At 41.3% G+C, this 144,179-nt stretch overlaps 2 long non-coding RNA genes across 4 annotated transcripts in view; one reads left to right on the top strand and one right to left on the bottom strand.

Annotated features, from left to right (window-relative positions):
- Positions 1-57,874: 57,874 nt before the first annotated feature.
- On the bottom strand, positions 57,875-123,840 carry LOC309631470. Of its 2 annotated transcripts, none has more exons than XR_014246284.1 (3): positions 122,968-123,840; positions 85,152-85,256; positions 57,875-60,621 (listed from the first exon to the last, which is right to left on the bottom strand). It is a non-coding gene; the product is annotated as an uncharacterized lncRNA (long non-coding RNA). The 2 variants fall into 2 exon arrangements; XR_014246285.1 differs by lacking the exon at positions 57,875-60,621 and adding an exon at positions 68,145-70,018.
- Positions 123,841-134,440: 10,600 nt separating this feature from the next.
- LOC309631476 overlaps positions 134,441-144,179 on the top strand; it is a 722,222-nt gene continuing 712,483 nt past the window's right edge. For both annotated transcript variants that reach the window (XR_014246293.1, XR_014246294.1), the window contains exon 1: positions 134,441-135,313. This is a non-coding gene — a long non-coding RNA (uncharacterized lncRNA). The remainder of the gene's footprint in view (positions 135,314-144,179) is intronic.

Here is a 144,179-nt window from a genome sequence, read left to right as displayed (position 1 = left end):
ACCTTTATTGGAGTATAATTGCTTTGCAATGGTGTGTTGGTTTCTGCTTTACAACAAAGTGAATCAGTTTACATATACACATGTCCCCATATCTCTTCCCTCTTGCTTTATTATTATTGTTAATCATTATTTTTAACTTTTGGAAGAAAATGTTATTAATTTAAGCACTGAAAAACAGACTCTTATAACTTTGGAAGGGATATAAGGATCCCTTTTCTTTAGGAAAGTGATACTTTAATCGGCCAGAAAGAAAAAGTGTGCTGTTTTAAAAGACTTCCACCAAAGGAGTTTCCACAACATCCTTGATGTCTCATTAAGGAATTCTTTCTTACATCTCACTTAAAATCCATGTGCTGTGACAAACTGTTTATATTCCTTACCATTAAGAAGCACTTAAATAGCATCTGCTTGCTTGTACACGAAACACTGGAGGACCAAGTCTTTATGTTTAGCATATGGTCCAACATATTAAGGGTTGGTCTGCAATACTCAGAAGAAAAATGTTAAAGAAACACAGGTAGTAAGAATAAGTGAATTTCAGAGATGTGGAGTGTAGAGTAGCTTGAACTAGCGTTTAGTAGTGAGCAGTTGGCACACTCTTCCTACCACATGCTCTTGTACACTTGGTGAAGCCCCGGTTCTTTGTCCTATTAGGTGCTTTGAACACTTCCTTATGTGCACTAGTCACTTGATACAGATGTAATAGTACACCAGAGGCAAGGTTCTAGTCCATTTATAGTTGACATCAGGCATCCAGACCAATAGCTTAACACGGATTGTTTGTAGATTAAGTCTGTGCATCGTCCCTACACGTCCAGGCTAAAGACCTTAATGGGTTCTTATGCTAGCTCATGTAGAGATGGGGAGTATCTCTCAACTATTTTTTTTTACGTATACATATGTATTCTTTTTCAGATTCTGTGCCATTATAGGTTATTACAAGATATTGAATATAGTTCCCTGTGTGATACAGTAGGCCCTTGTTGTTTACCTATTTTATATATAGTAGGGTATATATGTTAATCCCAAATTCCTAGTTTATCTCCCCCCCATCCCCTTTGGTAACCATAAGATTGTCATCTACATCTGTGAGTCTATTTCTGGTTTGTAAATAAGTTCACTTGTATCATTTTTTAGATTCCACAAATAAGTGATATATGATATTTGTCTTTGTCTGATTTTCTTCACTTAGTATGATAATCTCTAGGTCCATCCATGTTGCTACAAATGGTATTATTTCACTCTTTTTTTATGGATGAGTAACATTCCATTGTACATATACCACATCTTCTTTAGCCATTCAACTGTTGATGGACACTTAGGTTGCTTTGATGTCTTGGTTATTGTAAATAGTATTGCAATGAACATTGGGTTGCGTGTATCTTTTTGAATTAGAGTTTTCTTCAGATATACGCCCAGGAGTGGGATTGTAGGTCCATTTTTAAGGAACCTCCATACTGTTCTCCATAGTGGCTGCACAAATTTACATTCCCATCAATAGTGTAGGAGGGTTTCCTTTTCTCCACATCCTCTCCAGCATTTATTATTTGTAGTCTTTTTGGTTTATGGCCACTCTGATTGGTGTGATGTGATACCTCATTGTAGCTTTGACTTGCATTTCTCTAATAATTAGCGATGTTGAGCATCTTTTCATGTGCCTGTTGGCCATCTGTATGTCTTCTTTGGAGAAATGTCTATTTAGGTCTTCTGCCCATTTTTTGATTGGGTTGTTTGTTTTCTTGATATTAAGCTGTATGAGCTGTTTGTATATTTTGGAAATTAATCCCTTGTTGGTAGCATTGTGTCTCTCAGCTATTTTAGTCAGTCCCCATAGTTGACCAATGAGAACCTCTTTCTAGCATTTTTATGTAGTTTAGCACACTATTAGTGTTATCAATGTATTAGTTTACTGTGAAAGCTGTAAGAAATTACCACAAATGTGGTTTCCTAAAACAACAGAAGTTTATTTTCTTATGTTTCTGGAGGCCAGAAGTGTGAAATCAAGGTGTGTCAGGACTGCACTCCCTCTGGAGGCTTTAGGGGACCATCTGTTCCTTGCCTTTTCCAGCTTCTCGTGGCTGCTGGCATTCCTTGGCTTGTGGTCACATCACTCCAATATTTGCCTCTATCTTGACACTGACTCCACTTCTGTCTGTATAATCTCCCTCTATAAGGACACTTGGCATTGGATTTAGGGTCCAACTGAATAATCTAAAATAATCTCCTTATCTTAAGATCTCTAACTTAATTATATCTGCAAAGACCATTTTTCCAAATAAAATCACTTTCACAGGTTCTGGTGATTCAGACATGGACATATTTTTGTGGTCACAATTCAACCCACTGCTCAATGAAACCCCTTTCTGCTGTTTAGGATGCTATATAGTAAATCTGCTAATGATCACAATGTAGATAGCAGATGAAAGAGCAGTAGCTACCTCTGGAGGGTAGCCTTCCTGATACATACTAGCTGACCACCTCTAGAGTGGGACTTCAGGAAAGAGCAAGTGACAGTCCCTGGGGTGCAGCTTAGAGAAACTAATGAACACATATTTATATCACACCATGAAACAGGAGAGAACTCTAATAATGCTTGTGATGGAACTTACTACTAACTTTTAGGATGGGGATTCAGAGTTAGAGTTACTTTTATCTTAAGGAAATATTTTTTGCATCCAAGGTCGTGCTGGAAAATGCCTGCCTTATACACATTAGCATGGTTAATTCTCACAGCAATGCCAAGGTAAAAATGATTATATACATTTTGTAGGTAAGGAAACTGAAGCTAAGGGATACTAAAATGATCACACTGATAGGGTGGGGATAAGACTTGACCATGTTTCTGCCTGACTCTAAAGTTACATTGCCTTACTATAGAGCTAGACTGCCTTCTCTAAGGGGGTCCAACCCACCTAGAAATATCTGCCCCTGCCCAGTTTCTGGTGGTACTTGCAACTCTACCTGCTTTGGATAAGTACCCCATGGGAGAGGTAACATTAATGAAGAGGAAGACAGAGGCAGAGGAGTGTAAAGATAAGAAAGGGGGCAGGAGACAGGTGGGGCTTCAGAAGAAATCCTCCACCTGTTTCAGTTTTTAAAGAAGAAAGTTGAGGGCATGGACTGATGTCTTAGTCAGTTTGGGCTGCAATAACAAAGTATCCATACCGTAGACTGTGCGGGTGGTTTACAAAAGGCAGAAATTTATTTCTCACAGTTCTGGAGGCTGGAAGTCTGAGATTAGGATGCTAGCACAGGGTTCTGGTGACAGCCCTGTTCTGTGCTGCAGACGGCTCGTTGGATTCTCATGTGGCAGAGAGCAGAGGGAGGATGAAAACTCTCCCATGACTCTTATAAAGGCACTAATCCTCTTCCTGTGGCTTCCACCCCATAACCTCATCTAATTTCAAAGACCACCTAAAGGCTCCATCTCCTAATACCATCACATCGGGGGATAGGGTTTCAACATATGGATTTGGGGGGAATATAAACATTCAGTACATAGTGAGTGACAGAGTTTTTCCAGAGCCTCCACCAACCACCAGGATGGCAGACCCTACAGGGCATCAGAAGAGTCAAGCCAGGCAGCACTGGTGTGTCCTGGCTACCCCTAACCCTGGGGTGATTTTACCCCATTGGTCCCATGATTCTTCCCTGGCTCTCTACCACCTTATGGCCTACATAAGTTGTTGCAAACTCTTGATGCCTATGCTGGTTGGCCTATCATCTATGTGGTAGATTGCATTATTGGCCTCAGTTCTTCACTCTTGACCCATTGCTATGTGAGTTTGCAGTTTCCCTCCCTTGCGGGAGTTTGCAGAATATCTTCTCATCCCGCTGATATTGGGCTTGGCCATGTGACTTGCTTTGGCCAGTAGACTGTTATCAGATGTGATGTGAGCCAAGGCCTGAAATGTACCTTGAAATGGAGTTTATGTTCCTGCACTTCTACCGTTAGCACAAGAAGAACATAATCTAGCTACTCCACTGCTCCAAGGTGGATTAGAGAGACATGGAGATTATACCTTGTATCAGTTTGAAACCCAGCGGAGCTGAACCCAACCTAGGTCAGCCAATCCCTAGCTAACCAATAGATGCTTAAGTAAGAATAACTGATTACTGTTTTAAGCTACTTTAATTGGGGATGGCTTGTCATACAGCATTACTGTGGCAAGGGCTGACTGATACATTCTGTCTCTGTAATTGTCATACCCACCCCTTCCTACCACTGTCTCTACCATCACTGCTACATTACTGTTTTGGGGTGCCAGCAACACTGGCAGGAGTATAGCCGCAGGTACTAAGGCAGCTTCTCACCATAGAGCTAGACCCCTGAGGGGCACCATGCAGAGCCAAGCCCTTCATAGCACATCCAGACCCTGGAAGGGAAGGAGTTGGGTCCTTTTCCTACCTTGCACAATGCTGTAACCACTCCCTCCTTCAATCTCTTCAGGTGGATCCCAGCCTCTGCCTGAAGCCAGGTTTTCGAAGGTGCCCCTGCACATCTAGAAAGCCCCCTCACTCCATCTGTAGATTCAGCATCTGCCCCGCTTGTTACAGACATGGATGTTTGCATCTTGAATTGAACCAACCATTTTAAGTTGACCTCCATCCTTTCTACCTTTCTGATTACCCACATCCAAGCCTTTGCTTCCAGCATTCTTGAGGGGAATGGCATCATGGCAGAGAAGCTTTTTGGAGACAGAAAAGAGGATCATTAATCTAAATCCCTACAACTTCAATAATGAGTGGCCAGCCAGGCTGGATACCAATGGTTTTCTCTGGATGATGGGGTTATGGAGGCTTTTTAAAAACCCACTCATTCTCCTCTGTGTTTTCTAAATCTTCCAAATGGGGTATTTTTTGAATCTGAAAAACAATAGCCTCTAATGAAAAAAACAATGAAACAAGCCCCACCGCTTTGAGTGAAACCCTGCGGGTGGGGTGAGGTGGGTGGGCAGAGTGGCTATAACAGCAGCTACGACAGTAGCCAGGGGTCAGCGCCCAGTGCTTTTGGCAGCAGCAGCCCTGGATTGCGGAGTCCAGCCCAGCCTGTCACTTGGCGCTGGCTCCCACTGAGGGTCGGGGCTTCTAACCGTAGCTGGGCAGCTTGCAAAGAACACTGGTTAAGGAGGTGTGGGGGGACCCTAGGACCTGGTGAGGGACTATGGCTGGCTCAGCCGCAAGCTTTGGGTTTTCAAAAAATTGTGAGCATCACAATTCTAAATTCCAAAACCATTTTACATGTGCTAGGGGAGTTTCCTGAATAAAAAGCTCGTATTGTGAAGCCCTGGGTAAAGTGAATAATCCTTCTCCATTTTATCATTGGCATGAATCTGGATTTGCACTTAGGGTGTTTTGGGTTTCCATGAGAAAACAGATGACAGGTGCTCTGGAAAAGCATATCCTGGCACTTCTACTGAGGGTTAATGGGCAGTGGCATGGTCTCTAATTGGAAGGACAGACTGGCCCTGGTTTAAGTCCTAGTACTGGTGCTAATGTGTCCTTTGCAGGCCCTGCTACATCTGCCTGGAATGCTCTCCCTCTAAAAGTGCAAATGGCTCCCTCATTCCTGTCCTTTGAGTTTGTGCTCAAATGCCACTCACCTTCTTAGAGAGGCTTTCCTCATCATCCCACTTAAAATCTCTCCTTTACCTGCTTGATTTTTCTCCACGGTACTTATCACCACTTGTTATACTGTATATTTTCCTGATTTTGTTTACTGTCTGTGTCTCTCACTGGATGTCAACCCTACGGGACCAGAACTGTGGGTTGTTGTGTTCACTGCTGTGTCCTTGGTGCCTGGAATAGTACCTGGCACAGAGTCTGTGCCTCAATAAATATTTGTTGAATAAATTGAATTAATGACCTTGGGCATGTTACTTAAATTTTCTGCAAGTCTAAAACTTAAATGAGTGAAGTGGTAACTGCCCGTTGGCCTGAGAATTGGGGAGACAGTAGTGGTTGGTGGGGCCTGGGGCAAACTTCCGTGAGCAGCTCTTCTTCATCTGGGGGGCAGCCACTCCGCAGCTCCAGCCAACTCTTGTCACAGGGGTGCTGGCTCAGTATTGCCAGACTTTCAAGTTTTTCTTTTAAGAAAGGGGAGAAAGTGAAATATTTTAAAAAGTGAAATCACTTGATTTTTTTAAAAAACATCTTTATTGGAGTATAATTGCTTTACAATGGTGTGTTAGTTTCTGCTTTATAACAAAGTGAATCAGTTATACGTATACATATGTTCCCGTATCTCTTCTCTCTTGTTTCTCCCTCCCTCCTACCCTCCCTATCCCACCCCTCTAGGTTGTCACAAACCACCGAGCTGATCTCCCTGTGCTATGAGGCTGCTTCCCACTAGCTATGTATTTTACGTTTGGTAGTGTATATATGTCCATGCCACTCTCTCACTTTGTCACAGCTTACCCTTTCCCCTCGCCATATCCTCAAGTCCATTCTCTAGTAGGTCTGTGTCTTCATTCCCATCTTGCTCTTAGGTTCATGACCTTTTTTTTTTTTTCTTAGATTTCATATATATGTGTTAGCATACTGTATTTGTTTTTCTCTTTCTGACTTCCTTCACTCTGTATGACAGACTCTAGGTCCATCCACCTCACTACAAATGACTCAATATCGTTTCTTTTTATAGCTGAATAATATTCCATTGTATATATGTGCCACATCTTCTTTATCCATTCATCTGTTGATGGACACTTAGGTTGCTTCCACTTGATTTTTAAATGTTGGTAACGAAGTCTCATTTTTACAAAAACCTCACATAGGTTTTTGTAAAACATATCCATGAGTCAGGTCTGAGAGGTGGGCACCAGGGTGGGATGTCTGGACTAGACACTCTCCCTCTAAAATTCTATTTTATTCTATCCTATTCTATTCTAAAATTCTATACTTCTGTTAAATCGTTTTTATCTTTCCCACTGCAGTGGGAAACATACAGGCTAATTAAACTCAAACCAAATTATTTGACTGAAATGGGAAAGATTAGACCACCATATTTGTCTTCCCAACCTGACAGGGGAAAGTTTGCTCTGTAGAGAACCAATGGCTGCCTCTCGAATGACACAGAGAAAATCAACACACAACGTGGCAAGACTGGTTCAAGTAGCAAGGCAACGGGACTCCCATCACGTTATTTTTCAGATTTATACGATGTGGAGGATTTCCTCCATGCAAGATAGTCACCCCATGGGGCCTTAGCTACGGGTCACTTGGAGGGAAAAAATATCACCCCTTTTCCACTCTGTCACTCCAAAATTGTATTTTATGCAATGCATTTTATTCTCACATAATGATTTCTGCTCCTTGGCTGCTATTAACCATCCTTAATGCATGTATTTGATAACTTGTGAAATGTCCCAGTGAGTCCACCAGGATCTGTAAAGCAGTGTGATGAAGGCATGGCTGAAACAAACAGGAAAATGTCCAACAAATGGAATTGCTCTGATGACCTCCAATCCCATGACCATTGTGATGAATGACTCTCTTTTGCCAATTATATGGGTAGTAATTGGACCCCTTCCTGCCTCAGAACAAGTTATTTTATGATTGTGATATGCTGTATGATATGGGAATATGAGTCTTGGGACTAATAGGTGTAAATTGCTGGACAGGATCAGACAATATGAGATGAGAGAGAGAAGGCAGGAAATGTTAGAATGTGCTAATGGAGAGGTAAAATGGGTGTTGGGGGGAAGAGGAGGTGAAAGAGATTGGAGGCAAGAAGAAGCAGTCATCATGGTGGGCAAGAATGGCCATGGAGGAGCACAAAGAGCCTGGTTTTAGACCCACAAAGACCTGGGTTTGAGTATCAGCTCTGTCTCTGACCAGCTATTTGTGCCTATGGGCAAGTTACTCAACCTCTTTGAGCCTCAGTTCCATCATCTATAAAATGGGGCTAGTAAAGCCTTCCTCCCAGGATTGAAATGAAAACCAAATGAAATAATAGGTGTGCTAGCAAGTACAGCATAAGGGCTCAATACCATGCATGCCACCCAAGATTCTAGGCCTCAGAATCTTCAATTATAAAATGGCAGCTGGTACTGAACTAGACCAAGGGTGCAAACTCAAATGCTTACACAGTTGAGACAGATAATGTAAATGAGTGAAAGCAGACAGGTATAAAAACTGATGCAGATTGAAAAACGGGGCCCTGGCTGAGTAGAGCCTATTAGCTCCACTGTGTCTTCTCAGATCTTTAGCATTTTCAAGAGAAGCCCCACTCTGGTCTTAAGGTGAAACCTCCTGATTCATAAATGTGGGCACCTAACTCCTCTCCCCTCTTTTTAGAATGTATTGTTTGGGCCACCAGTATGTATACAGGTCAAATAAAACTTGGGTCATTTCTGGCCTGTGGGCCACCATTTTGCAGCCTCTAAATGAAGGATTTAGAAGGATTGTAAAAGGGTTGTTTATCAGGCCCAAGTAAATAACTCTGGGGTCAGAGGACCACAGAGTGTAATTTTGACTTGGAACCCAAGCTGTGCCTTGAACTCAACAGAAAAGTCAGAAAACTTTGATGCTCCAAGATGTGGCATGCAGAGAGGGTATATCCTCTGTGGATTAGGGGCAGAACTAAAAAAGCTGGACATACACCAAATAAATGATTTTCCAACCTCAAACAGTTGCATCAGAATCTCCAGGGGCTGAGCCTTCTCTGGGAGATTCAATAATGCAGCCAGGTTGAGAACCACGGTAACAAAGTTTTCCAAAGGTAATCTGTGATTAAATAGAATAATAATTCTAATCTATCTAGAAACATAAATTTTGTGAAAAAACAAGCAAATTTGTTTTCTAAGAACTTTTTATTTCATTTTGTAGTCTTACCTCTCAGATTGGAAAATAATAAATCTACCTGACCTCCCTTCCTACCTAATTTTTTGGTCAACATCTTTACCTGAGTAAACACAGTAACATATATGTAGCTCTGAGACCAATTTGCAAAACTAAAAAAAAATTTGTGTTGTTGTTAGAGAATTGCTTTTACATTTTTGATAATTTTAAACTATGGGGACTGCAAGTACTCTGGGTGATAGGTTAAACTTGGCCAGAAATTAATGAAAGCTCCTTTCATCAGGAGGTGGAGCTTATTTCCACACTTCCTGAAGCCAGACTGGTCTTGTGACTTGCTCTGACCGATAGAATGCAGGAAACTTATATGTGACTTCCATGCTCAGGCCTCAAGGGCTTGGAGAACTTCCATTCTTACCCTCTTGGACCCAGCTGCCGTGTACAGAAGCTGAGCTGCCTGCTTGAGAGGCCATGGAGGAGAAATGAGTTATTCTCACCGACAGGTCAACTGTCAGACATGTAAGCAAGACCATCCCAGACCAGCCAGCCTCCAGCTGACATGCCAGTGTTTCCCTCAACACTTCAAGACATAGATATTTCATAGCTATTTGCCTTTTTATGAAGTGCTTATTCTGAAATTACTCTAGCTGTAACACAGAGACATTTGCTGATGTGGTAAATGGCATTCAGAGTTTGAAGAACTGGATCAGAAAACTTGCACAAGCCTCATAGATAGCCTCATTCACCAGAGGGCAGACAGCAGAAGCAGGAAGAACTACAATCCTGAAGCCTGTGGAACAAAAATCACATTCACAGAAAGAGAGACAAGATGAAAAGGCAGAGGGCTATGTACCAGATGAAGGAACAAGATAAAACCCCAGAAAAACAACTAAATGAAATGGAGATAGGCAACCTTCCAGAAAAAGAATTCAGAATAATGATAGTGAAGATGATCCAGGACCTCAGAAAGGGAATGGAGGCAAAGATCGAGAAGATGCAAGAAATGTTTAACAACGATCTAGAAGAATTAAGGAACAAACAAACAGAGATGAACAACACAATAACTGAAATGAAAACTACACTAGAAGGATTCAATAGCAGAATAACTGAGGCAGAAGAACAGATAAGTGACCTGCAAGACAGAATGGTGGAATTCACTGCTGCAGAACAGAATAAAGAAGAAAGAATGAAAAGAAATGAAGACAGCCTAAGAGACCTCTGGGAAAACATTAAACACAACAACATTCACATTATAGGGGTCCCAGAAGGAGAAGAGAGAGAGAAAGGACCAGAGAAAATATTTGAAGAGATTATAGTCGAAAACTTCCCTAACATGGGAAAGGAGATAGAAACCCAAGACCAGGAGGCGCAGTGAGTCCCATACAGGATAAACCCAAGGAGAAACACGCCGAGACACATAGTAATCAAAGTGGCAAAAATTAAAGACAAAGAAACATTATTGAAAGCAGCAAGGGAAAAATGACAAATAACATACAAGGGAACTCCCAAAAGGTTAACAGCTGATTTCTCAGCAGAAACTCTACAAGCCAGAAAGGAGTGGCATGACATATTTAAAGTGATGAAAGGGAAGAACCTACAACCAAGATTACTCTACCCAGCAAAGATCTCATTCAGGTTTGATGGAGAAATCAAAAGCTTTACAGACAAGCCAAAGCTAAGAGAATTCAGCACCACCAAACCAGCTCTACAACAAATGCTAAAGGAACTTCTCTAAGTGGGAAACACAAGAGAAAAAAGGACCTACAAAAACAAACACAAAACAATTAAGAAAATGGTAATAGGATCATATATATCGATAATTACCCTAAACGTGAATGGATTAAATGCTCCAACCAAAAGACAAAGGCTTGCTGAATGGATACAAAAGCAAGACCCATATATATGCTGTCTACAAGAGACCCACTTCAGACCTACGGACACATTCAGACTGAAAGTGAGGGGATGGAAAAAGATATTCCATGCAAATGGAAATCAAAAGAAAGCTGGAGTAGCAATACTCATATCAGATAAAATAGACTTTAAAATAAAGAATGTTAAAAGAGACAAGGAAGGACACTACATAATGATCAGGGGATCAATCCAAGAAGAAGATATAACAATTATAAATATATATGCACCCAACATAGGAGCACCTCAATACATAAGGCAACTGCTAACAGCTATAAAAGAGGAAATTGACAGTAACACAATCATAGTGGGGGACTTTAACACCTCACTTACACCAATGGAAAGATTATCCAAAATGATAATTTATAAGGAAACAAAAGCTTTAAATGACACAATAGACCAGATAGAGTTAATTGATATTTATAGGACATTCCATCCAAAAACAGCAGATTACACTTTCTTCTCAAGTGCGCATGGAACATTCTCCAGGATAGATCACATCTTGGGTCACAAATCAAGCCTCAGTAAATTTAAGAAAATTGAAATCATATCAAGCATCTCTTCTGACCACAACGCTATGTGATTAGAAATCAATTACAGGGAAAAAAACGTAAAAAACACAAACACATGGAGGCTAAACAATACGTAACTAAATAACCAAGAGATCACTGAAGAAACTAAAGGGGAAATCAAAAAATACCTAGAGACAAATGACAATGAAAACACGACGATCCAACACCTATTGGATGCAGCAAAAGCAGTTCTAAGAGGGAAGTTTATAGCTATACAAGCCTACCTCAAGAACCAAGAAAAATCTCAAATAAACAATCTAACCTTACACCTTAAAGGAACTAGAGAAAGAAAAACAAAAAAACCCCAAAGTTAGCAGAAGGAAAGAAATCATAAAGATCAGAGCAGAAATAAATGAAATAGAAACAAAGGAAACAATAGCGAAGATCAATAAAACTAAAAGCTGTTTCTTTGAGAAGATGAAAAAAATTGATAAAGCATTAGCCAGACTCATCAAGAAAAAGAGGGAGAGGACTCAAATCAATAAAATTAGAAATGAAAAAGGAGAAGTTACAACAGACACCGCAGAAATACAAAGCATCCTAAGAGACTACTATAAGCAACTCTATGCCAAAAAAATGGACAACCTGGAAGAAATGGACAAATTCTTAGAAAGGTATAACCTTCCAAGACTGAACCAGGAAGAAATAGAAAATATGAACAGACCAATCACAAGTAATGAAATTGATTCTGTGATTAAAAATCTTCCAAAAGTCCAGGACCAGATGGCTTCACAGGTGAATTCTATCAAACATTTAGAGAAGAGCTAACACCCATCCTACTCAAACTCTTCCAAAAAATTGCAGAGGAAGGAACACTCCCAAACTCATTCTATGAGGCCACCATCACCCTGATACCAAAACTAGACAAAGATATTACAAAAAAAAAAGAAAATTACAAACCAATATCACTGATGAATATAGACGCAAAAATCCTCAACAAAATACTAGCAAACAATCCAACAACACATTAAAAGGGTCATACACCATGATCAAGTGGGATTTATCCCAGGGATGCAAGGATTCTTCAGTATACGCAAATCAATCAATGTGATACACCATATTAACAAATTGAAGGATAAAAACCATATGATCATCTCAATAGATGCAGAAAGAGCTTTTGACAAAATTCAACACCCATTTATGATAAAAACTCTCCAGAAAGTGGGCATAGAGGGAACCTACCTCAACATAATAAAGGCCATATACGACAAACCCACAGCAAACATCATTCTCAATGGTGAAAAACTGAAACCATTTCCTCTAAGATCAGGAACAAGACAAGGATGTCCACTCTCGCCACTCTTATTCAACGTAGTTTTGGAAGTCCTAGCCATGGCAATCAGAGAAGAAAAAGAAATAAAAGGAATACAAATTGGAAAAGAAGAAGTAAAACTGCCACTGTTTGCAGATGACATGATACTATACATAGAGAATCCTAAAACTGCCACCAGAAAACTACTAGAGCTAATCAATGAATTTGGTAAAGTTTCAGGATACAAAATTGATGCACAGAAATCTCTTGCATTCCTATACACTAATGATGAAAAATCTGAAAGTGAAATTAAGGAAACACTCCCATTTACCATTGCAGCAAAAAGAATAAAATACCTAGGAATAAACCTACCTAGGGAGACAAAAGACCTGTAAGCAGAAAACTATAAGACACTGTTGAAAGAAATTAAGGATGATACCAACAGATGGAGAGATATACCATGTTCTTGGATTGGAAGAATCAACATTGTGAAAATGACTATACTACCCAAAGCAATCTACAGATTCAATGCAATCCCTATCAAATTACCAATGGCATTTTTTACAGAGCTAGAACAAAAAAATCTTAAAATTTGTATGGAGACACAAAAGACCCTGAATAGCCAAAGCAGTCTTGAGGGAAAAAAACAGAGCTGGAGGAATCAGACTCCCTGACTTCAGACTATACTGCAAAGCTACTGTAATCAAGACAATATGGTACTGGCACAAAAACAGAAATATAGATCAATGGAACAGGATACAAATCCCAGAGATAAACCCATGCACCTATGGTCAACTAATCTATGACAAAGGAGGCAAGGATACACAATAGAGAAAAGACAGTCTCTTCAATAAGTGGTGCTGGGAAAACTGGACAGCTACATGTAAAAGAATGAAATTAGAACACTCCCTAACACCATACACAAAAATAAACTCAAAATGGATTAAAGACCTAAATATAAGACTGGACACTATAAAACTCTTAGAGGAAAACATAGGAAGAACCCTCTTTGACATAAATCACAGCAAGATCTTTTTTGATCCACCTCCTAGAGTAATGGAAATAAAAACAAAAATAAACAAATGGGACCTAATGAAACTTCAAAGCTTTTGCAAAGCAAAGGAAACTACAAACAAGACAAAAAGACAACCCTCAGAATGGGAGAAAATATTTGCAAATGAATCAATGGACAAAGGATTAATCTCCAAAATATATAAACAGCTCATGCAGCTCAATATTAGAAAAACAAACAACCCAATCAAAAAATGAGCAGAAGACCTAAAGAGACATTTCTTCAAAGAGGACATACAGATGGCCAAAAAGCCCTTGAAAATCTGCTCAAGATCACTAATTATTAGAGAAATGCAAATCAAAACTACAATGAGGTATCACCTCACACCAGTCAGAATGGGCATCATCAGAAAATCTACAACCAACAAATGCTGGAGAGGGTGTGGAGGAAAGGGAACCCTCTTGCACTGTTGGTGGGAATGTAAATTGATACAACCACTATGCAGAACAGTATGGAGGTTCCTTAAACTAAAAATAGAGCTACCATATGACACAGCAATCCCACTACTTGGCATATACCCTAAGAAAACCGTAATTCAAAAAGAGTGATGTACTGCAATGTTCATTGCAGCACTGTTTACAATAGCCAGGATATGGAAGCAACCTAAATGCCCATCAACAGATGAATGGATAAAGAAGATGTGGTACATATATACAATGGAATATTACTCAGCCATAAAAAGGAATGAAATTGGATCATTTGTAGAGACATGGATGAATCTAGAGACTCTCATACAGAGTGAAGTAAGTCAGAAGAGCAAAACAAATATCGCATATTAACGCATATATGTGGAACCTAGAAAAATGGTACAGATCAACCGGTTTGCAGGGCAGAAACTGAGACACAGATATAGAAGACAAACGTATGGACACCAAGGGGGGAAAGCAGCGGCGGGTGGGGGTGGGGGTGTGATGAATTGGGAGATTGGGATTGACATGTATACCCTGATGTGTATAAAACGGATGACTGCTAAGAACCCACTGTATAAAAAAATAAATAAAATTAAATTAAGAAAAAAGAGTTTGAAGAACTGGCTGACCACATTAGCAGACTGTGGAGTCATGTCACAGCCTGAAGTAGAGACTTCCTCTTAATCCTTTGTGTCTTTGTAACAGAGGCAGTCAGAGATGAGCCTTCTATGTGAGATGCTTTGGGAGGTTGGGTCAAAACCAAGATGGTGTCTTCAGCGATCTCTAGACCTTGAACTATGTTAGAGAGGAAGGTAATTCTCCACATCTTTTGAAACAACCTCCTGCTTCAGGTTGCCTGGTGATGGAGTTGGGATTGGGTTTGGACCCTGAGGGAGACATATAATTGTTGCCTTCCTCATTTCTGTCAGACCAGCTTTAGGCCACCAGGGTGGTAGTGCTCCTTCCAGACTGGCTTGAGACCTGACCTCTTCAAACCAAGACCTTTTACTTGCATCAGACTAATTTTGTTGTTATTTTAAAAGCAAGTTGGCAAAGTTTCACAAATCACCTGTTAAATTTGACCAGTTACATTTCACACCTTTGGCAATTTGTTTACTTTTTTCTTCCCTCTTACTTTTTAATCCCTTCAGTTTACAGAATTTTCTCTGTGGGTTCTTTCTCCACAGCTTCGTACATGACAGAATACCTGGAATCATCCTAATGGCCTCCTCAGACAGTGTGCAGTTAAGGATCGGAAAATTCAGTCCTGGGGGATATTAACAGCTAACTGAGATCTGCCTGGGAACAGTAAATGTAACCAGCTTGGACATTCTGTGGCCAACCAATAGTCTGCCTTAAAAGAATTCTTTCTTCTTCTTAAAATTTAAGGGATATGGACTAGTCAGAAAATAAAATAAAAATAATTTATAATGGTAGTTCTCAGAGATAACTGTCCTTTCTATTTTGGTGACTATCCTTTCAATCTTTTCAGTGGGGGGTAATATTTCATATATATTTACAAAATTGGAGTCACAACAGACATAACTGTTCCATACGTTTTTTTTTTTTTAATATTTTAATTTTATTTATATATTTATTTTTGTCTGTGTTGGGTCTTCTTTTCTGTGCGAGGGCTTTCCCCAGTTGCGGCGAGTGGGGGCCACTCTTCATCGCAGTGCGTGGGCCTTTCACCATCGCGGCCTCTCTTGTTGCGGAGCACAGGCTCCAGACGCGCAGGCTCAGTAATTGTGGCTCACGGGCCTAGTTGCTCCGCGGCATGTGGGATCCTCCCAGACCAGGGCTTGAACCCGCGTCCCCCGCATTGGCAGGCGGACTCCCAACCACTGCGCCACCAGGGAAGCCCCCCGTTTTGTTTTTTAACAATCTCTCATGAACATATTCCATGAACATTTTTCTTTTTTTTTTTTTAAACATCTTTATTGGAGTATAATTGCTTTACGATGGTGTGTTAGTTTCTGCTTTATAACAAAGTGAATCAGCTATACATATACATATATCCCCATATCCCCTCCCTCTTGAGTCTCCCTCCTACCCTCCCTGTCCCACCCCTCTAGGGGGTCACAAAGCACCCAGCTGATCTCCCTGTGCTATGCGGCTGCTTATGAACATTTTTCTGATGAACATTTAACTATTCTTTAACCAGATTTTTACAATGATCATGCCATAATATATTTAATTAATCTTTTACTTTGAGACATTTCCATTGTTTCCATTTTTTTTCCTATTATAAGCAATGTTATGATGAATAGCATTTAGGGCTAAATATTTGATCACTAAACATTGGTGGTCATATTTTTAGATTAAATTCCCAGCAGTGGAGTTAGTGGTTCTCCAACAAACTGCTGCCTGGTAGTGGCTTAGAAGTGCAGTGAAGCAGTGGGTGGAACGTGGCCAAGGGCTTATTGTGAGGGGCATTAGGTGTGGAGGACACATAGGGGATACTGGGCATGAGAAGGCTGCCTGGAATCCTCCAGTGAGGTCAGTTTGAAATAGTCAAAACTCAGTGAACAGGGACTGTGAATGTTTTTAAAGTGAATTCTGCTAGATTAGTTTCTGTTTAGTGACAAATACTTGCTTGGTCTTGGCTTTGCACTGTGCTGAATAGCAGAACAAAAGTCTTACTGTGGAGTCAAATATAGATTTTTTTTTTTACCTGATAGCCTCATGCATATGGTTGGAAAGAAGAAAAAGAAAGAAGAAAGAGGAAGCACGGGATGCCATCTGTTCTAGGAGCAAGAGTGGGAAGATTTAATGCTTGGAAGCATTCAATGACTTGGTCAAATTTTTGACCACAAGTCTAGCCTCTGTTATGCGATTTTAGGTTCCTAATCTAGGGTCCATGAATCTAAAACGTCAGTAATTTAATCAAATAAAATAGAAGCTCAGCCAAAGTGGTGGTGAATTCTGCTCCTAATTGTTACCTTGTTGAAATGCTTTTCTTTGGCATTTTCCCGACTGGAACCACTGTTTGCATTTCTATGCCCTTTTTTGCTCTGCTATGCGTTGTAATATATAATTTAGTAAGAGATTTGCTGGTCTGCCCCTTGGGACATTTAATAGAAATGGATAAATTAACGATTAGTCTAGGTCTCTGACTGGGAGCTTTTAAACCTACAGAGGGATGAGTGTGGGAGTTAATGGTAACTTTTAAATTTCTCTTCATACCTTTCAAAGCATATAAATACGTATTTTTTTGAAGTGCACTTTCTCCTCCCCCTCTCAGGTTTTTGAGCTCCCAGGAGGATGTGAGGGGCGTGGTGTAATGTCAGGCACAGGTAATGTGCAGCTACACATGCCCAGCTGTGCATCCTGCTTTGCCCTCTCCTGGCTGTGGAGACCTTGGGTCATTTACTTCCTTTCAGCCTCAGCTTCTGACCTGTAAAAGGAATGTTTCATTAACTTTTTGTTGTAATAAATGAAACCCACTCTGATTAACTTAATCCAGAAAAAGATCTACAGGTAGGCTATTGGATAGCTCATGAAACGGGAGAAAGAGCTAAACCACCAAGTCTTGGGAAACGCTGGCTAGAGATTCAGCCTGGGGAAAGCAGGTGGCACCTGCCCTTGGCCCTAACCTCTCTTCGCTCAAGTCAGGCTCCCAGGAGGAGGAACCTGATTAGCTGGGATTGAGTCACATGTTCTCCTCTGACTCCATCTCCCCAGGGGGGTGGTACTGGGCCGTTTGATTGGCAGTTCCACCTGAGTCACATGAAATGGGGGAAGGGCACTCTCAACAGAGGGAGGCATGCTGGGTGCACATGTGCAAACCCAGAATACCACCCCCCAGCTCTTAGGAAGACTCCACTGTCCCTAAGGTCCTAGAATATGGTATGTGCTCAATAAACAATAACTATTGTGGTTATTCTTGCTGTCAGAGGGCCAAGATTACTCATTGTTTTAGTAGAAGAGCAAAAATAAGATTTGAGGGTTTTTTTTTTCTGTTGAGTCCAATGCATTCTCTTTACACCACATGTGATTAAATGCAGATTCCCTGAGTCCCTTCTCAGACTGACTGGATCAGAATCTCGGAGCGGCGTGTGTGTGAGGTTCCCTGGCCTCCTCCTCTTTAACAAGCTCCCAGATGTCTCTTGTACACACTAAATTTTGAGACCCAAAGCCCTTAGTGATTAGGTGGGAGGATTTGACTCTGCTGAGGACGGGTTTTGGAAGGAGAGATTTTCCTCTACCACTGCAACTGTGGAAGAAGTCTGTTTTGCTAAAAGAGTAAAGCAACCTAGTCAGCCAATTTGGTAAGGAAGCTGTGCCTCTCAACCCTGACCGTACACTGGGATCACCTGAGGAGCACTGACAACACGCAGGACCCATGCCGAGAGCTCAGGTGGGATGCTTCCCACCAGCAACCAGATGCTTTCCGTGTACACCCAGGCTGGGACTAGAGAGATGTCCTTGGACCTCCACTCCGGAAGCCCAGTGGCCTCACCCTTCTGGAAGACGGCTAAGGGTGTGTAGAACTTTGGGGTTTCAGAGCATGTTCTCCTTAATTACCCCGTTTGATCCTGTGACAACTCAGTCCTAAGGCAGATGGGAATGGGTCGTAATCTGCTCCTGATTTTGGAGATGAAGGAACCAACCACTCGGAAAGATTCATTGACCAGTGATTCCACCAAAGTTGCCCAGTCAGAAAAGGCAGAGCCAGAACTCAGGTTTGTCCCTCTGGCTCCAGGCTCATGGCTCCATCCACGTCCCGCTCGGAGACCGGCACACTCAGATCTTCCAAGCTTTCTTTCTGTTACAGTTCCAAGGAAACCTAAACGTGAGCTCTGAGTCCTTTCCAAGAGAGCTTATGGCCTTCAGCCACTTTCTGGGAGGTCTTTTAAGTCATTTCTGTCCCTCGTGCTTTGATTTAGCTACCAGTTCTGAGTATTGTGCCTTCTGGGGGTTTGAGGAGTGAGGGCTGTGATTACAATGGCAGCACCCCTACCAGCAACCTGTGGGGTGGGCTCATCTTCTGAGGAATATTCCCAAATGAGCTGTCAACTCGGCTGCAGCAGGAGCCTGCCTTAGATTGATTTTCCCCTCCACGCAGCGCTGAGCAGAGAACTAAACCCAGTAAATGCTTGATTAGACAGCGACATGGAATGGATTTTCTCACGCTTCTGACTTCCCCAGCATCTGCTGCTTCTTGGCTACCTTTTTAAGCTTATGTTTTCATTATAAAACTAATGTATGGTCACCGAAGGACATAAAGAAATACAAAGGTGGAGAAGGAAAGCACCACTTGTAAGAGTGGTAAGTGTTTGTTATAAACACTGGGTATCTAATAAACTTTGTTTTATTTAATCTGCACAACAGTCCGTCTACACATGAGGACTTTCAGAACCTGAACACTTACTCACCATCCACCTGCCCGTGCTCAACTGACAGGAAAACACGCAGCCCTCCTGAATGCTGCAGCATTTTCGTCTGGCCTCTGTCCTGTGTTTCCACCTATGAGAATTTTTTCCACCCCCTGAAGGAGACAAGTGTTTAGTATCTCTGGGTTTTTGCTCTGCTGGGCTTGACATCAAGAATAGTTGCCTGTTCTGCCCATCTGGCTGTTTTTGGCTCTGCTATTGAGGCACAGCCAAAGGCAGCCTCTCTGTTATGGGCTGAATTGTGTCTCCCCCAAATCCCTGTGTTGAAGCTCCAAACCCCTGTACCTTAGAATGTGACTGTATTTGGAGATAAGATCTTTAAAGAGGTGATTAATTTAAATTTATTTATTTATTTATTTTTGGCTGTGTTGGGTCTTCGTTTCTGTGCGAGGGCTTTCTCTAGTTGTGGCAAGCGGGGGCCACTCTTCATCGCGGTGCGTGGGCCTCTCACTGTCGTGGCCTCTTGTTGCGGAGCACAGGCTCCAGTCGCGCAGGCTCAGTAGTTGTGGCTCACGGGCCCAGCTGCTCCGCGGCATGTGGGATCCTCCCAGACCAGGGCTCGAACCCGTGTCCCCTGCATTGGCAGGCAGATTCTCAACCACTGCGCCACCAGGGAAGCCCAGGTGATTAATTTAAAATGAGGTCTTAGGGTGGGCCCTAACCCAATCTGACTGGTGTCCTTATAAGTAGAGAAAATTTGGGTATACATAGAGGTACCAGGGATGCATACACGCAAGGAAAGGCCACTAGCAGGGCAGGGAGAGAAGCCTTAGGAGAAACCAACATTGCTGACACCTTAATCTTGGGCTTCTAGCCTCCAGAATGTCAAGGAAATACATTTGTGTTGTTTAAGCCCCACATTCTGTGCTATTTTGTTATGGCAGCCCTAGCAAACCAGTACACTCCCTAAAGCCTTCCCTGACACCCAGGCCCACCCCCAGGAAGAACTAACACTCTTTCCTTGGTGCTCTCACCAGGTCGCCTTTATTGAGCTGTTTTCCTGTTTGTGATGGCCCCTGGGCCACACGTTCCTGAGGGCCACACCTGGCTCATGCCTGCATTTCTGGCATCTAGCACAGTGCTGGCCACATCCTGAACTTGGGAAAAGGTAGGTGAATGAATGAATGAATGAGTGAATGAACAAGGGGTCTGATAACTGCTTGTGGGTAGTTTGATTCTTTGTAGAAGTTCTGGAAGGATTGAGGGATCCAGAGATGGAGAGGGATCAGGGAGAGGGGTAGGATCCAGGAGTGGTGGTTGCCTAGACCCTCACCCACTGCGCCGCCTCCTGCTGGCTCACAGGTTTTGGAACTGTCTTGTGCTTTGCAGCCTCCTGGCTTGGCCTTTGGCTCTCAGCCCTCCCTTCAGCCTGTCGGCCACTTAATCACACGCAGAAGATGTAAATTCCCCAAGGCCCCCTTTGTGTGGTCCTCTCCTCAAAATTCTGTCTCCCCACCCCAATTTCTGGAAGTGTCTTTAAAGGGTCTGACAGCCAGTCTCCCTTTCCCACCCATCCAGCTGGACAGGCTCAGGGAGCAGAAGGAGTTTTCTGGGAACGGACTGGGGAGGAGAGGCCAGGAACATTGGCAAAGGCACAAGTTTGAGCTTCCTGTGTCCTGTGCCCGCTGCCCACGCAGGGTTCTGAGCTGCCTCCAGAACAGCCCGCTGGTAACAGGGGAAGCAAAAGACATTTGCTAACAGCGGAGCATTTACTGGTAAGCTGGCCCACCCTGGGATTCAGCCCTGATGGTGGACAACCTCTCTGCATAAGGAAGCCCTCTGGAGGGAGCTGTTTTAAGCGAGAAAGAGACCAGGCAGACAAGCCTGGCCTAGGATCAAAGCTCTGGGCCTCACAGGGTGGGCTGAGTCAAGGATGAGCTGGATCTAATTTCTGGGTCAGTGCCATGAGCAGGGCAGCAGGGAGCAGGGCAGGCACGGCATGACATGGGGGGAGGGCAGCACCCCTCCCCCACCTTGTTCACTCTCAGGACCTAACCCTTTGGGCACCTGCCCAGGAGGTGTCAGAAACCGGCAGAGGCAGTGTGTGGTGGCTACAGGGTTGGTGGTGCTCCAGGGGGTGGGAGACGGCCTGGGAGGCGGGGCCGTTTCTCCCACAGGCTCAGTGCCTGGGGCCCAGGACACTTGCAGGAGCCACGATAATGTTTTGCTTTCTTTCAAAATCAGAAGGAGGGAATTCCCTGGCGGTCCAGTGGTTAAGACTCCTCACTTTCACTGCTGAGGGCCAGGGTTTGATCCCTGGTTGGGGAACTAAGATCCCACAAGCTGTGTGGCCAAAAGTAATAATGATAATAATAATAATAATAAGGATACCAGAAGGAAAAAAATGAACCTTTAAGACACGAAAGGTCACATGTTGCATGATTCCATTTATATGAAGTGTCCAGAGGAGGCAAATCCTAAGAGACAGAAAGTAGATTAGAGGTTGCCAGGGTCTGGGGAGAAGCGGGGAGTGAGGAGTGACTGCTGATAGATTTAGGGGTGGCTTGTTGGGGTGATTAAAAATGTCCTGAAATTAGATAGTGGTGAAGGTTGTACAACCTTGGGAATATACTAAAAATCACTGAATTGTACATGTTAAAATGGTTTATTTTATGGCATGTGGATTATATCTCAATAAAGCTGTTATTTTTTTTAAAGGCAAGGGAGTCAGGGACAGAAGAAAAAAAGAAGAAAATCAAGAACATTAGTATAGTATGTAATCTTTAGCCAAATAAACAAGAAACGTGTTAAAACAGAAAAAAAATGAGATGAGGTTAGACAAAACTAAAATTGGAAAAGTTTCATCTGGTCTATTGAATCTGTTGTGGCTTTTTGGAATGGTGAGCTAAAGAGAATTTTAAGGCTGCATTTAGACTCAAAAAGAGCGAGCAGTGTGATCAATTAATGATGTCTACTCTGGGCACAGGAGGCAAAGAAGGAGGTGCAGGGGGCACGTATTTGCCATCCCTGACTGCAACTGATCTCTGTGGTCCCTCCCAGCTTTCACACTCCCTGACCTGAGACACTCAGCGTGGAACGGGGAGGGGAAATGTGGGCCACAGGGATCTGGGTTAGAAGAAGAGGGAGGTGGGATCAAGGCAGTTGAGCATCCAGTATAGACCCTGCTGCATCCACGTCTGCCAGGCTTGCTGCATCTTCCCCACACCAGCTTCATTCCTGTAATAGCGGCCTCCCCTGAGAACCTGCTGCCCCCCACCAGTAACAGTTCTCAAGGACAGCTCTTAACCAGCTCTGTGCAGCTCAGCAGTCACACCACCTCTTTTCTAATCGCCCCCCTGCTCCCCTTTTTCTCCGCAAGACAGAGAACTCTCCTTGGAGAACAGGCAGTTGAGCAAAGGGTTTAGATCAACCCTTCCTGGCAGTGCAGACCCTCTCATTAAAATATGTGCGTTGTTAACGCTCTTCTCTTTTTCCAGTGGGGCTTAGCAATTAACGTTCCCCCCTTGAGAGTGTGTCAAGAGACATGTGCTCTGGGCAGCAAAGAAAAATACATTTGTCATCGGAATGACAGCCACAGCCTTCAAAGCCATTTTTATCTGGTGGCAGTGGAGCTGGCCTTATCCCTTCTGGGAAAAATAATGAATATTAGAGGTTCTGTTTACAAATATGCACCTTTCGCTGATTTCTCTCACCACCCAGCAATTTTTCAACAGGACAGCTTTCTTGGAAACTGTCCTCGGCTAAAAGATGATAAAATGTGGTATCCAGAGAGATGCCTGGGGCTCTGTTTGTTTAACTGGGTAATTGTGCATAGATTCTGAAAGGCCATCTTCCTGTATCCAAGTCGCCCCAGGTGCTGGTCTGGAAGGAGGCTCCCTGGTTAAACAATCCCGTCTAAAAGCGCTCCTCCCCCTCTTCACCTGTTTCCCAAAGGGCCACCCTCTAGGTTGGGCTTACAAACCTGCTACTGACCTTTATGCAAGCAAATCTTGAACTCAACTGATTCACATGAACCTTTCTGGAAAGTCAAGTGTGTGAGGCTTGTTTCCCCCATCCCTCTGCTATTTGGAGCGAAACCCACTTTCCCCTCCCCGACTCACTAATACACTTAAGCCCTGGAACTGCTAATGAGATCAGTAAGTGATTAGCTGTCGGTCTACAAGTGAAATTGATCTGTGGTGGTTTCAGGCTGAGGAAAGAAAATGCCCCCAGTGACAGTCCACAGATTTTCCTGATCCTATTTGTGCTCCTGTTTATCATCTCCCACGGCTTTTATGGCCTACTGTCTCTACAAGATTGCCTACAGAGCCTCTTGGCAGGTCCTGCCCCCATGTAAGTGCATGCACGCTTTAGAAAGCCCACGGTGACTGTTATCAGAAATGGAGCTCCGGGTGAAGGCACAACCTTCAGGGTTTGCTACAGCTGAGATGCTTTTGTGTAAGAACCAAATATCCCTTTGCAGGAGGCCACATGGTATGATGGGAAAAGCCAGGCACACAAACTCCGGTGTGATTCCTCGGCTCTTACTCTTCCACACTGTGTGACTTTGGTAAACCACTTAGCTTCTCTAAGCAGCCTCGCTTCCCACATCTGTAAAATGGGGAGGCCTCCTTTGTAGGCAGAATATCTAGCAGTGTCCAGATGAATAAAGAAAGGAGGCTGAACAAAAAATTAGTCATTATTATTGATTTCGTTTCTAAATGCCACCCCAGCCTGGTGTTAAAATAAGGACACTTTGAATTCAATAACTCACATTTCTAAAGCCTGTGATGCTGATGGGTCTGCCCCAAGGGACCAACTCCCAGTGGGACAGTCAGCCTCCACCCCCAGTAGGGCTGCAGAAGGCTTTCGTGGGCCCCCCTTTCCATTAAAAAATATATGTTAAAAATGATACTTTATGACTCTGTTGGTAAAAGATTAATATAATCTAGGCTGGGTTAAAAAAAACACCTTCTTCAACTCTAATTTTGTTTTAATTGAGGTGAATTCACATGACTTAAAATTAACCATTTTAAAGAGTATAATTTAGTGCATTTAGTATATCCACAATATTGTGTAACCACCATCTCTCTCTAATTACAAAACATTTTCATCACTCCCAAAGGAGACCTGGTACCCATGAAAGAGTCCCCATTCCTTCTTTCACTTCCCATAATGTCTTCAAGATTCATCTGTGTTGTAGCATGTATCAGTATCTCGTTCCTTTTTTACGGCTGGGTAATATTTCATCATATGGATATACCACATTTCATTTATCCATTCATTGGTTGATTCATTGGTTGTTTCCACTTTTTGGCTCTTATGAATAATGCTGTTATGAACATTCATGTACAAGTTTTTGTCTGAAAGTATGTTTTCATTTCTCTTGGGTTCATACCTGGGAGTGAGATTGCTCAGTCTTATGGTGACTCTCAGTTCAACTTTTTGAGGAACCGCCAAAGCGGTTTTTTTCCAAGACACTGCACCATTTGACATTCCCACCAGCAGTGTACGAGAGTTTTAATTTCTCCATATCCTCGCCAACACATGTTATCGTCTGTCTTTTTATTATGGCATCGTAGTGGGTGTGAAGTGGCATCCAGCTCATTTTAAGGATGAATAAGCTGAGGACCAGAGAGGAGGTATGACCTGTACAGCCTCATATGTTGCAGAGTTAGGCTCTGGACAGCAAATCTCTTTAAAGCCCCATTTGATGCTTGTTCCCATCAGACCAAATGTCCTTTGTCTTCAACATTAAGAGAAAAGCAGAGTCAGACTGGTAGAGTGATGCTAAAATAGAGCCAGGTGCCCCTCACTACCTGTTATAATTAACTCTAGTGACTCACAAGGAGTGGAGAATAGCAGCCGTGGGCTTCAGGGGGGAAGGGAGGTCTTCCTACCCAGCCAGAAGTCTAGCTGGGATTTGCTAGGCCCTTGCAGTACTAACTTTACTTTCTGGACTTTCCTTTGATGGGAGAGAGCTTTAGCAATGACATATGTCTGCTTCACCTACACATTTACTGAGAACCTATTAGATGCTAGTCATGGTTTTACATGTTGGAGGTACAAAGATAAATGAGATGCAGCTTAAACCTAACATATTCATGTATTATCCTCTTATGATTCTGTTGCATATTAACAATACAGGTAGATACAAGACATGAGGGGAGTGCAGATAAGGGCCACCAACTGGTCTGGAAAAGGGGATCAAGAGCTGGGTGTCAGAAGGCTCAGAGTGGTGGTGGGAAGCTCGCCAGGCCTGCTGTGCACACAGAGGTAGGTGAAGTGTGCAAGCAACTTCTCTGGATGGGGGAGAACAGCTTGAAAGCCACATAGAACATTCAAAAAGGTTGAAGCCTCTTGGAGCATTTTGACAGAGCTATGCACAGGTGAGAAACCATTCTCGAGGGCAGGCCAATCAGGTTCTTGGGCAACGCGGCCTGTATAATCCAAGCTGAGGATTTTTGCCACGTGGTCAGAGGTGCAGTGAGAAAGGCAACTATCGACTAGCTGAGCAATAATGTTCACAGCCACAAATCAAGTTCTGACCTGTAGTGTGTACAGTACACAAAGTGCTGGGGCAGCAGGCTGGCTGTGTGGGTCTCACCTCCCACACACAGTGTGAATACTGTTCTCATTAGGTCCCCAAACAACCATACAAATAAAGAAAAAAAACCTGCATTGATTCATCTTTTCCATCTTGGTTTGTGTAAAGTACTTCTTTTCTACCTTAGGCTTTGGCTCTGTGGTTTCTGCCCAGGCGGGCCTCTGCGAAGTTGTGAAACAGGTGAGATTTCTTCCTTAGGCCCATCTGAAGCCACTGCAAATTCCTCTGCTAATGGTCTAGACTGGACAGTGATGCATGGCGTGCAATGTGCCACAGGTGCTGTTGACTATAAAGTTGAATACATTCTTGATTTTAAATATTGGTTTGGAAATTCTTTACTCTTCAATGCTGTGTTTCCACTGCTTTGGGCTGGTCAAAATATCTGCCATGTTAGTTTGAGGTTTTTCATTTGTTTGTTTGTTTGCTTGTTTATGAAAAGCTCAGAGATCAGGGGACCAGTTGTAACGGCAAATAAACGTGAATATAGTTTGAAGCAAATGTCAGCCGATATTTTAAATTAGTGATCCCTATGGTAAGAATCCTGGCAAGCTCTAGACTTTAGACCTAGGAGCATGTAGGAACAGTAGTCTTACTGAGTAGTAAGAGGGTGGGAGAGTAGGGACCCGTTTGAAGCTTTAAAAAAAACCCTTAGATTATGTAATACTGATCAATGAAGAAATGACATTTTTCCTAAAAGATAGTCACATTTTAAATAAAAACAATGAGATGGCAATTGTCCATGTCACAGAATGTTATCATTTAAAAAAACTGGGATTTCTAGGTGGGTGCCAGAGGCCTTTAAAAAAACATCACTCTCATAGAAGAAGAAATACTCTCTTTCCTTTAGAGAACAAGTGTGACCTTCTGTTTGGAAGGAGGGCTAGTCTCCAGTGCATTAGCATAGAGACACACCTGTATGAACCTGGTCTCCCTCTCTCTTCCTCCAGAGGAAAAGGAAGTTTCCTTTCCAGAGTGGAAGGGCTCTGGAAGGGCACCAGCATCTTAGTTTCTCTCTCTCAGCAGTGCTGGGTTATGGCCAGCAGTAGGTGGAAGACCAGAGGGAGTGGTGGGAGGAGACTGCAGGAATGTGGTCCATCAGGGAGGAGATGGGCAGGGCTGTGTCTCGGGGGCTTCTGAAGTGGGAGTGGGGCTGAGCGGGGCTCCTGGGTTGAACATCAGAGTGAGCTTGAGTAGTGATCCTGGAAGTAAGCTTAGAAGTGAGGGTGAGGGATGAGGAAAATCTGGAGTGTGGTGTTTTTCCCTCCCTCCCTCTCCATGCATTCCTTCCCTCAACAGTTTTTACTGAGCACCTACTACACGTCAGAGACTGTAACGTACTGGTGTGTGAGAGAGATGTGTGAGCCAGGGCTTCCGTACTGTGCAGCAGGTCAAGCTGGGGATGTCCCAGAGGGGCGTCTGGTCTGGGGAGAGGGTATGTAGAGTGCAAGTCTTACCTATTGCTTTTGGGCCACGTGGGGCAGCTTCTAGGGGATTGTGTTCGCAAGAGCCCCGCATTGGCTCACACCTCTCTTTTCCTGGAATTTAGTTTGCTCCACAAATACCTGCCGGTTTTCCCAAATTCAGCTGGAACATCACGGGGAATATTTCCTGCCACTAGGCATAGATCACAGCACTCATAATTCCCTGTTTCTGTCACTGCCTTCTGCGTCTAGATGGTGAGGTCCTGCAGTCCGAGACCATGCCTTGCAGATTCATCTGGTGTACCCGCTGTCCAGTGCAAAGATGGCACTCAGCTATTGTTCTCAAGTGAATGACTGAATAAACCTCAGGTCTTGGAATCTGCTTCTCAAGCACCAGTTGTTAAGGTCATTTTTTCCATGGTCTGCAGCTTCCTTGAGTCACCACCCAGTCATCTAGTTTAGCCAGGGTCACCCAAGGAGAGGACTTGAAAACCTTCTGGTTATACAAGTATTTGTCCTATTAGTTTTCCATTGCTGTGGTTACCACAGACTTAAGATGGGCACCCCAAGCTGTAATGGACTGTCAGAGACTATGAAATCCCAGGAGAGTTTTTGGTGACATGCACTGAGCCAGGGTGATGGACTATACAATTAAGGAAAGACATAAGAAGAAAAAAAAAGTGAAATGGAATCAGAGGCGGGAAAAAAAAAGTTACCATAAACTTAGCGGCTTAAATCAACACAGATTTATTATCTGGCAATTTTGGAAGTCAGATGTCTGATACAGGTCTCAATGGGCTCAAATCCAGGTGTCAGCAGGGCTGTCTTCCTTTGGAGGCTCTGGGGAGAGTACGTTTCCTCACCGTGGCAGCTTCTCGAGGCCACCCACGTTGCTCACTTGTGGCTGCTGCTTCTTCCAGTAGCTTCTTCTAGCATCAGTGGGTCCAGCCCTTCTCACAATACCATCTCCCAGATTTTCTCTCTTCTGCCTCCCTCTTCCACTTACAAAGACCCTTGTGATGACATTGGGCCCACCCCAAATACGGGCTCATCTCCCCATGTCAAGGTCAGCTGGTTCACAGACTTAATGCCATCTGCAACCTTAATTCCTCTCCACCAGGTAACCTATCATACTCACAGATTCTGGGGAGTAGGATGTGGGTAGCGTCAGGGGCTCATTATTCTGCCTACCACAGCCTGTGATACATTTCAAATCCTCAATAGGGAACCTTTTGGTTACTTACCTGTCTTAGTCCGTTTGGGCTGCTGTAACAAAATACTGTAGACTGGGTGGCTTATAAATAGCAGAAGTTCATTTCTCAAAGTTCTGGAGGCTGGAAGTCCAAGGTCAAGGCACCAGCAGATGTGGTGTCTGGTGAGGACCCTCTTCCTGGTTCACAGATGGCATCTTCTCACTCTGTCCTCCCATGCAGGAAGGGGTGAGGGAGCTCTCTGGGGTCTCTTTTATAAGGGCACTAATCCTATTCATGAGGGCTCTGCCCTCATGATCTAGTTACCTCCCAAAGACCCCCACCTCCTAATACCGTCATATTGAGGAATAGTTTTTAGCATATGCATTTTGGGGAGACATAAACATTCAGTCTACAGCACTACCACTAGCTCTTTTCCATCCCTTTGAATAACTGAGAGTTAACTGTTTAAGGACTTGCCATTCAAGCCAAAGCCCAGTATTTGATCCAGAAAGAACCAGGTAAGGTGCTGTGGGTCATCACCTTCCTCCACAAATGCAGGCGTGGCTAAGACATGCCAGGCTCTGGCTTCTGTCTGGTTCTCAGTCACCACCACAGGATGCACTTGACCACAGATGAGCCATTCCTGGGGTCCAGATGACTGTTGATAATGATAGCCACGTGGCAGGCGCTCTTTTGTGTGTATCATCTCAATTACTGCCATCACTGAGGAGTAGGTGTTATTGTCTCCAGGTTCAAATGAGAAAAAACAGGGGTTGGGTCAAATTGCATAACTTGCCCCAGGTCATATGATAAGTGGCAGAGCTGGCTTTAGAACCTGGGCTTATCTGATTTCACCCCATTTATGGTCAGCCCTGAGGAAACCATTTCTCTTAAAAGTCCTCCCAAATAATTGCTTTTAGTCCTTAGCGGAGAGGCTACACATTAGAATTGCCTGGTGGGCTTTTAAATAATACCAATGGCCTGCTTCAAACCAATTGGCTGCTTCAAAGCAATTGCATCAGAATTGCTGGGAGCGGCACTTGGTCATCTGTATTTTATTTTAATTTTTAAAAATTTAAATTAAATTAAATTTTTATTTTACTTTTATATTTATTTTATTTTTTGGTTCCCTGGTTATTATAATGTGTGGTTAGGGTTAAGAATTGTTGCCTTGGGCATGTTGTGTGTGCTCCCAGAACCCAGCTTTGCATCATTCTATGCCCTTAACCTGTGCCCAGAGCTGCCCCCCCTCACGTTCTGTTGCTAAAGAGGAAGAGTTGGGCAGGTGGGCTTTCTCTAGTTCCCTTGGGGCTGCGTGGCCCCTCCTTGCTGTTGGCAGGCTCCTTGCTGAAGGTCACCGGTTTAGCGGGAGCTTCTCTAAGTGCACCTTTGCCCTGTCCTGACTTGGCAGCCGCTGGTGGATGCCTTTGCCTGGGTATCTGTGATCACGCAGCTGAGCAGGGAAGCAGGGACGGCCCCGCGGAGCACAGGAGTAATACTCTGCACTTCAGAGGAGTAAAAGTACTCATTTTCACTCCCTTACTCTCCTTTCCCTCATTGATTTTATGGTGAAATAAGTCCTCAGGACTAGCAGCAAATAGTGATTTGCAAAGGCAGTGATTTAAGTTTCTCCCCTGACTTCTTGTTGGTTTAGTAAATCCACATAACACTTTAGAGTGGAAAGAACTTGAACGCTTGTCCAGCACGGCAGACACATGCTGTTTCCAGAAAGAACAGGCAACTGCGGTGGAGTGTAGCTGGGTTTCAGCGCCGTTTCTGTCACAAGTTTGCTCTCTAACTTCGAGAAGGTGATTAACATTCTATGCTTTCACCACAGAAGTGCTGACCTTGGGAAGGTAGGAGGATGCATCTATGCATCCCTCAACTTTCTAAGCAAGATGGTATGTTAATATGTAATAAAACTTTTCTTATTTGTAAAACACTTCAAAAAATACAGAAGACTAGAGGAAATAATATGCTATTCCCTTATGTATCCATCACAAAATTTAAATGATGGTTATTATTTTGCCACCTTTGCTTTAGAGTTCTTAAAGAAGAGGAAGATAAGTTAATACCCACACAGCTATTGCCCACCAGTATTGTCTTTTTCTCCTTTCTCCCTCCGTCCCCAGAGGTAACTATTCACTTGAACTTGATGTATGTTATTCTCATGAACGTCTTTCTATTTTAACTACAGGGTGTGTATTCATAAATGATTATATTATGATTGTTTTGTGTTTTTAAATTGACTGTATATTTCTTTTTCCTTTGTTTTTTTCTTTTTTGTGACTTGTGAAATCCTTTCCTATCCCAAATTCATTAAAGATATTTTCCTATGTTTATTTTACAGGTTTTACAGTTTTGCTTTTTCATATTTGTATCTTTAATCTGTTTACAATTTCTTTTGGGGAAAGTATGAAGGATGAACCTAATTTTATTTTTTTCATCATTTCTTCAAGAGTTCATCCTTTCCCTATATAATGTCACCTGTGTCATACGCCTGGCTTGTGTGTATGTAGATCCCTTTTATGCTCTGTATTCAGTTCTATTGGTCAAGATGTCCACTTCTATAATAACACCACATTGTTTTAATTGCTATAACCCCATAAGTTATTATTATATTTATTGAGATATAATATATGTACCATAAAATTTGCCTTATTAAATATAAAATTTGGTATATTCACAAAGTTGTGCAACTACTATCACTGTCTAATTCCAGAACACATTTATCACCCCAAAAAGAAACTGTATTCACATTAGTAGTCTCTTCCCTTTAAACCCTAGCTCCTGGCAACCACTGACTTACTTTCTATCTCTATAGATTTTCCCATTCTGGGCATTTCATGTAAATGGAATCATACAATATGTGATTTTTTTTTAAATTTATTTATTTATTTTTAGCTGTGTTGGGTCTTCGTTTCTGTGCGAGGGCTTTCTCTAGTTGCAGAGAGCGGGGGCCACTCTTCATCGCGGTGCGCGGGCCTCTCAATATCGCGGCCTCTCTTGTTGCGGAGCACAGGCTCCAGACGCGCAGGCTCAGCAGTTGTGGCCCACGGGCCCAGTTGCTCCGTGGCATGTGGGATCTTCCCAGACCAGGGCTCGAACCCGTGTCCCCTGCATTGGCAGGCAGATTCTCAACCACTGCGCCACCAGGGAAGCCCAATATGTGATCTTTTGTCTTTGGCTTCTTTCACTTAGCATTTTTCAAGTTTCATCCATGTTGTTGCATGTGTCAGTAGTTCATTCTTTCTGTGGCTGAATAATATTCTATTGCAAGGATATGTCACATTTTGTTTATCCATTCTTTAGTTGATGAACATTTGGGTTGTTTCCACTTTTTTTTGGCTATGATGAATAATGCCGCTTTGAACGTTCATATGCACGTTTTTGTGGGGACATGTTTTCATTTCTCTTGGGTAGATGCCTAGGAGTGGTATTGCTGGCTCAAATGACAACTCTATGTTTAGCATTTTGAGGAACCACCAAAGTGGCTGCACCATTTTACATTCTCAGTAGTAATATATGAGGGCTCCAATTTCTCTCCATCCTCACCAACACTTATTGTTGTCTCTGTTTTTGATTATAGTCGTCCTCATAGGTATAAAGTCATATCTCATTGTGGTTTTGATTTGCATTTCCCTAATGTCAAGTGATGCTGAGCTTACTTTCATGTGCTTTTTGGCCATTTGCATATGTTCTTTGGAGAAATGTTTGTTCAAATCCTTTGTCTCATCATGTGTTTCGATATACAGTAAATGGTACCGTCCTTTTACTTCTTCAAAATTGTGTTGCTATTCCTGGCCCTTCACTCTTTTATATGAATTTTATGATGAGCTTATCCTATATAAAAATTCATTGGGATTTATAATGGAACTTGAATTTATAGGTTAATGTGGGAAAATTGATTTCTGCAAATATCTATAAATATGGCAAATAACACTAGTTGCCCCAGTTTCCATACCAGCTCTGGAATGCCTACCTCCAAATTATTACAGAGAGAAAGAGAAAGAGGCTAATAGTTTAAACAACTGTTATTTCAAAATCTCTGTTATACCCAGTCACATCCATGTCCCAAATAACAAAATGGTGTATCTCTCCATTTATTTAGTTTCTCTAAATGTACTCTTAAATTTTTAAAACATATTTTGTTCATAAATGTTTTCACATCATTTGTTAGATGTATTTCTATGTTCTTCATAGCTTTTGTTGCTGTTGTTACGTGCAACTTTTTCAAAATCACGTCTTCTATTTGTTGCAAGTGTGTGAGAACATTATTGACTTTGTATATTGTTTGTGTGCCAGCATCTTTACTGAACGTTCATATTAGTTCTGTGAGTTTGTCTATAGATGTTGTTGACTTTTCTGTGTTGATCAACATTATCTGGGAATTGTGACTATTTTCTTTTTTCGAATTCTTACATTTTAAAACTTCATTTTCTTATCTTACTGCACTGATTAACATTGACAGTGCAAGTTTGCATAGAAGCAATAATAGCTGACATCTTTATATTTTTCCTCATTTTAAAGGGGAAACTCTAATTTTTCACTATTGCTTTGTTGATGATTTGGTTTTGATGGATTTTCTTTTTCTAAAAGAAATCACTTTTATTTCTACTAAGAATTTTCCCCCCAGAATGGGAATTTAATTTTATCATATGCATTTTTTTGCTTTTATAACATTTCTTTTTCTTATTTACTTTTTATTGGGTGGATTATACAAATAGATTTCCTAACATTAAACCTTCCTGAGATGAAACCTACAATCAAGATTTTTTTGTTACATCACTGAATTTAGTTTGATAATAGTTTATAAAAATTTCTGTGTGCTCATGTTTGTGAGATTGACCTGTGGTTTTCGATTCTCACACTGCCCTGTCTGGTTTGGTATCAAGGATATGCCACTCTCATAAAATGAGTGGGGGGCATTTCCTCTTTTTCTGTTTTGTGAAACAATTTGAATAAGATTGAAAATATCTGTTCCTTCAGTGCTTGGTAGAACTTACCAATGGAATCGTTTGAGGTTGGGTTTTTTTGTGGGTATATTTAAGTATGTATGTGCCTGTGTGCGTGTGTGCTTATGTGTGAATAAATTTTAAACTATTGATTCATTTTCTTTACTGATTATAGATCGATTCAAATTTTATACATATTATTGAACAGTTTTTGGTGAATTATATTTTTCTAAAATATTGTATCTTGAATCTAAATATTCTAATGTTGTTCATAGTTTTGTTGTTCGTAGTATTTTCTTGTGATTTCTGACAATCTCCACTGTATGTGTAACTAGCTTCCTATTTTTTTTTTTATTGGTAGCATATGTGTATGGGTGTAATTTTTAACTCAATCACTGTTTTCTTAATCAGTCTTGTCAGAGCTTTGTTTATCTTACTTAGTCATTTTTCAAATAAAAACTTTCAGTTTTATTGATTTTTCTATTGTTTCTCTTTTTTATTAATTTCCCTACTGATCTTTAGAATTTCCTTTATTATCCAGTTTTTGATGGGAGGTTACTCTTTTCCCAGCTTTTTGAGTTGGATGCTTAGCTCACTAATTTTAAGTCTTTATTAAGTCCTATTATATGCATTATAAAAAATTTCCTTTAAGTACTACATAGCTGCAATCCCCACATCTTGATATATGGTATTTTCATTTACTTTCAGTGCAAAATATTTTCTAATATTTATTAAAATACTTTTATTGATCCATGAATTATTTCCAAACAATAACTTGTTTGGAAATAATTTGGGAGTTTGAAGGGTTACCATTATTAGGTATAGATTTGGATCTAAAAATGTTTATTAGCTCACGCTTACTATTCACACTCTTTAGAACTTCTACAGGTTGCCTGTTATTCAACTTTTCTAAAGGTTTCTTTTTTTAAAATTAGATATTTAATTAAATAATATTTAATTATTTTAAATACTACATGGTGTTTTTAAAAATTCTTTTTCAGATTTTAATTCCATTACTTCAAGTTCTTGAGAGTCTAGTCTTGTATTTATTGCAGTTGCTGCCTTTTCTGTATGGTAGATTTCTCCTCGTGGATTTTGAAAATTTTAATTGATTAGCCTATTTTTCTTCCCTGAATTCCTTGTGGCATTAATGATTTTGCTTTTCATGACCCTCAGAGTTATCACAGGTATATGATCAATTTTTATGCTAATTTCTCAACTGAGGAGTTCCTAGAAAATGTGGGTAAATTTGAGCCCCAGTTCTGTCTAAGATTTCTAATTCCCCAAGGAGACATTTTTTCTCATCTAGAATTCAAAGACAGACAAGACTTCTTGTTTATCTGTGCTGATAGATTTTGCTCTAGTCTATCTTTTCAGAGGATATCACTTTTCCAGTGTTCCAGTTTGAGGGTTCTCAATTCCAACTCTCCAGTCTTGCATTGGGTCCAGCATCTTATCTCTTACAGTTTTAAAACTCAAGCCATTGTATTATTTACCCTGTGGTAACCACAGCATTACTAGCTTCTAAGCTGCTACTCTGGTTTCATGCTCCTTTTTGGCACCTGAAAATTTCCACTTATTTTTTTCTTGGGAGTCTAACAATATAGTTTAAAAATATTTTAAAAATTATATTTTATCAGCAATTCTTGGTTTTTGAAGCAAGTGGTTTTGTTGTGGTTATTGGTTGTTATTTTAATCTCCCATATTTCCAGAACTGGAATCATCCTTAGAATCTTGTTGTTGTGAAAGATGGCAGTTTCAGGACTCCACAAGACAAGTGTCTATTCATTTTCTATTGAATTTAACATTCCAACAATATTTAGATTGGCCCCTCATTGCTGTTGGCCTGAAGGAGCCAACATCACTGTTGGTGTTGTCCATGTGGAAAACCTTGATGGGGGCCAGCAACCTATAGTGGGACCAATGGAGGGAATCTCTAGATAGTGGTTCTCATAGATGGAGGAGATGTTTTATCTCTTTCTTAAAACACCTCTCCTGGGGCTGTTAGTGAAACTTACTTGAACTGCTTTCCTGGTGAAGTTCCCTTTGATTTCTGCCCATGGGGAGACACTCTTATAAGATTTTTCTTTACTTATTCTAGAAAGAAAGGACTCTCCCTGATTAAAAGTGATTCCCAAATGAAGGGTCTTCAGGAGAGAATTTTCCTGTTACTCATTCTCTCTATTCAAATACACAGATATCTTATGGGGAAATGTACAGAGGCCTTCATAGGCATTCCTTGCTTAAGAAAAATGATCACATTGATTAAAATCTCTTTTCCTGTAAATAGGAATAATTATTACACAGCAGATGCCAGGAAGCTCAAGGGCTCTCCCATAACAACCAGGAATAATAATGTAACCATAAGAACTATAATTTCAGTGTCTCATAAGTGCTAGGCACTGTCTTGATGCTAGGAATCCAGAGATGGCAGAAGGTGGCCTTTGCCCCCAAGGAATTCACTGACTAGTAGAGTTGAATAGACAATTACTAGAGAATTAAAGAAATGATACAATCAGTTTTTTAAAAAATTGATGAAATAGTATTCACCAAAATTAAAAACTTTTGGTCTTCAAAAGACAACATTAAGAGAATAAAAATACAAACCACAGATTGGGAGAAACTATTTGTAAATCATATATTTGATAAAGGATAAGATATATGGATGGCAAAAAAAGCACATGAAAAGATACTCAACATCATTAGTCATTAGGGAAATGCAAGTTAAAACCACAATAAAATACCATGACAGACATATTAGAATGGCTAAAATGAAAAAGACTGACCATGTCAAGTGTTGCCTAGGATGTGGAGAAACTGGAACTCTCATACAGTGCTGGTGGGAATGTAAAATGGTACAACCACTTTGATAAACATTTTGGCAATTTCTAAAAAATTTCTACTTACACTTACCATATATCTGTTTCATTCCCAGGTATTACCCAAGAGAAAAGGAAATAATGTCTATAAAGAGATTTGTACACAGTGTTCATATAAACTTTATTTGTAATAGCCCCAAACTGGAAACAACCCAAATATCTACCAACAGGTGAATGGATATGCCAACTCAGTACATCCATACAATGCAATACCCCTCAGCAATAAAAAGGAATGAGCTATTGACATACATGTGATGGATGAATCTCAAAATAATTATGCTGAGTATGAGAGAGGACAGGCAAAAGAGAGTATATGAGTCCATTAAATAAAACTCTAGAAAATGCAAACTAATCTATCTATAGTGATAAAAAACAGATCAGAGTTGGCCTGTGGATGGAGTTGGAGGAGGTAAGGGAGAGAAATTATAAAGGATGATACAGAAACTTTTAGTGGTGGTGGATTTGTTTATTATCCTGACTGTAGTGATACTTCCATGGGTGTATACCTATGTCAAAATGTATCAAGTTGTTCACTTTATTTTAATTTAATTTTATTTTTTTAGTTCCCCATGCTATACAGTAGGTCCTTGTTGGTTATATATTTTATACTTAGTAGTGTGTATATGTTAATCCTAAACTCCTAATTTATCCCCCCCCACTTCCCCTTTGGTAACCATAAGTTTGCTTTCTTTGTGATTCCATTTCTGTTCTGTAAATGAGTTCATTTGTGTCATTTTTTAAGATATCATATGATATTGCTTATATGTGGAATTTAAATTATTCTCTTTAAATATGTGCATTATACTGTAGGTCAATTATACCTCAATAAGATTCCTTAAAAATACAGTGAATGCCTTGGAAGATGCGAGTTCAGAATTGTATCAGTAGACAGTACATGGGAGAGTCTCTTAACTGAAACTACCCAGCAGTCAAGTGGTCAAAGAAAAGGGGATACCTGATCTGAGATTTGGAATTTGAGTGTCTGTTATTCAGGGGTAGGGGGTGAAGATGGGTAGGAGGGGTGGGGAGCTCTCCACGTGGAGGTTACACCAAATGCAAAAGTTCCAAAGCACATAAGCGTGTGGTGTGTTAAGAGATCTGCACGTGGGTTGGCAGGACTAAAACGTAGGATGCTCATGGAGACAAAGCGATATGAGAGGACAGCCAGGCAATGGCTCTCGTATTCCTTTCCAGCTCGAGGGAATTAGAAATTCTTATGAAATTCTCACTATAATATGTCACTCACCCATGTGACCAGCTTGTCCAGGCATCCCTATCCCTGAACACAAAATGGGGTCACCTCTCCATTAATGTGCAAATTGCAGTGGTACCACTCTCAAAACCCCTGCCTGGGGGATAAAGTATCCCCCAGTTATCCGGGGGAGTCTCCAGATGGGCTTTCATATATATGCTCCCAGAAGAGTCTGCCGTGTTCTTCCTTTCTTTCCTCAGACACTTTTGACATCTACTGCCCAGCAAGCTGACCTGAAAAGCTGCATCCATTTTTCTGTTCTTGTTTTGGAGTTTTGCCCACTGGAAGAACCTCAGAGTTCACGCCAAACTTACTGAAATGCTGGGTGTGCCCAAAGCTACCAGTCTCAGGTGCCAGAGCAGGGAGAAAATCTTGTTGTGCATTTGCATTCCGTCACCTTAGCTCAGCAAGAGTGACCTTTCACAGAATCCCCCTTTCTTTATAGGATCAAGTTAGCACTGCTCACAGGAGATATTTTGCCTGAGATTTAGAAGGCAGGAGGGAAGCAGCAGCCATATTTTCCCCCTCGGATGGTCAGCGTGAGCACCGTGGCAGCTCCCCGCCATGCATCACTGATCAGCTCTCTGGCTGGGGCAGCTGCCTCCAGATCCTCCGCTTCTGTGCATCCCTGGCCAGGTGCATCAGCAGCTTGGGAGCGAAGGTGGCCGGCGTCTCCTGTACATCACCCAGAGCATGGAGGCTGCAGGTAGTGGGAGATGGATGCAAGTCCCAGTTAGTTCTCATAGGTTCCGGTTTGTCCTTGCTCTTGTCCACATCCAGTTTTCCTTCTTGACAGTCTAGCTGATCTATAGCAACTTCAAGTTTAGCACCAGATACAGAAGCAACATCCTGCGTAAAACAACCTGCTGCCTCCCATAGTTGGGTGAAGTCTGACCCCTGTAATAAATGCCTTATTCCATATCACTCACAGTGACTCTGCTTCTCTGACTGGACCCTGACTCAGGTCTCCCACGCAACTTGGGGTTACCTTGGCCCAGGAGCAGCTCTGCTTCGCTAAAACCTTTATATACAAGCCTGTCGTGAAAGCGGTGTCCAATGTCTGACCATCACCTTTACAGCCAGAGACTCAAACCGCAGGGCTGATGGCAGGAGAGGTGCCAAGACAAACTGTTCATTTTCCTCTCTTCTCCCAGTCTCCCCGCCAAGCAGCCGAATGCCTTCCTCCTCCGCCTCCCCCCACCCCGGACCCAGTTAATCACAGCAAAAGCTCCCTGCACGTCCATGGGCGGCGTGAACAGATGTTCTGTGCGGGCGTGAGTGCCGGTAGAGGGCGGCTCTGCTCTCAGCGCCAGCTGCCTCGGGCCGGCTCCCACCGCCCCTAGTGCCCTCCCAGCCGCGAGCAGCTCCTCCCCGAGGCTTTGATTCTCCTGTTCAAAGAGCCCCAGCAACTGGACCCTTTTCTCATATGTCTTTATTTGCACTCATTTCCTTTACATGCTGCTGTGCCAGAATTCTGGGATGGATTACAAGGCCTCCAGGAAGATGGAGTGGAGTGGGGGCGTGTAGTAATTTCCCGGCTTTGGAAAGCCATGCAACAGTGTGTCTGGTAAACTTGAGTCTACGGCGCCCACGGCAAATGAGAAAATTCTAAGGATAGAAGCGGATGGACTAGAAATGGATAATTAGGGGACCTGTAGACTTACACTATTTCCTTGCCACTGGCCCCATAGGACACTGTGAATATGACAGAGAACGTGCTCTGAGGCCTGAAAAGCTGTGTTACCTGGTGCAGCCGTTTCTAAACCTGACTGGTCATTGCACCCGCTTAGTTGGGCAGCCGTTCCTACATATGTGTTAGAAACCAGCACAGCTTTCTGGCTCTCCTTCCTTCTTCCCAAGATTTTAACTCAGCAGGCTGGACTGGGGCATGGAATCTGTACTTGAAGAAACAAAACTCTGCAGGTTATTCTGAGGATAAGCCAAGTTTGGAAACAACCGATCCAGTGAACTAATCCAGTGAAGGCAAGGGTCTTACAAAGTTTGGAAGTTCTGTCACCAAGGCCAAGGAAAATGGAAGCAATTGTTCAGATAATTCCAGCACAAAAACACACTTTTATTAGAATTATGCGAATATCAAGTAACTCTTTTTGAGACATTTGGGTGGAAAGCATACTGGCAAAGCAAAAATCTCACCTATTTCAGCTCAGACCAGGCCTCTGGAAAAGGTGACAGTGGTGAGGTTGAGCAGAGAAGGAAGAATTACATTTTCTGAGCAGTTTTGCTCTCAGTGTGGCCGCCATACATTCTGGATGTTCTGGAAGTTTCTTCCTTTCATATATGCTTTTGTTAAGTACTCATATCTCACCACGAATCCTCATTTTTGACATGCAGAGTGATGCCTGTTACTCATAATACACTGTGATTTGGCTAACCACGAGAGAATAGATTTGGGGACACCTTTCCATTTGCATAGGATGTACAAATTTTAATGCATCTTTCATTGTACAAATTCACCATCAGTTGCCTTGTAACTAAGATGGCTAGATGTCCCAGATGCTTTGGGGGGTCCGCTGGCCCCGTGTTTCCTAATTCGAGTGTGGGAAATTGTGGCTCTGTCTTTAGAGACCGAACGGAATGCAGCTCTGTTTTGGGTCTCTGTTCCAGGCTTTGCATTTGCTGGATGGGGAATGCCTTCAATGCCAGGTTTCCTGGGAGGAAAAGATGTAGCCTGTTTTGGTTCCATCACATATTTTAGTCGGTGGCTTATTCTCCTGCTCTGGGTAGTCAGTCCCCCAGAGGAATGTGGGTCTGTGGATCCAGCATGACATTTCCTGATGGAGCCCTGCCATCACGTGCCTGAGGCTGGGCAAACTCTAAAGGCTACTGGCGACTTTAGAGCAACCTTCCAAAAAGGAACCAGACGTTCAGCGTGCATGTTCTCTACCTGCTCAGCAGTAAAAACTGACCGTGAAATCCTAACAATGGTCCGTCTCTGCTTTTCTGTTTCCTGAATGAAGAAAGCAACTGTTGTATTGTTAAGGTCTCACCTGTTCTTTTAAAGAGAAAGGAATTCATTCTTGTTTGGGTTTTGGTTATTTTGGGGATCAGGCAATATTTTGAGCCAAGGTTTCAAAAGTTTAGGGAGAAGGCCTTAAACATAAGTCTCGTAGCCAAGACCTGAAAGAGAGGCTGGAATTGGAGACAGGTGAGTCCTACCTCTGGGGCAGAGGTTCTCAAAGTGTGGTCCCCACACCAGCACCAGCAGCAGTGTCTGCATTGGGAAACTTGTTATCATGTATATTCTGGGCCCCCAGCCCAGACCTGCTGAATCAGAAACTCTGGGGTGGAGCCTAGAAATCTGTGTTTTCAGATGATTTGGAAGCAGGTCAACTTAGAGCATCACTGTGTTGGGGAATAGAAGCCACCATTGGACAGAGGTGAAGGAGATGACCTTCAGCATCCGTGTGGTTCTCCATTATACTCATCCCTCTCCCGGTGCTATTGAATCAATGAGCAACACATATTTATTGAGTGGCTACTAATGGGTGATGTGGATATAGGCCCGAGAATTTGCATTTGTAATGTTTTCCCAGGTGATGGAGATGCTGCTGGTCTGGGGACCACATTTTGGGAACCCTGGTTTAGAAAAAAGAGTAACAGATCCAGAAGCCTTTGTAGTTTTCAGCCAGAGGGTGCACTTCAGCCCTTTCGGGATCCGTGTGGCAGGCGGGGAGACCTGCTTCTTGACCCTTCCTGCCTCCTGGCAGGGGCACTCAGGAGACGTGTTTATCTGAACTGAACTCCAGTCCATTATAAAGAGATTAAAATAACATGCTGTGATTTCATCACCCAAAGTTTAGGCAACTCAAAAACCAAAGCACACAGGCAATTATTAAAAGGCCTTAGAGGAAGTTGTCAAGAGTCACAGAAATATTGGCCGTGCGTTAAAAGACAGGCTTCCTGCTCTGTGTTGTCTCAGCCTGATCGATAGCGCATGCGTGTAGCACATAATCCTCTTGTTTAATTTGCCATTTTTAAGTTTGGTCGGTCCAACGAATCTACACAATCCTAATGCAAAGACTAAATAAGAGGAGCAGCAACTCAATCTGGATTTGTGGGAACAATTATACAGTAAGAAATCTCAGAGCTGGGAGCAGAACTCATTGCAGATTAGAATACAAACGTCTGCTTGTGTGTCATATGCAGTCTCTACTATATGCTGACTGTAAACAGCGCTCCTGATTGATCTTCTTGCTGGCATTGTCTGGGAAGGTAAGAGTTGGGTTTTGCTTTGCAAAAGCTTAAGTCTTATAGAGAGAGTGGATGGGGCAGCTTAGCATGCTGGCCGATACTCCAAGCCTTGAGGTCAGGCAAAGCTGGCTTCCAAATCCTTTGTACCTTGTGGGAAGTTATTTGATCTCTCTAGATCTCATTTTCTTCACCTGTAAATTTGGAACATTATGGCCTACTTATGGAGTAGTTTTAAGGGTTAAATGGAAAAATGTAGGCAGATACATGGTAGGGGCTCAATATATAGGAGCTATTCCTACGCTCTCGGTTTCAGAGGGCTGGGCGGGAAGAGGCAAGGAAGAAAGCAACTACACTCACAGCCTTTGTGCTCTGGCCTTGCTCTCCCTCTTAAGGTTGCTGTGTGTTAAAAGGTGAGTACAGGAGCCCCTGGTGGAGGGCACCCCCAGGGCTGTAAGAGCTCTCTGTTACTCCCAGGACTGCAGAAATGCTGGCTTACAGCAGCAGCATCAGATGGTCACACTGGAGACCCAAACACAAGACTTTACTACAGAACTGACAGAATTGGCCCCCGTAGACTTGGCTGAAATAAAATGCTCTTGGATTGTAAAGGGATGCCCCATAGGCGTGGTAGGCATGTGCTAGTTACAGGAGCTGGGTTGTTGGAGACATTCCTTCTGGAAAACTCACTAAGGTCAAGTGTGGTGGTGAAGCAACTGGGAGGGAAGAGGGAAGGCCTGGGTGAAGGCCTCTGTGGAGGCATCAAGGGTCCAGGCTTTGATGTGGATGGGAGAGCAAGAGACAAGCCATGTCTGGAAAAATGGTGGAGACTGGATGTGGAATTTTTTGAAGAAAGACTCTGCTGGGTGAATCCTACTGTCAAACACTTTTCATGAATCATGGGTCACTTCTCCTACAGTGTAGCACCATTGCTTAGGGAGTTTATAACTGAATGAGTGAGAAGCTGGGGGAGGGAACAATCATCTTGGTAGCTGTGTGATGAATATGTCAGGGAAAGAGTTTAGGCCATGGGGTCAGATGTGGTCCTGAGTTAGAATCCAGATCTTCAAGCTGAGTGACTTTGGGCTGGTGACATAACTAATCTGTGACTCTGGTCTTACTGTAAAGCGGGATTAATAATAGACCTATCTCACAGGGCTGTTGTGAGGATTCACAGGGATAAAGCAAGGAAGCATTTAGCAGATTGCCTAGTTGATGGTGAGCAGTGCATTGTAACTCGTGTTATGATGCCGAGCTTTTCTCTTTCAGTCCCCTTGTATGGGTTTTTAGCTATGTGACCTTCAAGAGGTCACCTATGCTTTCTGAGACTAAGTTGCTTCAGCTCTTTTAAAAACAGAAATAGCCCCAGGGACGTGCAGGTGGAGGTACAGGTCAGACGACTGTACTGTACGGTTCTGGGTGTGTGCAGACAAAGCCATTCATTACCAGCCTGGGTTGGAGGCGGGATGCTTGAATTGGGGCATCTGGGGAGGGCTGGGAGGGGGTCTGAAGCTCATCAGGAGAAGTTTGTTTGGAAACTTCCCTGTGTCTTCCGTTTTGACCAAGAGGAAATGGGGAGGGGATGTGGTGTAGCAGCCAGAGGCAGGGGCTGCTGATGAAATTCCGAGGTCGTGTTTCTCAAACTGCTGGCACAGGTCCAGATTTGCAGGCCAGGCTGCATTTGCACCTGTCACTACTGTCCTCACTTGACTTGGGGATAAGCTGCTGAGGCAGCCACAGCAACTGGGGCCTGGAAAGCAGCCGTGCCATTTACATAGGGACCCACTTTCCAAATTTTGCTGATTTTCATTTATTAAACAATATATTCTTGGTTTTGAGGGGATTCAGCAATGAACAAACAGGTACAAGTCTTGCTCTTAAAGACCTTTCAGTCTGGTAGGGGATAAAGGCAACAGACAAATAATAGCCTACATGGATGTATAATTAAGGTTTTTTTCCATGAAGTAAAAGTTCAGAATGGTATGAGACTGTGCTGTAGGGTAAAACCTAATTTAGATTTGGGGTTCAGCAGCAAAAATAAATGAAATAGGAGTGAGTTCAGATGAGAGAGAGACATTGAACTAAAATGGACACAGTTGTTTTTTTTTTTTTTTTTAAAACACAAACCCCCTTTCATGGACAGGGAAGGACCATGGGAAAGGCAGTTCCCCTGTTTCCTGATACTTTTGTCCTCTGAATACACACACTCTGTGCTTCCCTCTCAATTCATTTACCTCCCTTCTCAGTTACTCCTGACTCACATGCTAGTCCTGCTTGTGTACGACCTTCTGCACTCTTCTGCTCCCTGAGCTCTCTTGTCCTCTAGACATTTCTCAAGGTGTCTGGACTGCTCTTTCCACACTGATTCCACTTGGTGATATGGCATATTGTCTTGTTAATCCCGTGTGACATGTGTGTCTGTTCATCTGTGTGCAGTACACCTATGCAAATGTATATGTAGCATCTGCTCAGCAAGAATATTGATGGGCTGTAGAATAAGCCAGGTCCATCTAAATGAGCCATTATAGATCTTATCCTCCAAACTGCTCATCCTGAATAAGTTAAAGCTGAAACCCACAGAAGTTAAAGGACCCCACTAGTCCCTGGATGGGAATCTAGGACCTTGATCATGCCTTATTATTAAATCTTTTGCATTTATCAGGATGCTTGTTCTAAAGTCAGAATCCAACACATATTTTCTCATTGACTGTTTATTCCTCTAGTTGGACCATACGTGTGCTATCCCACATCCTTCCTTTACTCATTTCAAGCAGTGGTTGTGGCATGTGGTGCACTTGGTCATTCTGGGTGACTTGATTACCTTATTTGTCAAATGGGTGTTTTACTTCAAATGAACGTTTATTCAATACTGACTGTATGTCAAGAAATTTGCAAAGCTTTGGAGATAGAAAGCTGTAAGATAAATCTAGTCCCTGCCTTAGGGGAGCACTTAGTGGTAGAACTTGGTAAAGGAGCAGTTACAACACAGCAAAAATATCTATTGTAAAGGGGTATACAACATATGGGAATACAGAACAAACCAACTGATTTTGCTTGGGAGAATTGGAAGAGTTCATGAATACCCTCTCGATGCACCTCAACTTTGTATTATGAGATGTCAATGTGATAATGCACTGAAAATATGTTGAAAAACAGAAAGGATTATGTATGAGCACACAGCCCAATGGTTGATGCTGTGATTTGGGAGGCTTCAGAGAGAAGTCAGAGAGGAAAACGATGACTGAGAAAAGAAGGGGAACAGTCACCCATTCTGATGGACCAGTAAACTTTACATAGAGGAGATTCAGGTCCATGGCCATACAGCATTGGAGCTACAGCCACCCAGCTTGTAAACTGAGATTTTTGTCACAGGAATGACCAAACTTATTCATTCTCTTAACGCAGCTGAAAGCTCTCTGTGACCCAGGGTGTTAGCCATCATTATCTTCCCATTGGAAGAAGATGGCTGGGAAGACCCGTAGTAGAAGAGCAGATAGGATATTGGTGGGGATCAGACCTTTGGGATGGAAAACCCATAGCAGTGACCGTCATGTCAGAGCCATGAGCCCTGATTTGGCTGGTGAGAGGGTCACTTCTCTTTCCCCAGCATCCTGGAGTCATGGAGATTTGAATAGTGTGTTGTTTTGAAATAAGTGGTTTGCAAACATAAGCAGCTGTCGTAACGAAAGCACGATGTTCAGAGAATTATTCCTCGGTTAGGGTACACAATAGCATGGGTCAAAGGACAGTGCCAAAAGCAAAATATTTATGTATGGTGAGAGTCTGACATCATCCCAAGAGGCAGTCTTAAGAAAACAAAACCCAAAAAACCTTAAGTATTAATTTATGTGTTGCACTTGACACTTGGTTCTGTCCAAACTCAGGAGGGATGCCAACCTAGAGCTGAGGGAGAGGGAAATCTGACCACAGGGTACCCTCTGGTGGTCAGGCTGACCCACTACAGTTCATGGCTGGAGTCTGTGCCCCGGGAAGGAAACCTGTGCATCTCAGGTTTTTAGTGTCCCAGATGTGGAGGGAAATCTTCTGTCGAGAAAATGTTCCATGGATCTTCTTGCTGGGCTGTGTGGCAATAAAACAGGCAAGCACCGTGGACTCTTCCATAAATGATTCGTTATTGGAGTGAAAATGATGCAGGAACAGCCCCACTGTAAATCACTGTGACAAATGACTAAAACAGAACTAGGGGCCCTCTGCCTTATACAGGTGTCTCTCCTTCCTTCTTTGCTTCCTCCACTTTGCCGACATGAACCAGCAAGGGGTACTCTTTCTTTGAAGTTGAATCTGTATTATACTGTTGTGGAAACAGCAGTAATTGTGGTACCCCGCCCCCCAAAACCATTATGGTTCTCCTCTTTGTGGCTCTGTGAGCCTTCAGGAAGTACAGATGGAAAGAGAAAGGCTGGAAAGGAGATAATTTAAATGATCCCTTGTCCTCTCACCCTGGGAGGGATGCCTTTGATACTGATTGATACACAGATGTTACATCGCTGTTGGCATAAGTCCCTTGAGTGACAAAGGGCCTGTGATCTCTGGGATCATGACTGGAGTCCTCCTCAGCTCAATATCACGGTGGTGCTGCATGTTACCTTAACGGCAGCACCTTAAAAATAAGGAGACATCATATAAACAATGGTGCCTGAGTGCTTCCAGATTTTATCTGACTTTGGCTAAAGCCGATTGAGATACCCAAGGCCAGCTGGAGATGACCACATTTGCAGCTCAACAGGACGGATTTTCTCAGCCTGTGCTCGGATGTCCTTGGTTAGCTGTACCATCCTTTCAGGCTGATCATCTGTGGGTCAGGACACAACAGCAAAGCCAGGTCAGAAAGCATAGTATCTGGCAACATCCACTTTGTGTAACTGGGGCAGACCTGTGCTCACAGCAGCAGAAGTTTGAGACAACAAGTACTGGGTGGGAGGCGGCATTGTTCTGTGATGGGAGGTTTTGCCTGCCTGTGCTTTCTTTTTTACCTAGTGAGTCCCTCAGAATCATTCTTTGGGGATGGCAAAGAACGCACAGTGGCCGATGGTGGATTTATCCTCACACCAGCTTTGCGGCCACCACCCCTTGATCTTCCGAGCAGCCCTGGGTGAGGCGGGGAGGAGGACAGGGAGGGAAAGGACGGAACTCTTCCTGATGATGGGGTGTCCTGCAGCAGACACGTGTCCAGGCAGACTCTGGGCCCCAGAGGACTCTGTGGTTGGTTCCACCTCTCTTGAAACATAGCCTACGATGTATGTCTCTTCACATACAGCCTGCAAGGCTCTACTTCTAGCCCATTTTGCTCAGGGCCAGTGACTCTTTTTGGAAACTGGTGCAGGGGTGGGTCTCATGGACAGATGCTGATCTCCAGTTGGGAGGATACCCCAGAGGGAATCAATTAAACCAGAATTTTTCACTCTTACTTTCTTTTCATTCTTTTCTTTCTCTCTCTCTTTCTTTCTTTCTCTCTTTCTTTCCCTCTCTCCCCCCTCTCCCTCACTCCCTCCCTCCCTTCCTTCCTTCCTTCTTTTTCTTTCAGCTGATCCAATCCAAATACTTTAAACATTTAATTTGTACAGTGTACACTTTTAACTAAAACATGCAAACCCAATGTCAGTAGTTACCACATGATTGCAAAAACATTTTGATAACCAATTAAACTGGAAATTTCTAATATTTTAATATTCAGGCAGCTCCTGCCCAGTATATACTGTAAATCACTATGTCAGAACACTTGTTTCTAACTTAAAACCCTCTTGGAATCATCAAAGGAAACTTAAGAAAATGACCTGCCAGGAATGTTCTGGTCCTTAAGGGGATTTTCCCACTGTGTGTTTGAAGAAAATTCCATCACCATCAAAAATTCTTTCCCTGGAAATCCTCAGGAAAGTCACTTATTGTGAAAGTTCCTTGATCAATGCCCGTGGCTGGGTGAGGGACTTGGGCAGAGTAGTTGAGTGCGCTGGCCTGTGCTGTAATCTGTTGTAGACATTTGATTATCTCTAGGCATCAGACCATCAGGTCAAGTGGCTAGACAGCTCCAGATAACTATTTCCTTTGACTCTCCTGTGCAGATCCCACTGTGGGTACATTACTCATGTTGACGGCTCTGAATGCCGCTGTTCAGACGGGCACCTGGTGCACACCCACAGCAAGTATGGGACTTACTCTATGGGATACAGTGAAACTCTGGGACTTGATCAGCAAGAAGAGATGCTCTTCAGATGTCAAAGTTTCAAGTTGACAGGTGTTCCAAAATGCTCTTCAAGGCTTGTAAGAGGCTAGGCCCAGACTGAGAGTCCAGGGATGATCACATAGGCAATCCCACACCTTTCCACCTAAGAAAGTACAGGGTTTCAACTTTGAGGGGCGAAGCACAGGTTTCATACTTAACTGGATGCTCATGACATGATTGCTCTTATTGGGGACAGTTCATTGATTCATTCAACAAATAATTATTAAACACCTACTAAGTGTCAGTGAGTGGGGATGTGAGAGTGAACAATAGTTTAAATTTATTTCCTCAGATTTTTTTGTTTTAAATGTTTACCATAGTACAGAAGAGCTTGTAGTGGCAAGCAGCAGTCTTTTGCCTGGTCATTACCTGTCCCCAGCCCCTGCTTTGATCTATTTATGATTTAATTCTTCTGGTGGTTATTGCCTTATAATATGCTATACCTCTATTTCTTGAATTATGAGTGTTAGATAATATTTTTAAATTCCCACTATGAAAAATGAGGATTTATCTTATATATCCCATGCCCACCTATTCTCATCTCTCCTCCTTCCTCTCAATAGTTGATAATTATTATTATCAACTTATTATTATTATTAACAATAATAATTCTTATTATTATCTGTTTCCTTCTCACCTCAAGTCAAGGGAGAAGTGTCTTTAAGATGACCACTCAGAAAAAGTGGGAGTCTCTGCCAGTGAGAGAGACTGGGAAATGTTTTCTCGTTTAGGTAACCCACTTCTCTGAGTGTCCTTTGTATGACAGTTGCTTGTGGCAACTCTCTGAGGTCTTGGATTCTAGATTTCTGGCTCCCAGTTGACCTTTCTTTTGCAAACTGATGACTGGTTTAAACTCCTTGCCTGAGGGTCTGCACATTGATTTAAGTTCTTGCCAATAATATGGAACCACAGCTTCCCCTGACTTGTATCACCTCTACTGAAAACTTTTTTTCCCTTTTCTTCATAAGTTTAGGTAGGTTGCACCAGGTCTTTCGGGATGGGGGGCACAGGACTTCTCCTCAACTCCAAGAACTCAAACTCTCAAACTCTTCACCAAACAAAAGGGTTTCCTCTCCGCCTCCTCACTCCCTCACCCTTGCTGAGTCATGTTCTCTAGTTCCTCAGTTGTTGACTCTTCTCCCAGTCCAAGCATGGCCAAGAGATTTGTATCTCTGGTGCCAATTTGATCAGTAGCTAGTCGTGGGTGCCATGATACTATGTAGAATTAGATTTCCATAGTGGATATGATGATTGATTCCCCAATATCCATTCCAATGCAGATGGATAAGTCTAAGGCAGATAAGATTGTCTTCTCTGGGCCAGTAAATGATTTCGAAAGGACAAGCAACCCAACTCTGAATACGGACTTGTGAGAAGAAGCTTGCTTGTGGTTTCTGGGACAGGTGACTTTTCTCCTGCAAATAGGGCATGATGATCTCTCTCTATCCTCTGGGCCTTGTTCTCCTGGATATGATTTCTGCTGCAGCCATCTTGCAGCCAGGATGACTATAAAGCCAACTTTGAGGATGGCAGAAGAGACAGATGGTGAGAAACTAAGTCCTTGGCAACTTCACTGAGCCACCAAATCAACCAACCCTCAAGCCCACCCCCACTCTGGCCCCCTCGACTTCCTGTTACGTGAGGTAATACATTTTCATATTGTTGAAGCCAGTTTGAATCAAGGTTTCTGAAGTCAAGCTAACTGATATGATTTTTGAAGTCATTTCTGGACTCAGCCTGAAAGGGAGGTGGGATCGATTAGCTATGTCAGTTGGAGGTGTGAATATTTGCCAGCCCATGCCCCCTAGCTCCTCCCTAGCATCTTGTATAGGGTTTCTCTGTTGTGTTTGTTTTGCTTTCACTACTTCCCAGAATTGTACTTTGAAGATGCACATGGTAATTATCGCTTAAAACGAGTCCCCTGCCTTTATGTGTCATTCTGTGCTTTACTTCCTGAACTGCCCAACCCAATCTACACCTCCTTATTCTGCTCCTTGTAACTCTCCTGGGTACTGACCTTTTGCTTATTCCATTCTTATGACTTTCTCTCTTCACCAATGTTGGGATTTAAAAATCCACCCAGGAGATTGGACTGGGATGCAGAACACTGCAGCCTATTGGAAGCACCAGATGGGTGGTGCTAACAAGATCACACATGAGGCCCATATGGCTGCTGCCCGTGTGACTCCATCAATGGCTAGGGCTGAGCTGGCTGATCCAAGAGGCTAGGCTGGTGACCCTTCCTCCACAGTGATTTGTGGGCAGCCCTCTGGGGGCTGTATGCTTGGTCAAAGAGGATGCCATTCCCAGAGAGGAAGAGCTGTCCTTTGGTCAAGGATACACAGACACTGTCCTGATGACCCAAAGAAACACAGCTTTTGGGCTCCTCTACTGACATTGTACTATGAGCCTTTCTTAATTTCTGGAGTCCTCAATGCATTTTCTAGGTCTATAGACAAAAATGAGGAGAGGTGGAGTGGAAACAACGGGGCTGCCATTTTTCAGCTCTCTTATTTTTTTGTTTTTAATTTTATTGAAGTATAGTTGATTTATAAGGTTGTGTTAATTTCTTCTGTACCACAAAGTGACTCAGTTATACATATATATATATATTCTTTTTCATATTCTTTTCCATTATGGTTTGTCACAGGATATTGAATATAGTTCCCTGTGCTATACAGTAGGACCTTGTTGTTTATCCATTCTCTATATAATAGTTTGCATCTGCTAATCCCAAACTCTCAATCCATCTTTCCCCTACCCACCCTCCTCCTTGGCAACTACAAGTCTGTTCTCTATATCTGTGTCAGCTCTCTTATTTTTGATTTAACTTGAAAACAAGTTGCACGGGTTCAAACTGTGTTGCTTGTAAACTCAACTGAGAATCAACATGGACCATGCACATAGGTGTGGCTGGTGGGAGAGTTCATGGTGCTCCTCAGCAGTAGACTCGCACTTTCCCCCCATTTGCTAATTGATTAAAAAATATGTATGTATTGCAAAGTTTATTTATTGATCGAGAGGAAAGTGAAAAGGATAGCTTCTCTAATTAAAACCGATTGGAGCTGTGAAAGTTTAATTGGATGCATGTCACTTCATTTCCATCTTATGTTGTGCGCAGTGCTCTGTTTTCATAATTAACGTGTTGTGTCAGGGTGGCGGGTGTCTCTCTAATTAACAGTCTGAGGGAAAAATGATGTATGGGCCTGCGGAGCAGGCAGAGTGGGTGGAAAGAGAAATCTCAGCCAGAATCCACAGTTTCTGTTCCCTGTGGTCTGTTTCTTGCCATTTTATCACCCTTTGTTCAGTTAATGAGGTTTTGGTGGATCTTCCCGGAGACTGCTTTTTGTTTGATTATTTCCCAGGTGTTTTTCCATCAGAGGACAGGGAGACTGGATGACACTTCCAGAGATGGCCGGTGGGGGAGAGTCCCTCTGTCCCCTCTCTGCCCTCTGAACTCCCCCAACAGTCATTGCATTTGTTCCTCGCAGGGTAACCAACACTTGCCCACTGAGCCAAGACAAACTTTTACTGACTGTCTGCTCTGTGCAGTGGTTGGTGATGGGTGGGTGGCTTTGAATCCAGACTGTAGCTTCTTACTAGACCCGTGACCTTGGGGAAATTCCCTAACTTCTCTGTGCCTCAGTTTATAAAATGGGAATACCTAGTAAAGGTGTTGTGAGGATTAAATGAAATCATGTAAATGGCATCCTTAGCACACGGTAGTATCAGCCTAGATTTATTGAACAATCTTCTCCTTTTCGTAGATGGCATCTTTTAAAACAATTCTTATTTGAATGGTCCTATTGTATTGACAGATTGTAACTCCTGACTGACTTCACTCGTCCGTCTTCCTCCTCAGATCCATACTCTGCTTTGGCAACAGAGTTCTTTTTTCTAAAATGGAAAGTTGATTTGATGCTTTGCTAAGACCCTTAAAGGCACCCTCTTGCCCAGATGATGTTTCAACTCTGACGTATAAGAATTCTAACCCCTATACAAGCCAGCCCTCCCAGAACTGCACGCCCACTCTAGCCCCAAATCTCCCTCATACCTGAGCACAACATGCTCTTTGCTCTTCTGCCCAGAAGGTTCCTTTTCTTGGAAAAGTAAATATCCTACCAGTTTTTTCACATTCAGCTCAAATGCTTTTTTTTCTGACGACTTTTTTTTTTTGGAGTCTCTCTTCCCAACTAGAGAGGTAGTTCCTACACACTGGGCCTATGTCTTGGTCATCTTTGAGTCATGGTGCCTAGTAAGAGTGTAGTAGGAAGCAGGCTTTTCATAAATGATTCCTGCATGATGGATAGAAAGAGCAAAGTTTTCTCCACGTGGAATTACTATTTAATACGTGCTCTCTCACGACACTGTTGGCTTCATTTGGGCAGGGAACATTTTTGTTTTGTTCTACATTGTTCCTTGTTGCCTGGTACAGGGTAGGTGCTCAAAACAAGTAAATAAGCTTGGCCTGGTCTAGGTACCTCATAGGTTTGTTGCATGGGTAGATTGATGATGAATATAAAAGTTCTTCAAGTTAAAAAATGATTGGAAAATATAGCAAGATTATTTATAATAGAACAAGAGTTGCTATTGACATTATTACCTGAAGCTTTTTATTAGTACTGGAAGGGGGGTTCTTTCCTTTTAGGAGTAGATTTCCTGAATAGCAGTAGCCTCTGGGTCCTTCTGGACATTGTCATTGCAACTGGGGTGACAACATGCATAGACCTAGAGGCTGCCCACATAACCCTCAGAGAGGAGCCCTGAAGCCTTTGCTCAGAGATACTGCATCTGAACTGCTTGCAAATCTCATAAAAAAATCCTTTAACCCTATGCTTTTCCTAATATGCTATTCTCCTACCTCAGTGACATGTACAGTAAATAATGCATTCTGGTAATTTTAGGAAATCATCTTATTTCCAGGCACCTGTATAGCATCTATTCAATATTTATACTTATTCAAGGGGTTTTCTTTTTTCTTTTTCATTGAGAGGTTTTCTATTTTTCTTCTTATGAATGTTTGACCTTGTCTGAAATAGCAAGTCTTTTTTCTAGTGTAAAACCCAAAAAACAAAACCCAGCCATGCGGACTGTCACTGCGCCCCTTCTCACTAGTTAGGCAGTGCTTACAAGAAATCGGACCCAATCACGTTTTCCAGTTTTGCTAGCTCTTCGTGTTTGAGTAGAGTTCAGAGAACTGGATCATAGACTAGGTCTGCTATCTCCAGCTCAATGCAGTGCCATTCTATCAGCAATATTCACAGTGCTGGGTGCTGGAGATTACGAAGACCCAAGGTGATTAAAAATAGCTTTGGGATTGAAATTACTTACTTTTTTCAGAGGCCCTCTTCTTCTTCACCAAACTATAATATTAATTTAAAAAAATTCAGATCCTGAACTATTTCCCCAGCTATATCTTGAATCTGATAGAAAAGCAATGAGTATTGGCCATGGAGACTTCACCTGGGGTGTGACGCATGGAGGGGGCGGTGAAGGCTCTGGGGGTCTGAAGGTCTAGGTTCTAGGCTGGTTCTGCCCCTGGTTGGGCATGTGACATGGAAAAGTCACTCAACTTTTGGGGGCTTCAGTTTCCTGGTCAGTTAAGGAAAATTGAGGTTTGGAGAAGTTTGTAAACTTGTCAAAAGTAACAAGGGCTGGCTGATTATTCTGGGTGAGTTTGCAGGCAGGCCGTTCACAGGAATAGTTATTGCATTTCTCCCTTGTACAAGCACTGGGCTAGGTTCTGGGGAAAGAGCCATGGAGGAGATTTTCTGGCTAACACGATGAAGCAAGACTTGGGTGTGCTCGGCCCTCAGTCCCAAAGCACAGCCTCTGTGCCCATGTGACTGGCTCAAGTCAAAGCTATCTTTTCCCGTGACCCTTTAGGCCTGTGCGTGTATTGAGGCCGGGTTACCAGTTCAGGCTCCCACCCCACATGGCATCGGTTTCCCTCTGCCTGGTTCCCTTTCCTGCTGGCTGACTTCACCCCAATGCAGAACAGAGGATAACTTCTAAAAAGTGTTGACTCAGAAGAAGAGGAAGCGGGCAGTGCTCAGCTCTCTCTCTTCCCTGAGGCGCCCTAACCCCGCTCTTCTGCCAGGGACGGTGTTGGGTTCCCAGGGCCTACACGGGAAGGAAGTTGAAAACAGTTCCACAAAAGCCCTTTTCAGGGCAATGGATGCCTTCTTCCTTAAGTTACAGAATGAGAAGGACCCCTCCAGCATTCAAGGGAGAGCTGAACAAAACCTACTGAAGGTCATGTGTTCTGCCCACCAAGAAAGTAGAACTTTCTTCATACTAAAAAAAGTTCCTCTTTGCTCACAAGGTGAAAAGAATAGCAATTAGGAAGGCTTCAAGACACATTAGAGGCAAAAAGAAAAAAAGACACATAAGAGGCATGGAAAGAAGTCCAGGGGAGGAGGGGCAGGGGCTGGATGGTGCATACACGGTGTGTGTGTGTGCGTGTGCAGGTGTCCACATTTAGACATCTTCTGTTGTTCTAAGACAGTGGGTCTCAAACTCTAGTGAGTACCGGAATCACCTGCAGGACTTGTTCAAATGACTTCATTGTTCTTGATTCAGTAGCTCTGGGTGGAGCCTGAGAATTTGCTTTTCTAACAAGTTTCCAGGTGATGCTGATTCTGCTTTTCACACCACTGTGCTAAGGAGAGTGGCTTAAAGGGAGAAAGATCTTAATGAGTGCAATATTGGATCAACTAGCCTCTTCCTTGGAATATTAATAAGCCAAGACAAGAGCCCTGGACAAGACAAGAACACAGCAGAAAGCTCTGTAGAAATGAGACTTCAGATCCCCAGTGATATGTAGGCACATTGTAGATTGAGAAGCATTGCTTTAGGGGTTTCTCAGATGTGCCTTCAGGGTGGGTATCATTGGAGGTGGTGTGGGGAGGTGGGATATGCCATCTCTATAATCGAGAAGTGCTGCACCCTAGCTCAGCCTAAGTACTGGGGTGGGGACTTTGCAGGGTCAACAGCTCAAGCCTTCACAGAGGATACATTCCTAGAAACAAAGCCTACAGGAGGTAGGGTGGTTTCAGTGTGTCATCTGTCAGTTTTGACAGTGTCTTTTTGAAGATCAGTATGCAATGTCTTCTTCAGCTTCTGTGTGGCAGAGAAAGTATGGAAGGCTTGGGAATAGTTCATAGCTGCAAGGGAGAAGCCAGGAGGGGAAGACGTGGGCTCAGATTAAGCTCCTGAAACATGTAACCCAGCCGCAGTTATCATACTTCTTAGGGTGTAGGGGGTGAGTGAAATGAGAAAATGTGGTAGGGTCTTCTTTCCTGCCCAGCATGACTAATGGTATCTCTTCCAAAGGCATACAACAGTTCTTAAATGGCTTTATTAAGATATAATTCAGGGCAGAGTAGAAGGACGTGTGCTCACTCCCTGTTGAAGGAGCACCAGAATCACAACTAACTGCTGAACAATCATTGACAGGAAGACACTGGAACTCACCAAAAAAGATACCCCACATCTAAAGACAAAGGAGAAGCTGCAATGAGATGGTAGGAGGGGTGCAATCACAATAAAATCAAATCCCATAACCACTAGGTGGGTGACTCACAAACTGGAGAACACTTATACCACAGAAGTCCACCCACTGGAATGAAGGTTCTGATCCCCACGTCAGGCTTCCCAACCTGGGGGTCCGGCAATGGGAGGAGGAATTCCTAGAGATTCAGACTTTGAAGGCTAGGGGATTTGATTGCAGGACTTCGATAGGACTCGGGGAAACAGAGACTCCATTCTTGGAGGGCACACACAAAGTAGTGTGTGCATTGGGACCCAGGGGAAGGAGCAGTGACCCCGGGGGAGACTGAACCAGACCTACCTGCTAGTGTTGGAGGGTCCCCTGCAGAGGCGGGAGGTGGCTGTGTGTCACCGTGAGGACAAGGACACTGGCAGCAGAAGTTCTGGGAAGTACTCCTTGGCATGAGCCCTCCCAGAATCTGCCATTAGCCCCACCAAAGAGCCGGGTAGGCTCCAGTGCTGGGTTGCCTCAGGCCAAACAACCAACAGGGAGGGAACCCAGCCCTACCCATCAGCAGTCAAGTGGATTAAAGTTTTACTTAGTTCTGCCCACCAGAGCAACAACCAGCTCTACCCACCACCAGTCCCTCCCATCAGGAAGCTTGCACAAGCCTCTTTGATAGCCTCATCCACCAGAGAGCAGACAGCAGAAGCAAGAAGAACTACAGTTCTGCAGCCTGTGGAAGGAAAACCACGTTCACAGAAAGACAAACAAAATGAAAAGGCAGAGGACTTTGTACCAGATGAAGGAACAAGATAAAAACCCCAGAAAAACAACTAAATGAAGTGGAGGTGGGCAACCTTCCAGAAGAAGAGTTCAGAATAATGATAGTGAAGATGATCCAGGACCTCAGAAAACAGAATGGAGGCAAAGATCGAGAAGATGCTAGAAGTGTTTAACAAAGACCTAGAAGAATTAAAGAACAAAGACCTAGAAGAATTAAAGAACAAACAGAGATGAACAATACAATAACTGAAATGAAAAAATACACTAGAAGGAATCAATAGCAGAATAACTGAGGCAGAAGAACGGATAAGTGACCTGGAAGACAGAATGGTGGAATTCACTGCTGCAGAACAGAATAAAGAAAAAAGAATGAAAAGAAATGAAGACAGCCTAAGAGACCTCTGGCACAACATTAAACGCAACAACATTCTCATTATAGGGGTTGCAGAAGGAGAAGAGAGAGAGAATGGACCAGAGAAAATATTTGAAGAGATTATAGTCGAAAACTTCCCTAACATGGGAAAGGAAATAGCCACCCAAGTCCAGGAAATGCAGAGAGTCCCAGGCATGATAAACCCAAGCAGAAACACACCAAGACACAAAGTAATCAAACTGACAAAAATGAAAGACAAAAATTATTGAAAGAAACAAGGGAAAAATGACAAATAACATACAGGGAAACTCCCATAAGGTTAACAGCTGATTTCTCAGCAGGAACTCTACAAGCCAGAAGTGAGTGGCACGACATATTTAAAGTGATGAAAAGGAAGAACCTACAACCAAGGTTACACTACCTGGCAAGGATCTCATTCAGATTTGACAGAGAAATCAAAAGCTTTACAGACAAGCAAAAGCTAAGAGAATTCAGCACCACCAAACCAGCTCTACAACGAATGTTAAAGGAACTTCTCTAAGTGGGAGACCCAAGAGACGAAAAGGACCGACAAAAACAAAAACATAACAATTAAGAAAATGGTAATAGGAACATACATATCGATAATTACCTTAAACATGAATGGATTAACTGCTCCAACCAAAAGACACAGACTTGCTGAATGGATACAAAAACAAGACCCATAAGTATATGCTGTCTACAAGAGACCCACGTCAGACCTAGGGACACATGCAGACTGAAAGTGAGGGGATGGAAAAAGATATTCTATGCAAATGGAAATCAAAAGAAAGCTGGATTAGCAATACTCATATCAGATAAAATAGACTTTGAAATAAAGAATGTTACAAGAGACAAGGAAGGACACTACATAATGATCAAGGGATCAATTCAAGAAGAAGATATAACAATTATAAATATATATGCACCCAACATAGGAGCACCTCAGTACATAAGGCAAATGCTAACAGCTATAAAAGAGGAAATCAACAGTAGCACAGTAATAGTGGTGGACTTTAACACCTCACTTACACCAATGGACAGATCATCCAGACAGAAAATAATAAGGAAACAGAAGCTTTAAATGACACAATAGACTAGATAGATTTCATTGATATTTATAGGACATTCCATCCAAAAACAGCAGATTACACTTTCTTCTCAAGTGCACATGGAAAATTCTCCAGGATAGATCACATCTTGGGTCACAAATCAAGCCTCGGTAAATTTAAGAAATTTGAAATCATATCAAGCATCTTTTCCAACCATGACGCTATGAGATTAGAAATCAATTACAATCAATTTAAAAAACACAAACACTTGGAGGCTAAACAATACGTTACTAAATAACCAAGAGATATCTGAGGAAATGAAAGATGACATCAAAAAATACCTAGAGACAAATTACAATGAAAACACGACAATCCAAAACCTATGGGATGCAGCAAAAGCAGTTCTAAGAGGGAAGTTTATAGCTATACAAGCCTACCTCAAGAAACAAGAAAAATCTCAAATAAACAATCTAACCTTAAACCCAAAGGAACTAGAGAAAGAACCAACAAAACCCAAAGTTAGCAGAAGGAAAGAAATCATAAACATCAGAGCAGAAATGAATGAAATAGAAACAAAGAAAACAATAGCAAAGATCAATAAAACTAAAAGTTGGTTCTTTGAGAAGATAAACAAAATTGATAAACCGTTAGCTAGACTTATCAAGAAAAAGAGGGAGAGGACTCAAATCAATAAAATTAGAAATGCAAAAGGAGAAGTAACAACGAACACTGCTGAACTACAAAGCATCCTAAGAGACTACTACAAGCAACTCTATGCCAATAAAATGGACAACCTGGAAGAAATGGACAAATTCTTAGAAAGGTATAACCTTCCAAGACTGAACCAGGAAGAAATAGAAAATATGAACAGACCAATCACAAGTAATGAAATTGATTCTGTGATTAAAAATCTTCCAAAAGTCTAGGACCAGATGGCTTCACAGGTGAATTCTATCAAACATTTAGAGAAGACCTAACACCCACCCTTCTCAAGCTCTTCCAAAAAACTGCAGAGGAAAGAACACTCCCAAACTCATTCTGTGAGGTCACCATCACCCTGAAACCAAAGCCAGACAAAGATACTACAAAAAAAGAAAATTACAGACCAATATCACTGATGAATATAGATGCAAAAATCCTCAACAAAATACTAGCAAACAGAATCCAACAACAGATTAAAAGGATCGTACACCATGCTCAGGTGGGATTTATCCCAGGGATGCAAGGATCCTTCAATATACACAAATCAATCAATGTGATTCACCATATTAACAAACTGAAGAATAAAAACAATATGATCATCTCAGTAGATGCTGAAAAGGCTTTTGACAAAATTCAACACCCATTTATGATAAAAACTCTCCAGAAAGTGGGCATAGAGGGAACCTACATCAACATAATAAAGGCCATATATGACAAACCCACAGCAAACATCATTCTCAATGGTGAAAAACTGAAACCACTTCCTCTAAGATCAGGAACAAGACAAGGATGTCCACTCTTGCCACTCTTATTCAACATAGTTTTGGAAATCCTAGCCACGGCAATCAGAGAAGAAAAAGAATGGAAAAGAAGAAGTAAAACTGTCACTGTTTGCAGATGATGATACTATACATAGAAAATCCTAAAGATACCACCAGAAAACTACTAGAGCTAATCAATGAATTTGGTAAATTTGCAGGATACAAAATTAATGCACAGAAATCTCTTGCATTCCTATACACTAAAAACGAAAGATCAGAAAGAGAAATTAAGGAAACAATCCCATTCACCATTGCAACAAAAAGAATAAAATACCTAGGAATAAACCTACCTAAGGAGGTAAAAGACCTGTACTCAGAAAACTTTAAGACACTAATGAAAGAAATCAAAGATGCCACAAACAGATGGAGAAATATACCATGTTCTTGGATTGGAAGAATCAATATTGTGAAAATGACTATACTACCCAAAGCAATCTACAGATTCAATGCAATCCCTATCAAATTACCAGTGGCATTTTTTACAGAAGTAGAACAAAAATCTTAAAATTTGTGCGGAGACACAAAAGACTCCGAATAGCCAAAGAAGTCTTGAGGGAAAAAAACGGAGCTGGAGGAATCAGACTCCCTGTCTTCAGACTATACTACAAACCAACAGTAATCAAAACAATAGGGTACTGGCACAAGAACAGAAATACAGATGAATGGAACAGGATAGAAAGCCCAGAGATAAACCCACACACCTATGGTCAACTAATCTATGACAAAGGAGGCAAGGATATACAATGGAGAAAAGACAGTCACTTCAATAAGTGGTGCTGGGTAAACTGGACAGCTACATGTAAAAGAATGAAAGTAGAACACTCCCTAACACCATATACAAAAATAAACTCAAAATGGATTAGAGACCTAAATGTAACACCAGACACTATAAAACACTTAGAGGAAAACATAGGAAGAACACTCTTTGACATAAATCACAGCAAGATCTTTTTTTAAAAATTAATTAATTAATTAATTAATTAATTTTGGCTGTGTTGGGTCTTCGTTTCTGTGCGAGGGCTTTCTCTAGATGCGGCAAGTGGGGGCCAGTCTTCATCACGGTGCATGGGCCTCTCACTATCGCAGCCTCTCTTGTTGTGGAGCACAGGTTCCTGACGCGCAGGCTCAGTAGTTGTGGCTCACGAGCCTAGTTGCTCCACGGCATGTGGGATCTTCCCAGACCAGGGCTCGAACACGTGTGCCCTGAATTGGCAGGCAGATTCTCAACCACTGTGCCACCAGGGAAGCCCGCAAGATCTTTTTTGATTCACCTCCTTGAGTAATGGAAATAAAAACAAAAATAAACAAATGGGACCTAATGAAACTTAAAAGCTTTTGCAAAGCAAAGAAAACTACAAACAAGACAAAAAGACAAGCCTCAGAATGGGAGAAAATATTTGCCAACAAATCAACAGAGAAAGGATTAATCTCCAAAATATATAAACAGCTCATGCAGCTCAATATTAGAAAAACAAGCCAATCCAAAAATGGGCAGAAGACCTAAATAGACATTTCTCCAAAGAAGACATACAGATGGCCAAGAAGCACATGAAAAACTGCTCAAGATCACTAATTATTAGAGAAATGCAAATCAAAACTACAATGAGGTATCACCTCACACCAGTTAGAATGGGCATCATCAGAAAATCTACAAACAACAAATGCTGGAGAGGGTTTGGAGGAAAGGGAACCCTCTTGCACTGTTGGTGGGAATGTAAATTGATACAGCCACTATGCAGAACAGTATGGAGGTTCCTTAAAAAACTAAAAATAGAATTACCATATGACCCAGTAATCCTACTACTGGGTATATACCCAGAGAAAACCGTAATTCAAAAACACACATGCACTCCAATGTGCATTGCAGCACTATTTACGATAACCCGGTCGTGAAAGCAACCTAAATGCCCATCGACAGATGAATGGATAAAGATGTAGTACATATATACAATGGAATATTACTCAGCCATAAAAAAGGAATGAAATTGGGTCATTTGTAGGGACGTGGATGGATCTAGAGACTGTCATACAGAGTGAGGTAAGTCAGAAAGAGAAAAACAAATATTATATACTAATGCATATCTGTGGAACCTAGAAAAATGGTACAAATGAACCGGTTTGCAGGGCAGAAATAGAGACACAGATGTAGAGAACAAACATATGGACACCAAGGTGGGAAAGAACCGGGGGGGGGGGGCGGTCGTGGTTGTGGGATGAATTGGGAGATTGGGATTGACGTTTATACACTAATATGTATAAAATAGGTAACTAATAAGAACCTGCTGTATAAAAAATAAATAAAATTCAAAAATTCAAAAGGAAAAAGATATAATTCACATACCATTTACTCATTTAAAGTGTACAATTCAATTGTATTTAGTATATTCATAAAGTTATGCAACTGTCACCATAATCTAAGTTTAGAACACTTTAATCACCCCAGGGAAGCCCCATACACACTAGCAATCACTCCCCATCACTCTTCTCCTCCCACTAGTGCTAGGCAATTACTAATCTGTTTTCTGTCTCTACACATTTGCCTACTCTGGACATTTGATAGAAATGAAATCACATACTATGTGGTCTTTTGTAACTGGCTTCTTTCACTCAGCATATGTTTTCAGGGTCATCCATGTTGTATTGTGTATCAGTGCTTTATTTCTTTTTATTGCCAAATTGTATTCCATTGTATGAGTATGCCACATTTTGTTTATCTGTTCAGCAAGAGATGGACATTTGAGTTGTTTCCACTCTTTAGCTGTTGTGATAAAGCTGCTATAAATATTCATGTGCAAGTTTTTGTATGGACCTATGTTTTCATTTCTCTTTGGTGTATACCTAGGAATGGAATTGCTAGGTCGAATGGTAAATGCCAGACTATTTTCCAAAGTGGCTGCAATATTTACATTGTCAGCAGCAATGTGCTGGGGTTCCGGTTCCTCCACATCCTCACCATCACTTGTTATCATCCCTCTTTTGATCATCGTCATCCTAGTGGGCGTGGGTATCTCACTGTGGTTTTGATTTGCATTTTCCTGATATACAAATATCTGTTCATGTGCTTATTGGCCATTTGTATATGTTTTTGGGGAAAAAATGACTATTAACGTTCTTGCTCATTTTAAAGTGGTTTTTTTTTTCTGGTCTTTTTATTATTGAGTTATAAGAATTCTTTGTATACTCTATATACAAGTCCCTTATCAGATAACATATAATTTGCAGATATTTTCTCCATTGTGTGGGTTGCTTTTCCACTTTCTTGGTGGTGTCCTTTGAAACACAAAAACTTTTAATTCTGATGAAGTCCCATTTACCTATTTTTCTTTCTGTCCCCTATGCTTTTGGTGTCATACTTAAGAAGGCATTGCCTAACCCAAGGTCATGAAGATTTACTTTCTTTTCCTCAAAGAGTTTTTCTAGTGTGGCTCTTACAAGAAGGTCTATGATCCATTTTGAGTATTTTTTTGTGTTTGGAGTGAGGAATGGATTGAGCTTCATTCTTTTTATGTGGATATCCAGTTGGCAAAGACACCACATATTTGGTGTAAAGAAAAAAGCCCTCAGGTGGATCCCTAGGCAGCTATTAGCAGAAACAGGGTTACTGGAGGCTGGGAATCAAAAAGCACATATCCACTGCATTCCTCCTCCCTGGTTGGTTTCAGATCTGTCTCTCCTTACAGACTGATGAATCACACAGTCATCACACTGATAGGACACCAACCTCCTTCCAGTCCTGGGTGCAACAGTTCAGCTAGGAAGTGGTTTTGGAAATTGATATAGAGAGTAGAAGATAAAATCTAGAGTTCGCTGGGGTGTGTAAATGGATATAATTTTTCTTGCAGACAGTTTGGCACTTTGTATTGCCTTAAAAATATACATATCCTTTGACCTAGTAATCTTAAGATTGGGGAATTTTTTCCTAGAGGATTAATCTGGTATGTGGGTCCATCTTTAGGTAAAACATTATCTATTAAACATTATTTATATTAGTAAAAACTGACTACCAAAAAGAAGTTCAACATTGTGGGACTGATTAAATAAATTTCAGCATATCTTTTGAATGAGATATTATGTAACCACTAAACATTATAAGGAATTTGAGTCCACAGTCAAATAATTTATTTGCATACATTAATATATGATTTAAAATATATTAATATATATCTGTTTTATGATTAATAATATATGATAATAATATAATATAATAATATTATATTATTATATTAATATCATAATATATTAATATTATATTATTAATATCATATTAATGGTATCATATTATATTATTATATAATAATAATATGTGATTAATAATGTGTTAATATATGTATATTTCAATATGTTATATTGATATCTCTTTTTTCCTGAATATATTCAGGAAAAAACGCATACGCCCTCTTTGGCCAACCAAAAAAGCTGGCAATGCAAATCAGCACTACAAAGAAGTCTCACTTCACATTGGTCAGAAGGGCCATCCTGAAAAAGTGGAAAAACCAGAAATGCAGGACAGGCCATGGACAAACTGGAGCCTTGTTACGCTGATGGGCGGGATGTAAATTGGCAACGGCCACTCTGGAGAAGTGTATGGTGTTCCCTAAAACATCTAAAAAACAGAGCTACAGAGCACATGGCACTTCCACTCATGGGCGTATATCTTGGGAAAACCATAAATCGACAGGACACAGGCACCCCAAAGTTTAGGGTCACTCTGTTTACAAAAACCTAGACTTCGGTACACCTTAAATATCCCAGGAAAGAGAAAAATGGATAAAGAAGTTGTGGTACTTATGTACAATGGAATATCACTCAGCCATGAAATCAATGTCATAAAGCTAGTAGCAGCATAATGAGTGGATTTAGGTACAATGATTCTAAGTGAAATAAGTCACACAGAAAAGCACACTTATCATAAGATATCACTTATAGAGGGAATGTAAAAATCGCTACACGTGAACTGAATTACAAAACAGAACACAGTCACACATTTAGAAAACACACCTATGGCTGCTTAAGGGGAAAGGAGAGTTGGCGTGATGCATAAAACAAGAGTTTGAAATTAGCACAGACACTGTTCTATAAACCAAATATGCAATAGACAAGACCTACTCATTGATCAATGAACTGGAGTCAACACACTCTATTCACCACAAAGAATATATCTGAGTAGTAAGAATCTTAAAAAGTATTTATTGATATCTCTCTGTAAGTGAATCAAGTGGGTGTAAAGCGGCATAAACACAGCAGTGAAAATCAGCTAAATCCCATTATAAAAATAAATTACAAAAAAAAAAACAAAGACAGTGAAAGAGAGAGAAATTCTTACAAAATTCGTTCAGGGGCTGTGATGCAACCTGGATTGACCACATCTAGACCCACAGCTGGATGAGACATAAGGCTGCACACTCTTGGGGCTGACAGGATTGGTGAGGTTGGGTGAGCAAATGCAGACCCTTTAAAGTAATACTGCGTGGTACCCATTCCATGGGTCCCAAATCTCCAGGTTCAAGGGAATCTTCCTACAGCTAAAACGTGCATGGGAAATCCAGAGGATGGTACACTGTGTGATCGGGAAAGGTTTCTAAAACGCACCTCATTTTTCAACTGCTGGTGCTCGGGTTCGCCATTCCAGCCACTTCACTAACAGTCTCCCCACTTGGAGAATCAGCACCTATAAGCTCCTGTTTCATACAGTGTGCAATTAGTCTGGAGGATGAACGGGAAGAGGGGGAACCAATGACAGACTAGCTCTAGGTGTTGGGACAGGCACAGGTCACTCTATTTTCCTATCAGGAAGAAGAATAACCACAGGCTCAGCATGCCCCTGGGAACGAGAATAGGGCCTGAAGCAACCCTGTGGTTTTGCGGCCAGCTCCCAAAAAACTGAGTTGAAAAATGGAGCTCAGGGGCACTGCAATTCACAAACCTGCAGGGTTATAAATAACTCTCGTCCAAAAATATATTGAGGTAAGGAACGAAGAGGATATGAAAGCAAGACAGAGGTGCAGGAAACAGTTTTCAAGAGGTAGATTGGACTGGCCTTTAAAGCATATGAAAAGTGGCAAAACGTCGACAATGATGCAGTTGGCCAAAAAGGGCGTATACGTTTTTTCCTTAATATATTCAGAAAAAAACGCATACACCCGTTTTGGCCAACCAAAAAAGTGGGCAATGCAAATCAGCACTACAAAGAAGTCTCACTTCGCATTGGTCAAGAGGGCCATCCTGAAAACGTGGTAAAACCAGAAATGCAGGACAGGCCATGGACAAACGGGAGCCTTGTTACGCTGATGGGCGGAATGTAAATTGCCAACGGCCACTTTGGAGAAGTGTATGGTGTTTCCTAAAACATCTAAAAAACAGAGCTACAGAGCATATGGCACTTCCACTCATGGGCGTATATCTTGGGAAAACCAAAAATCGACAGGACACAGGCACCCCAAAGTTTAGGGCTGCTCTGTTTACAAGAACCTTGACTTCGGTACACCTTAAATATCCCAGGAAAGAGAAAAATGGAAAAAGAAGTTGTGGTACTTATGTACAATGGAATATCACTCAGCCATGAAATCAATGTCATAAAGCTAGTAGCAGCATAATGAGTGGATTTAGGTACGATGATTCTAAGTAAAATAAGTCAGAGAGAAAAAGAAACTTGTCAAAAGATATCACTTATAGGCGGTTTTGAAAAATCCCTACACATGAACTGAATTATAATACAGAACAGAGTCAAACATTTAGAAAACACAATTATGGCTGCATAAGGGGAAAGGTGAGGTGGGGTGATGCATAAAACAAGAGTTTGTAATTAGCACAGATATCATTCCATAAACCAAATATGTAATACACAAGACCTACTCATTGCTCAATGAACTGGACTCAACACACTCTATTTACCTCAGAAGAATATATCTCAGTAGTAAGAATCTTAAAACCTATGTATTGATATCTCTCTGTAAGTGAATCAAGCGGTGTAAAGCAGCATAAACACAGCAGTGAAAATCAGCTAAACCCCATTATAAAAATATATTATAAAAAAATAAAGACAGTGAAAGAGAAAGAAATTCTTACAAAATTCGTGCAGGGGCTGTGATGCAACCTGGATTGACCACATCTAGACCCACAGCTGGATGAGACATAAGGTTGGACACTCCTGGGGCTGAGAAGATTGATGAGGTTGGGTGAGCTAATGCAGACCCTTTAAAGTAACACTGCGTGGTACCTATTCCATCGGTCCCAAATCTCCAGGTTCAAGGGAATCTTCCTACAGCTAAAACATGCATGGGAAACCCAGAGGATGGTACACCGTGTGATCAGGAAAGGTGTCTGAAACACACCTCATTTTTCATCTCCTGGTGCTCGGGTTTGCCATTCCAGCTGCTTTACTAACAATCTCCCCACTTGGAGAATCAGCGTCTTTAACCTCCTGTTTCATACAGTTTGCAATTTGTCCGGAGGATGAAGGGGAAGTGGCGGAACTAATGAGAGACTAGCTCTAGGTGTTTGGACAGGCACATGTCACTCTAATTTCCAATCAGGAAGAAGAATTAACTAAAGGCTCAGCCTGCCCCCCAGAACCAGAATAGGGCCTGAAGCAATCCTGCGGTTTTGCGGCCAGCTCCCAAGAAACCGAGTTGAAAAATGGAGCTCAGGGGCACTGCAGTTCACACACCTGCAGGGTTATAAATGATAACTGTCGTCCAAAAATATATTGAGGTAAGGAAATGAAAAGGATTTGAAAGCAAGGCAGAATTGCAGGAAACAGTTTTCAAGACGTAAATTGGACTCGCCTTTAAAGCACATGAAAAGCGGAAGAAGTTCCCCAATGATGCAGTTGGCCAAGAAAGGCGTATGCGTTTTTCCTGAATATATTCAGGAAGAATGCATACGCCTTTCTTGGCCAACCAAACAAGCGGGCAATGCAAATCAGCACTACAAAGAAGTCTCACTTCGCATAGGTCAAAAGGGCCATCCTGAAAAAGTGTAAAAACCAGAAATGCAAGACGGGCCATGGAGAAACGAGAGCCTTGTTACGCTGATGGGCGGGATGTAAATTGCCAACGGCCACTCTGGAGAAGTGTATGGTGTTTCCTAAAACATCTAAAAAACAGAGCTACAGAGCATACGGCACTTCCACTCATGGGCGTATATCTTGGGAAAACCAAAAATCGACAAGATACAGGCACCCCAAAGTTTAGGGCTGCTCTGTCTACAAGAACCTCGACTCGGGTACCCCTTAAATATCCCAGGAAAGAGAAAAATGGATAAAGAAGTTGTGGTACTTATGTACAATGGAATATTACTCAGCCATTAAATCATTGAAATAGGTCCAGTTGCAGCAACTCGTGGAGACTTAGTTACGATCATTCTAAGTGACATAATCAGACATAAAAAGACACTTATCATAAGGTATCACTTATAGATGGTATATCAAAATGGCTACAAATGAACTAAATTACAAAATAGAAACAGAGTCACACATTTAGAAAACACCCTTATGGCTGCTAAAGGAGAAAGGTGGGTTGGGGTGATGCATAAACCAGGAGGTTGAAAATAGCATAGATACTGTTCCGTAAACAAAAGAGGTAATAGACAGGACCTACTGTATAGCTCAAAGAGCTGGACTCAGCACACTGTTGTCAATGGAAAAGGATATATAAGACTGGTAAGAATCTGTAAAAGAATTTATTGATATCTCTCTTTAAGTGAATCAAGTGGATAGATGTAGAGCAGGAAGAAACACAGTATTGAAAGTCGGGTATACCCCATTATAAAATTATATAACAAGAACCAAAAAAAAAAAAAAAAAAAAGACAGTGAGAGAGAGAGAAATTCTTACAAAATTTGTTCAAGGGCTGTGACGCAACCTGGATTGACTACATCTAGACACACAGCTGGATGGGACCTAAGGCTCTACACTCGTGGGGCTGAGAGGCTTGGTGAGGTTGGGACACAAAATGCAGCCCTTTTAGAGTAATAGTGCCTGGTTCCCATTCCATGGGTCCCATATCTCCAGGTGCAGGGGACCCTTCCTACAGCTGAAACATGAATGGGACATCCATAGGATGGTACACCGTCTGTTCGGGAAGAGTTTGGAAAAGTCACCTCATCTCCACTTCTCCTGGTATTCGGGTTCCCCCTCCAGCTCCTTTCCTTAGAGTCTCCCCACTTTGGGAAGGCAGCACACTCAACAGGACCAAATTGACAGGACCCAGGCACTCCAACCTTTATGCAGCCCTGTTTACAAGAGCCTCTACTTGGAAGCTACCTAAAAGTCCTTGGAAGGAAAACTGGATAAAGAAATTATGGTGCATATGGACAATGGAATATTACTCAGCCATGAAATGAATGAAATAAGGCCATTTGCAGCCACTCAGAAGGACCTACATACATTCATACTAAGTGTCATAAATCAGACAATGAAAAATATCATATGATATTACTTATCGGTGGAATCTAAAAATTGATAGAAAGGTACTATCTTACAACACAGAAACAGAGTCCCAGACTTAGAACACAAACTTATGGTTACCAAACTGGAAAGGTGTGTTGGAGGCATAAATCATGAGGTTGGAGTTAGTATATACATATTTACAGAGAGAAAACTTGTAATCAACATGGACCTGCTGTAGAGCACTTGGAACTCTTCTCAACACCCTTTAGTAACCTCAATGGGAAAATAATTCTAAAAAGAATATATAGTCATCTCTGTATAAATGAATCATGTTGGTGTATATCAAAAACGAACACAACATGGTAAATCAACTATACTCCATTATGAATTTAAAATTAAATTACAGAAAAGAAAAATGATCACTAAATTCGTTTAGTCGCAGTGAACGTGCTAGTGTCACATCCCTGGACACAGACCCAATTTGGTCCCAAGGCTGGACTCTTGTGGGCCTGAGGACCTCGGGAGGATATGCCAGCTAATTCGCCCCCTTGAACATGTAGTATCTGGTCCCCTCTGCATGGGATCACAATCTCCAGATCTAAATGTGCCCTCATACTACTAAACCAACCCTCTGACACCCAAAAGATGGTGGACTCTCTGGGCTGGATGACATTTGGAAAATCACCTGGTCTCAACATATCCTGGTGTTTGGGTTCCTACCTCGCGACTCCTTTGTTAGGGTCATCCCACTCTACAAGACAACATCCTCAACAGGTGATTTTGCAGGGGTTTATACTTGTTCGGGGGATGAAGGGTAAGGGGGAAGAAGGAATGGGACAGAAGCCCTTACATGTTTGGTCAGGCACATTGCACTCTAATTTAAAACCCAAGAACAGGACTTTCCCTACATCTAAGGTGGTGTCAGTAACCAGAGAGGGACAGTAGAAATCCTGCCGCCTTCTGTTTCCCATAACAACAACTCAAACTGGACCTTATAGGCACTTCATATTCACAGTGCCTGGTGAGCTGTAAATGACAACAGCCCTCATAAAATGTCTTGGGGTAGGTAATCGAAATAGACTTCAAAACAAGGCAACCTTTCAATAATCCTTTTTCAAGGGATAAATTTTACTCACACTGTTTAAGAAAAAAAAAAGCACATGAAGGTGCTCACCATTGCTTTATGTTAGACAAATGCAAATCAGATGTACAAAGAAGTATCACCTGGAACCACTCAGAATAGCCATCATCACAATGTCTGCAAACAAGAAATGCTTCAGGGGCTGTGGAAAAAAGAAAACCTACTACGTATTATTATTGTTTTTTAATCTGCGTTGGGTCTTCATTGCTGTGCGTGGCTTTTCTCTAGTTGCAGCAAGCAGGGGCTACTCATCATTGTGGTACGCAGCCTTCTCTTTGCAGTGGCTTCTCTTGTTGTGGAGCACAGGCTCTAGGCACACAGGCTTCAGTAGTAGTGGCACGTGAGCTCAGTAGTTGTGCCTCGTGGACTCTAGAGCGCAGACTGAGTAGTTGTGGCGCACGGGCTTAGTTGCTCTGCGGCGTGTGGGATCTTCCCGGGCCAGGGCTTGAACCTGTGTCCCCTGCACTGGCAGGCAGATTCTTAACCACTGCACCACCAATACTACACTACTGGTGGCAATGCCAATTGGTAAGAGCCACTATGGAGCACAGAATGGAGGTTACCAGAGTAAGGGGAGGCAGGAGGGATAAATTGGAAATTGGGATTGAGATATACACACCACTATATATAAAAGAGATAACAAATAAGGGCCTACTGTATAGCACAGGGAACTCTACTCAATACTTTGTAATGACCTGTATGGGAAAGGAATCCAAAAAGGATTGGATATATGTATAACTGATTCACTCTGCTGTTCAGAAGAAAGTAACACAACATTGTAAATCAACTATACTCCGAAAAAAATGAAATTGAAATGAAATGAAATGAAATAAAATAAAATAGAGTTACCAGATGATCCAGCAAGTTCACCCCTGTGTGCATATCTGGAGGAAATCATAAATCGAAAAGACACATCTTCCTCAATGTTCACTGCAACACTATTTAAAATAGCGAAGAAATGGAAGCAACCAAAATGTCCATCAACATATGAATATAGGTAAAGAATATGGGGTACATATGTATAATGGAATATGACTCAGCCATAAAATAGAAAAAAATAATGCCAATTGCAGTAACATGGATGGACCTAGAGATGATTGTACTAAGTGAAGTAAGTCAGACAGAGTAAGACAAATATTGTATGATATCACTTCTAGGTGGAACCTAAAAATTGATACAAATGAACTAACTTACAAAACAGAGGCAGACTCACAGACTTGGAAAACAAACTTATGGTTACCAAAGGGGAAAGGTGGGGGGGGGTAGGGATAAATCAGGAACTTGGGGTAAACGTACGAATACTACGATATATAACATAGATAAGCAACAAGGACCTACTGTATAGCACAGGTAACTCTACTCAATATTCTGGGAATACCTTTATCAGAAAAGAATCTGAAAAATAATGAATATATGCATATGTGTAACTGAATCACTTGCTGTGCAGCTGAAATGAACACAACATTGTAAATCAACTATACTCCAATAAAATTTAAATTAAAAAATAAGGAAAATCACCTATATTTCAAAAGAAAAAAAGAATTCCCATATATTTTTATGGCTTGATAGCTTACTTTTTAGTGCTCAATATTATCCCATTCCCAGAATATATTAATACTATATCATCTCATTCACCTATTGGAGGACACCTTAGTTTCATTCACATTTTGGCAATATTGAATTAGGTGCTATAGATATCCATATGCAGGTTTTCCTCTGGAAGTATGTTTTAAACTACTTTCAGTAAATATCCATGAGAACACTTGCTGGATTGTACAGTAAGGGAACGTTCAATATTATAGCAAGTGTCAATCACACTACCAAACAGCTGTATTATTTTTCATTTCCACCAATATCAAATGACATTTCCTATTGTTCCACATCTCCTACAGAATTTGTTCTTGTCATTGTTCACATTTTAGCCATTCTAAGTGTTACATAGTGGTATGTAATTGTATTTTTAATTTGCTTTTTCATGGCAGCATGTAATCTGGATTATTCTTCTGTATACTTATATGCATAGTGTCTATTTTCTTTGGAGAGGTGTCCATAAAGTATATTGGTCCACATTTTATTTAGGTTGCTTTCATTCTTTTCTACCCAATCTGTATTTGTTTTATTTATTTTCGTGCCTTATTGCATTAGCAAGGACTTGGAGTAAAATATGGAAAAGGAGTCATGAAAGGGGACATCCTTGCTTTTACCTGAACTTAGTGGTAAAGCTTCATGTTTTTGACCATTTATCATGATGTAAGATAAAAGTTTCCTGTAAATCTTTGTTATCAACTTGAGAAAGCTCCAGTCTATTTCTTTAACTGAGAGTTTTTATGAAGAATGGGTGTTAGATTTTTTCAAAGGTCTTCTGAATCTATTGATATGCTAATGATTGTCTTTAGGGTGTTGATATGATGGATATAATTATTTGCTTTTAGAAGTTGAACTAGCCTTGCATACCTGGGATTATTCCCTCTCATTCATGATATAAAATTCTCTCAAAATATTGTTGGATTCGATTTGTTAATATTTTGTTGAGGATTTTTGCATTGATGTTCCTGAGAGATATTGGTCAATCTTCTTTACTATTCATATGTTCTTCTAAGTTTGAATGTTGTGGATTTAGTGTGAGACATTCATTGGGGAGATTCTCAGTCATTTTAAAAAATATTTTCTGTTCTTTGTTATCTTTATTCTCCTCCTGCTATACCCATTACATATAAGTCACAGCATTTTTCATTGTTCCACAATTATTGATTACTCTGTCCTGTTGATTTCTTTCCTGCCCATTTTCTCTTTTCTTTTGAGATTTAAAGGTTTCTCTTGATATGTCTTCAAGCTCACAGATATTTCTCCTCAGCCAGCTCTTTGACTGCTAAAACAAAATACGAGAGACTTGGTATTTTATAAACAACAGAATATTTTTGTTTTCTCATAATTGCTGAGGCTGAAAAGTTCAAGAACAAGTTACCAGGGGCTTCCCTGGTGGCGCAGTGGTTAAGAATCTGCCTACCATTAAAGCAGATACAGGTTCGAGCCCTGGTCCGGGAAGATCCCACATGCCATGGAACAACTAAGCCCGTGCACCACAAATACTGAGCCTGTGCTCTAGAGCCCACAGGCCACAACTACTAAGGCCTTGTGCCACAACTACTGAAACCCGCACGCCTAGAGCCTGCGCTCCGCAACAAGAGAAGACACCCAATGAGAAGCCCGCACACAGCAACAAGACCCAACGCAGCCAAAACAATTAATTAATTAATTAATTAATTAATTAAAAAAAAAAAACAAGTTGCCAGCTGACTTAGTGTCTGGTGAGGGACCAATTTCTGGTTCATAATTTGGGTCTTCTCGCTCAGCAATGAAATCATGGAATGGGCATAAGATCTTCTGTGTGCTACATTTATTAGGTCACTAATCCCATGTTTGAGGTCTCTGGCCTCATGAGCTAATCACCTCACAAAAGCCCCACCTCCTAATACCATCAACATGGGAGCTGGGTTTCAAAATTTTAAAATTAGAGGTACAAAATGTTTACACCATAACAGGGACCACAGAGTTAATTGATTTTTCCTTTCATGTTAAAGGGTTGCACATTTATATATATATATATATATTTTTAAACATCTTTACTGAAGTATAATTGCCTTACAATGGTGTGTTAGCTTCTGCTTTATAACAAAGTGAATCAGTTATACATATACAATATGTTCCCATTTCTCTTCCCTCTTGCATCTCCCTCCCTCCCACCCTCCCCATCCCACCCCTCTAGGTGGTCACAAAGCACCGAGCTGATCTCCCTGTGCTATGCGGCTGCTTCCCACTAGCTATCTATTTTACATTTGGTAGTGTATATATGTCCATGACACTCTCTCACCCTGTCACATCTCACCCCACCCCCTCCCCATTTCCTCAAGTCCATTCTCTAGTAGGTCTGTGTCTTTATTCCCGTCTTGCCACTAGGTTCTTCATGGCCTTTTTTTTTTCCCTTAGATTCCGTATATATGTGTTAGCATACTGTATTTGTTTTTCTCTTTCTGACTTACTTCACTCTGTATGACAGACTCTAACTCCATCCACCTCATTACAAATACCTCCATTTCATTTCTTTTTATGGCTGAGTAATATTCCATTGTATATATGTGCCACACCTTCTTTATCCATTCATCTGTCGATGGACATTTAGGTTGCTTCCATGTCCTGGCTATTGTAAATAAAGCTGCAATGAACATTTTGGTACATGACTCTTTTTGACCTATGGTTTTCTCAGGGTATATGCCCAGTAGTGGGATTGCTGGGTCGTATGGTAGTTCTATTTGTAGTTTTTTAAGGAACCTCCATACTGTTCTCCATAGTGGCTGTATCAATTTACATTCCCACCAACAGTGCAAGAGAGTTCCCTTTCCTCCACACCCTCTCCAGCATTTATTGTTTCTAGATTTTTTGATGATGGCCATTCTGACCGGTGTGAGATGATATCTCATTGTAGTTTTGATTTGCATTTCTCTAATGATTAATGATGTTGAGCATTCTTTCATGTGTCTGTAGGCCATCTGTATATCTTCTTTGGAGAAATGTCTATTTAGGTCTTCTGCCCATTTTTGGATTGGGTTGTTCGTTTTTTTGTTATTGAGCTGCATGAGCTGCTTGTAAATCTTGGAGATTAATCCTTTGTCAGTTGCTTCATTTGCAAATATTTTCTCCCATTCTGAGGGTTGTCTTTTGGTCTTGTTTATGGTTTCCTTTGCTGTGCAAAAGCTTTTAAGTTTCATTAGGTCCCATTTGTTTATTTGTGTTCTTATTTCCATTTCTCTGGGAGCTGGGTCAAAAAGAATCTTGCTGTGATGTATGTCATAGAGTGTTCTGCCTATGTTTTCCTCTAAGAGTTTGATAGTGTCTGGTCTTACACTTAGGTCTTTAATCCATTTTGAGTTTATTTTTGTGCATGGTGTCAGGGAGTGTTCTAATTTCATACTTTTACATGTATCTGTCCAATTTTCCCAGCACCACTTATTGAAGAGGCTGTCTTTTCTCCACTGTATATGCTTGCCTCCTTTATCAAAGATAAGGTGACCATAGGTGCGTGGGTTTATCTCTGGGCTTTCTATCCTGTTCCATTGATCTATATTTCTGTTTTTGTGCCAGTACCAAACTGTCTTGATTACTGTAGCTTTGTAATATAGTCTGAAGTCAGGGAGCCTGATTCCCCCAGCTCCATTTTTCGTTCTCAAGATTGCTTTGGCTATTCGGGGTCTTTTGTGTTTCCATACAAATTGTGAAATTTTTTGTTCTAGTTCTGTGAAAAATACCAGTGGTAGTTTGATAGGGATTGCATTGAATCTGTAGATTGCTTTGGGTAGTAGAGTCATTTTCACAATGTTGATTCTTCCAATCCAGGAACATGGTATATCTCTCCATCTATTTGTATCATCTTTAATTTCTTTCATCAGTGTCTTATAATTTTCTGCATACAGGTCTTTTGTCTCCTTAGGTAGGTTTATTCCTAGATATTTTATTCTTTTTGTTGCAATGGTAAATGGGAGTGTTTTCTTAATTTCACTTTCAGATTTTTCGTCATTAGTGTATAGAAATGCAAGAGATTTCTGTGCATTAATTTTGTATCCTGCTACTTTACCAAATTCATTGATTAGCTCTAGGAGTTTTCTGGTAGCATCTTTAGGATTCTCTATATATAGTATCATGTCATCTGCAAACAGTGACAGCTTTACTTCTTCTTTTCCGATTTGGATTCCTTTTATTTCTTTGTCTTCTCTGATTGCTGTGGCTAACACTTCCAAAACTATGTTGAATAATAGTGGTGAGAGTGGGCAACCTTGTCTTGTTCCTGATCTTAGTGGAAATGCTTTCAGTTTTTCACCATTGAGGACAATGTTGGCTGTGGGTTTGTCATATATGGCCTTTATTATGTTGAGGAAAGTTCCCTCTATGCCTACTTTCTGCAGGGCTTTTATGATAAATGGGTGTTGAATTTTGTCGAAAGCTTTCTCTGCATCTATTGAGATGATCATATGGTTTTTCTCCTTCAATTTGTTAATATGGTGTATCACATTGATCGATTTGCATATATTGAAGAATCCTTGCATTCCTGGGATAAACCCCACTTGATCATGGTGTATGATCCTTTTAATGTGCTGTTGGATTCTGTTTGCGAGTATTTTGTTGAGGATTTTTGCATCTATGTTCATCAGTGATATTGGCCTGTAGTTTTCTTTCTTTGTGACATCTTTGTCTGGTTTTGGTATCAGGGTGATGGTGGCCTCGTAGAATGAGTTTGGGAGTGTTCCTCCCTCTGCAATATTTTGGAAGAGTTTGAGAAGGATAGGTGTTAGCTCTTCTCTAAATGTTTGATAGAATTCACCTGTGAAGCCATCTGGTCCTGGGCTTTTGTTTGTTGGAAGGTTTTTAATCACAGTTTCAATTTCAGTGCTTGTGATTGGTCTGTTCATATTTTCTATTTCTTCCTGGTTCAGTCTCGGCAGTTTGTGCATTTCTAAGAATCTGTCCATTTCTTCCAGGTTGTCCATTTTATTGGCGTAGAGTTGCTTGTAGTAATCTCTCATGATCTTTTGTATTTCTGCAGTGTCAGTGGTTACTTCTCCTTTTTCATTTCTAATTCTATTGATTTGAGTCTTCTCCCTTTTTCTCTTGATGAGTCTGGCTAATGGTTTATCAATTTTGTTTATCTTCTCAAAGAACCAGCTTTTAGTTTTATTGATTTTTGCTATCATTTCCTTCATTTCTTTTTCATTTATTTCTGACCTGATCTTTATGATTTCTTTCCTTCTGCTAGCTTTGGGGTTTTTTTGTTCTTCTTTCTCTAATTGCTTTAGGTGCAAGGTTAGGTTGTTTATTCGAGATGTTTCCTGTTTCTTGAGGTAGGCTTGTATTGCTATAAACTTCCCTCTTAGCACTGCTTTTGCTGCGTCCCATAGGTTTTGGGTCGTCGTATCTCCATTGTCATTTGTTTCTAGGTATTTTTTGATTTCCCCTTTGATTTCTTCAGTGATCACTTCATTATTAAGTAGTGTATTGTGTAGCCTCCATGTGTTTGTATTTTTTACAGATCTTTTCCTGTAATTGATATCTAGTCTCATAGCGTTGTGGTCGGAAAAGATACTTGATACGATTTCAATTTTCTTAAATTTACCAAGGCTTGATTTGTGACCCAAGATATGATCTATCCTGGAGAATGTTCCATGCGCACTTGAGAAAAATGTGTATTCTGTTGTTTTTGGGTGGAATGTCCTATAAATATCAATTAAGTCCATCTTGTTTAATGTATCATTTAAAGCTTGTGTTTCCTTATTTATTTTCATTTTGGATGATCTGTCCATTGGTGAAAGTGGGGTGTTAAAGTCCCCTACTATGATTGTGTTGCTGTCGATTTCCCCTTTTATGGCTGTTAGTATTTGCCTTATGTATTGAGGTGCTCCTATCTTGGGTGCATAAATATTTACAATTGTTATACCTTCCTCTTGGATCGATCCCTTGATCATTATATAGTGTCCTTCTTTGTCTCTTGTAATAGTCTTTATTTTAAAGTCTATTTTGTCTGATATGAGAATTGCTACTCCAGCTTTCTTTTGATTTCCATTTGCATGGAATATCTTTTTCCATCCCCTCACTTTCAGTCTGCATGTGTCTCTAGGTCTGAAGTGGGTCTCTTGTAGAAAGCATATATACAGGTCTTGTTTTTGTATCCATTCAGCCAGTCTGTGTCTTTTGGTGGGAGCATTTAATCCATTTACATTTAAGGTAATTATCAATATGTATGTTCCTATTCCCATTTTCTTAAATATTTTGGGTTTGTTATTGTAGGTGTTTTCCTTCTCTTGTGTTTCTTGCCTAGAGAAGTTCCTTTAGCATTTGTTGTAAAGCTGGTTTGGTGGTGCTGAACTCTCTCAGCTTTTGCTTGTCTGTAAAGGTTTTAATTTCTCCATCACATCTGAATGAGATCCTTGCTGGGTAGGGTAATCTTGGTTGTAGGTTTTTCTCCTTCATCACTTTAAGTATATCCTGCCACTCCCTTCTGGCTTGCAGAGTTTCTGCTGAAAGATCAGATGTTAACCTTATGGGGCTTCCCTTGTGTGTTATTTCTTTTTTTTTCCCTTGCTGCCTTTAATATGTTTTCCTTATATTTAATTTTTGACAGTTTGATGAATATGTGTCTTGGCATGTTTCTCCTTGGGTTTATCCTGTATGAGACTCTCTGTGCTTCCAGGACTTGATTAACTATTTCCTTTCCCATATTAGGGAAGTTTTCAACTATAATCTCTTCAAATATTTTCTCAGTCCCTTTCTTTTTCTCTTCTTCTTCTGGGACCCCTATAATTCGAATGTTGGTGCGTTTAATGTTGTCCCAGAGGTCTCTGAGACTGTCCTCAGTTCTCTTCATTCTTTTTTCTTTATCCTGCTCTGCAGTAGTTATTTCCACCATTTTATCTTCCAGGTCACTTATCCGTTCTTCTGCCTCAGTTATTCTGCTATTGATCCCATCTAGAGTATTTTTAATTTCATTTATTGTGTTTTTCATCATTGCTTGGTTCCTCTTTAGTTCTTCTACGTCCTTGTTAAATGTTTCTTGCATTTTGTCTATTCTATTTCCAAGATTTTGGATAATCCTTACTATCATTATTCTGAATTCTTTTTCAGGTAGACTACCTATTTCCTCTTCATTTGTTAAGTCTAGTGTGTTTTGACCCTGCTCCTTCATCTGCTGTGTGTTTTTCTGTCGTCTCATTTTGCTTATCTTACTGTGTTTGGGGTCTCCTTATCACAGGTTGCAGGTTCGTAGTTCCCGTTGTTTTTGGTATCTGTCCCCAGTGGGTAAGGTTGGTTCAGTGGGTTGTGTAGGCTTCCTGGTGGAGGGAACTAGTGCCTGAGCTCTGGTGGATGAGGCTGGATCTTGTCTTTCTGGTGGGCACGTCCACGTCTGGTGGTGTATTTTGGGGTGTCTGTGGCCTTATTATGATTTTAGGCAGCCTCTCTGCTAATGGATGGGGCTGTGTTCCTGTCTTGCTAGTTGTTTGGCATAGGGTGTTCAGCACTGTAGCTTGCTGGTCATTGAGTGATGCTGGGTCTTGATGTTGAGATGGAGATCTCTGAGAGATTTTTGCCATTTGGTATTACGTGGAGCTGGGAGGTCTCTTGTGGACCAGTGTCCTGAAGTTGGCTCTCCCACCTCCGAGGTACGGCCCTGATGCCTGGCTGAAGCACCAAGAGCCTTTCGTCCACACGGCTCAGAGTAAAAGGGAGAAAAAATAGAAAGAAAGAAAGAAAGAAAGAGGCTATAATATAGTGAAGTAAAATAAAGCTATTATAAAGCAAAGCTATACAGACAAAATCTCCCCCAGAAGCATATACATATACACTCACAGAAAAAAAGGAAAAGGGGAAAAATTAATATATCCTGCTCCCAAAGTCCACCTCCTGAATTTGGGATGATTCGTTGTCTATTCAGGTATTCAACAGATGCAGGCACATCAAGTTGTTTGTGGAGTTTTAATCCGCTGCTTCTGAGGCTGCTGGGAGAGATTTCCCCTCCTCGTCTCTGTTCGCACAGCTCCTGGGGATCAGCTTTGGATTTGGACCCGCCTCTGCATGTAGGTCGCCTGAGGGCGTCTGTTCCCCGCCCAGACAGGACGGGGTTAAAGGAGCAGCTGCTTCGGGGGCTCTGGCTCCCCCAGGCCGTGGGGAGGGAGGGGTACGGAGGAGGCGGGGTGAGCCTGCGGTGTCAGAGGCCGGCGTGACATTGCACCAGCCTGAGGTGCGCAGTGCGTTCTCCCGGGGAAGTTGTCCCTGGATCACGGGACGCTGGCAGTGGCGGGCTGCACGGACTCCCAGGAGGGGCGGTGTGGAGAGTGACCTGTGCTCGCACACAGGCTTTTTGGAGGCGGCAGCAGCAGCCCCAGCGTCTCACGCCCGTCTCTGGGGTCCGCGCTGATAGCCGCGGCTCGTGCCAGTCTCTGGAGTTCGTTTAGGCGGCGCTCTGAATCCCCTCTCCTTGCGCGCCGCGAAACAGAGAGGCAAGAAAAAGTCTCTTGCCTCTTCGGCAGCTGCAGACTTTTTCCTGGACTCCCTCCCAGCCAGCTGTGGTGCGCTAACCCCTTCAGGCTGTGTTCACGCCGCCAACCCCAGTCCTCTCCCTGCGATCCGACTGAAGCCCGAGCCTCCGCTCCCAGCCCCGCCCGCCCCGGCGGGGGAGCAGACAAGCCTCTCGGGCTGGTGAGTGCTGCTCAGCGCTGAGCCTCTGTTCAGGAATCTCTCCGTTTTTCCCTCTGCGCCCCTGTTGCTGTGGGATCCGCGCTGTTAGCCGAGGCTCGCGCCCGTCTCTGAAGTTTGTTTAGGCGGCGCTCTGAATCCCCTCTCCTTGCGCACCAGGAAACAGGGAAGAAAAAGTCTCTTGCCTCTTCGGCAGCTGCAGACTTTTTCCTGGACTCCCTCCCGGCTAGCTGTGGTGCACTAACCCCTTCAGGCTGTGTTCACGCCGCCAACCCCAGTCCTCTCCCTGCGATCCGACCGAAGCCCAAGCCTCAGCTCCCAGCCCCGCCCGCCCCGGCGGCTGAGCAGACAAGCCTCTCGGGCTGGTGAGTGCTGGTCAGCGCCGAGCCTCCGTGCGGGAAGTGTGGGAATCTCTCCGCTTTGCCCTCCACACCCCTGTGGCTGCGCTCTCCTCCGTGGCTCCGAAGCTTCCCCCCTGTCACCCGCAGTCTCTACCCGTGAAGGGGCTTCCTAGTGCGTGGAAATCTTTCCTCCTTCACAGCTCCCTCCCACTGGTGCAGGTGCCGTCCCTATTCTTTTGTCTCTGTTATTTCTTTTTTGTTTTGCCCTATCCAAGTACGGGGGGAGTTTCTTGCCTTTTGGGAGGTCTGACGTTTTCTGCCATCATTCAGTGGGTGTTCTGTAGGAGCAGTTCCACGTGTAGATGTATTTCTACTGTATCTGTGGGAAGGAAGGTGATCTCTGCGTCTTACTCTTCCGCCATCTTCTCTCCTCTCGCACATTTATATTTATTATATAATCCCCAAACACTTGGTTTTTTTTTAAGATTGTTTTCCCGTATAGGCCAGTACAGACCATTGAGTAGAGTTCCCTGTGCTATAAAGCAGGTCCTTATCAATACTTATCTATTTTATATATAGTAGTGTGTATATGTCAGTCCCAATCTCCCAATTTATCCCTTCCCCACTTATCCCCTGGTAACCATAAGTTTGTTTTCTATATCCATGACTCTATTTCTGTTGTGTAAATAAGTTCATTTGTACCTTTTTCTTTTGTTTTAGATTCCTCATATAAGCAATATCATATGATATCTGTCTTTCTGTGTCTGACTTGCTTCACTCAGTATAACAATCTCTAGGTCCACCCATGTTGCAACAAAACGCTTAATTGTTAAGGATAACTCTCAATTTTCTCCAGTATCATCAGCAATTCTTTCTGGCAGACATGTGATAACACTTTTTAAACAGGGTTATTGAGACCAAGGCTCCTGACCTGCAAACAAACAAAACATCATTCATATAGTGAAAACTTTGCACATCAAAGGATGAAAACACTTGGTCTAAATCCCTTTGCACCCACTGCTGACAGAGGGCAGAGGAGTTTGACTCACTAATCTTCCTTACGTGCACTTCTTCCTAATGGGGTATTCCATCTAAAACTTACAGGAAGCGGGAATGCATCATGGAACACACCAGTCTCTACTACAGATTCTGAAGCATCAAAAAAACAAAACAAACAAACAAACAAAATACATGATGAATCCATCCAAAGTGTTCTGTCCACATTGTTGCAGTAGTTTCCCTCACAGTGTGAACCCTTTTCAAACCCTATCACTTGAACCTATTTTAATTTTTTTCAACAAAAATAATGTTAATCTGCAGTCACATGCTCCAGTAATATTACACTATCCCTTGTGCAAGTATGTAGGGATTTGAGGAGCTATGGGAGGCTATCATGAGACGTTGCCTAGAGTAATCAGGACATTTCATTTAATGTTGGCTCTTCTCCCTAAGATGTCTGCTGTCTTCTTCTTTATGTAGCTACTAGCATTGAGAAAGTGACCAAGATAAGGCCCTTCTCTTTTACTGCCCATGAATGCAGCTGTGATTAACCCCACAGACCTTGGTGCTTCCAGAATCCCCTGAACCTACTGACCCTCCATGCATGGCATCACATAGATAAGGATGGTGACGTGTATACTTGTATAAAGCATGCTATAAAATTTTCGACTCTTCCCTTCCTCATAATTCCAAAGAATAGATTTCTTTGGATTTCTGCTTAATGATGCTGGTGTTGGTACATAAGTTGAGGGAGGTATCAGGGCACACCAAAAGAGAGGGTAACTGCACAGAAAATACAAGCAGGTACATTTCTGTGTAGTTTCAAGCAGCTTATTTGCTATATCAACCATGGTGTCATGTTGACCCTTCCTCTTTCTACTAGTAGTACAACAAACAAGCATAAAGGATATTTAGGCTGCTTGTTTTATCCCCACCTCTCACAATTGATGTGCATTCACATATAGGACAATGAAGGGCCCTTTCTACCATCTTCACCAATACTTGAGAACTGGAGAATGTCCAGATTTTTCCAGGGATTATTTTCATATTCCCCAATCAGGCCTATGAAGGAATCTTACCTACTGTGTTTAATGAAGTCATATCTCTGACGGCATCCCATCATCAACAAAACTGGAAAGAAATTTGAAGGGTCTTCGATTTTGCCATATTTGAAATTCCAATATTTTAGCCTGACACGTTTTTGGATTTTAGAAAAAAATATTTTAAATGAGACAAAAAGTCATTTTTATGACACAAAAAGACAGCAATAGTTTTATATTTTTATCTGTTCCACTTGCACACTAAAGTCTCATGGGGTTATGTAAAGCAGTCCTGTTGGGTGCTGTGCATGGTGCAAGTATGGATTAAAGCTTAGGAATCTTAAGCTTCAGTCATCTGAAACTCTTAAATTAGGATGCAAGCAATCCTGTCCAACATTTGAAAAGAGCAAGACACTTTCTTTATTTTATTTGTTAGGTAATTAATCTGTCTTTTCCCCAAGGAGAGAAACAACTGGCATCTTCCATCAATGTGTTGCACAAAAATCTTTGAACAGAGAGTGCAAGCAGAGGCTGATACAGGATGTGAGAAAAAAAATGAGAGACCCTTGTGGCATTTTCTCCTAACTTATTGCAATCTCCCATTTAAAATGTGGGAATAATCAATCTTCTGAGGAAAAAGTCCCACGGAAGGTTTTTGCTTCTGTGGAATAATGGGATTGCTAAAGATTCCAGGAGGCAAGACGAATTAGTGAGAATGACCATGAGAAGTCAGAAAAAAGTCAGATCCATGGATGAAGTGATGTTTACCACTGTGAATCAATGAGAAGTAGGAGCAAATGAAAAGAAAGCTGATACAACATTTTCTGAATAAATGTAACCTTTCAGCTGTCATAGAAAAATTAATACTCACTATGATACAACATATTTAGTTTAGAAAGTTAACTTAAATTTAAAGCTTAATAATTACATTTATTGAAGAAACGAAAACATATTTGTGGTTTAGAATAAATAATGTGTTCTGCTACAGATAAGAAGACTACATAAATAAATAGAAATAAGACTAAATAAAGAGGAAAATAACAAATTAGATGTTATTAACATTAAAAACTGACACTCATCTAAAGAAAGAGAAGGAGAGACAGAAAGAGAGAAGAACTCATATCAAGCATGTATTAAAAACTCCTAAATAAGAAGTCTTCAGATGTTAAAAAAAAGGAAGTCTTCACTAAGAAGATAATGGAATAGCAAAATGGGGGAAATATACCAAAAGATATTTCAAAAAAGAGAGTACAGAATGTTAAGTAAACATATCAAAAGATGCTTGGCTTCTTAGTAGTCAATTAAATGCAAAAGCGTGATAGCTGGAATTATCACTCACCAACCAGAAAGTTCAAATGAATATGACAGGTATTATCAAGTTTGACAAGAATGTGTATAATCCTTGAATCTCATTCACTGCTGCTGAAGATGAAAAATCATACAAATGTTTTGAAAATATTTAGAAATATCTAAAAAGATAAACACAAGAAAGCTATGACTCGAAAATTTTTACTACTACATGTATACTGAACAATAATGTATACACACACCACCAAAGCTCAAGTTCTAGAATTTATATACCAGTGCTGTTCTCAATAGACACAAACTGAAAATCACTCATAATGTAATACACATTGGAATAAATTAATTAATAGTTAAATATTTACACTATGGAATCCTATGCAACAGTGGCAATGCATGATCACAACAACAGGCAACCATATAGGCATATTCACAAACAACATAAAATAAAAAAGCCCAACCCAAAAGTGATTTTACTGTGCCATAACATTTATATAAAATACAAAATACAGGTAAAGTTATCTTTTTGTTAGATACCAGAACAATATTAAACCTTAAGGGGAGTCACCAGAATGGGACCAGGGGGCCTCTGAGTATCTGGCAATTTTCTGTGTCTTTATCTAGAAGCTATGTTTAGATTGTATTCAGATGCTGAATTTTCTGAAATTTGTCATTTCCTTACAAACCATGCATGTTTTTCATTGTTTTTTATACATAACAAAAACTAAAAAAGATAGACTAGGGAAGGTAATTGTATTAGCACTTTAATATCCATGCTTTTCAAGGTGGAAGTGAAAAGTATTAAATACTTGACATTGTGATTACTTCTTAAAAGTAAGGTGAAAATTTGAGGTTAATAAATAAGACATACTTCTTCATATATAATCCTCAAAGAGGAGGGGTAGAAAGGAGTATTATTTTTTTTCTTTAATACAGAATCGTTAAGATAGAAAATAATGAAAACAGACTAGGCTTAAAAAAGAGCACACTGGACTTCCCTGGTGGCACAGTGGGTAAGAATTTGTCTGCCAATGCAGGGAACAGGGGTTCCATCCCTGGTCTGGGAAGATCCCATCTGCCGCAGAGCAACTAAGCCCGTGTACCACAACTACTGAACCTGTGCTCTAGAGCCTGCAAGCAACAACTATTGAGCCTGCATGACACAACTACTGAAGCCCATGCACCTAGAGCCCATACTCCACAACAAGGGAAACCACCGCAAGGAGAAGCCCGTGCACCACAACGATGAGTAACCCCTGCTTGACACAACTAGAGAAACCCTGTGCAGCAACGAAGACCCAATGCAACCAAAAATTAAAAAAATTAAATCTTTTGACTTCTGAGATGACTCACTCACATGGCTGTAGGTAAGAGGCCTCAGTTCCTTGCCACATGGATCTCTCCTTAGGGCTGCTTGAGTGTCCTCATGACATGGCAGCTGGCTTACCCCAGGATGAGTGATCTAGCAGAAACCAAAACAGAAGCTGCAATGTCTTTTATAACTTTGGAAGCTGCACTTTGTCATTTCTGCAATTTCTTATTAGTTAAACAGTCAACCCTTTCCAAGTGCGAGGAGCCACACTGGTACATGAAGACTGGGAGATAATTAGGGGATAATTAGGGCCATCGTGGGGGCTGGCTACCAAAGTGGCTGACTAGCCAAAGTCTGAATTTTGGTTTCTTCACTGATGGAGAGAAAATGGTCAGTGAACCTCATTGGTGGTCTTTGAGATGTACCAAAGCTACCTCTTGCTCTCACCCCCAGCCGTGTGGCTGACAGGGTCTTGGTGCTCCAACCGGGTGTCAAGCCTGTGCCTCTGAGGTGGGAGAGCCGAGTTCAGGACATTGGTCTACCAGAGACCTCCAGCACCTTGTAATATCAAATGGCGAAAGCTCTCCCAGAGATATCCGTCTCAATGCTAAGACCCAGCTCCACTCAGAGACCAGCAAGATCCAGTGTTAGACATCCCATGCCAAGCAACTAGCAAGACAGGAATGCAGGCCCACCCATTAGCAGAGAGGCTGCCGAAAATCACAATAAGTTCACAGACACCCCAAAACACACCATCGGATGCGGATCTGTCCACCAGAAAGACAAGATCCAGACACACCCACCAGAACACAGGCACCAGTCCCCTCCATCAGAAAGCCTACACAACCCACTGAACCAACCTTAGCCACTGTGGGCAGACACCAAAAACAACGGGAACTACGAATCTGCAGCCTCTGAAAAGGAGACCCCAAACACAGTCCCCAAAGCCAAATGAGAAGACACAGAAACACACAGCAGATGAAGGAGCAAGGTAAAAACACACCAGACCAAACAAATGTAGAGGAAATAGGCAGTGTGCCTGAAAAAGAATTCAGAGTAATGATAGTAAAGATGATCCCAGATCTTGGAACTGGAATGGAGAATAGACAAGCAACGTATAACAAGGACCTAGAAGAACTAAAGAGCAAACAAACAATGATGAACAACACAATAAATGGAATTAAAAATTCTCTAGAAGGAAACAATAGCAGAATAACTGAGGCAGAAGAATGGATAAATGACCTGGAAGATAAAATAGTGGAAATAACTACTGAAAAGCAGAATAAAGAACAAAGAATGAAAAGAATTGAGGACAATTTGAGACACCTCTGGGACAACATTAAATGCACCAACATTCGAATATAGGGGTCCCAGAAGTAGAAGAGAAAAAGAAAGACACTGAGAAAATATTTGAAGAGATTATAGTTGAAAACTTCCCTACTATGGGAAAGGAAATCGTTAATCAAGTTCAGGAAGCGCAGAGAGTCCCATACAAGATAAACCCAAGGAGAAACATGCCAAAACATATATTAATCAAACTATCAAAAATTAAATACAAAGAAAAAATATTAAAAGCAGCAAGGAAAAAGCAACAAATAACATACAAGGGAATCCCCATATGGTTAACAGCTGAACTTTCAGCAGAAACTCTGCAAGCCAGAAGGGACTGGCAGGATATATTTAAAGTAATGAAACGGGAAAAGCTACAACCAAGATTACTCGACCCACCAAGGATCTCGTTCAGATTCAACAGAGAAATTAAAACCTTTACAGACAAGCAAAAGCTAAGAGAATTCAGCACCACCAAACCCGCTTTACAACAAATGCTAAAGGAACTTCTCTAGGCAGGAAACACAAGAGAAGGAAAAGACTTACAATAACAAACCCAAAACAATTAAGAAAATGGTAATAAGAACATACATATCAATAATTACCTTAAATGTAAATGGATTAAATGCTCCAACCAAAACACATAGACTGGCTGAATGGATCCGAAAACACGACCGGTATGTATGTGGTCTACAAGAGACCCACTTCAGACATAGGGACACATACAGATGGAAGGTGATGGGATGGAATAAGATATTCCATGCAAATGGAAATCCAAAGAAAGCTAGAGTAGCAATTCTCATATCAGACAAAAAAGACTTTAAAATAAAGACTATTACAGGAGACAAAGAAGGACACTACATAATGATCAAGGGATCAATCCAAGAAGAAGGTATAACAATTGTACATATTTATGCACCCAACATAGGAGCACCTCAATACATAAGGCAAATGCTAACAGCCATAAAAGGGGAAATCGACAGTAACACAATCATAGTAGGGGACTTTAGCACCCCACTTTCACCAATGAACAGATCATCCACAATGAAAATAAATAAGGAAACACAAACTTTAAATGATACATTAAACAAGATGGACTTAATTGATATTTATAGGACATTCCATCCAAAAACAACAGAATACACTTTTTCTCAAGTGCTCCTGGAACATTCTCCAGGATAGATCATATCTTGGGTCACAAATCAAGCCTTGGTAAATATAAAAAAAATGAAATCGTATCAAGTATCTTTTCCGACCACAATGCTATCAGACTAGATATCAATTACAGGAAAGAAATCTGTAAAAAAATAGAAACACATGGACACTAAACAATACACTACTTAATAACCAAGACATCACTGAAGAAATCAAAGAGGAAATTTAAAAATACCTAGAAACAAATGACAATGAAAACATGAAGACCCAAAACCTATGGGATGCAGCAAAAGCAGTTCTAAGAGGGAAGTTTATAGCAATACAATCCTACCTCAAGAAACAAGAAACATCTCAAATAAACAAGTTAACCTTACACCTAAAGCAATTAGAGAAAGAAAGAAAAAAAAAACCCCCAAAGTCAGCAGAGGAAAGACATCATAAAGATCAGACCAGAAATAAATGAAAAAGAAATGAAGGAAACAACAGCAAAGATCAAAAAAACTAAAAGCTGGTTCTTTGAGAAGATAAACAAAATTGATAAACCATTAGCCAGACTCATCAAGAAAAAAAGGGAGACTACTCAAATCAATAGAATTACAAATGAAAAAGGCGAAGTAACAACTGCCACTGCAGAAACACAAAGGATCATGAGAGATTACTGCAAGCAACTATATGCCAATAAAATGGACAACATGGAAGAAATGGACAAATTCTTAGAAAAGCACAACCTTCCAAGACTGAACCAGGAAGAAATAGAAACTATAAACAAACCAATCCCAAGCACTGAACTTGAGACTGTGATTAAAAATCTTCCAACAAACAAAAGCCCAGGACCAGATGGCTTCACAGGCAAATTCTATCAGACATTTAGAGAAGAGTAAACACTTATCCTTCTCAAACTCTTCCAAAATATAGCAGAGGGAGGAACTCTCCCAAACTTATTCTATGAGACCACCATCTCCCTGACACCAAAACCAGACAAAGATGTCACAAAGAAAGAAAACTACAGGCCAATATCACTGATGAACATAGCTGCAAAAATCCACTGCACAATACTAGCAAACAGAATCCAACAGCACCTTAAAAGGATCATACACCATGATCAAGTGGGGTTTATCCCAGGGATGCAAGGATTCTTCAATACATGCAAATCAATGTGATACACCATATTAACAAACTGAAGGATAAAAACCATATGGTCATCTCAATAGATGCGGAAAATGCTTTCGACAATATTAAACACCCATTTATCATAAAAACCCTCCACAGGGCTTCCCTGGTGGCACAGTGGTTGGGAATCTGCCTGCCAATGCAGGGGACACGGGTTCGAGCCCTGGTCTGGGAAGATCCCACATGCCGCGGAGCAACTAAGCCCGTGAGCCACAACTACTGAGCCTGCGCGTCTGGAGCCTGTGCTCCGCAACAAGAGAGGCCGCGATAGTGAGAGGCCCGCGCACCGCGATGAGGAGTGGCCCCCGCTCGCCGCAACTGGCGAAAGCCCTCGCACAGAAACAAAGACCCAACATAGCCAAAAATAAATAAATAAATAATTTAATTAATTAAAAAAAAACCCATCACAAAGTAGGCATAGAGGGAACTTTCCTCAACCTAATAAAGGCCATATATGACAAACCCACAGCCAGCATCGTTCTCAATGGTGAAAAAGTGAAACCATTTCCACCAAGATCAGGAACAAGACAAGGTTGCGCACTCCCAGCACTATTATTCCACACACGTTTGGAATTTTTAGCTACAGCAATCAGAGAAGAAATAGAAATAAAAGGAACCCAAATCGGAAAAGAAGAAGTTAAGCTCTCACTGTTTGCAGATGACATGACACTATACACAGAGAATCCTAAAGATGCTACCAGAAACCTACTAGAGTTAATCAATGAACCCGGTAAGGTTTCAGGATACAAAATTAATGTACAGATGTCTCTTTCATTCCTATACACTAAAGATGAAAAATCTGAAAGAGAAATTAAGGAAACACTCCCATTTACCACTGCAACAAAAAGAATAAAATACCTAGGAATAAACCTACCTAAGGAGACAAAAGACGTTTACTCAACAAACTATAAGACACTGATGAAAGAAATCAAAGATGACACAAACAGATACAGAGATATACCATGTTCTTGGATTGGAAGAATCAACATTGTGAAAATGACTCCACTACCCAAAGCAATCTACAGATTCAATGCAATCCCTATAAAACTACCAATGGAATTTTTCAGAGAACTAGAACAAAAAAATTTCACAATTTGTATGGAAACACAAAAGACCCCGAACAGCCAAAGCAATCTTGAGAAGAAAAACAGAGCTGGAGGAATCAGGCTCCCTGACTTCAGACAATACTACAAAGCTACAGTAGTCAAGACAGTATGGTACTGGCACAAAAACAGAAATATAGATCAATGGAACAGGAGAGAAAGCCCAGACATAAACCCATAAACATACGGTCACCTTATTTTTGATAAAGGAGGCAAGAATATACAATGGAGAAATCACAGCCTCTTCAATAAGTGGTGCTGGGAAAACTGGACAGCTACAGGTAAAAGAATGAAATTAGAAGACTCCCTAACACCATACACAAAAATAAACTCAAAATGGATTAAAGACCTAAATGTAAGGCCAGACACTATAAAACTCTTAGAGGAAAACATAGGCAGAACACTCTATGACATCAATCACAGCAAGATCCTTTTTGACTCACCTCCTAGAGAAATGGAAATTAAAAAGAAACATAAACAAATGAGACCTAAGGAGACTTAAAATCTTTTGCACAGCAAAGGAAAACGTAAACAAGACGAAAAGGCAGCCCTCAGAATGGGAGAAAATATTTGCCAACGAAGCAACAGACAAAGGATTAATCTCCAAACTTTACAAGCAGCCCATGCAGCTCAATATCAAAGAAACAAACAATCCAATCCATAAATGGGCAGAAGACCTAAATAGACATTTCTCCAAAGAAGATATACAGATTGCCAACAAACACATGAAAGAATGCTCAACATCACTGATCATTAGAGAAATGCAAATCGAAATTACAGTGAGGTATCACCACACACAGGTAAGAATGGCCATCATCAAAAAAATCTACAAACAATAAATGCTGCAGAGGTGTGGAAAAAAGGGAACCCTCTTGCACCATTGGTGGGAGTGTAAAGTGATACAGCCACTATGAAGAACAGTATGGAGGTTCCTTAAAAAACTAAAAATAGAACTACCATATGACACAGCAATCCCACTACTGGGCATATACCTGGAGAAAAGCATAATTCAAAAAGAGTCATGTTCCACAATGTTCATTGCAGCTCTATTTGCAATAGCCAGGACATGGAGGCAACCCAAGTGTCCATCAACTGATGAATGGGTAAAAAAGATGTTGCACATCTTCAATATAAAATGGAATATTACTCAGCCATAAAAAGAAATGAATTTGAGTTATTTGTAGTGAGATGGATGGACCTAGAGTCTGTCATACAGAGTGAAGTAAGTCAGAAAGAGAAAAACAAATACTGTATGCTAACACATATATGTGGAATCTAAAAAAAGAAGAAAAAAATGGTTGGGAAGAACCTAGGGACAGGACAGGAATAAAGACGCAGACATAGAGAATGGACATGAGGACATGGGGAGGGGGAAGGGTAAGCTGGGATGAAGTGAGAGAGTGGCATGGACTTATAAATACTACCAAATGTAAAATAGCTAGCTAGTAGGAAACAGCTGCATAGCACAGGGGGATCAGCTCAGTGCTTTATGACCACTTACAGGGGTGGGATAGGGAGGGTGGGAGGGAGACGCAACAGGGAGGAGATATGGGGAAATATGGATATGTATAGCTGATTCACTTTGTTATAAAGCAGAAACTAACACACTGTTGTAAAGCAATTATAGTCCAAAAAAGATGTTAAAATTAAATAAATAAATAAGTAAATAATTTATGCCCCCCCCAATTAAATCTTTTTTAAAAATAAATAAATAAAAAAGAGCACTCAATGACATGGAACTCTAAGCCTAAGTATTTTCAGTATTATAGTAAATGTAAATGGATTAATATCTCCTATTAAAGTGTAATTTTTTATATTATGTGCAACTAAATTTTTTTCACAATATACAGGTAAAATAAAAGAATTACATTAGCAAGGAGAAAACATTCCATGTATTTAAAAACAATAAAACAATAAGCATATAATATGCATCTTAGATATAAGTAGTCTTTAAGTTCCGAACAATTTGTCATTATTGTAATTAGTATTATTATACCAATTTCTTAAAAACATTTCAATACTTTTTGTGTTTGAAAAAATATTTTAATATTTTTTCCTTCGCTCTTTTGTGGTCTAATACATGGTAAGTATTTAGTTGCTAACATAACCTAAAAATATATGTTGTTTTTTTACAGCCGAACAAAACTGAATCAAGAAGAAATAGATAACTTGAACATACTGATCACTAAAAGCAAAATAGAGGGCTTCCCTGGTGGCCCAGTGGTTGAGAATCTGCCTGCCGATGCAGGGGACACGGGTTCGAGCCCTGGTCTGGGAAGATCCTACATGCCGCGGAGCAACTGGGCCCGTGAGCCACAGCTACTGAGCCTGCGCGTCTGGAGCCCGTGCTCCGCAACAAGAGAGGTCGCGATAGTGAGAGGCCCATGCACCGTGATGAAAAGTGGCCCCCGCTCACTGCAACTAAAGAAAGCCCTAGCACAGAAACGAAGTCACAACACAGGCAAAAATAAATAAATAAATAAATAAATAAAATTAAAAAAAAATACAATCTGTAATTTTAAAATACTCCCTACCAACAGAAGTCCAAGATCAGATGGTTTCACAGGTAAATTCTACCAAATATACAAAGCAGAACTTACACTGATTCTTCTCAAACTCTTCGAAAAGATTGAAGAGTAAGGAATACTTCCAAAGACATTCTATGAAGCCACTATCACGCTGATATCAAAAACAGATGGAGGGGACGTCCCTGGTGACACAGTGGTTAAGAATCAGTCTGCCAATGCAGGGGACATAGGTTCGAGACCTGGTCTGGAAAGATCCCACATGCCACAGAGCAACTAAGCCTGTGTGCCACAACTACTGAGCCTGCACTCTACAGCCCATGAACCACAACTACTGAGCCTGATAGCCACAACTGCTGAAGCCCATTCACCTAGAGCCCATGCTCTGCAACAAAAGAAGCCACCACAATGAACAGCCCGCACACCACAACGAAGAGTAGCCCCCGCTCGCCGCAACTAGAGAGAGCCCGAGCACAGCAACGAATGCCCAATGCATCCAAAAATAAAGAAAGAAATTAACTTTAAAAAAAACAAAATAAAACAGATGGGGACTATTCTGGTGGTCCAGCAGTTAAGATTTCACCTTCCAGTGCAGGGGGTGCGGGTTGGATCCCTGGTTGGGGAGCTAAGATCCCACATGCCTCACAAACAAGAAACCAAAACATAAAACAGAAGCAATATTGTAACAAATTCAATAAAGACTTAAAAAAAAAAACACAGAGAAAGACACTACCAAAAAAGAAAATTGCAGGCCAATATCTTCAATATATATAGATGCAAAAATTCTCAACTGAAGATTAGAAAACCAAATCTGACAACATGTAAGAGGATCATACACCATGACCAAATTTGATTCACCCCAGTGTCACAAAGTTGTTTCAACATATGCAAATCAATCAACATGATACACCCCATCAACAAAGGAAAAACACAAAACAAATGATCATCTCAATAGATGCCGAAAAAGCATTTTAAAAACTTCAACATCCATTCATGATAAAAACGCTTACCAAAGTAGGTATAGAGGAAACATATCTCAACATAATAAAAGCTATTTATGACAAACCCACAGCCAATATAATACTCAATGTTCATAAGCTGAAAGCCTTCCTGCTAAAATCTGGAACAAGACAAGGATGCCCACTCTCACCTCTTCTCTTCAACATAGTATTGGAAGTCCTAGCCACAACAATCAGACAAGAAAAAGAAATAAAATCAAACCAAATTGGAAGGGAAGAGGTAAAGTTGTCATTATATGCAGATGACATGATAATATATATAAAGGAAACCCTAAAACTTCCACACAAAAACTACTAGAACTGATAAACAAATTCAGCAAAGTAGCAGGATACAAGATTAACATACATAAATTGGTTGCATTTCTTGGTTTTTCTTTTTTTCTTTTTCTTTTAAATTTATTTTGGATGCATTGGGTCTTCATTGATGTGCACGGGCTTTCTCTAGTTGTGGCCAGTGGGGGCTAGTCTTCATTGTGGTGCACAGGGTTGTCATTGCAGTGGCTGCTCTTGTTGCGGAGCACGGGCTCTAGGCACGCGGGCTTAAGTAGTTGTGGCACACGGGCTCAGTAGTTGTGGCTCACGGGCTCTAGAGTGCAGGCTAAGTAGTTGTGGAGCACAGGTTTCGTTGCTCCACGGCATGTGAGATCTTTCTGCACCAGGGCTCAAACCCGTGTCCCCTGTATTGGCAGGCGGATTCTCAACCACGGAGCTCCCAGGGAAGTCCCTGGTTGCACTGCTTTACACTAACAATGAAATATCAGAAAGAGAATGTAAACGAGCAATCCTTTTTAAAATGGCGTCAAAAAAATAAAATACTTAGGAATAAACCTCAACAAGGAGGTGAAAGACTTATATGCTGAAAACTACAAAACATTAGTAAAGGAAACTGAAGATGATTCAAAGAAATGGAAAGACATCCCACGCTCTTGGATGGGAAGAATTAATAGTGTTAAAATGGCCATACTACCCAAAGCAATCTACAGATTTAATGTGAACCCTATCAAATTACCCATGACATTTTCCCCAGAGCTAGAACAAATAATCCTAAAATGTATCTGGAACCATAAAAAGTCAGAACTGTCAACACAATCCCCAGGAAAAAGAACAGAGCAGGAGGCATAACCCTCCTAAACTTCAGACAATACTACAAAGTTACAGTAATCAAAGCCGTAGGGTATTGGCACAGAAAGAGATACACGGATCAATGGAATGGAATAGAGAGGCTAGAAATAAACCCACACACCTACGGTCAATTAACCTTCGACAGAGGAGGCAAAAATATACAATGGGGAAAAGATAGTCTCTTCAGCAAGTGGTGTTTTGAAAGTTGGAGAGCCGTATGCAAATCAGTGAAGTCAGAACATACCCTCACATCATACACAAAAATAAACTGCAAACGGCTTATATGCTTAAATATAAGATATGGCACCTTAAAACTCCTAGAAGGGAACATAAGCAAAACATTCTCTGACATAAAGCATACCAAAGTTTTCCTAGCTAGTTCTCCCAAGGCACTACAAATACAGTAAGTCACCTACATACGAACCTTCAAGTTGCAAACTTTCAAAGATGCAAATGTCCATCCGCATGTCCAATCATGTAAGTTAGTTCACGGGTCTGGCATACATTGTCACGTGCATGCGTCCTCTATAAGTGGTTGTGCTTTTGTGTACTTTACAGTACTGTATAGAGTACAGTAGTACAGTACCTTTATTTCAAGCCCAAGATGTCTGGAAGCAAGCGTAAAAGCAGTGGTGGTGTACCTGGTACTGTTAAGAAGTGCCAAGTGATAATGACGGAAACAAAAGTGAAAATAATTGAGAGAGTGGAATGAGGCAAAAAGATGTTAGACATCGCTCATTCTTATAACATGAATCATTCAATCATTGGCACGAATCTAAAGAACAAGGACAAGATCATGGAACATGTGAAGTGTGCTGTGCCGACGATGTTGACAAAATATCCAAGAAGCATGGAAAAGTGATGGAGGAGATGGAGAAACTTCTCAGTGTGCAGATGCAGGATCAACATCAGTGCTGAGTCCTGCTCAGCTTCATGCTGATTCAAGAGAAAGCTAAAAGCCTTTATGAAGACTTGAAGAAGAAACACGGCAAAGAATCAGAGGGCACATCTTTTAATGCCAGCCATGGCTGGTTTCATCCGTTCAAGGCTAGAGCCAACTTTCACAATGTAAAAGTAAGTGGAGAGGCAGCAAGTGCAGAAAGGGTAGCTGTCCAGGAACTTCCAGAAACACTTTGAGAAATTATTGATGATGGTGTGTATTTACCCAACCAGGATTTTAATGTGGATGAGACACAACTCTACGGAAAGAGGATGCCGGACCGAAGTTACATCAGTAAGGAGGAAAAGTTGATGCCGGGCTGTAAAGCAGCAAAGGATAGGCTATCTGTTGTTTGGTGGCAATGCTTCTGGTGGTATGAAGCTGAAGCCTCTCTTAGTTTATCATTCAGAGAACCTAAGAACCCTTAAAAACATAGCCAAGGGCTCTCTTCCTGTTGTGTGGAAGTGTAACCCCAAATCCTGGATTACACAGGCCACGTTCCAGGACTGGTTTTGCCACCACTTTATCCCAGATGTAGAGAAATATTGCTTGGAGAAGGACGTCCCAGCAAAACATTCTTTTGCTGCTCGACTATGCTCTGGGCCACCCCCCATTCATGGATGACTTTCATCCCAACGTCAAAGTAGTGCATCTGTCACCAAATACTACGTTGCTCATCCAACCTATGGACCAGGGAGCTATAGCGACTTTCAAGAAATATTATTTATGTCACACTTTTTGTCAGGCAGTAAAGGTAAGTGACAAATCAGGAACAACCTAGGGACAATTTTGGAAGGACTATAACATCTACAAGACCATAAAAAACATTGACTTTGCATGGTGTGAGGGTATGGCGGTCACCATGAATGGGGTTTGGAAGAACCTTTGCCCACAGTTTGTTCATGATTTTTGTGGATTTGAGAAGGTAGATCAGAAGTCCGAAGAGGTCTTCAGCAACGTAGTGACCCTCAGCGAGACGCTGGAGCTAGATCTGCAAGAGGACGATTTCATTGAACTCCTTGCTGTGCAACATGAGGAGCTTACTGATGGAACTGGAGGCCCAGAGAAAGGATGAAGAGGGAAAGGAGGAAGAAGAAGTAACTGAAGAACTGAAGAGATTCACGACACAGAAAATGGCAAGGGAATCTTCTTTATTTGAGGAAGCACAGTTAGTTTTTGAGGCACAGGACCCGAACCTAGAATGGGACCCAAAGGTGGCAGCAGCCATTCAGAATGCAATCCAGTGCTACCTTGTCATCTATGATGAGAAAAAAAGAGCTACTACCCAGACATCAATGGATCATTCTTTCAAGAGGGTAGATAGAATTAAATCCAGCAAGGAACCAGAACCTTTGCCATCAACGTCAGGGATGAGTGAAATTGCAGCTTGCCCTCTGTCTCCTACTGCTGATAATCCTCCACCTCTACCATCTCCCACCTCCTCTCCCTCCTCCAATCAGTATCTCATCTCGCCTGTTCCCTCAATGCCAGCCTGAGTATCCCAGCTGTTGTACTGTATTACTGTACTTTTCAAGTTACTGTACTGTAAGATTAAAAATGTTTTCTTTGTTTTTGTGTTTGTTTTTTATGTACTGTTAGTGTGAAAAGTATTATAAACCTATTACGGTACAATACCATATAGCCAACTGTGTAAGTTGGGTACCTAGACTAACTTTGTTGGACTTACAAACAAATTGGACTTACAAACGCACTCTTGGAACAGAACTTGTTCATATGTAGGGGACTTACTGTAAAACCAAAAAAGAAACAGGAACTAATCAAACTTATAAGCTTTTGCACAGCAAAGGAAACCATAATCAAAATGAAAATACAACCTATGGACTGGGAGAAAATATTAGCAAATGATGAGACTGACAAGGGCTTAATTTCCAAACTATACAAACAGCTCATACAACTCAATAACAAAATAACAAATAACTCAATGGAAAAATGGGTGGAAGACCTAAATAAACATTTCTCCAAAGAAGGCACACAGAGAGCCAATAGGCACATGAAAAGATGCTCATCATCACTAATTATTAGAGAAACGCAAATCCAAATTACAATGAGGTGCCACTTCACACTGATCAGAATGGCCATCATTAAAAAAATCTACAATTAACAAATGCTGGAGGGGGTATGGAGAAAAGGGAACCCTTCTACACTGTTGATGGCCATGTAAGTTGGTGAAGCCTCTATGGAAAACAGTATGGAGGTTCCTCAAAAAAACTATAAAGAGAGTTGCCATATGATCTAGCAATCCCACTTGTGGACATATATCTAGACAAAACTATAATTCAAAAGATACATGAAACCCTATGTTCATAGCAGCACTATTTATAATAGCCAAGACATGGAAACAAACTAAATGTTCATTGAAAAATGAATGTATAAAGAAGGTGTGGTATATGTATACAATTGATATTACTCAGACATAAAAAAAGAATGAAATAATGCCATTTGCAGCAGCATGGATGAACCTAGAGATAATGATACTAAGTGAAGTAAGTCAGAAAGAGAAAGACAAATACCATATAATATCACTTATGTGTGGAATCGAAAACAGGACACAAATGAACATGTCAGCAAAACAGAAAGAAACACACAGATATAGAAAACAGAGTTGTAGTTGCCAAGGAGAGAGTGAAGGAAAGATTGGGAGTTTTGGAATAGCAGAAGCAAACTATTCTACATAGGATGGACAAACCACAAAGATCTACTGTATAGCAGAGGAAACTATATTCAATATCCTGTGATAAACCATAATGGAAAAGAATATATATATATAAAACTGAATCACTTTGCTGCACAGCAAAAATTAATACAACAATGTATAAAGGCTGGAGAGGGTGTGGAGAAAAGGGAACCCTCCTGAACTGTTGTTGGGAATGTAAACTGATACAGCCACTATGGAGAACAGTATGGAGATTCCTTGAAAGCTAAAAATAGAACTACCATATGACCCAGCAATCCCACTACTGGGCATATACCCGGAGAAAACCATAATTCAAAAAGATACATGTACCACAGTGTTCACTGTAGCACTATTTACAATAGCCAGGACATAGAAGCAACCTAAATGTCCATCGACAGATGAATATATAAAGAAGATGTGGCACATATATACAATGGAGTATTACTCAGCCATCAAAAGGAACAAAATTGGTTATTTGTAGTGAGGTGGTTAGACCTAGAGTCTGCCATACAGAGTGAAGTCAGAAAGAGAAAAACAAATACCGTATGCTAACACATATATATGGAATCTAGAAAAATGGTACTGACGAACCTAGTGACAGGGCAGGAATAAAGACACAGAGGTAGAGAACGGACTTAAGGACACAGGGGGGAAGCGGAGACAGGGACGTAGTGAGAGAGTAGCACTGACATATATACACTACCAAATGTAAAATAGCTAGTGGTAAGCTGCCGCATAGCACAGGAAGATCAGCTCGGTGCTTTATGTCCCCCAGAGGGGTGGGATAGGGAGTGTGGGAGGGAGGCTCAAGAGGGGGGGATATGGGGAATATATGTATACATACAGCTGATTCACTTTGTTGTAAAGCAGAAACTAATACAGTGTTATAAAGCAATTATACTCCAATAAACATGTATTTTAAAAACCCACAACATTGTAAATCAACTACACTTGAAAATATTTCTTTGAAACTATTTCTTAAGTGCAAAAAATTTTCTGAATATAAGTTTTATTGTGTGTGTGTACCACAGGTTCAATGTATATGAATTATGTCAAATTGATTACACTGCTTTTCAAAATAAAGAATTTTTGATATTTTACATCAGCTTCATATTATAAATGCAGAAAAACTATATTATTTTTTTCTAAAGTTCAGAAATAGCCATTTTGCTCATTCGGTATACTATAAACCACTAACTATTAAAAAGGGATTTGTGACCTCTTCCTTCCAAAGAAATATTTCTCCACTCACACCAGTTTAATAGAATGTTCTGCCATGAACTGACTTCCCACCTTAGAGACACGAGATTTGCATCCTGAAATCTCTTTCTTGCAAAAATGTCCAATTATCATCCTAGCATTACAGAAAAGAAATGCTTTTTTCCAGATCTCAAATTCCATACAACTTTAGTCAAGACATCATGTATGTGTTTTTTCACACGCACAGACTGTATTTTATTTTTACAAGAGATAAATCAACTGACACCCAGCATTGTAAATGGATGACCACAACAAAAGCAACAATGATTGCAGTTACCAAACACGAAACACACTCATACTATGTCATAATATTGACATTCAGTCCAGTAATCCTCCACTGTAACAGCTCCTTTACTTTGCAGTGAAAGACATGTATTTTTAAATAATCAGCACTCACCTGAGGTCTTTAAAAATCAACATAAACATAATTTTGTGTTCTCTTTCATTTATTCTGGTTCTAAGTGGTCATTTCTAAACGAAAGTATTTAAGTATGTTAACGTCATCTTATAACATCATATTTCAAATGACTACCGTGTCTCCAAAGATGAAATATGAGGAACTCACAATTAGGCTCTCCAAAGTTTTACTCTCTGAATCTGTATGACCCTTCTGCTGAACTCCACACTGTTCATTATTCTCTAAGAATATTCTTTTTCTTGTATGGCCATCTCACAGGCTCTTTCATTTCATGAAGTTTTTTCTTACAATATTATGCCTAGTTTATTTCTGAGAATATGCATTATTTCAGAATATTTATAGACACAAAGACTTCTCTATAATTCCCTGAGAGTTTCAAGAACTGCTTCTTCTTTTTTTTTGTTAATACCTAGATTCTGAAGCTCTCCACAAAGCATTACTAAAATTGCATTTACATAAGTACCTACATATTAATCACACATTAATGCATTTACAATTGTCTTATGATTTATTGCTAATTTTGGAGCATAAACGTAGCTGTCTTATTTACCACCCTCTTGGAAATCACTTTAATATTTGCACGTAGGACTTGAAAGAGAATGGATAAATAAAAACCTGAAGAATACGCAAATACAATTTATATATTTCTCATAAAATTAGGTGATTATCTAACCTTTATCCAGAAAAAAAGAAGAGCCCAGATACTCTGCAGCCATGATACTCGAGAATGTGTGGCCTTCCAGCAGGAAAACATGCAGTAATCCATGTGGCAGAGTTTACCTGTGACCAGCTGGGGTTAGTGACCTATGCCTTCCTTACATGCAACATATCAGGAGTGGAAAAAGGGAATTTGTCAGTTGTGGCAATAAGTGGAGAAATATTTCTTTGGAAGGAAGAGGTCACAAATCCCTTTTTAATAGTTAGTGGTTTATAGTATACCGAATGAGCATATAATGAAGATTTGTAGCAAGTCATGCTCATATATTCAACACAGGTACAATCAAAAGTTTGCTCAATTCTGGTAGATCTAAATCTATATCTGTTACCTTGTCTTTAACGAGGAAATGTCAGAACTGACTTACCAAAAAAAAAAGTGTTTTGTTTGTTTGTTTGTTTTAATTAGAGTCACGGTGAGTAAGACATAGCTCAGAACAGCTAATGTGACTTAGTGGTTCTCTCATCAGGAAATACAGTCTCTACTTCCGTGTTAATCCTCCACATCCTGTAGTAAGTAAAGTTTCAATGAAAGATAAATCTACAGGGCGAAAAGAAAAGAAAACTTACATGTGTTGATAAGGTCATTTTGACAGGTTTTACCACGTATGTCAGTGTTTCTGGGGATGAACACAAGCCAGAGCTCCCTACTCTGACATTTTCAATGATGTCATTCCCCTTTATCCTCAATTTGAAAGTGGATAAAAATGTTTTCTATGTTTTCTTCTTTAAGACATTAAATAAAGAATGCTTTCTAGACATGATCCTCTAATGATTTTCAGTCAGTGGTCATCAACAGAGGAAAAGCACAGAATCTCATCCCCACAGAAGGGTGACATTCAGTCAGGTAAGAAAATTCTCCACGAAATCAGAGCTTCATCTTTAACATGCAATCAAAGGCTTTCACAGGTTCTTCATCACTCTGCACTCAGCCCTACCATAAGGGATTGGCTCTGAGACTCTCACATCAGATGACTGACAAACATGTCATAGTACACTGATCTGGTACCAGATCCTGCCTCTCTTAATGATCTCCCGCAGGGACATTGGAATATTCTAGGATATTTCCTGGAGCCCTTTACTCTATACAGGTACATTTCCAAGTAGAAACAGAAGCTTGGATTCTCACTGGGACCCCTGCTCTGTCCGACCAACCTCTCTAGAAATATGATGTTCTAATCTCTCCTGATTAGAACATCTCAAGGTCTCTCCTTGTGCTAATTTAGTAAAGGTAAAAGAGAAACAAGAAAGAGCAAACTATGCAGGGACCAATATATAAGATTCCTTTACTTAATGTATTTATCTGATATACCCAAACATTGAGAAATATAGGTTCATTTCATAATGCTCAAGAAAAGAGGAGGAGGAACCTCCATGTCAACAGTATATATAAAATGGAATCAATATTGCATAAGCTCCAGCTTAAGCTTAGCTACGAGGTACTAACTCTTCTCATAAAGAAGCAATAGTTCTCCGTCATTTGAAGCACACTGAGGACTCAGACAGCTGGACACTGAGGGTGTAGTCTCCTCACTCGAATTCTGTACCTGCATCACAGAGCAATGAAATATTCCCAAAGAATTATTAAGGATGAGTGGGGGAGCCGAAATAAAAAGATGAATCCGTAGTCTGCCCTACCATCTGTTCTGTTGGATATTACCACCATCTTGGCCCACTATGACCTTCCCACTTTTCTCTGGGCCTCCCTACTTTCCACCTCCATCTTCTCATTATATCTTACCTACACTTGGAAACGACTCTAGTTTTTCCACTTATCTTTATCAACAAGTAATCCAAATAGCAACTGTGTATATAACTCCTTAGAAACCTCAGGTCTGACTCAGTAATAATAATGACCTTCGAAGTCAAAAGTTTTCCTAATTCCCTTTATTATTTTTTTTTTCTAATTTCCATGTACTTACACTCTCAGGACCTCCGCTGTTCTCAGGTTCGTCTTCCCGGCAAAATCTATCAACCTAGACATAGACTTAAGAACCACCCCCTAATTATCTCCAAGGGAATCCAGTTTTTAAAAAAGCCTCAGCAAGCCATAAGGACTTTATTAAAGACTCTTTAAGATAACCCATGGGAGATAGCAGTACACCCACAGATATCTATTTAATACACCCTCAGAGTAATTTTTTTTTCTTTTTTATAAAGTCTCTTTTGGCCATTGAAGACTCTCAGCTCTTCTTCTTCAACATATGCAGTGTCTCACCCTTCTGATTACTCTCTGCTCTATCCCAGGTCCACTCCCTTTCCTGATATTACATTCTTTCCCAATTTTGTATGTTGGTAAAATCAAATAACATAAAATATAACATGTTAATTATTATAAAGTGCACCATTCAGTGATATTAAATACATTCATATTATTAGGTGATCAACATCACCATTTATCTTTCAAATTCTTTTCTACGTTTTAAAACTGTAACTCTATATCCTTTAAACATAACTTTCCTTTTTGTTCCATAACCACCTGAAAAGCATCATTACCCTCCCAATTTCTATGGTTTTGACTACACTAAGTACCCCATATAATTGAAATAAGTAGTTGTATTGTTATGACTCACTAAATGTCACAAAAAAGGCATTTTTGGTAGCTAAATTTCCTCAAGATTCATCCATGTTGTAGCATATTCCTAGATCTTTTCCTTCTTAACACTGAATAATATTGTATTATATGGGTATACCACACTTTGCTTATCCAGGAACTAGTGGATGAACACTTAGGTTGCTTTCATATTTTAGCTACTGTGATTATTACTGCTTTAAACACTGGAGTACAAATAACTGGAGTACAAATATTTCTTTAAGACCCTGATTTCAATTACTCTGGGTATAGCTCATAGTAAAATTCCTGGATCATGTAGTAATTCTATTTTTCAATATCTGAAAAGTTGCCAGACTCTTTTGCAAAGCCGCTGTATCATTCTACATTCCCGCTGACATAACACAATGGTTCCAACTCCCTCACATCCTCACCAATACTTGTTTATGCTTGTGTATGTGTGTGTGTATGCATGCACACAAATATATAAACATGCATTTAGTGATATGGAGCATCTATTCAAGTGCTTAGTCATTTGTACATCTTTTTGAAGAACCATCTATTCAAGTCGTTTATCCATTTTTGAATCAGGCTGTTTGTTTTTTGTTGAGTTGTAGGAGTTCTCTGTATATTCTGAATAGAAATCTCTTGTCAGATAGATGGCTTTCAAATATTTTCTCCCATCTTGTGGGTTGCTATTTTATTCTGTTTACATTTCTTTGATACACATTTTTTTAAAATTATGTACTGCAAATTGTTTATTTTTTTGTTAGCTGTACCTTTGTTGGTCCTTCGTTTCATATTGAGGAAAACACTGCCAAATCCAATGTCATGAAGCTGTTGTCCTGTGTCTTATTCTAAGACTTTTTATTTTATTAGGTCTTATATTTAGTTTCTTGATACGTTTTCATTAATTTTTGCACATGATGTTAGGTAAAGGTCCATCTTCCTTCTTTTGCATGTTGACCACAAGACTTCTCGGCACCATTGGTTGAAAATACTATCCTTTCTACTTTGAAAAGTCTTGGCAACTTGTCAAAAATCATTTGGCCATATATCAAGGTTTATTTCTGGGTGTCCTATTCTATTCTATTGGTCTTGAATAAGGGAGAAAATAGTATAACCTATCCAGGTTGATGAAGAACATAAAGAAAGACCAGGACTGAGAATTAGGAAGGCAATATAAAACAGGAGGGAGTAAAAGACAGTGTGAGAGAAGATCTTGTATTTGCGAGTTCATGGAAATAGGATCATGCTAAAGCCACTAAACGCCTGACTTTGAATAATACGGTAAATGTGCTAGCAAGAAACATAACACTTACCCATCTCTGGGAAATATAGTATGGGCATAAAGATAAACTACACACAAATATATTAAACAGGGAAGGATTTTCATGGTGTGAGAATATTGTGGGATTTGAAATACAATTTCTTTCTGTTCTACCATTGTCTCAAAAATTTATCAAAGTGTATATACAAGCAATTCCAATTCTGGTAATGTGCTTGACAGGTTTATATATGAACTTCAGCAGACCAGTAAAAGTACATTCATAGTAGGACTGTTCCCTAAACCAAAGAACAAAACACAAAAACTGGAAAGACTAGAGTTCACTTTGTCCACACACATACAGATGCAGTGATGGTTAATGGTCCAAAAACAGAAGGTGAGCATGGGTGCAAGAGGTTAATCCCCAGGCTGGGGTGGGGTGCAGAGTTTGAGGGTAACACAGGTAGAAAAGGCTTTTGTCCTATCCTTGATTTTTGAGGTATGGAAATTCACAGGTCACTACCTTCATTTCAAAATGAATGAATGCACTATTCAATTTTTTAAAACAAGCGAAGTAAATATGAGTGATAATAAATTTCAAACTGTCACTAATCAAATAAGATACTAAGAAAACTTAAATAATATGATTTAAGAATGAAGTGGAGAGACTGTCCAACATGGTAGCATTCAAAGACCCAGAGCTTGATGCCTCTTATGGGCACACCAAAGTCACAACTGTTTACAGAACAGCAATTGATGAAAAAGGCCGGGACCTACCATAAAAGATGTTTTACAGCTAAAGATATAAGGAAGGCACCTCGACAAGACAGGGAGGAAGGGCAAAATCTCAGTAGCGTCAAGACCCATACCAACAGGTGGGTGGCCCACAAATGGCAGAATAATTACAATTTCAGAGGTGCTCCCAGGTAGCAAGGGGTATGAAGCCAACATCAGGCTCCCAAGCCCAGGGATCCTGTGCTGGAAAGAAGAGTTCCTAGAAAGTTGGGCTTTGAAGACGAGTAGTGCTTATTTTCCAGAGAGCCAGAGGGTTGTGGGAAATAGAGATTCCACTCTTAAAAGATGCTCACAGATTAAAGTTTTACGGAGCTCTGACTGCCACAGCAACAGTCAGCTCTACCCACCTCCAGAGCCTCCCATCAAGCCTCTTAGATAGCCTCAACCACCAGAGGGCAGACAGCAGAAGCAAGAAAAACTACAGTCCTGCAGCCTGTGGAACAGAAACCACATTTACAGAAAGATAGACAAGATGAAAACGCAGAGAGCTATATACCAGATGAAGGAGCAAGAAAAAAACCCAGAAAAACAACTAAATGAAGTGGAGATAGGCAACCTTTCAGAAAAAGAATTCAGAATAATGATAGTGAAGATGATCCAGGACCTCGGAATAAGAATGGAGGCAAAGATTGAGAAGATGCAAGAAATGATTAACAAAGACCTAGAAGAATTAAAGAACAAACAAACAGAGATGACCAATACAATGACTGAAATGAAAACTACACTAGAAGGAATCAATAGTAGAATAACTGAGACAGAAGAACGGATAAGTGACCTGGAAGACAGAATGGTGGAATTCACTGCTGCGGAACAGACTAAAGAGAAAAGAATGAAAAGAAATGAAGACAGCCTAAGAGACCTCTGGGACAACATTAAACGCAACAACATTCGCATTATAGGGGTCCCAGAAGGAGAAGAGAGAGAGAATGGACCAGAGAAAATATTTGAAGAGATTATAGTCGAAAACTTCCCTAACATGGGAAAGGAAATAGCCACCCAAGTCCAGGAAGCGCAGAGAGTCCCATACAGGATAAACCCAAGGAGAAACACGCCGAGACACATAGTAATCAAAGTGGCAAAAATTAAAGACAAAGAAAAATTATTGAAAGCAGCAAGGGAAAAACGACAAATAACATACAGGGGAACTCCCATAAGGTTAACAGCTGATTTCTCAGCAGAAACTCTACAAGCCAGAAGGGAGTGGCATGATATACTTAAAGTGATGAAAGGGATAACCTACAACCAAGATTACTCTACCCGGCAAGGATCTCATTTAGATTTGAAGGAGAAATCAAAAGCTTTACAGACAAGCAAAAGCTAAGAGAATTCAGCACCACCAAACCAGCTCTACAACAAATGTTAAAGGAACTTCTCTAAGTGGGAAACCCAAGAGAAGAAAAGGACCGACAAAAACAAAAACATAACAATTAAGAAAATGGTAATAGGAACATACATATCGATAATTACCTTAAACATGAATGGATTAAATGCTCCAACCAAAAGACACAGACTTGCTGAATGGGTACAAAAACAAGACCCATAAGTATATGCTGTCTACAAGAGACCCACGTCAGACCTAGGGACACATGCAGACTGAAAGTGAGGGGATGGAAAAAGATATTCTATGCAAATGGAAATCAAAAGAAAGCTGGATTAGCAATACTCATATCAGATAAAATAGACTTTGAAATAAAGAATGTTACAAGAGACAAGGAAGGACACTACATAATGATCAAGGGATCAATTCAAGAAGAAGATATAACAATTATAAATATATATGCACCCAACATAGGAGCACCTCAATACATAAGGCAAATGCTAACAGCTATAAGGGAGGAAATCAACAGTAACACAGTAATAGTGGTGGACTTTAACACCTCACTTACACCAATGGACAGATCATCCAGACAGAAAATAATAAGGAAACAGAAGCTTTAAATGACACAATAGACCATATAGATTTAATTGATATTTACAGGACATTCTATCCAAAAACAGCAGATTACACGTTCTTCTCAAGTGCGCACAGAACATTCTCCAGGATAGATCACATCTTGGGTCACAAATCAAGCCTCAGTAAATTTAAGAAAATTGAAATCATATCAAGCATCTTTTCTGACCACAACGCTATGAGATTAGAAATGAATTACAGGGAAAAAAACGTAAAAACCACAAACACATGGAGGCTAAACAATACGTTACTAAATAACCAAGAGATCACTGAAGAAATCAAAGAGGAAATCAGAAAATACCTAGAGACAAATGACAATGAAAACACGATGACCCAAAACCTATGGGATGCAGCAAAAGCAGTTCTAAGAGGGAAGTTTATAGCTATACAAGCCTACCTCAAGAAACAATAAAAATCTCAAGTAAACAATCTAACCTTACACCTAAAGAAACTAGAGAAAGAAGAACAAACAAAACCCAAAGTTAGCAGAAGGAAAGAAATCATAAAGATCAGAGCGGAAATAAATGAAATAGAAACAAAGAAAACAATAGCAAAGATCAATAAAACTAAAAGCTGGTTCTTTGAGAAGATAAACAAAATTGATAAGCCATTAGCCAGACTCATCAAGGAAAAGAAGGAGAGGACTCAAATCAATAAAATAAGAAATGAAAAAGGAGAAGTTACAACAGACACCGCAGAAATACAAAGCATCCTAAGAGACTACTACAAGCAACTTTATGCCAATAAAATGGACAACCTGGAAGAAATGGACAAATTCTTAGAAAGGTATAACCTTCCAAGACTGAACCAGGAAGAAGCAGAATATATGAACAGACCAATCACAAGCAATGAAATTGAAACTGTGATTAAAAATCTTCCAACAAACAAAAGTCCAGGACCAGACGGCTTCACAGGTGAATTCTATCAAATATTTAGAGAAGACCTAACACCTATCCTTCTCAAACTCTTCCAAAAAATTGCAGCGGAAGGAACACTCCCAAACTCATTCTATGAGGCCACCCATCACCCTGATACCAAAACCAGACAAAGACACTACAAAAAAGAAAATTACAGACCAATATCACTGATGAATATAGATGCAAAAATCCTCAACAAAATACTAGCAAACAGAATCCAACAACACATTAAAAGGATCATACACCATGATCAAGTGCGATTTATCCCAGGGATGCAAGGATTCTTCAATATACGCAAATCAATCAATGTGATACACCATATTAACAAACTGAAGAATAAAAACCATATGATCATCTCAATAGACGCAGAAAAAGCTTTTGACAAAATTCAACACCCATTTATGATAAAAACTCTCCAGAAAGTGGGCATAGAGGGAACCTACCTCAACATAATAAAGGCCATATATGACAAACCCACAGCAAACATCATTCTCAACGGTGAAAAACTGAAAGCATTTCCTCTAAGATCAGGAATGAGACAAGGATGTCCACTCTCACCACTATTATTCAACATAGTTCTGGAAGTCCTAGCCATGGCCATCAGAGAAGAAAAAGAAATAAAAGGAATACCAATTGGAAAAGAAGAAGTAAAACTGTCACTGTTTGCAGATGACATGATACTATACATAGAGAATCATACAGATGCCACAAGAATACTACTAGAGCTAATCAATGAATTTGGTAAAGTTGCAGGATACAAAATTAATGCACAGAAATCTCTTGCATTCCTATACACTAATGATGAAAAATCTGAAAGAGAAATTATGGAAACACTCCCATGTACCATTGCAACAAAAAGAATAAAATACCTAGGAATAAACCTACCTAGGGAGACAAAAGACCTGTATGCAGAAAACTATAAGACACTGATGAAAGAAATTAAAGATGATACCAACAGATGGAGAGATATACCATGTTCTTGGATTGGAAGAATCAACATTGTGAAAATGACTATACTACCCAAAGCAATCTACAGATTCAATGCAATCCCTATCAAAGTACCAATGGCATTTTTTACGGAGCTAGAACAAATCATCTTAAAATCTGTATGGAGACACAAAAGACCCCGAATAGCCAAAGCAGTCTTGAGGGAAAAAAAACGGAGCTGGAGGAATCAGACTCCCTGACTTCAGACTATACTACAAAGCTACAGTAATCAAGACAATATGGTACTGGCACAAAAACAGAAACATAGATCAATGGAACAAGATAGAAAGCCCAGAGATAAACCCACGCACCTATGGTCAACTAATCTATGACAAAGGAGGCAAAGATATACAATGGAGAAAAGACAGTCTCTTCAATAAGTGGTGCTGGGAAAACTGGACAGCTACATGTAAAAGAATGAAATTAGAATACTCCCTAACACCATACACAAAAATAAACTCAAAATGGATTAGAGACCTAAATGTAAGACTGGACACTATAAAACTCTTAGAGGAAAACATAGGAAGAACACTCTTTGACATAAATCACAGCAAGATCTTTTTTGATCCACCTCCTAGAGTAATGGAAATAAAAACAAAAATAAACAAATGGGACCTAATGAAACTTCAAAGCTTTTGCACAACAAAGGAAACCATAAACAAGACGAAAAGACAACCCTCAGAATGGGAGAAAATATTTGCAAACGAATCAACGGACAAAGGATTAATCTCCAAAATATATAAACAGCTCATTCAGCTCAACATTAAAGAAACAAACACCCCAATCCAAAAATGGGCAGAAGACCTAAATAGACATTTCTCCAAAGAAGACATACAGACGGACACGAAGCACATGAAAAGATGCTCAACATCACTAATTATTAGAGAAATGCAAATCAAAACTTCAATGAGGTATCACCTCACACCAGTTAGAATGGGCATCATCAGAAGATCTACAAACAACAAATGCTGGAGAGGGTGTGGAGAAAAGGGAACCCTCTTGCACTGTTGGTGGGAATGTAAATTGATACAGCCGCTATGGAGAACAATATGGAGGTTCCTTAAAAAACTAAAAATAGAATTACCATATGACCCAGCAATCCCACTACTGGGCATATACCCAGAGAAAACCGTAATTCCAAAAGACACATGCACCCGAATGTTCATTGCAGCACTATTTCCAATAGCCAGGTCATGGAAGCAACCTAAATGCCCATCAACAGACGAATGGATAAAGAAGTTGTGGTACATATATACAATGGAATATTACTCAGCCATAAAAAGGAACGAAATTGAGTCATTTGTTGAGACGTGGATGGATCTAGAGACTGTCATACAGAGTGAAGTAAGTCAGAAAGAGATAAACAAATATCGTATATTAACACATGTATGTGGAACCTAGAAAAATGGTACAGATGAGCCAGTTTGCAGGGCAGAAGTTGAGACACAGATGTAGAGAACAGACATATGGACACCAAGGGGGGAAAATTGCGGAGGGGTGGGGATGGTGGTGTGCTGAATTGGGCGATTGGGATTGACATGTATACACTGATGTGTATAAAATTGATGACTAATAAGAACCTGCAGTTTAAACAAAACAAACAAACAAAAAAAGATGCTCACAAAATCCCACATGATCCGAGAATCAGAACAGAAGCGGTCATTTGAAAGGATCCTGGGTCACACCTACCTCCTGATCTTGGAGCATCTCCCAGAGAGGCAAGAGGCAACTACAGCACAGCCTCAGGGACAGAGACACTGGCAGCAGCCTCTTGGGGGAGCTCCTTCTACCTCGTGGACACTGGTACCAGCAAGCATAATTTCAGAATCCTCCCTCTAGCTTATCAGCCTCAGGACCAAACCCTACCCACTTCCACCAGACTACAGACACAAGTACTAGGATGCTGCAGGCCAAGCAACTAACTGAGCAGGGGCATAGCCCCATCCACCAGCAAACAGGCTGCCTTCAGACCCTCTCAATGCACAGCTGCCCCTGGACATGGGTCCAGCCACCAAAAGCCCCAAGACCAGCCTCCACACCTCAGTGGACAGGCACCAGCCCCAGAGTCCCCGGCCCCTCTGACAAGTGAGCCTGCTCTGACCTTGGAGTCAGCCTCACCATCGGCCGGTGATAACCGCACAGGGACTGGATGGAGCTTGGACCTACCCAACAGCAAACCTGCTCTAGCAGTGGGATCAGCCTCATACACCAACAGGCACACACCAGCTCCAGGAATACCACAGCCCAGCAGCCTGTGTAACCAGAACACTCACTTGCAGGCCAGAAGCAGCCATGGACTCAGCTGGGTCCTGACCCTGCCCATCAGAATGCCAACACAAGATTAGGGATGCCCCAGACCCTGCAGATAGCTGTGTCAGGAACAGTGATCCAACACCAACTCTGTGACTCCTGGGCCCTGCAGCCAGAATGCAGGACCTGTCTCTTCCTCCCAGTAGCCAGCATAGCCCCAGAACCAGTGACTGGGCACCAGCCCTGATATCACCTGGACTGCAATTCTACCCATAAGTGAACCAGCACCAGATTTGGTGTCCCCCAGAGTCGTGCAGCCAGCTGCCTTATGATTTACTCTCACCAAGCAGCACAGACAGCCTCCATACAAGGCAGAGCCTGGCAAACAAGCAGTCTGGGGGCAGCCAAGCCTACCAGACCACCCACAGTAGTCAGCCCACCACAACAGAAGAGCCCAAGCAGCCCACATAGGGGGTACACCTAGAACATATAGTTCTAGTGACCAGGGGACAGTGGGCTGCTGGGACACATAGGACCTCTCCTACAAAAGGCCACTTCTCCAAGGTCAGGAATGTAATGAACCTACTACGTACATAGCAATAAAAACAGCAAGTTAAGGAAAATGAGATGACACAGAAACATGGTCCAAATGAAGGAAAAAGATAAGAACACAGAAGAAGATCTAAGTGAAGTGGAGATAACCAATCTATTCAAGAAAGAGTTCAAGGTAAGGACTGTAAAGATGATCAAAGAACTCAGGAGAGGAATGGACGACCAGAGCAAGAAGTTAGAAGTTTTTTTTTTAAAGAGTTAGACTCTTAAAGAACAACCAAACAGAGATGACTAATACAATAAATGAAATGAAAATTACACTAAAAGGAAACTATGGTAGACTCAATGATACAGAGGAATGGATCAGAAAACTAAAGGACAGAGCACTGGCCATCACTGAAGATGAACAGTTAAACAATAGAATAAAATGAAATGAGGAAAGTTGAACAGACCTGTGAAGAACATCAAGTGTACTAACATTTGCACTATACTGATCCCAGAAGGAAAAAGGAAAGAGAAAGGGGTGTAGAACATACCTGAAGACATAAAAGCTGAAAACTTCCCTAACCTGGGAAAGAAAACAGACATCCAAGTCCAGTAAACCCAGTAAGGCCAAAACAGGATCAACCCAAAGAGGACCACACCAAGACTCATTGTAATTAAAATGGAAAAAAATAAAGATAAAAAGACACTATTAAAAGGAGCAAAGGAAAAGCAACAAGTTACAAACATGGGAAATTGCATAAAGTTATCTGCTGACTTTTCAGGATAACCTCTGCATGCCAGAAGGGAGTGGCATGGTATATTTAAAGTCATGAAAGGGAAAAGCCTATAACCAAAAATACTCTACTCAGCAAGGCTCTTTCAGATTTGATGGTGAGATCTAAAGTTTTACAGAGAAGCAAAACTAAAAGAGCTCAGCATCGCCAAACCAGCTTTATGAGAAATCTTAAAGGGGCTTTTCTAAGTGAAAAAGAAAAGGTCACGATTGAAACATAAAAATTAGGAAAGGAAACTTACTAAAGGAAAAACCTCATTGGTTAAGGCAAATATTCAACAAAGGTAGTAAATCAACCATGTACACAGCTAATAGGAAGGATGAAAGAAAACAGTAATAAAATCATCTATATTCACAATAAGAAGTTAAGGGACACACAAAACAAGTAGATGTAAAATATAAGGTCAAATTCAGTAACTGTGGGGGAGCAGAATAACAATGCAGGGTTGTTAGTGTCCATGTGAAATTAAGAGCTCAGCAACTTAAACAATCACACACACACACACACACACACACACACACACACACACACAGCATACACAAAACTGAAAGAAATCCAAACATAATATTAAACATAGTCCTCACATCACAGATGAAGGGAATAAAAGGGGAAGAAAGGAACACTGAAGAAATTAAAGAGGGATTCTAAAAATACCCAAGACAAATGAAAATAAACACACAATGATCCAAAATCTATGGGACACAGCCAACGCAGTTCACAGGGGGAAGTTATAGTGATACAAGCTTATTCTTAGGAATCAAGAAAAATATCAAATAAACAACCTAACATTACACCTGAAGGAATTAGAAAAAGAAGAAAAAACAAACCTCAAAGCTGTCAGCAAGAAAAATTAAGAAAACTATACCATATGCAATCACATCAAAAAGAATAAGATACCTAGGAATAAACACACTTAAGCAGGTAAAAGACATGTGCTCAGAAATCTATCAGCCATTGCTGAAAGAAGTTGAGGACAACACAAAAAGATGGAAAAATATAGCATGCGCATGGACTGGAAGAATTAATACTGTTAAAATAACCATACTACCAAAGACAATCTACAGATTTAACGCAATCCCTATCAGAATACCAAAGCATTTTCACAGAACTTGAAAAAGTAATTTTAAAATTTGTATAGAAACACAAAGACCCCAAATAGCCAAACAATCTTGAGAAAGAACACAGCTGGAGGCATCACGCACCTTGACTTCAGACTATACTGCAAAGCGACAGTAATCAAAGAGAAAGGTACCAGAGCAAAAACAGACACAAAGATCACTGGAATAGAATAGAGATCCCAGAAATAAGCACACACACTTATATTTAATTGATTTATGACAAAGCAGGCAATATGGAGAAAAAACTGTCTCTCCAATAAGCGGTACTGAGAAAACTGGTCAGCTACATGGAAAAGAATAAAATTAGATTATTTTAGCACACCATATATAAAATAAATGCAAAACTGAATAAACACCTAAATGTAGGACCAGAAACCATAAAACCCCTAGAGGAAAATATAGAACATTCTTCAACATAAATGATAGCAACAGATTTAGGTTCAGTCTACTAAGGCAAATGAAACAAAAGCAAAAATAAACAAATGGGACTTCACTAAACTTAAAAGATTTTGCACAGCAAAGGAAACCAAAGACAAAATGAAAAGACAACCTGCTGAAGGAGAGACAATATTTGCACATGATAAGAGGTTAACACCAAAAAGATGACCAAGCAAGGGTTCATATCTAAACTACAGAAACAGCACATACAACTCAATATCAAAAAAACACCCAAAATCATTTTTTAAAAAATGAGAAGACCTAAACAGACATTTTTCCAAGGAAAAAATACAGATAGACAGCCAGAACTCACAAAGCTGCTAAACATAGCTAATCGGCAGTAAAATGCAAATCAAAACTATGAGATATATCACCTCAGTCTTGTCAGAATGGCTGTCATCAAAAAGATCACAAATAACAAAGGTTAGTGAGGATGTGGAGAAAGGGAAACTCTTGTACACTCTTGATGTGAATGTGAAATAGTGCAGCTACTATGGAAAGCAGAATGGAGGTTCCACAAAAAACTAAAAATAGAACTACCATAATTTCCAGCAATTTCACTCTTGGGTATATCAGAAGAAAACCAAAACACTATTTCAAAAAAATAACTGTACACCAATGTTCATAACAGTGTTATTTGCCATCGCCAAGATATAGAGTCAAACTAAGTGTTCATCAATAGCTTAGTGGATAAAAAAAGATTTTTTATGATGACTTCAGCAAAAAATGAAATTTTGCCATTTGCAAGAACATGGATGGACTTGGACTTGGAGGGTATTATGCTTAGTAAAATAAGCCGCAGAGAAAACAAGCATGGTATGTTATGAGAAAACAAGCATGGTATGTTATCACTTACACGTGGCATCTAAAAAATTGAATACAACAACAACAACAACAACAACAACAACAAAAAACAGACTCACAGATTAAAGAACAGACTAGTGTTTACCAGCAGGGAGAGATAGGCTAGAGGAGCAAAATAGTGGTAGGAGATTTTGAGGTACAATCCACTATGTATAAAATCAATAATCTACAGTGATGTACTGTACAGCATGGGGAATATAGCCCCTCTTTTATAATAACTATAAATGGAGAAGAACCTAAACATTTATGAATCACTATGTTGTACCTCTGAAACTAATATAATAATGTAAATTAACTATAGATCAATAAAATATAAAGTAAGAAACAATAAAGGGGAGACACAGATTATTAGATAGAAATCAATTAAATAAACACAAGTTTTGGAAATCAAGGAATTAAAAAACAACACGTAAGACACAACATTGGCATTTAAAGTGTACAATCTATTCATTTAAAAGAAATCATTCAAGTGGTAAAAAATGGTACCCATTCTCACAATTTTGTATATCTAGGATAAATTATTATCTACAAAAATATGTTACAAATATTCACTCAAAAAGAAAGAGAAAATTGGGATAAACCCATTTTAGTATACAAATTTAATATCAAAGTCTCTATGTAAAATTGATTTGAATAAGTTCTGTTAGCCACTTCTAGTTTCTTTGTGATGTAAAATCTTTTAAAGCATAAAAATCAGCCTTTCTACATTATTCCATTAGACATACATAGAAGTTAAAAGAAATGAGAAGACAGAACAATCAACCAGGAAGGTGAATTTACCGAGAAACAGTCATTCGTTCTCCCTCCTCCTTTTCTTTTCCTCCTTTTCCAGGTCTCTTTCGGTTCCAATCAAGAGAAGTCTTGAGAGTTCTGAGAATATTTCTTTGAGGGCTTCAAATCACCATACCTACATCCTCTGCCACAACTACACACACGGGAACAAAAATAAACCTCTGCTATCTACTCATGTAGGAGGGATTCGTGCAAAATAAACTCCTACATGGAGACCAACAGGTGAGTTTTCTACCTGTTCTTTATAATGTCCTTCCATTATAGTAAATCCCACACATTATGAGGCAGAAGTGGTTATGTGAGCTTTTCCTTGAAGTCAAAAAACTTGCATTCATTTCAAGTACCTGGTGATCATAGGGTACAGCCAGGGAAGGTGCCATCCCCCATGGGGGGAGGGGCGGTGAATGGGCTCCCACAACCATGCACCTCCTGATGTACAGATTCTGGAGAAAGAAAGGGCGGTCACACCGCAGTCAGCCTATCAGGCTGTCAGGCCACTGGGCAACCCAACCAGCCTGGAAGTGCCCCATCAGTTGCTGAAAGCAAAACTCTGTCCCCCTTGTGAAGCCAGGCACTTTGGGTCAGAGAGTCAGAGGAGACCGGTAATCAACTCCTCCTCTCTGCTCACCTCCTTGGGGTTACAGCAACCCCATCTCCAAACCCAAATCTGACCCTGCAGTGCCAAACTGGGAGTGGCAGGTGGGCTCTGCCGGTGCATCAGCGCCCTCTGGAGGTTGTCTGCTCTAAAGCCAACTCTCAGCCCTTCCTCCTCCTCCTTCCCTAGTCCTGGGGGCTGTCTTGCCTCCTGCAGCTGCTGACATGATCTCATTCTTCTTTTTTTCTCCAATTACAATGAAGTGTCCTACAGATGCTTGGAATGTCTTGAAGAAGGAAGATCTTTTAGTCATTACACCTTAACCGTGAGAAGTTGGTTTCAAGAATGAACTTGAAATACTGTATTTTTGTCCTGATGATTCAAGGGAAGACAGCTCAAGTTTTCTAAATCATAAGAAAAACCAAGGTAAATATGATATACTGAGCCAAAGATGAAAAAGCAGCTTTTTTTTTTAAAAGGTCGCTTAAAGAAGTCAATCTACCATTGCTTAAACAACACACGTGGTAAGCTGCTCTTTTTTTTTGAATCTTCTTTTTTTTAATTTTTAAAATTAATTAATTAATTTATTTATTTATGGCTGCATTGGGTCTTCATTTCTGTGCGAGGGCTTTCTCTAGTTGCGGCAAGTGGGGGCCACTCTTCATCGCGGTGCGCGGGCCTCTCATTATCGCGGCCTCTCTTGTTGCGGAGCACAGGCTCCAGACGTGCAGGTTCAGTAATTGTGGCTCACAGGCCTAGTTGCTCCACGGCATGTGGGATCCTCCCAGACCAGGGCTCGAACCCATGTCCCCTGCATTGGCAGGCAGATTCTCAACCACTGTGCCACCAGAGAAGCCCCGAAAAAGCAGTTTTTAGCACCCCCTCCTCATGTCATATGACTGGGATTTAAATCAATCAGCTGCCACTGGTTTTTCAATCACACGACCCAACTTTAAATCAATCAGCTGCTTTCCTGTAACTCACGTGACCTGGCTTTGAATAGTAAGAAATGCAGAGGTATAAAAATGATGTTCTGAACAATAAATGGAAAAACAACATTTTAGAAGGTTTTTTTTTCTTTTCGAATGGACCATTCATTGCCTACAGAATAAAGGATTCTCTTCTGGATTCCTTGAACTGTAAACACATACAATGTCTCCGTTGGCTTGATTCACTTAGTTTTTTTGTTTTTTTCGTTGTTGTTGTTAACATCTTTATTGGAGTATAATTGCTTTACCTGGTTGTGTTAGCTTCTGCTGTATAACAAAGTGAATCAGCTATTCGTATAAATATGTCCCCATATCCCCACCCTATTGCGTCTCCCTCCCACCCTCCCTATCCCACCCCTCTAGGTGGTCACAAAACACCGAGCTGATCTCCCTGTGCTATATGCAGCTACTTCTCCCTAGCTATCTATTTTACATTTGGTACTGTATATATGTCCATGCCACTCTCTCACTTCATCCCAGCTTACTCTTCCCCCTCCCTGTGTCCTCAGGTCCGTTCTCTACATCTGCGTCTTTATTCCTCTGCAGCGACTCCTGCTAGGGACGGATACTTCCTTTTATGCTCAGGGAAATCCCCTAGTTTGAATATGATTTGAGTTTGATCCTGTGAAACCATCAGAACTTCCCACCAGAGATAAATGAGGAGATTCTGGCCTTTATTAGTATGCATGATGAACACGGGTGTCCTGGCTGTACTTGCCAACCCTCCTATTTTACCCACCTATTCTTATCCACCTTCCTCCCTGTGGGTACCTTTGACCAACCCTGAGTTCAGACTCCTGACCTATTACAGTGACTTTGTCAGCCTTTCTTTAAAAATGGACAGGTAATAAAACGAATTTAACCTAGAAGCAGCAGCTCAGTAAGGGAAATAAAATCATCAGAAGTTATCTAATCACAGCCACAGCCATCCAGGGCTCTGTCTTACCTGCTGGGTCATAAGAATGGGACCTTCCTAAACTTGAAGGGCATCCCATCAAATAAGTAAAGGTCTGCTCACCTCTGGCTCTTGGAGGGATTGCTAGGCACTCTACCCAGTGTATAGTAACTGCAAAACACTGTCATGGTTGTGAAACACCTGTGTAACAGGAAAGCTTTTTGGGGTGCATGGGGAAGGTTTCTTTTTGACATCAAGCAAAAAATAAATCACCAATCTCTTTGAGCACAGGGGTTCTTAAGAGGGCAGTAGAAGGAAGGAATGGGCAGAAAAGACGATCTCCAATGAAGTGAAGGCCGTTTTTCCAAAAGAGTAGGATTTAGTCTCAGTTTAAGGAGATCACTTTTAAATAGCTGGGACAGCTCCAAACTGCAGTTTACGGAACGAGTGCTTCAAAAGAACAGTGCTTTAAACGTCCTGGCAAGGCAGCAAGAGGATGAAGAGTTGGTTTTGCGTAGTTTTGAACACAGGAGTAAAGAAGCAGAGGCATCTCTGACTAAAAGGCCCTGAGATCCTATGGCATCAATGGGTCAGTTGCGGGGGGCAGGGGGTGTGGGGGGCGATATTTCTCTCTCAACGTCTCCCAGGGCAGCCACCCCTCCCTACCCCACCCCCCTACTCCCTTCACCCTTCCTCACTCCACTGTTGGGTCCCCAGGGACAGCACTTCTTAAGCTGGAGCCCTCAGGCACCGTCTCTGCAGTCTGGATTCTTCCTGGAGCCTGGCAAGTTCTGGGACAGGAAGGCGGGTCTGCAAGGCCGCTGCGGTGCAGTCGGACCCGGAGGCCTGGAGGGGAACTGGAGCCCTGAAGCCCACCCACGTCCTTGAAGCCGAGGGAGGAACACATCCTCCTAACAGTACTTCTCAGGGGTCAGCGTGCTCCCCACCCGACGGTGATCCATACTCACTTGAGGCAGCAAGCACTGCCTCTAACTGGCCCCCTCGATTCCGCCTTAAGGGTCCTCGCACATGTGTGATAGCGCAGGCCCCGGATCTCTTTAGTCAGCTGAGGCCAGTGCTGCCAGCATCCCTCCAGTCCCATCCCCGAGCCCCTCCCTCTGGGACTGTATCTAATAGAAGAAAGAGCACAGAGGAATTGGCTGAATCAAGGGACCTGGGAGCCTGGGTATGAGTTTGAAGACTGAGAACCTAAGGCGCAATTACATATTATTGGAAACTCTTGTGGGGTGTGTGGGGGGAGGTTAGGAGGCCAAGAGGCTGAGTCGACCTGGTGAGTCCAGCCCCAGGACACCACACAGCCCCGCCGCCCTTCCCGGCCATCAGACAAGGGGTGCCGCAACTCCAGCCGGGACTCTGCACTTCCCCCTCCCTGATTCTCCAGAAGAGCAGGTGGCCCCCCTCTGAGGGCAGGGGCAAGACAACGGACCAAGTCCCCGTGGACTAAGGCGCCGCTGGAAGCTCTTCCTGAACAGCAGTGCTGGCTTGGGGCGAACCCGTGCACCGCCAAAGCTGGTCTCGTCCTGCAGCTGAGGGACGCAGGCTTTAAGTCAGCTGCCTTGGCTTTAAATCAATCAGCCCCCCCCTTTAAGTCAGGTGACCCGACTTTAAATCACTGTGTGCCCCTCAAGCCTGCCACTTCAAAAGTTGGGAACTTCACTTTGATCCCAGCACCTCACACAGCTGAATGCACACTGTAGTCACCCCAAGCCTGGCTTAGAGGCAGGATATAAGGTAAGGGGATGGGCTGCACACATGGTGAGGAGGGTGCACTTCATGTACCAGAAGGGTCCAGGTACTCTGGGTACAGCAAGCAGTGCACGATACAGCAGCTCCCTGGCAAAGCTGCTGATGCACAGGGGGAGCAGGCACACCCAGGCACGCAGAGGTTCCAGGCCGAGAGCTGGGGCACAGCCAGCCGGGAGGGTGTGGAAGCCGAGGATCTGAGCCTTCTTGAGAAAGGCAGACACAGAGGATGGATGAGAAACAAAGACCAGGTGAAACATGGATTTGAAAAACACACCCTGCTCTTGAAATTGGGGTGGGGGCACCCCAGATTTGAGTCCTCTTACTCCCCAGTTGCTAGTTCTTTGGCATTTGCCAAATTATTTATAAAATGTGACTGATAATATCTAACCCATAGAATATTGCATTTATAGTGGTTTTGCGAGTTTATGTTTCTATAGTGGAATAATCTTTTCTACAAGAAAAATGTATACTATCTGAAATAAATTAAAACCCCTCTTTAAAAAGTACTATATCGGACTTCCCTGGTGGCGCAGTGGTTAAGAATCTGCCTGCCAAGGCAGGGGACATGGGTTCGAGCCCTGGTCAGGGAAGATCCCACATGCTGCGGAGAAGCTAAACCCATGCGCCACAACTACTGAGCCTGCATGCCACCTACTGATGCCCGCGCGCCTAGAGCCGGTGCTCCACAACAAGCGCAGCAAGAGAAACCACCGCAATGAGAAGCCCGCGCACCGCAACAAAGAGTAGCCCCCGCTTGCCGCAACTAGAGAAAGCCTGCGCATAGCAACGAAGACCCAACGCAGCCAAAAATAAATACATTAATTAATTAATTAATTATTTTAAAAAAGTACTATATCCTTCTGTACAACTTCTCTGGGAAGAACAGAGAGATGGCGTGGGAGAATGAGAAAGACCAATATTTAGGGCACATCTCTCATGCAGGTGCTCTGCTGGCTCAGATAGATTTATCCCCACTTTACAAAGGAGGAAGTAAGCTCAGAAAGGTTTAGTAATTTTCCCAAAGTCAAACAGCTATTGAGTGGCAGAACCAAGATCTGAACCAAGTCTGTTACCTTCAAAGCCTAAGTCCTCATCACAACAAAACTCGATTAATATTTACATTTATCGAATTACATTGCAACCTGGGGAGTTCTTGGCACAATCCTGAATAAGAGTGAGAAAGAAAGAAATAGCATTGTTCCTACAGTCGACCCAAATTTTTGGAGCAGCTCCTAGATGCCTGGCCCTTTTTGGGGTTCAGCAGTGATCAAGACAGGAAGAGTCCTGCTTTCATGAAGCATGTAGTGGGGAGGAGAGACGGGTGCAACTTGGGTGAGGGATTTCACCTTGCTGGACCTCTGTTGTGTCATCTGGAAAAGGGGATGGGTGTTCCTCATTTTCTGGGATTGTCCAGCCCTCACATTCTCTGATTCCATAAGAAGCATTTGTTTTCCTGTTTCTTTAAAATTCAATCAGGCCATGAGCTGTGATGAATGTTGTTAGCTGCTCCCCAAATCACCCTTCTATTCCCACCCTTTTCCTGTGATCAGGTCTTCCCGAAACATGACTCACAATCAATCAAGTCACAGAACCTAAGGGGCACCCAGCAGAAAAATTCCAACCCTGGCTTCTCAGGAGCTCTGCGGTCTACCTGGCCAGGTAAACTTAACTCACTTGGCACAAGGTGGCCATCCCTGGTTTCACATCAACATGATCTCAGGCACAAACCTCCTTGTTTTTCCATTTTGTCTTTAAGTTACTTGTTGAAACAATGGCACAAATATGACAGATATAAAATCAGGCATCTTCTGCCCCCAGTGCCTACTAATAAATGATTTTCTGCCACTTAAATGATAAAGATAGAACGTTTCAACATTCTGCTGCCCTTATTATTCGTCATTTTTGTTGATATTTCTATTGAATACATCTTTCAATATTTTAACAATGGAACACTTATTTAGGTTGTTCCAGACCCAGCCTTCAGTGGTAAAGGTTTTGTTGTTATATTTCTATTATGTTTCCTTTAAAAGTCATTATCCTATTTAAATGGATTAAGTCGATTCTATAGGCATTTATCTTATGATATTAATGAAATTAATACATAGAGGGCAGAAGTACAAGTTGATTGGACTTGAGAACCTCTATTAGCACAGTTAAGTATAAATATTGTCTATATGTAAACCAAAGTACATGCCGAGTGAGATTCTCCGACTTTTTTTCACTGTCTGCCCCTCAAGCCTGTGGGAAATGGAATATTTCTTGCCCTATCAGTAAACAAAGGATGCCACAGTCTTCAGCACTTGCAGCCCTCCAATGTGAGCCGGCGGGCCCTGAGGCACTCAGGATATGCAAATACAGAATGCAGGCCCCAGAGAGCTGAGGTGCATATCAAAGGAAGGAATTCAGTGAGCCCATACAAAGAAAAGCGCCGCATTCCTCACCTTGGGAGAGCTGGTTTTCCTTAGTTAACAATCATCTTTGGATGTTCCCCGTTACCTGCGCCAGTCCCCTGCCCTGTCCGCTCCCCCCGGTACTTTAGCTCAGGGAGGAAGGAGCGCAGAGAGACTCGGCTGAACAAGGGGCCTGCGAGCCTGGGGATGCGTTTTCAGCCGCTTTCCCCGCAGTCGGGAGGAGGGGCGCTGACGCTGCAGCCGGACCCTGCGCCTCCCTTGCCCCGTTTCCCCTCAGGACGCTCAGGCCGACCCCCTCCCCACGTCCACCAGGCCTCGCGAGCCAGGCCAAGGGCAGGGGCGAGAGGAGGGACCGGAGTACCCCGGGACCAGACGCTGGGGGCCGCTCTTTCTGCACAGCAGCGGCGGGTGGCAGCGAACCCCTGCCCCTCAGAAGCTGGTCTTGTGCCGCCGCCCGGGCACCGGACCAGGCAGAGGGTCGGCGCCCACTTACCCGGCCCGCCGTCCCCGCGACTGTCACGGCTTCGGCCGCCGGGGCACCTCCAGAGCCGGCAGCCTCAGTGAGGCCGCCCTCCCCTCGGGCTCCGGGGCAGTTCCGTGACGGCGGAGGGAAGAGACCCCGCCCGAGCCGGGAGTTCCAGCTCTGAGGAAACGCGGGCTCTGTTCAGCGCGCAGTGGGTGGGACCGCTCTGCCCCGAGGCCTTCCGGGAGGGAGCGGGGCGGCGGGGGAGGGAGCCGCCAGGAGCGCAGGGCCCCGTCGGGGGGTCCTGGAGGGGCGGCCCGGCCTGGGGGCCACGCCCACTGTGGCCGCAGCCCAGGTCTTTTTCCAGGAATCCTACACGAAAAAGTTAGAAAAATACACAGTCTACAGTAAATATTCACAAGTGATTGTGGCTGCTGTGCTTACTATTCTATTAAAGGTGTGAAATCCATAAAACACTTTAAGTTCAAAATTAAATATGAATTTTTACCTTTCTAATTATGTCTCTGCTATTCACAATTGTGGTTAATGAATCAGAGACTGTGGCATCACTAGTTAAAAATGCGCTTGTTAAAAAAATAGAACTCAGGCCCACCGGACCTACTGAATCACAATCTGCACTTTTACGATCTCCCCAGTGTACTTGTGTACCCATGAATAGTTGAAGGGTACATTCTTACCTCGACATGTCTTTTCTGTCTGAGAAATACACACATTTTATCCAGTTTGATATAAATAAAACACTTAAAAATGCATATGCTTGTGTTGAAACCATCATTTTATCATTTCTTTTCCAGAAAAGTATAGTCTCTATACTGGTTTTGTGGATCACATGCCATACTCTTTTCTTGTAGTTAGAAATAACGTAGAGAAAGTTACTTTGTAAAAAAAAAAAAACAAAAAAACAAACTATATATATATATATATATATATATATATATATATGTATATGTGTATATATATATATATATATATTAGTGGATAATTGAAGACACTCTTCTAAGTTAAAACCAGTTCTCTTAGCTTGCTATTTTCTTCTTGGGTCACATTATGAACTCTTCCCGTGGCCACATGGTATGTGTCCTTTTAATTTCAGGGACTGCTGACATTCCAGGATGTGGCCATAGATTTCTCTCAAGAGGAGTGAGAATGCCTGGACCAAGATCAATGGGAATTGTACAGGGATGTGATGTTAGAGAAGTATAAGAACCTGCTCTCCTTGGGTGAGGATACCTTCCTTCCAGAATTCCTTATCCAACCACAGGGTTTGGAGTCCTTCATTTGTAGAATGTCTCCTGGAATCTTCTGCTTCCTACAATAGGGTTTCAGATTGCAACGTTTCCGGAAAGATTGGGAGTTTGTGGGTATAATTTTTCTTATTCTTTTAAAATTGCAGCCTCCCTTTTAATATACTTTGTAACTGCTTGGGATGTGTCTATATGAACTGTGTACTATATGCTTCTGTTATAGTCCTTGCAATATTTTATTGTCTTATTTTCTGTAACAATTTTCCATGGATTCTTTGGGCTTAAGGTATATTAAAAGGGAGACTGCGATTCTGGGACTTCCCTGGTGATGCAGTGGTTAAGAATTCGCCTGCCAATGCAGGGGACCCGGTTCGATCCCCGATCCAGGAAGATCTCACGTGCCACGGAGCACCTAAGCCAGTGGGCCACAACTACTGAGCCTGCGTGCCACAAGTACTGAAGCCGGTGTGCCCTGAGCCCGTGCGCCATTTATTTTTTGGAGAATAAAACCGCCTCTGAGTGATTAAAATTTAGACCAGCTAGTCAAAATGCTTTATCACCTGTTCTTCAAAAACACTGAACAGCAGAACAAGTTTTACTAGGGATAACAGTGTAATTGTATTCTAGAGTTCATATCGGCAATATGGTTTATGACCTTGTTGCTGGATCACGACATTTCAATGGTATAACTGCTATTAATTGTCTGTTTGTTCAACGATTAAAGTCTCACGTGATCTGAGTTCAGACTGGAGTCATCCTGGTTGGTTTCTGTCTATTGCAGGTTTCTTCCAGTATGAAAGGACAAGAGCAATACGGCTTACTTTACAAAATGTCTTCAAACTAAATGATGATATAATCTACATTCAATTAATTTATACATACCCTACTGTAGAACAGGGTTTGTTACGGTGGCAGAGCCCGGTAATTATGTAAAACTGAAACCTTTATCTGCACTGGTTCAAGTCCTCTTCCTAAGAATATGCTTATAATCAACATTCTTTGACAAATTACCCAATTTAATTCACCATAGCATTCCTCATATTAACTAAATGGAAAATCCTAGGCTATATACAAATCCAGAAAGGGCCAAAAAGTCATCAGCCCCCATGGATTATTACAACCCATTGCTGAGGCATTCAAATTACTTATTAAAGAACCACTATGTCCATCAACGTCATCAATTTATATATTATTGCCCCAATGCTAGCCTTAACCCTGGCTCTCACAACATGAATTCCTCTTCCCATATCTTATCCACTAATTAATATAAATGTAGGCATATTATTTATATTAGCCATATCACACCTAGCCATTTATTCCATCCTCAGATCTGGATGAGCTTCACATTCAAAATATTCACTCACTGGAGCTCTAGGGACAGTAGCACGGACAATCTCATATGAAGTAATGTAGCAGTTATTCTATTCTCAGTCTTACTGATAAATGGATCATTTACACTTTCAACAGTAATTATTACACAAGAACACCTATGACTGATGTTCTCCTGACCCCTACCCAGAATTTGATTATCTACGCAGTAGCAGAAGTCCAACGAAGCCCCACTTGATTTAACAGAAGTAGAATCAAAACCTGTATATGTCTTCAATGTAGAAAATGTAGCAGGCCCATTCACCCCGTCCTTCCTAGAGAATATGTCAATTTCCCTATAATAAACATTTCCACAACAATCTATTTTTAGGAGCATTCGACAATCACTAGGTGCTAGAATTATATACTGCCCAAGTCATCATTAAAACACATCTACCAATCTCCTTTCTATGAATTTGAGCATCGTACCCACAATTTTGATATGATCAATGTATACATGTCTTATAAAAAGTTTTTCTACTACTATCATTAGCCCTATGTATATGAGAGTTTTCACTACCTGTCATCATACCAGCCAACCCACCACAAACTTAAGAAATATGTTTGACAAAAGAGTTACTTTGATAGAGTAAATCATAGAGGTTTCAATGCTCTTATTCCTGGAATTGAATTCTTCCTAAGGATTTTACATTCTCCATGCTACGACATTACACCACATGCTATATAGTAAGGTTCTCTAAGTAAGCTTCAGGCCCATATCCCCAAAATGTTGTTGTATGTCCTTCCTCTACTAATAAACTCTCATTGTTTTTACTATCATTCTACTGACCATTATCTCAGGAAATATAATTGTATAACAAGCTCACACTGGTTAATGGTATCCCCATTCTAATAAAAAACATGAACCCATAAGCTACAGAGGCATCCAACAAATATTTCCTAAAACAATCCACCACATCAATACTACTTATAATGGCTATTATCATTAATCTAATATACTATGGTCAAAGAACACAATGAATAACAAACATATTTAATCCAGCAGCAACCACCCTCATGACAATCAATCGCCCTTGTCACAAAAGTAGGACTTTCCCCATTTCACTTCTGAGTGCCTGAAGTCACACAAGGCATGTCATGAACAGCAGACCTGATGTTATTAACATGACAGAATTGCACCCCTATCAGTTTTATACCACATGTCACCATCCATCCACCTAAATATACTATTAATCATAGTGATATTATAAAACATAGCTGGAGGCTGAGGCAGACTTAGCCATACTCACCTGGAAAAAATTACACCCTCCTCATCAATTGCCCATCTAGGATGAATAACAGCTATTATAATGTATATTCAGATTATAACAATCCTAAACATACTAATTTATATCATAACAACACTATCTTCTTCTTATTTATGCCCAGATCATGTACTACAAGAGTATCATTATCACACACATGAGATAAAACACCTCCCATCACAATCATTTTCCTCACCATTATAGTATCATTAAGACATCGCCCATCACTATCAGGGTTTTTACCCAAATGAATAATTATCCAAGAGATAACAAAAATGACAACATCATTCTACCAACACTAATAGCCATCACAGCAGTCCTCAGCATATATTTCTACTTGCAGCTAACATACTCCACATCACTAACTATATTCCCTTCATTAAACAACACAAACACAAAACAATTTGAACATACAAAGAAATAACCTTCCTATCATTACCAATCATAATACCCACACGATTACTACACATAACACCCATTCTATCGGTGCTGGACTAGGAATTTAGGTTAGTTCAGACCAAGAGCTTTCAAAACCCTAAACAAGTAAAATTTACTTAATTTCTAAAAATAAGGATTGCAAGATTTTATCCTACATCAATTGAATCTAAAGCAAACATTGTAATTAATCCAAATCTTTACGAGATTGATGAGTTTTAACCCCAGGAAACTTTCGTTAACAGGCAAATCCTCTAGTCAACTGGCTTCAGTCTACTTCTCCTTCATTTGAGAAAGAAAAAAAGAAAAAAAAAGGCAGGAAAATCACCGGCAGAATTGAAGCTGCTTCTCTGAAGTTACAATTCAATTTGTTGATTCACCACAGGGTTTGCCAGAAAGAGGACTCAATCTCTGTCTTTAGATTTACAGTCTAAAGCTAACTCAGTCGTTTAACCTCTGTTCATACACTGCTGATTATTTTCAACAAATCACAAAGATATTGGCATTTTATATTTACTATTTGGTGCTTGAGCTGGAGTAGCAGGCAGCACCTTAATTATATTAATCCAGGCTGAGCTATGCTAACCTGGAGCGCTACTTGGAGATGCCCAAATCTGTAAGGTAGTCATAACAGTCCCTGCACTTGTAATAATTTTCTTTAAAGTTGTACCCATTATGATGGCAGGCTTTGAAAACTGACTTGGGCCACTAATAACTCGGACACCTGAGGTAGCATTTCCCCAAATAAATCATCTAAACTTTTGTCTACTTCCCCCATCATTCTTACTCCTACTCATATCACCAATAGTAGAAGCTGGTTCTGTTACAAGTGGAACTGTATATTCAGCTCTAGCCTGCAATCTGGCCCACGCAGGAGCCTCTGTCCACCTAACCATTTTCTCCTTACATTTAGCAGGTGTCTCTTCAATTCTTGGTATTATTACTTTTATTAGTATAGTCTTTAATACAAAACCAGCAGTCATATCCCAATACCAAACACCATTATTTGTTTAATCTTCCCCAACTATAGCCATACTACTATAATTACCAATCTCAGTCCGAGCAGCCAGAATTGCCATACTGTTAAGAGATAGAAATCTAAACACTACTTTCTTTGACCCTGCAGGAGGAGACCGAATCCTATACCAACGACTATTTTGATTCTTTGGTCACCATGAAGTCTGTATTCAGGGCCTACCAGGGTTTGTTATAAACTCACATATCATTACATACTATTTAGGACAAAAAGTGCCTTTCAGCTATCTGGGAATAGTATGAGTCATGTCCACTGGCTTTTTAGGAGTTCTCTTGTGGGCCCATCATATGTTTACCATAGGGATAGCTGTGGACTCAGGAGCATACTTTGCATCAGCTACCGTAATTACTTCTATCCCTACAGGAGTAAAAGTATCTAGCTGATTAGCAACTCTTTCTTTAATGTTTCTTTTTCTTTTCTTTTTTTTTGGCTGCGTTGGGTCTTGGTTGCTGCACGTGGGCTTTCTCTGGTTCTTGTTTAGACGCAAATGCTTTTCAAAGTATGAAGATTATTAGCGTTACTGCTGCTACTGAGATGAATGAGCCTAAAGACAAAATATTTCATGTTGTGTGTGCCTCAGGATACTCAGACTAACGTAGTGACATCCCTGAGAGGCCAAGAAAGTGCTGCAGGAAGTCATATTTACTACTACAAATATACTTGTGAAGTGAATTTTTGCTCATGCTGAGTTAACTGTATAACCTGAGAATAGTGGGAATCAGTGTAGGAAGCCTCCTATAATAGTGAAGACAGCTCCCATGGACATTAAGTCATGGAAGTGTGCTACTACATAGTATGTATCCTGGAGGACAATGTCCGGGGATGAGTTGGCTAAGATGATTCCTGTCAAACCATCTACTGTAAAAAGAAAAACTAAAGCCTAAAACTCATAATATATTGGGAGGTCATATAATATTACCTCCGTGAACAGTTGCTAACCAGGGACTTCCCTGGTGACGCAGTGGTTAAGAATTTGCCTGCCAATGCAAGAGACACGGGTTCGAACCCTCGTCTGGGAAGATTCCACATGCCGCGGAGCAAAAAGCCCGTGCGCCACAGCTACTGAGCTTGCCCTCTAGAGCCCGCAAGCCACAACTACTGAAGCCCATGCGCCTAGAGGCCGTGCTCTGCAACAAGAGAAGCCACTGCAATGAAAAGGCCGCGCACCGCAACGAAGAGTAGCTGCCGCTCACCGCAACCAGAGAAAGCCCACGTGCAGCAACCAAGACCCAACGCAGCCAAAAAAAAAGAAAAGAAAAAGAAACATTAAAGAAAGAGTTGCTAATCAGCTAGATACTTTTACTCCTGTAGGGATAGAAGTAATTACGGTAGCTGATGCAAAGTATGCTCCTGAGTCCACAGCTATCCCTATGGTAAACATATGATGGGCCCACAAGAGAACTCCTAAAAAGCCAGTGGACATGACTCATACTATTCCCAGATAGCTGAAAGGCACTTTTTGTCCTAAATAGTATGTAATGATATGTGAGTTTATAACAAACCCTGGTAGGCCCTGAATACAGACTTCATGGTGACCAAAGAATCAAAATAGTCGTTGGTATAGGATTCGGTCTCCTCCTGCAGGGTCAAAGAAAGTAGTGTTTAGATTTCTATCTCTTAACAGTATGGCAATTCTGGCTGCTCGGACTGAGATTGGTAATTATAGTAGTATGGCTATAGTTGGGGAAGATTAAACAAATAATGGTGTTTGGTATTGGGATATGACTGCTGGTTTTGTATTAAAGACTATACTAATAAAAGTAATAATACCAAGAATTGAAGAGACACCTGCTAAATGTAAGGAGAAAATGGTTAGGTGGACAGAGGCTCCTGCGTGGGCCAGATTGCAGGCTAGAGCTGAATATACAGTTCCACTTGTAACAGAACCAGCTTCTACTATTGGTGATATGAGTAGGAGTAAGAATGATGGGGGAAGTAGACAAAAGTTTAGATGATTTATTTGGGGAAATGCTACCTCAGGTGTCCGAGTTATTAGTGGCCCAAGTCAGTTTTCAAAGCCTGCCATCATAATGGGTACAACTTTAAAGAAAATTATTACAAGTGCAGGGACTGTTATGACTACCTTACAGATTTGGGCATCTCCAAGTAGCGCTCCAGGTTAGCATAGCTCAGCCTGGATTAATATAATTAAGGTGCTGCCTGCTACTCCAGCTCAAGCACCAAATAGTAAATATAAAATGCCAATATCTTTGTGATTTGTTGAAAATAATCAGCAGTGTATGAACAGAGGTTAAACGACTGAGTTAGCTTTAGACTGTAAATCTAAAGACAGAGATTGAGTCCTCTTTCTGGCAAACCCTGTGGTGAATCAACAAATTGAATTGTAACTTCAGAGAAGCAGCTTCAATTCTGCCGGTGATTTTCCTGCCTTTTTTTTTCTTTTTTTCTTTCTCAAATGAAGGAGAAGTAGACTGAAGCCAGTTGACTAGAGGATTTGCCTGTTAACGAAAGTTTCCTGGGGTTAAAACTCATCAATCTCGTAAAGATTTGGATTAATTACAATGTTTGCTTTAGATTCAATTGATGTAGGATAAAATCTTGCAATCCTTATTTTTAGAAATTAAGTAAATTTTACTTGTTTAGGGTTTTGAAAGCTCTTGGTCTGAACTAACCTAAATTCCTAGTCCAGCACCGATAGAATGGGTGTTATGTGTAGTAATCGTGTGGGTATTATGATTGGTAATGATAGGAAGGTTATTTCTTTGTATGTTCAAATTGTTTTGTGTTTGTGTTGTTTAATGAAGGGAATATAGTTAGTGATGTGGAGTATGTTAGCTGCAAGTAGAAATATATGCTGAGGACTGCTGTGATGGCTATTAGTGTTGGTAGAATGATGTTGTCATTTTTGTTATCTCTTGGATAATTATTCATTTGGGTAAAAACCCTGATAGTGATGGGCGATGTCTTAATGATACTATAATGGTGAGGAAAATGATTGTGATGGGAGGTGTTTTATCTCATGTGTGTGATAATGATACTCTTGTAGTACATGATCTGGGCATAAATAAGAAGAAGATAGTGTTGTTATGATATAAATTAGTATGTTTAGGATTGTTATAATCTGAATATACATTATAATAGCTGTTATTCATCCTAGATGGGCAATTGATGAGGAGGGTGTAATTTTTTCCAGGTGAGTATGGCTAAGTCTGCCTCAGCCTCCAGCTATGTTTTATAATATCACTATGATTAATAGTATATTTAGGTGGATGGATGGTGACATGTGGTATAAAACTGATAGGGGTGCAATTCTGTCATGTTAATAACATCAGGTCTGCTGTTCATGACATGCCTTGTGTGACTTCAGGCACTCAGAAGTGAAATGGGGAAAGTCCTACTTTTGTGACAAGGGCGATTGATTGTCATGAGGGTGGTTGCTGCTGGATTAAATATGTTTGTTATTCATTGTGTTCTTTGACCATAGTATATTAGATTAATGATAATAGCCATTATAAGTAGTATTGATGTGGTGGATTGTTTTAGGAAATATTTGTTGGATGCCTCTGTAGCTTATGGGTTCATGTTTTTTATTAGAATGGGGATACCATTAACCAGTGTGAGCTTGTTATACAATTATATTTCCTGAGATAATGGTCAGTAGAATGATAGTAAAAACAATGAGAGTTTATTAGTAGAGGAAGGACATACAACAACATTTTGGGGATATGGGCCTGAAGCTTACTTAGAGAACCTTACTATATAGCATGTGGTGTAATGTCGTAGCATGGAGAATGTAAAATCCTTAGGAAGAATTCAATTCCAGGAATAAGAGCATTGAAACCTCTATGATTTACTCTATCAAAGTAACTCTTTTGTCAAACATATTTCTTAAGTTTGTGGTGGGTTGGCTGGTATGATGACAGGTAGTGAAAACTCTCATATACATAGGGCTAATGATAGTAGTAGAAAAACTTTTTATAAGACATGTATACATTGATCATATCAAAATTGTGGGTACGATGCTCAAATTCATAGAAAGGAGATTGGTAGATGTGTTTTAATGATGACTTGGGCAGTATATAATTCTAGCACCTAGTGATTGTCGAATGCTCCTAAAAATAGATTGTTGTGGAAATGTTTATTATAGGGAAATTGACATATTCTCTAGGAAGGACGGGGTGAATGGGCCTGCTACATTTTCTACATTGAAGACATATACAGGTTTTGATTCTACTTCTGTTAAATCAAGTGGGGCTTCGTTGGACTTCTGCTACTGCGTAGATAATCAAATTCTGGGTAGGGGTCAGGAGAACATCAGTCATAGGTGTTCTTGTGTAATAATTACTGTTGAAAGTGTAAATGATCCATTTATCAGTAAGACTGAGAATAGAATAACTGCTACATTACTTCATATGAGATTGTCCGTGCTACTGTCCCTAGAGCTCCAGTGAGTGAATATTTTGAATGTGAAGCTCATCCAGATCTGAGGATGGAATAAATGGCTAGGTGTGATATGGCTAATATAAATAATATGCCTACATTTATATTAATTAGTGGATAAGATATGGGAAGAGGAATTCATGTTGTGAGAGCCAGGGTTAAGGCTAGCATTGGGGCAATAATATATAAATTGATGACGTTGATGGACATAGTGGTTCTTTAATAAGTAATTTGAATGCCTCAGCAATGGGTTGTAATAATCCATGGGGGCTGATGACTTTTTGGCCCTTTCTGGATTTGTATATAGCCTAGGATTTTCCATTTAGTTAATATGAGGAATGCTATGGTGAATTAAATTGGGTAATTTGTCAAAGAATGTTGATTATAAGCATATTCTTAGGAAGAGGACTTGAACCAGTGCAGATAAAGGTTTCAGTTTTACATAATTACCGGGCTCTGCCACCGTAACAAACCCTGTTCTACAGTAGGGTATGTATAAATTAATTGAATGTAGATTATATCATCATTTAGTTTGAAGACATTTTGTAAAGTAAGCCGTATTGCTCTTGTCCTTTCATACTGGAAGAAACCTGCAATAGACAGAAACCAACCAGGATGACTCCAGTCTGAACTCAGATCACGTGAGACTTTAATCGTTGAACAAACAGACAATTAATAGCAGTTATACCATTGAAATGTCGTGATCCAGCAACAAGGTCATAAACCATATTGCCGATATGAACTCTAGAATACAATTACACTGTTATCCCTAGTAAAACTTGTTCTGCTGTTCAGTGTTTTTGAAGAACAGGTGATAAAGCATTTTGACTAGCTGGTCTAAATTTTAATCACTCAGAGGCGGTTTTATTCTCCAAAAAATAAATGGCGCACGGGCTCAGGGCACACCGGCTTCAGTACTTGTGGCACGCAGGCTCAGTAGTTGTGGCCCACTGGCTTAGGTGCTCCGTGGCACGTGAGATCTTCCTGGATCGGGGATCGAACCGGGTCCCCTGCATTGGCAGGCGAATTCTTAACCACTGCATCACCAGGGAAGTCCCAGAATCGCAGTCTCCCTTTTAATATACCTTAAGCCCAAAGAATCCATGGAAAATTGTTACAGAAAATAAGACAATAAAATATTGCAAGGACTATAACAGAAGCATATAGTACACAGTTCATATAGACACATCCCAAGCAGTTACAAAGTATATTAAAAGGGAGGCTGCAATTTTAAAAGAATAAGAAAAATTATACCCACAAACTCCCAATCTTTCCGGAAACGTTGCAATCTGAAACCCTATTGTAGGAAGCAGAAGATTCCAGGAGACATTCTACAAATGAAGGACTCCAAACCCTGTGGTTGGATAAGGAATTCTGGAAGGAAGGTATCCTCACCCAAGGAGAGCAGGTTCTTATACTTCTCTAACATCACATCCCTGTACAATTCCCATTGATCTTGGTCCAGGCATTCTCACTCCTCTTGAGAGAAATCTATGGCCACATCCTGGAATGTCAGCAGTCCCTGAAATTAAAAGGACACATACCATGTGGCCACGGGAAGAGTTCATAATGTGACCCAAGAAGAAAATAGCAAGCTAAGAGAACTGGTTTTAACTTAGAAGAGTGTCTTCAATTATCCACTAATATATATATATATATATATACACATATACATATATATATATATATATATATATATATATATATAGTTTGTTTTTTTGTTTTTTTTTTTTTACAAAGTAACTTTCTCTACGTTATTTCTAACTACAAGAAAAGAGTATGGCATGTGATCCACAAAACCAGTATAGAGACTATACTTTTCTGGAAAAGAAATGATAAAATGATGGTTTCAACACAAGCATATGCATTTTTAAGTGTTTTATTTATATCAAACTGGATAAAATGTGTGTATTTCTCAGACAGAAAAGACATGTCGAGGTAAGAATGTACCCTTCAACTATTCATGGGTACACAAGTACACTGGGGAGATCGTAAAAGTGCAGATTGTGATTCAGTAGGTCCGGTGGGCCTGAGTTCTATTTTTTTAACAAGCGCATTTTTAACTAGTGATGCCACAGTCTCTGATTCATTAACCACAATTGTGAATAGCAGAGACATAATTAGAAAGGTAAAAATTCATATTTAATTTTGAACTTAAAGTGTTTTATGGATTTCACACCTTTAATAGAATAGTAAGCACAGCAGCCACAATCACTTGTGAATATTTACTGTAGACTGTGTATTTTTCTAACTTTTTCGTGTAGGATTCCTGGAAAAAGACCTGGGCTGCGGCCACAGTGGGCGTGGCCCCCAGGCCGGGCCGCCCCTCCAGGACCCCCCGACGGGGCCCTGCGCTCCTGGCGGCTCCCTCCCCCGCCGCCCCGCTCCCTCCCGGAAGGCCTCGGGGCAGAGCGGTCCCACCCACTGCGCGCTGAACAGAGCCCGCGTTTCCTCAGAGCTGGAACTCCCGGCTCGGGCGGGGTCTCTTCCCTCCGCCGTCACGGAACTGCCCCGGAGCCCGAGGGGAGGGCGGCCTCACTGAGGCTGCCGGCTCTGGAGGTGCCCCGGCGGCCGAAGCCGTGACAGTCGCGGGGACGGCGGGCCGGGTAAGTGGGCGCCGACCCTCTGCCTGGTCCGGTGCCCGGGCGGCGGCACAAGACCAGCTTCTGAGGGGCAGGGGTTCGCTGCCACCCGCCGCTGCTGTGCAGAAAGAGCGGCCCCCAGCGTCTGGTCCCGGGGTACTCCGGTCCCTCCTCTCGCCCCTGCCCTTGGCCTGGCTCGCGAGGCCTGGTGGACGTGGGGAGGGGGTCGGCCTGAGCGTCCTGAGGGGAAACGGGGCAAGGGAGGCGCAGGGTCCGGCTGCAGCGTCAGCGCCCCTCCTCCCGACTGCGGGGAAAGCGGCTGAAAACGCATCCCCAGGCTCGCAGGCCCCTTGTTCAGCCGAGTCTCTCTGCGCTCCTTCCTCCCTGAGCTAAAGTACCGGGGGGAGCGGACAGGGCAGGGGACTGGCGCAGGTAACGGGGAACATCCAAAGATGATTGTTAACTAAGGAAAACCAGCTCTCCCAAGGTGAGGAATGCGGCGCTTTTCTTTGTATGGGCTCACTGAATTCCTTCCTTTGATATGCACCTCAGCTCTCTGGGGCCTGCATTCTGTATTTGCATATCCTGAGTGCCTCAGGGCCCGCCGGCTCACATTGGAGGGCTGCAAGTGCTGAAGACTGTGGCATCCTTTGTTTACTGATAGGGCAAGAAATATTCCATTTCCCACAGGCTTGAGGGGCAGACAGTGAAAAAAAGTCGGAGAATCTCACTCGGCATGTACTTTGGTTTACATATAGACAATATTTATACTTAACTGTGCTAATAGAGGTTCTCAAGTCCAATCAACTTGTACTTCTGCCCTCTATGTATTAATTTCATTAATATCATAAGATAAATGCCTATAGAATCGACTTAATCCATTTAAATAGGATAATGACTTTTAAAGGAAACATAATAGAAATATAACAACAAAACCTTTACCACTGAAGGCTGGGTCTGGAACAACCTAAATAAGTGTTCCATTGTTAAAATATTGAAAGATGTATTCAATAGAAATATCAACAAAAATGACGAATAATAAGGGCAGCAGAATGTTGAAACGTTCTATCTTTATCATTTAAGTGGCAGAAAATCATTTATTAGTAGGCACTGGGGGCAGAAGATGCCTGATTTTATATCTGTCATATTTGTGCCATTGTTTCAACAAGTAACTTAAAGACAAAATGGAAAAACAAGGAGGTTTGTGCCTGAGATCATGTTGATGTGAAACCAGGGATGGCCACCTTGTGCCAAGTGAGTTAAGTTTACCTGGCCAGGTAGACCGCAGAGCTCCTGAGAAGCCAGGGTTGGAATTTTTCTGCTGGGTGCCCCTTAGGTTCTGTGACTTGATTGATTGTGAGTCATGTTTCGGGAAGACCTGATCACAGGAAAAGGGTGGGAATAGAAGGGTGATTTGGGGAGCAGCTAACAACATTCATCACAGCTCATGGCCTGATTGAATTTTAAAGAAACAGGAAAACAAATGCTTCTTATGGAATCAGAGAATGTGAGGGCTGGACAATCCCAGAAAATGAGGAACACCCATCCCCTTTTCCAGATGACACAACAGAGGTCCAGCAAGGTGAAATCCCTCACCCAAGTTGCACCCGTCTCTCCTCCCCACTACATGCTTCATGAAAGCAGGACTCTTCCTGTCTTGATCACTGCTGAACCCCAAAAAGGGCCAGGCATCTAGGAGCTGCTCCAAAAATTTGGGTCGACTGTAGGAACAATGCTATTTCTTTCTTTCTCACTCTTATTCAGGATTGTGCCAAGAACTCCCCAGGTTGCAATGTAATTCGATAAATGTAAATATTAATCGAGTTTTGTTGTGATGAGGACTTAGGCTTTGAAGGTAACAGACTTGGTTCAGATCTTGGTTCTGCCACTCAATAGCTGTTTGACTTTGGGAAAATTACTAAACCTTTCTGAGCTTACTTCCTCCTTTGTAAAGTGGGGATAAATCTATCTGAGCCAGCAGAGCACCTGCATGAGAGATGTGCCCTAAATATTGGTCTTTCTCATTCTCCCACGCCATCTCTCTGTTCTTCCCAGAGAAGTTGTACAGAAGGATATAGTACTTTTTTAAAATAATTAATTAATTAATTAATGTATTTATTTTTGGCTGCGTTGGGTCTTCGTTGCTATGCGCAGGCTTTCTCTAGTTGCGGCAAGCGGGGGCTACTCTTTGTTGCGGTGCGCGGGCTTCTCATTGCGGTGGTTTCTCTTGCTGCGCTTGTTGTGGAGCACCGGCTCTAGGCGCGCGGGCATCAGTAGGTGGCATGCAGGCTCAGTAGTTGTGGCGCATGGGTTTAGCTTCTCCGCAGCATGTGGGATCTTCCCTGACCAGGGCTCGAACCCATGTCCCCTGCCTTGGCAGGCAGATTCTTAACCACTGCGCCACCAGGGAAGTCCGATATAGTACTTTTTAAAGAGGGGTTTTAATTTATTTCAGATAGTATACATTTTTCTTGTAGAAAAGATTATTCCACTATAGAAACATAAACTCGCAAAACCACTATAAATGCAATATTCTATGGGTTAGATATTATCAGTCACATTTTATAAATAATTTGGCAAATGCCAAAGAACTAGCAACTGGGGAGTAAGAGGACTCAAATCTGGGGTGCCCCCACCCCAATTTCAAGAGCAGGGTGTGTTTTTCAAATCCATGTTTCACCTGGTCTTTGTTTCTCATCCATCCTCTGTGTCTGCCTTTCTCAAGAAGGCTCAGATCCTCGGCTTCCACACCCTCCCGGCTGGCTGTGCCCCAGCTCTCGGCCTGGAACCTCTGCGTGCCTGGGTGTGCCTGCTCCCCCTGTGCATCAGCAGCTTTGCCAGGGAGCTGCTGTATCGTGCACTGCTTGCTGTACCCAGAGTACCTGGACCCTTCTGGTACATGAAGTGCACCCTCCTCACCATGTGTGCAGCCCATCCCCTTACCTTATATCCTGCCTCTAAGCCAGGCTTGGGGTGACTACAGTGTGCATTCAGCTGTGTGAGGTGCTGGGATCAAAGTGAAGTTCCCAACTTTTGAAGTGGCAGGCTTGAGGGGCACACAGTGATTTAAAGTCGGGTCACCTGACTTAAAGGGGGGGGCTGATTGATTTAAAGCCAAGGCAGCTGACTTAAAGCCTGCGTCCCTCAGCTGCAGGACGAGACCAGCTTTGGCGGTGCACGGGTTCGCCCCAAGCCAGCACTGCTGTTCAGGAAGAGCTTCCAGCGGCGCCTTAGTCCACGGGGACTTGGTCCGTTGTCTTGCCCCTGCCCTCAGAGGGGGGCCACCTGCTCTTCTGGAGAATCAGGGAGGGGGAAGTGCAGAGTCCCGGCTGGAGTTGCGGCACCCCTTGTCTGATGGCCGGGAAGGGCGGCGGGGCTGTGTGGTGTCCTGGGGCTGGACTCACCAGGTCGACTCAGCCTCTTGGCCTCCTAACCTCCCCCCACACACCCCACAAGAGTTTCCAATAATATGTAATTGCGCCTTAGGTTCTCAGTCTTCAAACTCATACCCAGGCTCCCAGGTCCCTTGATTCAGCCAATTCCTCTGTGCTCTTTCTTCTATTAGATACAGTCCCAGAGGGAGGGGCTCGGGGATGGGACTGGAGGGATGCTGGCAGCACTGGCCTCAGCTGACTAAAGAGATCCGGGGCCTGCGCTATCACACATGTGCGAGGACCCTTAAGGCGGAATCGAGGGGGCCAGTTAGAGGCAGTGCTTGCTGCCTCAAGTGAGTATGGATCACCGTCGGGTGGGGAGCACGCTGACCCCTGAGAAGTACTGTTAGGAGGATGTGTTCCTCCCTCGGCTTCAAGGACGTGGGTGGGCTTCAGGGCTCCAGTTCCCCTCCAGGCCTCCGGGTCCGACTGCACCGCAGCGGCCTTGCAGACCCGCCTTCCTGTCCCAGAACTTGCCAGGCTCCAGGAAGAATCCAGACTGCAGAGACGGTGCCTGAGGGCTCCAGCTTAAGAAGTGCTGTCCCTGGGGACCCAACAGTGGAGTGAGGAAGGGTGAAGGGAGTAGGGGGGTGGGGTAGGGAGGGGTGGCTGCCCTGGGAGACGTTGAGAGAGAAATATCGCCCCCCACACCCCCTGCCCCCCGCAACTGACCCATTGATGCCATAGGATCTCAGGGCCTTTTAGTCAGAGATGCCTCTGCTTCTTTACTCCTGTGTTCAAAACTACGCAAAACCAACTCTTCATCCTCTTGCTGCCTTGCCAGGACGTTTAAAGCACTGTTCTTTTGAAGCACTCGTTCCGTAAACTGCAGTTTGGAGCTGTCCCAGCTATTTAAAAGTGATCTCCTTAAACTGAGACTAAATCCTACTCTTTTGGAAAAACGGCCTTCACTTCATTGGAGATCGTCTTTTCTGCCCATTCCTTCCTTCTACTGCCCTCTTAAGAACCCCTGTGCTCAAAGAGATTGGTGATTTATTTTTTGCTTGATGTCAAAAAGAAACCTTCCCCATGCACCCCAAAAAGCTTTCCTGTTACACAGGTGTTTCACAACCATGACAGTGTTTTGCAGTTACTATACACTGGGTAGAGTGCCTAGCAATCCCTCCAAGAGCCAGAGGTGAGCAGACCTTTACTTATTTGATGGGATGCCCTTCAAGTTTAGGAAGGTCCCATTCTTATGACCCAGCAGGTAAGACAGAGCCCTGGATGGCTGTGGCTGTGATTAGATAACTTCTGATGATTTTATTTCCCTTACTGAGCTGCTGCTTCTAGGTTAAATTCGTTTTATTACCTGTCCATTTTTAAAGAAAGGCTGACAAAGTCACTGTAATAGGTCAGGAGTCTGAACTCAGGGTTGGTCAAAGGTACCCACAGGGAGGAAGGTGGATAAGAATAGGTGGGTAAAATAGGAGGGTTGGCAAGTACAGCCAGGACACCCGTGTTCATCATGCATACTAATAAAGGCCAGAATCTCCTCATTTATCTCTGGTGGGAAGTTCTGATGGTTTCACAGGATCAAACTCAAATCATATTCAAACTAGGGGATTTCCCTGAGCATAAAAGGAAGTATCCGTCCCTAGCAGGAGTCGCTGCAGAGGAATAAAGACGCAGATGTAGAGAACGGACCTGAGGACACAGGGAGGGGGAAGAGTAAGCTGGGATGAAGTGAGAGAGTGGCATGGACATATATACAGTACCAAATGTAAAATAGATAGCTAGGGAGAAGTAGCTGCATATAGCACAGGGAGATCAGCTCGGTGTTTTGTGACCACCTAGAGGGGTGGGATAGGGAGGGTGGGAGGGAGACGCAATAGGGTGGGGATATGGGGACATATTTATACGAATAGCTGATTCACTTTGTTATACAGCAGAAGCTAACACAACCAGGTAAAGCAATTATACTCCAATAAAGATGTTAACAACAACAACGAAAAAAACAAAAAAACTAAGTGAATCAAGCCAACGGAGACATTGTATGTGTTTACAGTTCAAGGAATCCAGAAGAGAATCCTTTATTCTGTAGGCAATGAATGGTCCATTCGAAAAGAAAAAAAAACCTTCTAAAATGTTGTTTTTCCATTTATTGTTCAGAACATCATTTTTATACCTCTGCATTTCTTACTATTCAAAGCCAGGTCACGTGAGTTACAGGAAAGCAGCTGATTGATTTAAAGTTGGGTCGTGTGATTGAAAAACCAGTGGCAGCTGATTGATTTAAATCCCAGTCATATGACATGAGGAGGGGGTGCTAAAAACTGCTTTTTCGGGGCTTCTCTGGTGGCACAGTGGTTGAGAATCTGCCTGCCAATGCAGGGGACATGGGTTCGAGCCCTGGTCTGGGAGGATCCCACATGCCGTGGAGCAACTAGGCCTGTGAGCCACAATTACTGAACCTGCACGTCTGGAGCCTGTGCTCCGCAACAAGAGAGGCCGCGATAATGAGAGGCCCGCGCACCGCGATGAAGAGTGGCCCCCACTTGCCGCAACTAGAGAAAGCCCTCGCACAGAAATGAAGACCCAATGCAGCCATAAATAAATAAATTAATTAATTAATTTTAAAAATTAAAAAAAAGAAGATTCAAAAAAAAAGAGCAGCTTACCACGTGTGTTGTTTAAGCAATGGTAGATTGACTTCTTTAAGCGACCTTTTAAAAAAAAAAGCTGCTTTTTCATCTTTGGCTCAGTATATCATATTTACCTTGGTTTTTCTTATGATTTAGAAAACTTGAGCTGTCTTCCCTTGAATCATCAGGACAAAAATACAGTATTTCAAGTTCATTCTTGAAACCAACTTCTCACGGTTAAGGTGTAATGACTAAAAGATCTTCCTTCTTCAAGACATTCCAAGCATCTGTAGGACACTTCATTGTAATTGGAGAAAAAAAGAAGAATGAGATCATGTCAGCAGCTGCAGGAGGCAAGACAGCCCCCAGGACTAGGGAAGGAGGAGGAGGAAGGGCTGAGAGTTGGCTTTAGAGCAGACAACCTCCAGAGGGCGCTGATGCACCGGCAGAGCCCACCTGCCACTCCCAGTTTGGCACTGCAGGGTCAGATTTGGGTTTGGAGATGGGGTTGCTGTAACCCCAAGGAGGTGAGCAGAGAGGAGGAGTTGATTACCGGTCTCCTCTGACTCTCTGACCCAAAGTGCCTGGCTTCACAAGGGGGACAGAGTTTTGCTTTCAGCAACTGATGGGGCACTTCCAGGCTGGTTGGGTTGCCCAGTGGCCTGACAGCCTGATAGGCTGACTGCGGTGTGACCGCCCTTTCTTTCTCCAGAATCTGTACATCAGGAGGTGCATGGTTGTGGGAGCCCATTCACCGCCCCTCCCCCCATGGGGGATGGCACCTTCCCTGGCTGTACCCTATGATCACCAGGTACTTGAAATGAATGCAAGTTTTTTGACTTCAAGGAAAAGCTCACATAACCACTTCTGCCTCATAATGTGTGGGATTTACTATAATGGAAGGACATTATAAAGAACAGGTAGAAAACTCACCTGTTGGTCTCCATGTAGGAGTTTATTTTGCACGAATCCCTCCTACATGAGTAGATAGCAGAGGTTTATTTTTGTTCCCGTGTGTGTAGTTGTGGCAGAGGATGTAGGTATGGTGATTTGAAGCCCTCAAAGAAATATTCTCAGAACTCTCAAGACTTCTCTTGATTGGAACCGAAAGAGACCTGGAAAAGGAGGAAAAGAAAAGGAGGAGGGAGAACGAATGACTGTTTCTCGGTAAATTCACCTTCCTGGTTGATTGTTCTGTCTTCTCATTTCTTTTAACTTCTATGTATGTCTAATGGAATAATGTAGAAAGGCTGATTTTTATGCTTTAAAAGATTTTACATCACAAAGAAACTAGAAGTGGCTAACAGAACTTATTCAAATCAATTTTACATAGAGACTTTGATATTAAATTTGTATACTAAAATGGGTTTATCCCAATTTTCTCTTTCTTTTTGAGTGAATATTTGTAACATATTTTTGTAGATAATAATTTATCCTAGATATACAAAATTGTGAGAATGGGTACCATTTTTTACCACTTGAATGATTTCTTTTAAATGAATAGATTGTACACTTTAAATGCCAATGTTGTGTCTTACGTGTTGTTTTTTAATTCCTTGATTTCCAAAACTTGTGTTTATTTAATTGATTTCTATCTAATAATCTGTGTCTCCCCTTTATTGTTTCTTACTTTATATTTTATTGATCTATAGTTAATTTACATTATTATATTAGTTTCAGAGGTACAACATAGTGATTCATAAATGTTTAGGTTCTTCTCCATTTATAGTTATTATAAAAGAGGGGCTATATTCCCCATGCTGTACAGTACATCACTGTAGATTATTGATTTTATACATAGTGGATTGTACCTCAAAATCTCCTACCACTATTTTGCTCCTCTAGCCTATCTCTCCCTGCTGGTAAACACTAGTCTGTTCTTTAATCTGTGAGTCTGTTTTTTGTTGTTGTTGTTGTTGTTGTTGTTGTTGTATTCAATTTTTTAGATGCCACGTGTAAGTGATAACATACCATGCTTGTTTTCTCATAACATACCATGCTTGTTTTCTCTGCGGCTTATTTTACTAAGCATAATACCCTCCAAGTCCAAGTCCATCCATGTTCTTGCAAATGGCAAAATTTCATTTTTTGCTGAAGTCATCATAAAAAATCTTTTTTTATCCACTAAGCTATTGATGAACACTTAGTTTGACTCTATATCTTGGCGATGGCAAATAACACTGTTATGAACATTGGTGTACAGTTATTTTTTTGAAATAGTGTTTTGGTTTTCTTCTGATATACCCAAGAGTGAAATTGCTGGAAATTATGGTAGTTCTATTTTTAGTTTTTTGTGGAACCTCCATTCTGCTTTCCATAGTAGCTGCACTATTTCACATTCACATCAAGAGTGTACAAGAGTTTCCCTTTCTCCACATCCTCACTAACCTTTGTTATTTGTGATCTTTTTGATGACAGCCATTCTGACAAGACTGAGGTGATATATCTCATAGTTTTGATTTGCATTTTACTGCCGATTAGCTATGTTTAGCAGCTTTGTGAGTTCTGGCTGTCTATCTGTATTTTTTCCTTGGAAAAATGTCTGTTTAGGTCTTCTCATTTTTTAAAAAAAGATTTTGGGTGTTTTTTTGATATTGAGTTGTATGTGCTGTTTCTGTAGTTTAGATATGAACCCTTGCTTGGTCATCTTTTTGGTGTTAACCTCTTATCATGTGCAAATATTGTCTCTCCTTCAGCAGGTTGTCTTTTCATTTTGTCTTTGGTTTCCTTTGCTGTGCAAAATCTTTTAAGTTTAGTGAAGTCCCATTTGTTTATTTTTGCTTTTGTTTCATTTGCCTTAGTAGACTGAACCTAAATCTGTTGCTATCATTTATGTTGAAGAATGTTCTATATTTTCCTCTAGGGGTTTTA

This window comes from Balaenoptera borealis (assembly GCF_965194805.1).
Source record: "Balaenoptera borealis genome assembly, chromosome: 6".
NCBI lineage: Eukaryota > Metazoa > Chordata > Mammalia > Artiodactyla > Balaenopteridae > Balaenoptera > Balaenoptera borealis.
The sequence above is the reverse complement of the archived record's forward strand: the minus strand, read 5'-3'. Positions and strand labels throughout refer to the sequence as shown.